Genomic DNA, 121,896 nt, shown 5'->3' with positions numbered 1-121,896 from the left:
CTACCACCAAGGAGCAAGAGTCAAGTCGCATGTAAGGTGGTAATCGTTAGACTAAACTAAATGGATTTATCAATACATTCAAACTGCTAAAAGAAAGAAATCTGCCAGTCAAGAACACCACATCCAGCAAAGTTACACTTCAGTGATGAAGCAAAACACTTTCCTCAACAAGAGGAAGCAGAGGAAATTAATCACCATTAGAAGATCCTTCAGGAAATACTAAAAGGTCAGGTGTCTGTAATCCAAGCTCTGGACAGGGTGAAGTCAGGACTATTTCAACCCAGTGTAGCGTTGATTGCTCCTTGAGGCTCATTCGTACTCCCTCTGCCATCCTGAGGCAGTGGGTGCACAGGGCCCCAGGAATGCCATGTCATGAGGGCAGGCCGAGTCTCCAGGGAACTGTCCCCTCATTCCCTTCCCCATGTTTTATGTCAGCATGGTGAAGCTGTGGCTGGAGGATCACAGATTTTAGTCTAGCCTAGGAGGAACAGGTGCAGACCAAACCTGGGGTCCATAAATACCAAGACTCTATCACAACAACAGGAAAGCAAATGATAGAGGTAAATTTGTAAGCCAGGGTCTTGTTACTGTAATGGTGGCATGTAAACATTTGATATTTCTAGAACGAAAGCTAAAGGTCGAAATGATGAAAAGTGTGAGTTGAATATGTAACACAAAAGGGTATAAATTCTGGCAACAAAAGGATACATTATGGAAGATTAAAACGTCTAGTATTTATGGCCAAAGTTAGGTTTCTGTCAGCATGATACAGAGAATTAAATTTTCTTTGCAGATTCAGGAAGCAGAAAGTAAAGTAACTGAGGAACATCTACCTTAGGAAGGAGCCGTAGAACAGCAAGTGCTCATAGTAAGTCCGTGAGAGGTCTGCTCAGGCCATAGGAAAGCTTGCTCTGCTCTTGAAGTGGCGCATGACGAAAGTCCCCAGGGCTACCAGAGGGATGCACATGATAGAGGAGGCGACCAGAAGCCCAATGACGGCAAGTGCGTATGTGGGGTAGTTCTTGGTAACCACGTGACCCTGCAAGAGTGACAGGAGAAACCTTCGCTTATCTTAAGACTCCAGTCTCCATCCCAGAAAAGGAAGAGAAATGGTGTGAGTTGTATTTCGGTTGACCATGAAATATCCACCCCTCCTTCCCCAGACTCGGGTTCCCCCTTCTCTAGCTGTGCAATTCGACTTTGAAAGGCTCTGGAGCTAACTGGGGAAGTAGGTAATTGGGGGCTGTTCCTTGGGTTATTCGGTCTCTGGAGGCTTCCACTCCATTCTCTGGCCATTTGGGAGTGAAGAAAATCCACTCTGCTGCACATTCTGGTTGCTGTGACTCTGAAATTGACCCAAGTCTTTTTCCTCCCCGCATTATGCCAGGATTGTGTTGGGTATTATACCGTGGGTGGGAATGTGCCTGTAGACCAGCACTTCATGTGACAGTAAGTCTGCGCCATACCACCCTCACCTTTGAGAGCCATTTCAACATGTAAAGCTCCTCTGAAGGAAGAGCCAGCATCTCTACAATGGTGTTCCCCCCATGCAGCATGGCTAACCACTCACAGCCCCGTTCTGCTGTACTATCTGAGCATCTGTGAAACATCTTGATGAAGTTCCTGTGACCTCTCCACACCACAGCAATGGTTCCCTGTGTTCTGAAGTGACCGTGGGTTCTGCCCTATTCCCCAGCCCTGCAGGAATATCAGGTACCTGACTGGCATCCCAGGCTTGGTACTGTAGCGGTCCTGTGATGATATAGTCACTCAGGTAGAAGATAAAGAGGCCGATAATGAGTAGTGGACTCACAAATGCCCACATGGCCTTCCAGTACCAGTTGAGGGAGCGGCCAGTCATGGCCTGAAGGTCACTTTCAAATCTATTTGGACCACAAGGAGAGAACATAGGCTTATTCATGCTCTGGCAGGAGGGAATCCAGTTTACATACCCTCTCTCCTTAGGAAGATGCTGTCCTGGTTATTAATGATATGCGAACATGTCCCCGGACCCATCTGATCCTTTCCTTGGTGAGGTGTTGAAGGGAAAAGGGCTGAGGCTCCCTGAGGGAGGATGACCATTAAAGAATGGTCATGGGACATTTCCCTGGTGTGAGCTTTCAGAGGTCCCCAGGTGTGGACCAGAGGCTACTTCCCAAAGAAGAAGAGAGCAGGGTACATCGGGGAGGGAAATGCCAGTCCTCTCAGTCCACAGGGCTAGGCTGGCTGACAATTCTCGTATCTAAAATGGGCATGCCCACTGAGGAAAGATGATTTTCGTATGAGCGTGGCCCTGCAGTGTCTCTGCCCCATGAAGAAGGCAGGGTCTGCGGTCTCCTTACCTCTTCAGCCCATATATGTAGCACACAGCTATGGTCTCCACCAGCACAATGAGCAGCAGGGACAGGGTGGCTGCATAGTCATTGAATATGCCAAACCAGTAGTTCCCGGACCCCATGGTGAACACCATACCAATGGCACAGTTGATGAGGCACATCAGACCTGGAACGCAAGATCACTGCTCATCTCTCTGAGTCTCCCTGCCTCCCATCCCATGCTGTATGCCAGCAGGAGCCACAGGTTCCTAGACACAACACTTTGGAGGGTAGGTTCGTCCATAGGAGCTGTAGGAGCTGCTCGGTAGGGGATGTCAGCTCAAGGAAAAAACAGTTGGGGGCATTTCATACCAGTTTGGGCTGCAGAGACCCAGTCCCAGAGAGGATGTCAAGTGCTGAGTAAAGAGAGTAGCTTCCAGTGGGTAGTTAGAACATGAAGACTAGATGGGGCCTTGTTTTGCCCATCCTGGATGTGGAATTATGGAATTATCGGAGGCTGGCTACAGGGTACTCATGACCCCTTGTTGGTTAGGATGACAGTGAAGGTATTGAATAGGCATCGTGGCAAAGGCTAGTTCCTTTGCTAACAGCTTCACAGTCAAAATGCAAGAAGTGTGTGCTTTTATAATGGTGTATCAGACAGGATCAGGGGCCGACAACAGCATAGTGCAGTTCACTGACAGGTTTTAAGTGTCAACAGCAGCCCCAGATTATCCTTTCCCATGACTTTCAGGAACAGAGAGAAAATCTAGTAGCATTAGCAGTAGGAACAGGGTGATCTGGTTGGGTATTTATTGCCTGGAGAGTATATGGAAGGAGCTCCTCCCGGTGTGGGAACAGGTCATATGCATTAAAACAAACCAGATGTGGGCTCTCAAAGCCTGGAGACCTATGAGTGCAGGCTGGACAGTTGTCACTTTTTCCCAAGGGTAGGCTGAGTGCCTCATTTCCCTGGGATGTGGTGAGAGTTCTTAGTCCAGCTCCCAGAACTGAGTATCATACTGTAGCTGGAGCTCAGCTAGACTCCGACAGCCCTTCTGGAGCTGCCTCAGAAGCACATGGCTCCTGCTGAAGCCCCTCCACTAGTTGTCTTGCATTTCCCCACCCGCCCATGCCCTGCCTCCACTGCCTGGTGTCCTGACCTGAAATGGCTTCCCTGGACAGGTAGCTGGAGATGACCTTGATGTCCGTCAGAGGGGTGAGGATGGCCACTGTATTTCCAAGCATGCTTCCCATACCCAGCACCAGCAGCATGAAGAAGTAGAGCACTGACCACAGCTGGGGCACGTCCATGTATTTAATAGCCTCAGTGAAGACGATAAAGCCCAGGCCTGTGCCCTGGACAGCCTGCAAGTGGTAAAATGATACCAGTTACATGCCTTGATAGCCTCTTTACACATGTTCAATGTTGGGACCTTGGAGCTGGTCACATAATGATTCTGTTTCCTTTACCTCAGAGCCCAGGTTTGGAGGCTCACCTGGACTGAAGAGAATGAACACACGAACATACACACACACACACACACACACGCGCGCGCGTGCGCGCACACACGCGCACACACTCAATGTGATGAACTTTCTGTCAGTACTGAACCCTGCATTCCCCTTCCTGTCCCAACTTATATTTTAGATAAAATATTACAAAGTCAAAAACATCTGGATCTGAGGAAATGTGGGGATACCTGGCAGGGTTGCCTGGTGGTCACATCCTGTGTTGGTAATCTGCTACAGAAGCTGAGCCTACTTTTTTTTTAAAAAAAAATTATTTATATTTTATGTGTGAGTGCTGCGTGTGTTGAAATTCTTTTGTCCAGTCTTTTTATAGCACAATGGCAGAGGATGAATAAAGACTCTGTTGAGATTATTTAATTCTCTGGGCTATCATGGGTCCACACACTATGTGCATGTCCTCCTGGCCCAATCAGGGAGACAGAGACACAGTTCATCTAGTACCCATGCAGCTAGGGATGGTTCAAGCCCCTGTATGTCCATCTGTGGCTCCAGCTCTGTTACTGACCTTGACTTTCTATTAGTCATTAGCTGGTATTGCTACCTTAGACTTTGCAGGTGTCTCAAGTGCTGTTAATTAGACCAAGTATTCTCATATTTACATGACCAACTTGTATCTTTACCATGGCAGAGAACTACCACAGTTTCACCTAGGTGGAATCCTGTTAGGAAAAACCTTCTATCTACACTTGTAACTTAGTTTTAATTAGTTAAATTTAATTTAATTCTTTAATGAAGCAAGAATTTATGAAAGAACACCAGTGTGTTACCTATGTTCCTCAAGGACTTTGGAGGGGGCAGCCTATCTGCTATCACTGACTCGGAGCCTTTCCCCCTAATCTGTCTACCTTGGTTAGCTCATACCCTCCCATAAGCTCTCCTCTTCATCTTAGTGCTCCAGGCTTTGTGTCTTGATCCTAATCTTCATTTTAACACTAGCCTCTGTTCTCACTACAACACGTGCAGCAAACTTGCTGCCTTCAGAGAGCTAACTCCTGTGTCCTGTGAGCCAGTCTTTCTATCAGGGTCAGAGGTAAAGGAGTCCTCTAGAATAGTCTCTCATTTTCCTGCTTAAGGTCACTATTATAATAGCTATGTATAAAGTGTTAAAGAAAAAGTCATAAATAACAAAACTGGTATCTAGAAATGCATATTATTGAAAGGAAAATAGTGTTGTAAATGACAATGTGAAATTGATGAAATATCCAAGTTAAACACTAGATTTGATGCTACTGAAGAGAAAAGTAGTGAACTGGGAGATACATATTCAGTTATATCTAAGATACAGAACAATAAATCTATAACAAAATTTAATACAACTAACCTGAAAAAGTAGATCGAAATAATAAAGAGGCTTATATAATAATTTACAAATTTTAAGATATGAAGTTCCAAAGGGCGGGAGGCAGGGAAACAGTGGTTAAGAGATAACAAATTTTTGAGTTTTTCAAGTTTTTAAGAAGCATGGTCCATAGATCAGAAAACCTGACATCACTTAGGTTTAGAATGGACAAATAAGGCTACATCCATACCACTGAGAGGGCCAAAGACAACGGGAAGATCATGGCAGAGTTCAGACAAAACTGCTTGCTAACAAAAGAAAGAATTAACAACAATGGAAGTCAGATAAAAAGAAAATTGGTAACCTGAATTTTTTACTTGGGGGCCAAACAGATATTTACAGATAAAAAGAAAATTGTTAACCTGAATTTTTTACTTGGGGGCCAAACAGATATTTACATATAAACTAAACATGAACATGTTTGCTGTTGAGAAAGCATCTCTAAAGAAAGATATTTTAAGGGAGGATCTCCAAACCCTAAAGTCTGTAATGCAAAAAGGAATGGTAAATAAAATGGCAAACATTTAGGTGAATATAAATTGCATAAAATAACCAAGAGGTCCAACCTGTGGCCTATAAATTGGGTATGGATGATCCTTGTCCTCTTTTGTGAGTCAAATATTGTCCAACTTTTGATTTTAAGTTTGCATGGAAATGTCTCAAGAAGAGAAATCAGGATGAGGCTAAGCAGGTAAAGGTTTCTGCTACAACCTGAGTTCGATTCCTGGGGTCCTGGGAGGCAGAGGCTGAAGTCTTCAACTTGTCCTTTGACTTCTACTCCTCCTTTGTAGAACACGTGCACACACCCCAATAAGTGTAATAAATCAAATCCAAATTCAGAAAGAGAAACAATGAAGGAGGGAAGTGTCAAAGACTCTCAGGTTTCAATAGCAAAAACAGAGTCTAGGAGAGAACAGTGAGCAAGAATAAAAGACCGAGGCCTTAAAGGTTAGACTTACAGCCTGTGGTGTATGTGTGCCATGCCTTGAACTGATGCAACAGACCTGAGTCTGAATCACCACAAGAAAGTGTTGCCCTTCCCTGTGAATAACCTGGAATTTCTCCAGACTAAACAAAATCCTGTCTAATCAAACACAAAAATTAACCAGTTTCAATTTTTTTTGTCAACCAGAGCCACAGGCCTTTTGTTGTCCCTATTCTTGAAGAGTAGTCTCTGAAATTAATCTCTAAGAATGTATTTAAATATTAAAAATGATACAAATAGGCCCACTCTATATTTCACTTACATTGTTGTTGGAGTTTTAGTGCAATGAAGAAAAAGATATGAGGTATAGACATTTAAAAGAAAAATAGAGTTGGCTAGGGGAGTGAATGTCTGTATTCCCACCATCTGGAAGATGGAGGCAGGAATATCATGAGATCAAGACCAGCCTGGACTATGAGATCCTTCTCAAAATGAAAATAAAAGAGGCAGGAAGAGAGAATGTGGAGAGAAAGAGGAAACTCCAATTAAATGGGAGTGAGGAAACAAACAGGTGTTGATACCCTAATAGCTGACAAAATAGACTCTGAACTAGCACTAATGAGTCAGAATAGAAAGAAGGGCACTTCATTCTAATTAAGGGGCGATTAGCATTAACATTACTCTCCCAAATATATATGCACCAAACTCTGGTGAATCCAATTTCCAAAAAGTGTCCTAAAATTAAAGACATAGGTTAACATCAAATAGTGGGTGTTCTCAATACCCCACTTTCTGCAGTGGACGGGTCATCTGGATACAGAGTAAGCAAAGAAACATCCAAATTAAATGCTATCATACATCAAATGGCCTTAACATTTCTACAGAATATTCCTTCCAAACACCAAAGAATATACACTCTACTCAGCAGCACACATAAGCTTCTCTAAAATAGAGCACATCCTGGGATATTAAAAAAAAAAACATCAAATTCAGGAAGACCAAACTAACTCTGCATATCCCATCTGACCATCATGCAATAAAACAAAACTGAGAGCAAACAAATCACTAGTAAATACACAAACTCATAGAGATTAAACTCATCACTGAATGGGGAGTATGTGAAAAAAATCAGGACATAAAAAAATAAGTCATATGGGGAAAAGTTAGAATTCTAAGTGCAATAAAAGCACAAATAAACAACTTAATGGCAAAACTCAGAAATTTTGAAAAGTGATAGTAGTTACTTTTCTATTGTCATGAAAACATGACCAAGGCAACTTATAGAAGAAAGTGCTTAGTTTGGGCGTCACAACTGCAATGGGTTAGAGTCCATGACCATCATGGGAAAAACACAGCAGCAGGCAAGACAGGCATGGTGCTGGAATAGTAGCTGAGAGTTTACATCCACAGCATGAGACACAGCTCACTGGGAATGCTCTGGGCTTTTAAAACCCAAAGCCTTCTCCCAGTTACACACCTCTTTCAACAAGGCCACACCTTCTTTGTAAATTATAAATTCTGTGTTTCTTTCCCTCACTTGCTTTTTGATCAAGACCTGCCTAAGAATGAGTACTAATAACCATGCAATAGAATCAATATTAGGCTGTCTTGAAATCTCCTCTGCCAAAAAAATTAGTGCAAAACTCTTTAGTTTAGCCTCAATCAGGTTCTTAGGACTAGGGCAAAAAGCAGCCATATTCCTGACCAAATATTAGAATGGTCTCTAGCCCAGTTGTTAATATTGTTCCCTTCTGAAACCTCTTGAGCTGGGACTCTATGGTCCACATTGATATCAGCAATATTTGTCTTTACAGCTCCTACTGGGATGATCCACTGAGCCCCACTTTCAAAGTTCAGTCATTTTCTTAGTCCAAAGTCCCACACTCTTCAGCATTCCTCAAATAAACAACAAAAAACAAGCATGGCCAGTCCTGTTACAACAATAGCTTACTCTAGAGTACCAAAAGTCTTTGCTACTTTCCTATTGTGTGTGACAAGACACCCTGACCAAGGCAACTTATAAAAGAAAGCATTTAGTTTGGAGCTTTACAGTTCCAGAGGGTTAGAATCCATGACTCCTTTGGCAGGGGGCATGGCAGCAGGCAGGTAGGCATGTGCTGGGGCAGTAGCTGACATCTCGATGCAGAAGCATTTAGCAGACAGAAAACTGGGGATGGCATAGGGTTTTGAAACCTCAAAGCCTGCCCCGAGTGGCACACCTCCTCCAAAAAGGTCACACCTCCTCAAGCAGTTCTACCAACTGGAGCCAAGCATCCAAATATGTGAGGCTACTGGGGTCATTCTTATTCTAACTACCATAATATGAATATTTTGTTTGTTCTATTTTTTTATGGAAACTACTGTGTTGGTTACTTATCAGTGTGAGTAAAATCGCCAACAAAACAACTGAAGTAAGTGAAGGTTTACTTTGCCTCACAGATCGGAAGGGTTCACAGGGTATGGCTCTCGCATGTCTTTGGAGCATTTCCTCTGTTTCCTGACATAAAAGGAAAGAAAGGGGAATACAGAATGAATGATAATGGCCCCCAGATGCTCATATATTTCAATGCCTGGTCTCCAGTTTGTGGAATTGTTTGTGAAGAATTGGGAGATGTGGCCTCATGGGAGGAGGTGTGTCACTAGGGGTGGACTTTGAGGTTTCAAACTCTCATGCCATTCCCAGTTAGTGCTCTGTCTCTCTCTGCCTTGTGCCTGTGCTTCAGAACGGAAGCTCTCAGCTATGGCTCCCCTGCCATGCCTGCCTGCCACTATGCTTCCTGCCATTATAATTAGACTCTTGGCACCAGGAACCTTATTTATAAATTTCCTTGGTCATGGTGTCTCATCACAGCAAGAGAAAATTAACTAAGACACATAACAAATATGGAAATTCATAAGAATTGAAACTTCTAACCTGATTCATATAAAACTTTTTCTTTTGCAATAAAAAGTGACAGAAATAGGAGGAAACCACTATTTAGAAGAGATAGGAAATAATTAGGTAATCTTAATCTAATAAAAAATAGTCTAAGATATTCCTGAAAAAATATAGTTGGATAATATGAAATACCTAATGTGATGAGAATATTTTTTTTAAAAAAAAAGCCTTTTAGACATGTATTAATAGCTTAGCCAAGAACTCCAATACACCCAAGATTGCACCCAATAACCAGAACCTAATGACATCACTTAAGATAACCAGACACACAACTAGAACCCCACAATGCCCACTGGACAGTATATAAGCAGAGACCAAGAGCAATGCAGTGTTCTGTGCATCTTTAGGACTGCTGGAGACACTGGAGAGATGCTATCTTGGTCTGCCCTGTAACTGGAGAGTCTTCCCCAAGATCCTGACCCTTGAACCAGAGACCACAATGAGACTAGACCCGTATTTTTGGCTAAGATATATTGCATAGGTGAGCAGCCTTGAGGAGGATAGTCAGGAACTTAGAATGTGAACTTGGTGTGACAACCTTCAGCATAATAAAATGTAACTTTTGTTAAACCAAATACAAGTACCTACTTTCTTGCTCGTGACACCTAAGTAAATGAGAAAAAAACTCTTCAATCAAAAGCCACAAGTCAAATAATATTAAGCCCGCCCTCAGTTAGATCACAGAATTAATGCAGTTCTAATAAAAATCTCTTATGAATCCCTTAAGGAATTTTACCCCCATTGAAACTTGTGGAGGTGATGCTGAATGTAAAGTAAAAATAAACAAAAGCCCCTAGTGTAACAGAGATAAGTCTATGGAAAATAAGAATGATTTGAATGACAGACCTTTCTTTAAGTCTTTAGTAAGAGGGATAGGTATATTTATGTGGAAAGATAATATATTACAGAAAAAGTGGGCTTCCACACACATTATTTAGACATTTTCTCAAAATTAAACTGTTGACTGAGAAAACTATCTTCCAGAACCACTGCTAAAATAGATGCCACTTAGCATCTATATGGTAATAAGATTCAAAATTCCTGCTATGTTTGAATAGGAAAATGTTGGGAAGGTAACATAGGAGACTTTGACTTTCATCTTGAACTTACTGTTTCAAAAAAAAAGTCTTGTCATGACAAAGTCAGTCACACTGAACCTCATAGAAGAGAGAGTGGGAAGTACACTTGAATGCATTGGCACAGGGAACCACTTCCTAAATATAACCCCAGTAGCACAGACACTGAGAGAAATAATTAATAAATGGGACCTCCTGAAACTGAAAAGCTTCTGCAAAGCAAAGGACATGGTCAACAAAACAAAATGACAGCCTACAGAATGGGAAAAGATCTTCACCAACCCCACATCAGACAGAGGTCTGATCTCCAAAATATACAAAGAACTCAAGAAATTGGTCATCAAAAGAACAAATAATCCAATAAAAAAATGGGAAAAAATGGAGTATAGAGCTAAACAGAAAACTCTCAACAGAGGAATCTAAGATGGCTGAAAGACACTTAAGGAAATGCTCAACATCCTTAGTCATCAAAGAAATGCAAATCAAAACAACACTGAGATTCCATTTTACACCTGTAAGAACGGCCAAGATCAAAAACACTGATGACAACTTATGCTGGAAAGGATGTGGGGAAAAGGGAACACTCCTGCATTGCTGGTGGGAGTGCAAGCTGGTACAACCCCTTTGAATGTCAGTGTGGTAATTTCTCAGAAAATTAGGAAACAACCTTCCTCAAGACCCAGTAATACCACTTTTGGGTATATATCCAAAGGATGCTCAATCATGCCACAAGGACATGTGCTCAACTATGTTTATAGCAGCATTGTTTGTCATAGCCAGAACCTGGAAACAACCTAAATGCCCCTTGACCAAAGAATGGATAAGGAAAATGTGGTACATTTGCACAATGGAGTACTACACAGCAGAAAAAAATAACAACATCTTGAATTTTGCAGGCAAATGAATGGAGCTAGAGAACATCATTATGAGTGAGGTAACCCAGACCCAGAAAGACAAATATCATAGGTACTCACTCATAAGTGGTTTTTAAACATAAAGCAAAGAAAACCAGCCGACAAACCACAATCCCAGAGAACCTAGACAACAACGAGGACCCTAAGAGAGACTTATATAGATCTAATCTACTTGGGAAGTAGAAAAAGACAAGATCTCCTGAGTAAATTGGGACTATGGGGACCATGGGAGAGAGCTGAAGGGGAGGGGAGTGGCAGGGAGGGGAGCAGAGAAAAATGTAGAGCTCAATAAAAATCAGTAAAAGAATAAGTCTTGTCATGTTTCCCAGGGTGATCTCATATTAAACTTCTCCTACCTCAACCAACTATAGGAATCATGGGAATGCAATGCAACTCAATGAGGGCCATACATATTTATATCTCCAAATGACAAAAAGTTTATAGCATTTATTCATGGTGTGTGTGTGTGTTACTTATCTTCTGTCTTTCCCAAGTTTTTGAAACTTCAAAAGAGATGAGGAAAAGGAGGGAAAAGCTCAGACTCTAGGGGAGTTTTCCAATAAAAAAGATTCCTAATAGCAGCAGGGAGAGCAGGAGTCCAGTCTCTCTTATCCCTGTTGCAGGGAAAACAATCCAGTTTCCTGTCTTCACCGACTGTGTGGAGAGAGAGGCAGTCTCCACCCTTCCCAGGCCTCTTACCGTGTTCAGCTCTGATTCTAAACTGCAGTTCCTAATGTGCGGGAACACGTCACTGTACTTGCTTGGGTAGGTAGATGCCAGGTAGTCCTTCACCTCTTCCAGGTTGCTGGCTGTCAGAAAGCCATCTTCAAGGTCAAAAGAATTGGTCAGCAGCAGAATCACCCTGCAGAGCAGACCATCATCTTGACCTTCATGACTAAGGAGATACTGGTCCTAACAGCTCTGAGAATCTCAGTGAGGAGAGGGAGTGGATTAATAACCCTTTGTAGGGAAGGGCAGCTATGAATGTCTGTGCAGAAGCTTCACATCTGATCAGAGATGAGGACAAGAACCGTGACCCTACAGTGACGTTTAATATCTGGGCCAGTAATGTATGTTGAAACTGGATGTGGTGATAGAAAAATAACATTGTACTTTAATATGGCTTGTGCCACTGAGTAACCAATTAATTAACCTTAGAATCACTTAAATTCATATCAATATACAAGCTATTTGAATATATATTGACTTCCGTTAATTTCAGTACTACTTTAGAGATGGCTACTTGTGTAACTGGCCACCCTATTGGAATCTTAGCATCTGAAAGATGGTCCTCAAAGATTTTTTTTTTTTGAGACAGGGTTTCTCTGTGGCTTTGGAGCCTGTCCTGGAACTAGCTCTTGAAGACCAGGCTGACCTCGAACTCACAGAGATCTGCTTGCCTCTGCCTCCCGAGTGCTGGAATTAAAGGTGTGCGCCACCACCGTCTGGCAGTCCTCTGGTTTGAGAGATGTCAAAGACAGTAAGCTGTTGTCTCTGGGACTTGACTAGAGAGATCTTGGTTACACTTGAGATGGGGAATGGGGCCAAAAAACCATTTTTTTCTGAATGCCCATTTCTGCTAAGTACAATGACCACTTTAAACTGCCTATTCCCTGCAAGGCAGGCCTTAACTTTTGAACCTCCAGTTACTAGTGCTGGCAGAAGGCAGTAATTATGTAGTTGAGGAAATGACTGACCCTCATACTATAGACCTCAACACTGATGCCTTTAGTCTACTCCTTGACTTCTGGGAACCCAGTCTTTCCCAGTCACCCTTCCAGCTCAGAGCTTTAGAGACTCGCCTTCCCTCTTGCATCCCAAGGTAATGAGGGACAACTTAGACTCACTTGTTTAAGCAGTTTTCATAGTTGAAGGTAGCCTTGAAGCCATAGATGGAGAAGGTCACAATACTGGCAAATATGGCGGTGGTACTAGTGACGATGGACACAATGATGGCATGCTTCTGGCAGTTGGTGGAGGGATCACTGTAGCTGGCAAAGGCAATCAGGCCACCACTCCCTAAGCCCAGTGAGAAGAAGATCTGCGTGGCTGCATTGATCCAGGTCTTGGGGTTGATTAGCTGTTCCATCTAGAAGGTCAATAAGTATAAGGCTGAGGAATCCCAGGTCCTAATCCAAGACTGCCCCTCCCAGGAGAAGTAGGCCCAGAGGTGGGGTGGGGGGGAAATTACCTCCCAACTTCCCCAGCTCTCTAGACCTGGTCTACGTGCAGTATATTTCTTGGCAGGTGAACATGACTGAACCTTAGGTAAGATTATCCAAGCATCCCAAGGGAATTTAAGAGTAAAGAAAGCACTGTTAATTATAGTCAAAGAACTATTAATGTATGTTTAAATCACTATTAATGTTAGTGAGAAACTCTTATCATAGGTGTTTCCAGCCTGGCTTTACTCTGATAAGTCATTGGTCAAAACAGCTTTATTCATCAACCAATCAAAGCAACACATATACAGAAGAACATCTCGCATCAGGTAGCGACATCCTCAGAACTTCTCCCCATACCTTGGGCGTGAACATGTATATCAGGCCATTGGTGGCTCCATGGAGTGTGAGGCCCTGAATCAGGTATATGATGAGCACAAAGTAGGGCATTGATGAAGTAAAATAGGCCACCTGTGGGAACCCAGGAACGGAGTCAACCTCAATTTGTAGGAAGTAGCTATGCACCAGTATGCAAAAAATTCTCAAAATTATCAATATATATATATATCATTTAAATGAAGATACTATTTTTACAGAATGCTTAATTTAAAGCATATGAAATTAAATCAATATAAATGCTGTGAGCTCTTAAGGATTAATCGGTAAAAGAAAACCTCATTCAAGGTTTTTTTTATGAAGCTTAGTGCTGCCCTACCAGAGAACAGCACTGTAAGTGGAGGTTTCTCTCCCGCCCACCAGTTCCTGAATAAACACTCAGAGGCTTAATATTAATTACAAACTGTTTGGTCTATTAGCTCAGACTTACTATTAATGATCTCTTACATCTTAAATTAACCCATTTCTATTAATCACATTAACCCATTTCTATTGTCACATGGATGTGGCATCAGCTCACATCTTGCTTCTCTGGCTGCTGTTGGCATCTCTCAGACTCCGCCTTCTTTCTCCTTGTACCTTTGCTTGGATTTCTTGCCTGGCTCTATTCTGCCTGGCTATTGGTCAAATCAGCTTCTTTATTAATCAATGGTAATAAAACATATCCACAGCATACAGAGAGGCACATATCATAGCACACTAACTTGGAAATGGAGCAAAGCACCAGCTTACATCACCAGGAAGATGGATCATAGCATAGTCTTTGGGTCAAATGTTTTAGGAGTTTGCCCACCGCTGGTAACATCTGGAAAAAGCACTAAAATTCTTTTACAGGGCCTGAAAGTTTTCAGGACAGTTTATCAACTCTAATATGAAAGTAAATAAAGCCAGGAGGCTATGAGGAAGGATTCTTAGGTATGACTGCTTGATTGTCACTGTCAGAAATGATACCAGAAACAAAAAGGACCCGGAAACTTGTCACGTAGGTCTGCCTAGTAGCTATGTTCAGTCTGGGATTAAGGTGTTCCTGCCTAGTAGCTATGTTCAGTCTGGGATTAAGGTGTCCCTGTTGTTAGTCCCTGTGCTCCTTGTGCTCAGGGGCTCTAGTCTCAAAATATTTTGGATAACCCTCCCCATATTTGCCTTTAAAAATTTCCCCTCAGCCTCTGTGAATAATCCTTAGTCTATTATGGCATCCATTTCTCCAAGGCTCTCTGCAAATACTATAATTTATTGTGGCATCATGCTTGTTTCCTCTGTGCTATAATAAAACATCTTAAAAGCAACTTGGGGGAGGAAAGGGTTTTTTTTTAAATTTTTCTTTTATTTATTTATTTTTAAATTTATTTATTTATTAAGGATTTCTGCCTCCTTCCCACCACCGCCTCCCATTTCCCTCCCCATCCCCCGATCAAGTCCCTCTCCCTCATTAGCTCGAAGAGCAATCAGGGTTCCCTGACCTGTGGGAAGTCCAAGGACCACCCACCTCTATCCAGGTTTAGTAAGGTGAGCATCCAAACTGCCTAGGCTCCCACAAAGCCAGTAGTGCAGTAGGATCAAAAACCCATTGCCATTGTTCTTGAGTTCTCAGTAGTCCTCATTATCTGCTATGTTCAGCAAGTCTGGTTTTATCCCATGCTTTTTCAGACCCAGGCCAGTTGGCCTTGGTGAATTCCCGATAGAACATCCCCATTGTCTCAGTGTGTGGGTGTACCCCTTGCGGTCCTGAGTTCCTTGCTCGTGCTCCCTCTCCTTCTGCTCCTGATTTGGACCTTGAGATTTCTTGGCCGGTGCTCCAATGTGGGTCTGTCTCTGTCTCCTTTCATCGCCTGATAAAGGTTAATATTCAGGAGGATGCCTATATATTTGTCTTTGGATTTACCTTCTTATTTAGCTTCTCTAGGATCACGAATTATAAGCTCAATGCCCTTTATTTATGGCTAGAAACCAAATATGAGTGAGTACATCCCATGTTCCTCTTTTTGGGTCTGGCTTACCTCACTCAGGATAGTGTTTTCTATTTCCATCCATTTGTACGCAAAATTCAAGAAGTCCTTGTTTTTTACTGCTGAGTAATACTCTAATATGTATATATTCCATACTTTCTTCATCCATTCTTCCATTGAAGGGCATCTAGGTTGCTTCCAGGTTCTGGCTATTACTAACAATGCTGCTATGAACATAGTTGAGCATATACTTTTGTTGTATGATAGGGCCTCTCTTGGGTATATTCCCAAGAGTGGTATTGCTGGGTCCAGGGGTAGGTTGATCCCGGATTTCCTGAGAAACCGCCACACTGCTTTCCAGAGTGGTTGCACAAGTTTGCATTCCCACCAGCAATGGTTGAGTGTACCCCTTTCTCCACAACCTCTCCAGCAAAGGCTATCATTGGTGTTTTTTATTTTAGGAAAGGGTTTATTCAGCTGATGCTTCTAGGTCATGGTGCAACACTGAAGAAAGTTAGGGCAGGCACACAAGAAGGAATTTGAAGCAGAAGTAAATAAGAAATATTGTTGTATGGTTTGTTCACAGTATCATGTTTTCTTTGTTATTATACCTATTTTTTTATTGTTTTTATTGAGCTATACATTTTTCTGCATTCCCCTCTTTCCCTCCCCTGACCCTTCTACCCTCTTTTGTGACCCCAAGCTCCAATTTACTCAGGAGATCTTGTCTTTTTCTCCATCCTATGTACACCCATGTATGTCTCTTTTAGGGCCCTCTTTGTTGTCTAGGTTCTCTGGGGTTGTGGATTGTAGGCTAGTTTTTCTTTGCTTTATGTCTAAAAGCTACTTATGAGTGAGTAAATATTTGTCTTTCTGGGTCTAGGTTACCTCACTCAATATATTTTTCTAGATCCATCCATTTACCTGCAAATTTCAAGATGTCATTAATTTTTACTGCTGTGTAGTACTCCATTGTGTAAATGTACATTTTCTTTGTAATATGGGACTACCTACCCAGGGAATGGTGCCATTCACAGTGGATTGGGACCCTTAACATCAAGTAATAAGGCCATCATCAGCTTGACATAATGTTATATAAATTAGAGATTTTGGACACTAACATGTTTATAAATTGATGATAAAATAATCAAGTGAATAAACTTGATTCAAAATGAACATAATAATCAAGGAAATCCCCTACAGAGATGCCCAAAGGCCAGTCTGATCTGGGAAAGCCCTCAACTGTGACTCTCTTTTTAGGTGACTCTGGGCTGTGCCAAGTTGACAGTTCACGCTAACTAGGAGAAGCACTTTTCTCTCTAGGCCCTCTGTGAATACTTGCAGAACTCACTAAGGCACCCATCTGTCCACGGCCAAATCCATCCAGGCACAGCCCAATGAGGCTCCCCAGCCTACCTTGCCAGTTGACTCGGTGCCTCTCAGGATGCACAGATACACCATCAGCCAGGCCAGGGTGAGGCACAGTGCTGGCTCCCACTGCACTCCTCCGTTCTCCTGGATGGACGGCGAAATGTTGAGTGTTTTCCTGTACCAGAAGTACTGAGTTGACGAAGCCTTTTCACATTCCTCGTCATAGCCTGTGCGGTTACCATTCAGTGGGCAGACAGACCACGGCAGGGGATCCTTTGGAATGAAGTGAGGATCAACAGAGAGGTAAGGGGAAGGCCGAGGGTTTGGTGGGATGATGGAATATAGCCTTGGTAGTGATCTTGGGGGAGAGGAATCTGGTCCCTCAAGGGCAAATGGCTGCATCCTTTGAGACTGACAAGGACTTGAGTCTTCAGGGGGATTGGATGGCGTGGAGAATGTCTAGTTTGGTTTGGACGTTGAACATTCCCAAAGATCCATACCCAGAAGCTGTATTCCCTTGGATGAGGAGGTGCTGTGGATATTAAGGAGATGGGGCCAAGTAAGAAGTCATTGGGGTGAACTTTCTAAGAAGCTAAGGGGAAATCCTGTCTCTTACTTTCTATTCTGGTTTCATTATCGCTGTTTCCTCCTATTTAGGACATGATGTTCTGCTAAATTTCATTTTTTACTAGAGGCCAAGTTATGAATTAATAAATCTTTCCTCTTTATAAGTTGATGCCTACGATATCTTGATCTAGTAAAGCTAACAAGAGTTGCTTCTTCCTGAAATTTTACATGTGGTCTTTGAGGATTACTGCACTCTCTAGTGGGCCTAGAAGACTCTGTTACTAGCATCTGGATTGTGACCAGAACAGCTACAATACAAGGGCACTGACGCAACATCATTACAGCAGCCAAACCAGGTGCTTAAATGCCAAGCTTTTGTACCACTGCTGTGATGGTCAGAACTGAAGAGATGGCTCAGCAGTCAGGAACAATGGCTGTCTTCCAGGTGACCTAGGTTCAGTTATCAGAACCCACATAGCACCTACACTATACTAACAATTATTTATAACTCCAGTTCCAGGAGATCTGATGCCATTTTCTCATCTCCACAGGTACTATACTAATGTAGTACACAGACATAGATGCAAATAAGCACCCATAGACAAAAAATTTTAACTGAAAAATACTTGTCAATGACTCATGGTTTCTCTCCTTTCAGTCAACTTGGAGCAAACCAGAGAAAGCAACAGTTAAACAGTTAGCTCAGTTCCAACTTCCCCAAGCCAACTCACAATTAGGACACCCTTAAGAGTATAGACGGATGCTTCATCCCATGGGTGTGGAACAAGAAGGAGGTTAAGTCCAGTGCCTTGAAGCTACTGAGTCTCTCAAGTGAGAGACCCTGGAACCAGTGACTTCTTCTGAGCAGTCATTAGCAGTACCTGAGCTTGGCAGTTAAGGCTCCTTGACCCTGTAGGGTGGGAACAATGAAACCCTCTTCTGCTTTTCATGGTTTTAGCTGGTTTCTTTGGAACTTAGAAACAAATGAACTAAAATGTTGTCAATGATTATAACCTAAGGCCAACTGCTCAAAGAGGTAAAGAAGGGAACTGAGGGAAAGAATAAATCTGACCAGAGTTGTGGGTGGTGTGGGAGTAACCCTGCTCTAAGGAAAGTGCCTTGTTGCCCAGGTCAGAGTTATAGGACAAAAGTGTTCCATGAATAGAAACAAATAGGACAAACTCTTGGTTTCAAGGCCACATTTCACAGGACATAGCTCAGGGCCCAGTGGCATTATCTATTGATAGATAGTAGCAAGGCTACTCTACGAAACATCAGAAGCCAGGTCTGTACTCTAGAGTACTCATCCCTTGAGATCCTAGCTCCAAGCAGGTCTTGCTAGTGGATGTGAGAGCCGTTTTGCAGGTCTGATCTGGATGTTCCCACAGACAGCTACCAACTGCCCCCATCCCCTTTGCTTTTAGAGTGGCTTCTCTCCCTTTAGTGTGGTACATCAGAATCAGAAGTTCTATGAATGGTTGGAAGTACGCCTTCCCCTCAAGTTCCCTTCAGGTTATAACCCACAGACTTCTCCATTCTTCCCAGAGGAATCCTCTCCCCTTATTGTTCCTGGTGTGACCAGGCCTCTGCTCACCTGGAAGGAGTGGAAGAGGTACCAGACAGTCCAGGTGTTGATGACATTGTAATACACAGAGACCAAGCAGGAGACCACCAAGCTAGCAATGCCTGAAAGAAATAAGGCCGTGCTGAGAACCAGATATGGTAGCCTGACCTATAAGCATCCCTAGGAGAGACATGATGGGACCACCCAGGGCAGGAATACTTCCCCTTCAGGTCTTTTCCTTAATATGACCTCACATTTGTGACCTGATTCCAAGACTTCTTTCCCCAACTCTCATGCATTTTTAACATCTAAGGCCCTGGACTCCATGCTCAATATGTGTCTTAGGCGGTGCTCTATTGCTGTAAAAAGGTCCTGACCATGGCAACTCTTATAAAAGAAAGCATTTAATTGTGGCTTGTGTACAGTTTCAGAGGTTTAGCCTGTCATTGTCACGGGATGTTCCCACAGACAGCTACCAACTGCCCCCATCCCCTTTGCTTTTAGAGTGGTTTCTCTCCCAGGTGCTGGTGGTCATGTCAGAGGAGCAACACTTGAATTCAGGAGCTCAGCACCAGATCGCAAGACACTGATAGGTGAATCTCAGACAGGCAAGGCCCTGAGGACTTCAGCTTTAGAATGTCTCTTGCTACTGTGCTGTGCCTTTACATGTTTGCTGCTGCCATTTTTCTATGGTATCTGACATGGTGTGAATGGGTGTGTGGGGACCCCCACTGCTTTTAATGTAGTGTGATTGTCTCGTGGAAATATCCCATTCTATTAGGCATTTTTACCTGTGGATTATTATGAAGATGATTTCCTCTTAGGCTGTACTATTTTGCTGAAGCAATGATTTTATTCAACAATAGAGTTTAAATAGAATTTTGATTAAGGGTTTTTAAATATAATAAGGGATTATGATAGAGGTTAGTTTATTAGGAAAATTAATATAGGTAAAGGCAGGATAATATAGTGTTGCCCCCACCCTTGATAAAGCAGGGGCGGCAGATAGAAAAATAAGAACAAGGAAGTATCATACAGCGAGGACTTATGATTTCTCTTGAGTCATAAAGACTGTGGGTTAGGTAAATGATTAAGGAAAACAACTGAGTCCTAGAAGCTAGGCTAGCTCAAGTTTTTAATCTTGATGTTCGGAGATGTGTTCATGGCTTTTGGTGTGCATCATAGCTAAAACAAGGCTTTAAATAATGACTTAAAGGTTAGGTTAATGTGTATTTGTTAATGGCTTGGGGAACAATATAAAGTTTAGAAAGGCACACTTTTGATAGTTGACAGAGATTCATTGAGGCCTGGGAACAAAAGCCATGGCAACCTGGCTATTGCGAGCTGATGTACCTTTCTTGCTAGGATGGGTTAGTGATCAAAGGTGATCATTCCTTGTACCCATTTCTGCCCTCAGTTTCCAGATATAAAAAACCGTTGATGAATGGGTATGCACCCTGAGGATTTAAAGTAGAGCTGACTATTTTTTACATATAAAAGTTTTAGATTTGTGATTCTTTAAGACATTTTATATGATTACTTTTTAAGATAAATAATAGTGATTGATCTTTTTTTTGGTAACTGCAAAATGCAACCTGCCAGTAAAAGAACTGGCTCAGAAAATTGCTTATACACTGTTAATTTATAACAAGTTGCTTGGACATGAATGTATATGGGTTCTTGGAGATAACTTTTCACCTGTAGTACATAAAATGTTTAATTATGTAAAATATATTAAAAGATGTTATTTTTTACTTGTATTCATTGTGATCATTCACTTTAAAATAGAATGTAACCACATTGTAATTTTTATATTGCCTGAAAGATACTATTAGGATATATAAGCTAATAGGGAAAATAAAGACACAGAAGGTATACACCTAGATCGAGGTAAAGAAAATAAGGAAAACAGATGATAGAGACCCTAAAGGTGTGTAGGTAGGGATATGTGTGTGTGTGTGTGTGTGTGTGTGTACAAGCATGTGCACATGCATTTCTCTTTTTTGCCAGTCCCAGAGAATTAAGTTTTATTCCCACAGATAGAAAAGTCAAGCTGAGTGATTAGTCTGCTGACGCCACAGCTCCCCTCCAGTTGCTGAGCTGCTGAAGGCTAGTTCCCACAGCAGCACTCAGGACTGTTGCTGACCTTGGTCCTGGTGGGAGTATGTGGGTACTGGTACCACCACCGGTACCACCACCACCACCACCACCGGGAAATCTGGCCAGTAAGTGGTGTCAGTGCTCCTTGGGGACTCAGTTGCCTGCCTTCCTGTTATACAGAGCTGACCCCTCCTCTCTCCTGAACAATTGCTCCCCTTTCTGGATTGGGAAGGTACCCGGAATAACTGTGGCCATTGATGGCCCTGGAACCTAGGCTTTTACAGAAGAGGTGAACAATGTCTTGAAGATACCAGAGGATAGCAAGTGGAGGTCACTTTGAAAAGCTATGGTGGGATGTGAAGCCACCCAGTATTCGCAGGTTCCTTGACTTCCAAACTTCGGCAAACTTTATGGTTCCCCTAAGTGGTGTGGGAAAGATGAACAGGCTCACGCAGCCATGCCATTTTCAGTAAGCAGGGGACAGTTGTGTACATTCCCAGGTGGTAGGGGCTGGGACTGAATGAATGCTTCTGTGCCAGGCACCGAGGTCCTGAGTAGAGATGCTTTAAGGTGGGGGTTTCCCTCGGGGGTGGGGTTCCATGTGAGGGTCAGAATCCAGGGCCCTCCCTACCCAAGTTCAATGGTAGCCCTCCCTGGGCTGTCAATTCACCCAACCACAGGTCCTGCTCATGGACAGCAACCTGCACGCCTGTCCAGGAACACACAAATCTCTGTCAGAGGAACTGAAAAGGATCCCACATACCGACACCACTGAGGTAGGGGCTGATGGTCCTCCAGGCACCGATGCTGCCCTGCCGCATGCGCTGCCCCACAGCCAGCTCCAGGTACAAGAGAGGCATCCCTTCTACGATGAGCATGATGATGTAGGGGACCAGGAAACTCCCTGTGAGAGGCCAGAGCTGAGCATCAGGTCAGTGTGAGAGATGGAATTTACCCTGTCGTCCCTCTGTGCAACTGTGTTTCTATCACCCAGCCTTTCCCCATCCAGTCCTCTTTCCATCCCATTCATTGCCCTCAGACATTTCCCCTCAAAATCTAGTTCTTCTTCATTTGTATCTTGTACCTTCATATTCATCCCTGCCACCCCTCTGTTCTATCTTCTATTCATCGTACCAATCCAACCTTTTATTTATCAATCCACCCATCCATGTCTCTCCATTTTCCTGTTCACTTTTCATGCATTTTTCTGTTTGCCTATCCATGGATGACAGGTAGCCATGTTAGTTATTTAAATCTTTGAATACTTCCATCCTGGGAGGCAAACCGCCACTGGCCCCAGCTCCGTGAGTGTCATTCTCCATGGCTCTGCTGGACCAGCTTCTGCAGCAAAGCTTTTACCCTCCTTTCTGAAAAGTGTGTTGGGGAGATTAGGAAGTCAGAGGACAACTTTAGAAGTTGGTTTTCTCCTTCCCCCTTTACGTGGCTTCTGGGGATTGAACGCAGGTCACCAGGCTTGTGTGGTACATAAGTACCTTTATGCACTGGGCCATATCACTAACCCCTCCCTATCTTCTCTTTCAGCATTTAAGGGCCATTGAAAGGCTAGACCACTAACTTGCCAAATACTTATAACTTTGCTTGTGAGTGCTTGTCTTCCTGCAGATCTGATTGAGTCTATGTGACCATACCTTTTCTAAGGTCTAGTCATACAGGGTCTGTGGGTGGGGTGGAAAACTCAGCAAACCTGCTTCCTTCCCTGAAGGGTTCACCTAGGTAGAGAATTTTGGATGCTTTAGAGTTGCCTGGGCTATAGACTGTTCCTTCAGACTTGATATTTTCAGAGGGCTTAGTGGCCTAGCAAACACAGGGGCAGGTAAGTTAGCTGGATGACCCAGTACACAGAACTCCATACCACACCCATCTTTTAAAGAGATATCTGCATATCTATTTTAAGCACGTACCTTTAGTCTAAAATTTCATTTTGCTAATGGTGACTTAAAAAAAAAAAACTTTCAAATCCGCAAATTCTTAAGGAGTGGTCTGTGAATGGAGCTTTAAATAGCCTTTCACTGCCAGATAAACATACAGAGGCAGGCAGGGGCACAAGATTGCCCAAGTCTGGGGCATGGAGGCATGACCCAAGACTGCTTTGGCATCTTCTCTCATCCATCCCAGCTTAATGGTTCCTTGGCTGGGACCTGAGAAACTCCAATGGGAGAAATGCAAAAGAAAAAGCCTGACACACCAGTAGCAGGGATTGAGGGTGGTTTCTAGCGGGAAAAGCAGAAGTATAGGCACACACAAACCTTAATAGTCATAAAATGCCCCCTGGCACATAGGGGTTGCCTGTGTAACAGGGGTATTGCGGTCATCTATGGGACTACCGACCAAGAACTGAACTTCCATGAAGAAGACCCAACTGCAATGAAAGGGGATAGTTTTAATGCTTTAGGTTGGGTGGGGCCCTGAGACCCTGTGTGTTTTACAGGGTTCCTGGGTCCTTCTGCTTTCTCCCCTTGGTCCTGTTTTGATTCCTTCCCACAATGTGTTCTGGGAACAAGAAGCTGCTATCTTAGGAAACCTGCTTCCCCTTCATTTGTTTTCCTATGCTGCTCTAACTCTTCTTCAGCGCTCCCCCAGTCCCACTCAGAGGTCCACACCAACAGCTGTCAGGGCAAGGGGCTACGACAGCTCTAACTGCTTCTTGTTGAGGGGGGCAGGGTCTGGGCTGGGCTAGTCTGAGAGAGGTGGACTCTTACAAGCCGGGCTCTTGGGGCCTGCCCAGTGGGTTGCAGCCCCACACTTCAAAAATAACCTGCAGTCATCCACTGGGTCCATTCAGAGCTTCAGTTCCATCTTTCACAGGACTTTATATTCCCTTTGTGATGGCTAAACTTGATTGCTGACATTGATTACACATGAGATCAACTACAGCGCAAAGAACTCGGCACAGCTGTGGGGAATTCTCTTGGTTGGATCATTTGAGGTGGGAAGACTCACCCTAAGTCAAGGTCATACCTTCTGGTTTTGAAAAGTTTACCTAAAAGGATATGGAAGGAGGAAGCTTGATATCATGTTCTGATGAGGAGGCTTTCTTCTGATGGTGTTAGAACCTACTTCTTCAGGTTCTAACAGACCGAAACATCCAGACTTGTGGATGAACAACTACAGAATTTTTGGCTTTTATTTTTCCTGGATAGCTATTGCTGGACTATCTGATGACAGCCCATAAACTAGTATAATGGGTCTGAAAAAGCATGGGATAAAACCGGACTTGCTGAACATAGCAGACAATGAGGACTACTGAGAACTCAAGAACAATGGCAATGGGTTTTTGATCCTACTGCACTACTGGCTTTGGGGGAGCCTAGGCAGTTTGGATGCTCACCTTACTAGACCTGGATGGAGGTGGGTGGTCCTTGGACTTCCCACAGGTCAGGGAACCCTGATTGCTCTTCGAGCAGATGAGGGAGGGGGACTTGATCGGGGGAGGGGGAGGGAAATGGGAGGCGGTGGCGGGGAGGAGGCAGAAATCTTTAATAAATAAATTAAATAAAAAAATAATAATTCATACTATTATTCATGTTTTTTTAGAGAACTCGAATAGACCCTTATAGATAAGAAGCTGAGTTGGGACTCAGGTCCCTGAGTATCTCTTCAAATGCACCACAGAATAACAAAGAACAAAAGTTCTGATAAGACATACCCTTTTCTTAAGCCAGGCCTTGTAAATGCTATGGAGCATAGACCAGTAACTCTATTTCTTTAAGCCTAGGTTCAACATTGAGGTATTGAACTGTGGCTTCTTACAAAATTTGTCAGACACTTGTAACATGATTAAGCCTTCTTGCTTTCTTTTCCATTCTAGAAAAATATCCAGCCATCTTATGAGACAGAGATACCAACAGGTCAATAGCCACCAAATCTAGGTGTGACAATCTTTTGCAAGTAGGCACAGTTGAGGTCATGAAGGTGGCAGGGTTTTGGCTTGGAAGATAGTGCTATATAACATCACCTTAAAAAAAAGTTGAACCCAAACTACATATATATTACTTGTATATATACTGTTAAATAATGGGGGTTGGTAAATTCCTAGGTAAAGCTTACAAAAACACACACACAAAAAAAACACACAAGACAATCTTCATACAGTACATGGTGATCTGCCTTGACAACACTTTTGATTTTGAATGAGCATAGGCAGCTCATATACCATGAAACAATGCCTTTAATCTCTTGTTCTTTTCCCTTGTCACAGTGTGAGATTGCTATCCTAACAAGGAAAAAGAGCTTTGGAGGATATTTTGAGGCAAACATTGTTGGGTCTGAAGTAGAAGGGCCAAATTCCACCTCTAGACAGTTTCTTAGGGTGCTCAAAACAGCATATCAGTTTACACAAAAGGCATTTGCTCCTTTGTAAAACTGGACCCAGTGGCTTACACAGGACAGGAGAGTAACTGTTGAATTCAGTGACCAAAGTACCATAACCAGCAGAGAATTATCCAGGTGAGTCTCACTCACTGGGTCATGCACTGGGGACAAGAGATTGAATAAAGTTCCCCTTTTAGAGTTAATACATTTTGTAAAGCCATAAATGAGTGGCAGTGAGCCCCCATAAAATAGGAAGTTTTCTACCTCTCTAATGACTAACTGAAGGCCTTCCCTGTCTAGACTTGGGGTGACCAACAGCTTGGAAGACTCTACCCATAATCAGTTTGCATGAGTCTGAAAATGGAGGTAGACAACCTGAAAACTCAATAAATAGCTTCTGCCAAAGAGAAGGTTCTGCAAACATAGGTGGTCGGCAGAGTTCTCCCGCAGCCTCCTGCAAGGGAAACACCCTGTCTTAGTTAATACTTGGGACGCAGCTCCTGACCGAAACCAACAAAAGCAATGTTTGTTTTAATGTCTAATTCAGCTCACTGAGGAGGCAGCTGAGTAGTGAGACTTCAGAAGAATCCTGGAAATAGTTTGTCTCATTTACAGTGAGATGAAAGAAAAAAAAGATGTCTTGGGTCAGTATTGCCCCTTTTCTACCCACATTCCCTTGCCCATCTTGATGGACTGTTGTGGGATATTTTTCCCTTTTTGCTTTTTGAGGGGTCTACCACCCAGCTCCCAAATAAATCACACACCGAGGCTTATTCTTAGTTATGAATGCCTTGCCATAGGTTGGATAGTTTCTAGCGAGCTTTTCTTGTCTTAAATTATCCCCATTTCCTTCTTACCTCTCGGATTTTATCTTTCTTTCTTCTGTATGCCTTATTGTCCTTCTGAATTGCTGACTCCTAGTTTCCTCCTCTCCTTTTCTTGCTCCTCCTCTTTGGTTCTCCTTCTATTTATAATCTCTGCTTGCTAGCCCCGCCCATCTTTGCTCCTGCCTCCCTATTGGCCGTTCATCTCTTTATTAAGACAATCAGGTGTTTTAGACAGGCACAGTAACACACCTTCACAGAGTTAAACAAATTCAGCGTAAACAAAAGTCACACACCTGAAAATAATATTCCCCAGCAATGGTCATCTCCAGCTTGTCAACAATCAGCAGCCAGGGCAGTCCCAGGAAGAGGCTGAATAACCTAACCATGGTTCAGTTCTCTGCCATCTCCCAGTTTCCCCCCTTAGTTTTCTTAGTGCAATATTGCTGTCTTGTCCCTGGACACAGGGAGTCAGGTCCAAGTGCTCTAGAGCTCCATTTATACCCAAGGCATCTAATCCCATCATTCATCAAACACTTGATTTGGTCAGGCAGTGGTGTGTACACCTTAATCCCAGCACTTGGGAGACAGAGGCAGGTGGATCTCTGTGAGTTCAAGGCCAGCCTAGTCTACAAAGCAAGTTCCAGGACAGCCAGGGCTATACAGAGAAACCCTGTCCCAAAACACAAAAACAAAACAAACAACCCTCTCCACTGATTGCCATGTAAACCATCTATCTATGTAAACCACACAAGCTCTGGAAGAGGTGCTGGAAGCCACGTTGTCTGAGTCCACTTAGCACATGCTGTGTGAGAGGGACTTCTTTACTCCAGCCTTATATCATCACAAAATCCATGATTATTGCCTGTGATCAGTGATTCACATAAGTTTACAGAGCCAGAGAGATGGATGCAAAAGGAGACAGATAGGTTCCATCCCATTAGTCAACTGTCACACATGTTATGCAGGCATAAATGGCCAAGACTCTATTAGGAAGAGCTGGGAGCCAAGATTCATCATGGATAGCTTCTAGGAAGCCCAGTGCTTAGGAGCTATCTTCTTTTTGCGGACACATCAACCTACCAATTCAGAAATTCTCTAACATTCATCTGCATAAATCTCAGAAATTGGAATTTCCAGTCCATTATCAGTCTTGGCTGGCAAGCATAACAAGTGGACATCTGTAGGATACTCTTGGACACTGGGTAACAGTATCTTCTGACCTCTGAAGATCCCCTGACCATAGCAACCAGACCTGACTGAGAACCAGGTGGAGAAATAGATAGGCCCCCTGCTACCATGGGAACCAAGAAGCTAGGGGGAGAATCACCTAGGTGCTCAGAAAACTGCAGTCTGCCTTCAGAGCCCCAGATCTTAACCCCTTGTTCTCCTGACCCCACTGCAGTGAATGGTTTCTGCTACAGCTAATGCACCCCTCTGTTGCTTCTGGGAGCATCCCTGAAGGCGCTTCCTTTATTGACCACACTTGGAAGACATTGTGATGTGCTAGGCAACACAGGAACCTGGAAATGGCCTCTTAAACTTCACCCAGGCGGGAAACCAGTCCGTATAGCACTAAAACCCACATAGGATCTGCTCATAGCTGTGGAGACTTGCTACACTTTTGGTTTATATGTCTGATATTTCCCATTACAGGGTTTTAAAAATCCTATCAGGTGCTCCTTACTTAAGGCCAGTGGATAAAAGAGGTCCAAAAGGGTTAAGGACACAGTCTAGGGAGCACGTGTAAGACAAAAGAGACATGGGAATGCCCTGCTGAGCTGATTTGTCTCCTGAGCCAGGGCAGTTTCTCTGTGTAATCCTGACTGTTTGGGAAATCACTCTGTAGAACAGGTTGACCTCAAACTCAGAGATCTGCCTGCTTCTGCCTCCCAAGTACTGGGATCACCCTAAGTGCTAGGACTAAAGGTGTCCTATGCCTGGCATATTATTTGTTCTTAAAATAACTCTTTAATATCTTGGGATCTTAATGAATTCCCAGTCTTAAAAGATCCAACATTCAAAACAACCTAAAGTAAATATTGCCTTTGGCCTATTTTTCCCCACTTCAAATTAATAATCTGTAAGCAAACCCCCTAAGCACTCAGAGCAAATAATTTTCCTTATGTACCCATAATAAGAGACTATGGGATATTTTCCCATTCGTCACACAACTGGAGAGTGAAAAAAAAAAAGTGGGTGTGCCCATAGTTCTACATCGAACTGGGGAGAACCAGGATTGGAAATGCCAGGCAGAGCAGCACTAATTCCCGGTGAAGACTTCGGCTACAGCCTCCGAACCCAAGCAGGCTGATCCTTCTTTTGCCCACAACTGTCAATGGTAGCAGTTTGTTTATCTAGCTACTGGCCCTGGGCTGCTGAAAATTCCCTTGAACTTCCCAGGTCTGGTAATCTTAGTGCTAGAGGCTCATGATAAAAACAAAACAAAGCAAAGCAAAAACCTCTCCTTTAGCTCCAAGAATTGACAGTTATTGCCTTGGGAATAGAAGTTTGGACCCCATGAACATTAAAGCAATATTTCAGTAGCTCTACCCACAGCCCCCAGCTAAGTGCTCTTGCCACTTTCTTCTCCACCCAACAGCTTGGGGATGTCCACAGCCCAGTGTCTTTTGTACTCATACACCAGGGACATGCGGGAGCCTGGGCTAAGGAAGGGGCGCGTGTGTGGAGGGGGCCATTTGTTCCACCACCCCAGCAGTAGCTATGTGAGCTCTGGGAAAGCAGCTAAAGCACCTTGGGGCACCAGCACCCGGTAAAGGTTTCCTACACAGCGACAGAACTTGCCCTGCTAGCTCACTCACCAGCTCCATCTGAATTTCAGGTACTGCCCACCTCAAACTCAAAAGCAAGCTTGGTATCAGCTTGCTTGGAAAACGTCAAGTCTAGTTCAGGTTTTGCCTGTGTGCTAGAATGGCTCAAGAAAGAGAAAAAGTTGAGCAAAGCTTCCCTACCCAAGACAGTCTACTTCCAGGTGCCTACACTTAGCTATTCCATAGCTCACGAGCCCTGGATGGGCTAAGGAAGCCATCAAGAAGAGGCGTGGGGGAAATCTACTCCCTCCCACCCTCCGTACTCTGGAAGACTTTTGGTTCCTCGGAGTCCAATGTCTCTTGGCTTAGTTGTGGCTCTACCCTAATTATCATATCGAGAGCCGAATGAGATCATCGCCTTGCCCTGTCTTCCTCCCTTCCTGAGCCCAGGCTTGCTCACCATGCTAGTCCTGGTTGAAAGGTTCCTTCCCTTGAGTGCCGGAACAGTCATGGACACTTTCAAGTCCTTCTCCGCAATTTTGAGTCAGCTATGTGACCCTACGGAGGGGTCTTCTCACATCATGGGTGAGAGAAGCCAAGAAATGTAATAGGGGTGCTGGTAGTCATCTAGGGTATCATGAAGCTCAGTTCCCAGGGACAGAAAACAGCTGCGGGGAAAGCAACGGTTTAACCCCTTTGGGATGGGCGTAGTCCCAGGACTGTCAATTGTCTCTTACTTGGTATCTGATAGGGTACCCGGGATCCTCCCTTTCCTCCTATTGGTACTGTTTAGATGTCTCCTCCCACACTGTGCTGTCCTGCCCTTTCTCCTCACTATGTCTTCCAGGAACAGGAAACAGCCAGCTCAAAACCTGCTTTGCAAAGGAACCCTAGCCCGGTCTTAAACTGTCATAAAGCATTCTGCTCTTAATGCATTGCCCAATCTACTCAATTGTGGGCCCTTGGGTTGTATCCAGTGTCCTTTCCTAAACCAAGACTGGGAATTCGGGTGGCCCATAGATCCCAGAAGTGGAGCAGCTGGAACTGAGGTCTCATGAAGAGCCTTGTGACCACGTGAAAACAGTGAAGGCCTTGGAGGGGGCAACACATACCTCATACTAATGGAGCTCAGCTTGTCCTTGTGTGCAAGTAGGGTCTGAACACTGTCTTCTTGCTCCGGAGGCTTTTCAAGGCTAAATCCCCTCCCTGCTCTGTAAAGGCTGGGTTTTCACCCTTTAGCAGCTTGATGTTAAAGGAGGCTGAGACCTGTGTAGTTTATTCTTTGAGACACCTGACAGCGGAAGCCAGATTCCCGCAGCTGTTTGGAGTTACGCTCTAACACTGAAAAAGGCCGTCTCATTTTAACCCAAAGTATCAAGCAGTAACTACAGCAGATCTGGTGTGGCCCAAGGTCAATTTGTCTCTGTGACAACCTGTTGTTTGTTTGTCTGCTGCCTAGAAGCAAACTCAAACCAAGGAGGGAGTGTGGGCACCTTTTAGCTGGACCTAGTAATCACTTCCTTCACTTCCTCAAACCTCCACAATATAATTCAAGCAAAAGAGTTCTGCAAGCTTTTTTTTTTTTTGTCAAGAAAACAATAACACAGCAGAATAGAATGAACCGTAGTTGGTATCACATTTTATACACAAAAAAGGAGAAAGGGAAGTAGATCATCGCTCCAGATACACAATCCAGAGGTTAAAAACTTAGATAAAGAACAGAGAAAACCTTTATGACTTCAGGTTAGGCAAAGATGTTTTAGATAGCACAGCAAGCGCCCTGTGTGTGGAAGTGAAGCCCAAACCTTCCTTCTCTGCTGGATTGTGGGCCAGCTCTTTGACATCCAGCCTATAATTCATCCGGATTCCAGGGAGGTAAAAGCTTTAGATGTGAAGCCCTTGTCACTCAGACATGCTGCCCCTCCCTGCACATGGCACTTACCTCCACCGTACATCTGGCACAGGTAGGGGAAGCGCCATACATTGCCCAGGCCCACAGCATAGGAGACACAGACAAGTAAGAACTGCAGGGGGTTGCCCCACTTTGGCCGCCCCTTCTCCACAACCCCAGACTGGGCATACTCTGATGACCCCAGTCTTCCTGGGAGCTGACCAGGGCATTCAGGGCCTCCCCAAGGCTGCAGCTCCTCATCCACATGTGCTAAAGGTGATTCCATCTTCTGAGGCAACTCTCAGCATAGAACGGGCAACTGCTGTGCTCTCTTCTGGATTCCAGGCTCCTGTGTTTTTTGCTGTTCTGTCTCCAGGACTCTGGAATCGACTTACTGCCCTATTTGGCCCTGGCGTGGATCTTCTCTGCTTGGCTGGTGTCCCCTTCTCTGCCTCAACCTCAGAGGTGGCCAGTTCACACCCTCCCACTGACCTTTGGTCACATTCTTTTCTGTTTCATGTCTCTCAAACTCCAGGATTTCTGGGCTCCTCAGACTGCTCTTAAGGGCGTCTGCACAGAATTTCACAAAGATGGGATTGTATCTGCTGGAGGCTGATGGTGAACAAGAAAGTGTTTAGCTACAAACTGCATGATCTGTGTGTCTGTCAATTTCTATAGAATAAACACTCCCACTATGGGGCATCCGAGCATCCAATACAATTCGTTAAGTGATACAGGACACCATTACGTTGGGTTCCCACCTTGCATATACAATGACACAGGCAGCCTCAAGAGTATAACCAATAGTAAAGGAAAGCGAGTAATCAAAAACGGTGAGTTTTGAGTATTGTGTCTGATTTATAATCCACGCATCCCTCAGACCTCAGTAATAACTGTATGTAGCAATCACCTCACCCAAAGAGATGAAGCCCAGATTCCCAGCGCGGGTGACTCAGTCCCATCTAACCCCAACTGAGTGTCCCCAGGAAGCCGTTTTGGCTAATGGATGACAGCTAAGGGAACCTCACTGTGCCTACCAGAAAGAGGATACAAAGGACTATCAAACCGTGTCACCGGAATTCTGGAGGAAAAAGAGAAAGGGAGGACAGCTTTAGCTGGGGTTCTATAGTCTTCCCTACCAACTAAGAAGGTTATACAATTTTCAATCATTTGCTCATCCTGGTGAGTCCACTCTTAATTAATCATTGAAGTTTCTAGTTTCCCGTATGAGAAAGTCCAAACTCCTTAGCTCTGTTTACAAGGTCTTGAGGGTTTTGGTGGTGGTGGTGGTGCAGTTCTTTAAATAAAAAAAAAAAAAAAGATTTGCTTTTATTGATGGCTGTGAATCACGATTTGAGTGCCGGAAACTGGACCCAGACTCTCTGCAAGAATAGCCAGAGCTTTGTAACTGCTGAGCCATTGCTCCAGCCCCAACTTCTGAGATGGGGTTTAACTAAGTTGCTTGTTTAGGTTGGGTCTTCAGTCTTTCAAATAGGTGGGTTATAGGTGCACCTCACTCACCTGGCTCACGTTGACTTCTAATGACAATTATTACATTATTTGATATTTGTTTTGTGCCCTAAGATATGGTCTGTTTGGGGGGAAGTTCAATGTGCTGATGAGAATATATATTCTACAGCTGTTGTATGAATAAGTTTTAAAAATGATAATTGATCTTTTATCGTTATACAATGATCTTCTTTTCTCTTTCTTTTACAGGATTTTGTTGTTTGCTTTTTGAAACAGATTTCCATTCTGTAGCTTAGCCCTGGAATTCATAGAGCTATCGATCATCTATTTGTCGAAGCCTCCCCAATAGTGGGAATTCAGGCACAAATTTTTACTGTTTTTGGTGTGAAGTCTGTTTGGTACTATCTTTTCATTTTCTAAGTTAGCCTGGTCACATAACAAGAAGAAGTCTTGTAGAGACAGAAGCCTGTAATTGCAACCAGGAAACGAGAAAAAGACCAACCATAGACACTTGCTTGGAGTTTTATCTACAGTGACAACTGGTAAAAACCAACGTTTCTTCATCTTATGTCCCAGATCTGAGTCAAAGTTTTCTGGAATAAACAGAAAGTGTCATGGTTAATGTCAAGTGTACAAAGATCCAGCCAATTGGTGAGAAAGAGGACAGATTCCATAATCACCACTGTAGTGCCTAGAAACAGAAAAAAAAATCATCTGAGATATGATTTTTTAGTACCAGCCCAAGAGAATTATTGAGAAACATCTTGCTCTGCGTGTTGCAGGGGGCCCCTTGTTCGTCCCAGCCACCCAGAAACAAAATAACCACACAGAAACTGTATTAATTAAATCACTGCTTGGCTCATTAGCTCTAACTTCTTATTGGCTAACTCTCTTTTTGGGGGTGTTGTGGGGAGAGGAAAGAAAGGATTTATTGGGCTTACCTATCTTGCATAGTACATTGAGGGAAACCAAGGCAAGAATCCAAACTGGACAGGAACCTGGAGGCAGGAGCAGATGCAGAGGCCATGGAGGGGTGCTGCTTACTAGCTTGCTCAGTCTGCTTTTTTAAATTGATTTTTATTGAGCTCTACAGTTTTCTCTGCTTCCCTCCATGCCTCTCCCTCCTTCAACTCTCCCCCAAGGTCCCCATGCTTCCAATTTACTCAGGATATCTTGTCTTTTTCTACTTTCCATGTAGATTAGATCCATGTAAGTCTCTCTCAGTGTCCTCATTGTTGTCTAAGTTCTTTGGGGTTGTGATTTCTAGGCTGATTTTCTTTGCTTTATGTTTAAACACCACTATGAGTGAGTACATGTGATAATTGTCTTTCTGTGTCTGGGTTACCTCACTCAAAATGATGTGTTCTAGCTCCATCCATTTTCCTGCAAATTTCAAGATGTCGTTATTTTTTTCTGTTGTGTAGTACTCCATTGTGTAAATGTACCACATTTTCCTTATCAATTCTTCAGTGGAGGGGCATTTAGGTTGTTTCCAGGTTCTGGCTATGACAAACAATGCTGCTATAAACATAGTTGAGCACATGTCCTTGAGACATGATTAAGCATCCTTTAGATATATACCCAAAGTGGTATTGCTGGGTCTTGAGGAAGGTTGTTTCCTAATTTTCTGAGAAATCGCCACACTGACAATCAAAGGGGCTGTGCCAGCTTGCATTCTTCTTGGCTAACTCTTACATATCAATTTAACCCATTTCTATTAATTTGTGTATCACCACAAGGTCGTAGCCTACCAGCAAAGTTTCAGCACGTCTATCTCCAGTGGCGGCGGCTCCATGATGCTCTCCGACTCTGCCTTCTTCCTCCCAGCATTCAGTCCAGTTTTCCCTGCCTACCTAAGTTCTGCCCTATGAACAGGCCAAGGCAGTTTCTTTATTCATTAATGGTAATCACAGCACACAGAGGGGACTCCCACATCACCTACAGGATATCTACAGAAAGCAAAGTTATGTCACCATGGGGAAACTGTATATATACTCTAGAGAGCTCCCTGGCTCACCTGTTCAGCTTAGGATCTTCTGACTCTACAGTGGTGTGAAAGCAAAATGAATTCTGTTTTAGTTTGGGTTCCAACATTTTGTGGGCAAGCAGTCTGAAGCAGGATACTCACATGCCCTCTGGGACGGTCATTTGACAGTGAACTGTTGCTCTGACTGGTCAGGAGTGTAGGTGTAACAAATGCATTTTCAATGTAGGGTGCTCTTCAGTTTACAGTGAGGTCAGCAGGATGTAACCACAATGTGGGTGGAGGAGTGTCGGAACACAGTCCAAGATGGAGTCGTGTAAGAATTTTGAGTGCTGGGACTAGAAAGATGGTTTGGTGGTTAAAAGCACTGATTGCTCTTCCAGAGGACCTGGGTTCAATTGTCAGCACCCACATGGCAGCTCACAGCTGTCTGTAATTCCAGTTCCAGGGGATCTGACACCCATGGCAAACACATAAAATAAAAATAAATAAAAAGAAGAAATATTCTTAACAAAAAAAAAGAATTCTGAGTGCTTGTGAGGGAACTCCAAGAAAACAAGAGTCTTGTGACCTCAGTTTCTTCAACACCTGGAGCTGTTCTTGGATTATGCTTCCGTGTACCTCCCAGGTGTATTTGATAGGAGCACGCTTATCAGATTATTCATTCCCACTGGCTATTGTTATTTGTTTATGGGCCTCTATAGAAAAACATGTTTTTGCCTCCTGCAACTTGTCCTCGTGTTTATACACAGTTTGAACTCCTGAGAGATTTACTCATGTGACCTTTCTTAACCCTTAAAGTATGAATTGTCTGATGTTTCGAATGAAATTGGCTATTGCATTAGACTTTAGTCCACCTCATCTTTAGGCTCCATTCTTCCAGGTCCTACTGCCTTTACAGTGGTAAACAGAGGAGCATCTGTATTTTATGACAGCATTGCTTCTCCTGTCTGATTTCCATAAACAAAACTGTTCCACAGATGTGACTTCCCCTATAACAAGAAATGCTCAGTAATGTATTTAAATTTTTACAAGTTGTTCTGAGCATAAGTGTTGGGACCATTTGGAGTCCTGGCCTCCAGCTAGAGATCCTTGCTAGAGATCTTTACTTTCCTTCAGAATTGAGTTACTAAAGGCTGTGTCAAAGTTGTTTACCAGCTCTGCTTCACAAGCACGTGTTGCCTTGGCCTTAAGGATCAGAGGATAAGGTTTTCACCTGTTGGCCCACTTGACTGTTGGGTATATAAGCCTCCGTGGTGCTATTGAATATAGGGCTTCTTACCATGGACTAGAGGTCCGTGTCTCTGTCTCCCTGTCTGTGTGTCTCTGTATGTTTCAACCTCTAGCCCCTTGCTCAAAGCTCTATGGTAGTACATAGAGCACAGACAGGCATTGTGCGCTGAACACAAGTATTTCCAAACACATCATATACTTTCCTCCCTTCTTAAACAGGCTTTGCCCTGGCTTGCAGATTTGATTGCACATTGGATTCTCCTGAGAGCCTGGGTCTCACTCCCAAGATTTTCTGATTGATGCCTCTTGGATCTGGCAGCATGGACACTGGAAATTTTCAATGCTCCCAGGTGTTTGGAATGGCAGAAATGTTGGACATTCTGAAAAAGTAATAGAATAATGACATAGGTCAACCTTACTCTTCTCACCTTTGAGGGTACATGATATTGAGACCTTGACTGTGACTGACCCTAGGGAGGCATGACAAGTGCTGAAAGAGAGTGACTATGCCTGAGGGTTGAGAGGAGGGCACAGATGCTTAAGAATCCAGGGATAGACCCTGCTGTATTGTGGAATGCACCCACTCTTCAGGCCTAAAAACCATCTGATGAGAAATCAGGAGTAAACATTTAAATAAATAAATGCTGCTGCTTACATTTTAGGGGCAGTGATCGTTTAGAAACCAGGTATAAAGAAAAGATGGGAGTCTTGATAAGATGCAGATAGGATAGTGAAAGCTTTTTTGTAAGTTACAGTCCAATATTAAAAGATTCACTGTTGGAAAGACATCTTTATCTACATATGTGTGTGTCTGTGTGTGTGTATGTATGTATACATATAATTTTAATTAATGTGGATGCATTTTGTATATGTCTGGACATGTTCAGGCTGGTGAAAACAAAGACAGAAAAGGATGTTGGGTTCCCTGGAACAGGAATTACATAAGGTGGTAGGCTTCTCAACATGAATCCTGAGAGCCAAACTTTGGTCTTCTGCAAATGGAGCAAGAAAATTAGCTAGAAAATTTTCTCTTTAGGCCCCTCCACAAGACCTTTCTATTCCCTACTTTTGCCATTGAGAAAAAGAATGAGAAGTAAGAGTCATCTCTGGTTGATGTTTCAAGTGATGTCTAAGTATCTTCAAAGGTGCCTGCACAGATAGACCCAAGGAAATCCTTCAACTCGATGAGCCCAGGAGAGCAAAGATCATTGCTACAAGAAGAACTCTCAGTCTAGATAACCTTCATTTATTTTATTATGATTAAAAAAAAGAAAAAAAAAGACAAATTCACATGATGGTTGAATAACAGCCATAAATATGGAGTGTTTTCAGCTACACGCTGCTCTGTGTGATTTATATACATTTTAGAAAACATTATTATGTAGGTGATTGTGAGTGACGCTGGTAGAAAAGTTACAATTACTTGTATCCGTATGGATATGTATCTGACACTGAAGCCCTGGTCAGATTCCTTACAGTCTAGAGTTGTAGAGAGGTTAGTCCTGGACTACTGTGATGAACCTTAGATTCTAGAAAGGTGACCTCCTTTGGAACCCCAGAAAAACTCTCTCTTAGTGGCCACTAAATCCTGGTAGTATTCAGAGAGTAATCAGGAAACACAGAAATTACACACTTGCTGTGACTTAAAAAAAAAAGAATTCATCAGAATTAATTAATTAATTATTAATGTCACCTTAGTTACTTCAAACCTCAGACACTGGTCGGGAAGCCGTTGTCCTCTAGCATTTTCTTTTCTTTTAAGAAAAAAAAAAAAACCCAAAAACTGAAGTGCTTGTTTGGCTCCTACAAGTTACAGTCAAGTTTCTCATGACAGTTTACCTTAAATTCTAAGACTTTCTAGAATCAAGGAAACAATGGTCTTCAGTACTGGCCTTAGCCCCTGATGACAAGGAGGCTACAAGGTATGACCTTCAGATGGCAAAGGATGGAGGGCCCCTCCTAAGGGATGTGGTCCCCTCCCCTAGGCAGTCTTCTCTCTCTAAGCTCCCCAGTCCTCTTTACAGAAGCAGGAGGCCCTAGACCACCACTCCAGCCAAGGAGTTCCCACCAGCAGGCAGTCACTGTGAAACAGAGAGTGGCTGACTTCGGTCTCTGGGAGGTCCATTCTTAGGCCACTGGGGCCGAGCCTCCCTTCTTGAGTTGATTCCTGATGAAAGTCCCCAGGGCCACCAGGGGGATGCACATGGTAGATGAGGCCACCAGCAAACCAATGACAGCGAGTGCGTATGGGGGGTAGTCCTTGGTCACCAGCTGCCCCTGGGAGAAGAGACTGAGCATCAGGGGAAGGCTCCCTCCTGTTGCGTCCAAGAGAAGTGTTCACCCAACTCTTCTATGAAGGGGGAGATGCTGAGCAGAGAAGAGGACTGTGGTGCTCTACTACCCTGCAATTCACAGCAAGCCTTCAGAGAAACCGTGCCCATTTTCTCTATATTTCATAACGAAAGATAATTCTGACTTTTTCAAATGTATATGTGGGAAGCTCTCCAAGAAGAATGTCATGGAAACACTTCTTCTAGTGCCTTAGTCTGAGGCCCTACATGTAATGTAACCTTTAGCACAGATTAGAACTTCCTGTGGTCGTAGAAATGCTCCGTATAAATATGTCTAGTGTGGCATGCCAGAGGAACTAGTATTTCTAGGGGAAGATCCCCTGGGATGCTGTGGGCGACTCTTACTCTCCCGATGAATCATGGCTAACCACTTACAGCCCCGTTCTGCTGTACTAGACTGAGCACCTGCGAAACATCTCAATGAAGTTCCCATGCTGTCACCTGTGACCTTCCCACACCACAGCAATGGTTCCCTGTGTTCTGAAGTGACCGTGGGTTCTGCCCTATTCCCCAGCCCTGCAGGAATATCAGGTACCTGAGTGGCATCCCAGGCTTGGTACTGTAGCGTTCCTGTGATGATATAGTCACTCAGGTAGAAGATAAAGAGGCCGATAATGAGTAGTGGACTCACAAATGCCCACATGGCCTTCCAGTACCAGTTGAGGGAGCGGCCAGCCATGGTCTGAAGGTCACTTTCAAATCTATTTGGACCACAAGGAGAGAACATAGGCTTATTCATGCTCTGGCGGGAGGGGGTCCAGTTTGCATGCCCTTGTCCCTTAGGAAGATGTTATTAATGATATGCGAACATGTCCCCGGACCCATCTGATCTTTTCCTTGGTGAGGTGTTGAGTTGAAGGGAAAAGGGCTGAGGCTCCCTGAGGGAGGATGACCATTAAAGAATGGTCATGGGACATTTCCCTGGTGTGAGCTTTCAGAGGTCCCCAGGTGTGGACCAGAGGCTACTTCCCAAAGAAGAAGAGAGCAGGGTACATCGGGGAGGGAAATGCCAGTCCTCTCAGTCCACAGGGCTAGGGTGGCTGACAATTCCCGTATCTAAAATGGGCATGCCCACTGAGGAAAGATGATTTTCGTATGAGTGTGGCCCTGCAGTGTCTCTGCCCCATGAAGAAGGCAGGGTCTGCGGTCTCCTTACCTCTTCAGCCCATATATGTAGCACACAGCTATGGTCTCCACCAGCACAATGAGCAGCAGGGACAGGGTGGCTGCATAGTCATTGAATATGTCAAACCAGTAGTTCCCGGACTCCATGGTGAACACCATACCAATGGCACAGTTGATGAGGCACACCAGACCTGGAACGCAAGATCACTGATCATCTCTCTGAGTCTCACTGCCTTTCACCCCACATTTAATGTCAACCAGAGCCACAGGTCCCTAGATGTACTTTGGAGGCTGGGTTCACCCACATGGGCTATAGGAGCTACTCTGCAGAGGATTTCACAGCAGGGAAAAAAGAGGTCAGAGTGTTGTTCTTTGGGTGACGTCATGGTTTAGCATCTGGAGACGTTGAAAAGTTCAACAACTTAGCCCCAGAGACTGTGGGAAGTGGACCAAGGGTATGGGGGCCCAGATAAGAATTGGCTTGGTAAGAAACTATAGTTTACTTTGGTATCACATGCCAGGCTCTGGTTATGTATCAGACCAGATTAAGCCTCCAAGGTAGTAGCCAGGAATCCCTTTTATACCAGGATGCCATGGCTTAGTGATGCCAAGTAACTGCCTAAATACCACAATATGGCAGAGCCAATATTTGAGCTCTGACCTTTAGCCACCAATCTCTCCAAATTTTCTTCCAGCTCCCTAGGGCTTTCCATGATGTGTTTGAGTTTATAGTAGTCCTGCCCTTTCCACTGCCACACCGCATAACGTCAACCACTGAATGCCCCGAGAGGCTCACCTCAGGAGGAAGGATTAAGTACTGGTTTAGGAACTGTATGCACATGTAATGTGGACTGCAGAGACCCAATTTTAGAAAAGATGCCAAGTGCTTGGCGACTCGGAGGAAAGGGGAAGAGAGCACTTTCCACTTGATGGCCAGAATGCGTGATCAGATGTGGCACTTTTTTATCTCTCCTGGACACAGAACCATCAGAGGCAGAGGTGGCTAGATACAGGGTTCTCATGATCCTGGCTGAGTGGGGTGTTGGTAAAGTTAAAAGTGGGTATCCATAATGGGAAAGGCTGATTCCTTCACCAACAACCCAAAGGTTCAAACAATGTACAAAGTGGTGTGTGCTCTTACAATGATGTATCAGATGGGATCAGGGACTGACAACTGCTGCTAACAGTTGTACAGATCACCGACAGGTTTTAAGTGTCAACAGCAGGCCCAGATTGTCCTTTCCAATGACTTTCAGGAACAGAGATAAAAACTAGTAGCATTAGAAGTCAGGGCAGGGTGATCTGATTGGGTGTTTATTGCCTGGAGCATGTGTGGAAGGAGCTCCTTCTGCTGTGGGAACAGTTCATGCACATTAAAACTAAAATAGATGTGGGCTTTCAAAGCCTGCAGGCCTTCGAGTGCAGGTGGGAGAGTTGTGCTCTCCTCCCCTTCCTCAGAGCCTTTAGCACTTGGTATCTTTTCTGAAATTGGGTGTCTGCAGTCCACATAACACATGCACACACTCCTAGATCAGCCTACCCAAAAGAGGCTGTAGTGAGTTCTTAGTCCAGCTCCCAGAACTGAGTATCATACTGTAGCTGGAGCTCAGCTAGACTCCGACAGCCCTTCTGGAGCTGCCTCAGAAACACATGGCTCCTGAGGAAGCCCCTCCACTGGTTGTCTTGCATTTCCCCACCCGCCCATGCCCTGCCTCCACTGCCTGGTGTCCTGACCTGAAATGGCCTCCTTGGGCAGGTAGCTGGAGATGACCTTGCTGTCTGTCAGAGGGGTGAGGATGGCCGCTGTGTTCCCAAGCATGCTTCCCATACCCAGCATCAGCAGCATGAAGAAGTAGAGCACTGACCACAGCTGGGACACTTCCATGTTTTTAATAGCCTCAGTGTAGACGATGAAGGCCAGACCTGTGCCCTGGACAGCCTGAGAGTAATTAAAAGACACCAGTTACACACCTGAGTCAAAGGGGACAAGAGGTGGAATGTCATAGTTTGATGGTGAAATATCCTTCACAGGCTCATGTGTTTGAACAGAATGTCATCCCCTGCTTTTGAACTTTTGGAGATGTGTATAACTTTAGTAGGAGTTGGACTCTCACTAGATAAAGTAGGTCATTGGGTACATGTCTTGAGATTTTCAATATTTTCAATAGTTAAGAGTCACAGTATCATGATCCTATTGTCATTAACTCTACAACCCTTCTCCATCATGATAGATGGTAGTGAGTAATTTCTCACTCTGGGAATCAAAATAAGCACCCCTCCCCAACCCTGTTAGTTTCTTCTTGTAAGGTATTTGGTTACAGCAACAAAAATTTAGTATTGACTATGTAAGTAAGCTCAATGTAGTTCCAGGCAGGCTCCAAAGCTACAGAAAAACCCTGTCTCAAAAAAGAAAACAAAACAAATAAACAAAAACAAAAAATAAGTAAGCTCAATGGCATAAACACAGTGGGAACAGGCATCATTAGGAACAGATAAGGATTTGATGGCACTTGTGAAAAATTTAAAATGAATATTAAATATTACAAAGCAATGGTTTCACTATTGCCAGGAGCCATCTATTCTAAACAATGTCAGTGCTAAAATACTCCCTACTAGAATAGTCTGATTTCACTTTCCTACACATGGCTACCACTGAAACCGCCACATCATAAACATGGGAATAAATAACTTTGAAAAAATAGTGTTTTCAATAATAAACATAATTATTGACTTAAAAGGTCACTATAATGTTAATATTAGATTAGATATGGTTGAAGAGAGAATTAGTAGGAAGGGAGGTCTATCTCAGGGTAAATTCTGTTCAATCGAATATAGTTTGACCTAAAGATACACTTAAACTGGGCTGATGGTGTCTATGTACATAGTGAACCGTAACCTAACTTGATGTGTAACAAACTTTGATTTTTATAACAAGATGTCAAGATTCAGATGACTGCTGGATCTCAGACACCCACATCAACCCATCTTCTGCAAACCAGACAGCCAACTGCTTAAAAAAAAAGCAAATACAAATTTTACCCAACTGAGCAGTCTGTATACTTCATTTCCATTTGTAATTTTATATACATTGGTGTTTTGCCTGCATGTATGTCTGCATGTGTGTGTCAGATCCTCTGGAACTGGAGTTACAGAAAGCTGTGAACTGCCATGTGGATGCTAGGAGTTGAACCGGGTCCTCTGGAGGAACAGCCAGTGCTCTGAACAACTGAGCCATCTCTCCAGTCTCTTTCTATGTATCATTTTATTTTCTTTTGATGTATATATGTATGTATGTATGTATGTATGTATGTATAACCTGTACATATGAGGGTAGAACATTCTGAACTTCATTTTGCCCAGTATGCTTTTCAACTACAGAATCAAGCCAATTTAGATCTATAAAAGTGACTTGCGATTAGATTCTGTCTTTCTTACTTTTCTATTGTTGTGACAAAATGCCATGACCAAGGCAACATAAAAGCAGGTGTTTAATTTGGGGAACATGGTTGCAAAGGTTTGGAGTCCATGACCCTTGAGGGGGGAGAGGATGACAGGCAGCAGGCAAGCAGACATGGTGTTGGAGCATGAGAGCTTAATCCCTTTCTGAAAGTAGGAAGCAGAGGGAACTAACTAGGAATGACCTGGGCTTTTGAAACCTTAACCCCCTGCCAGTGACATATCTCCTCCAATGAGGTCATACCTCTCAATCCTTCCCAAACAGTTCCACCAACTGGGGACCAACTATTCAAACACATGCTCTTATGGAGGCATTCTCATTCAAACCACTACATTCTACTGCTTGACTGTCAAAAGCTGGTGGTCATATCACAATGTGAAATGACTTTAGGCCGACTCTAAAAGTCCCCACCGTCTTTCATAGTCCCAAATCAAAAGTCTCTTCTGAGACTCAAGGCAACTAATTGTAACTCCTTGTAATATCAAAAGCAAATTACATACTTTTGATATACAATGGCACAGACTATACATTACCATTCCAAAAGGGAGGAATGGGAATATAGCAAGACAATACTGGACCAAGGCAAGACAGATACCCAGCAGGGTAACTCCAAATCCTGTGGTCTGTATCTGCTGTCAATGGGCTTAGCTGGCTCTTCCCTTCCAGGGTAGCTGTCTGCATCACCTGTCTTTCTCTCTTGGTTTGGCTCCACTCTTCTGGAAACACTGTTTCCACTGAACCTGTATTTGATAGGTATCTCCTGTGACTCTGGCATCTCCAACACCTTGGGGTCTCCAACACAATCCAGGCTTCATTTTCATAACTTCATGTATGGCTTGGCTTCTCTGGGATTCCATGCAGGGATTCCCCTGTCACACACTTGGCCTCAGAGGCTTTTCTTAACTGCAGAGGAAGATTCCACAACTCCTTTACTCCTGTATCCTTCAAGACTCTAAAGCCAGAACTACCTGGCCAATGCTGCCAAGTTCAGCCATTTGAGTCTGAGCCTATTACCCTCTTGAATTATATTTTCATAACATTTTCCTGGTTTCAGGTTTTTAAAAGTAGCAGAAAATTCCTTAGACATTTCCTTTCTACAAATTGCAGGATTAGCTGGGTGGGGTCTTGCCCTGAGGGAAACACTCCCTTTATTACATTTCATGTCAGGCCTCTCCTTAGCTCTTTCAGTATGGATGCTAAATTTCTTGGTGCTTTTTTCTCCTCAAACGGTACATTTTGTATTTCTTTTTGTCCCGCTTATTATTTTTTATTGTAGCCCCATATAAAATGATCAGTAATAACTATGCAACAGGGTTAACATCAGGTTGTTTTGAAATCTCCTCTGCCAATAAAATTAGTTCAAATGTTTCAATTTAGCCTCAGGCAGAGTTTTAGAATAAGGGCAGAAAGCATCCAGTCTTTGCCAAAGTACCGCAAGAATGGTTTGTAACTCTGTCAGTAATATTGTTCCCTTCTGAAACTTCTTGAGCTGTGCATCTATAATCCACATTGATCTCAGCACTACTGCCCTCCAAGATCCTACTAGGATGCTTCATTCAGCCCTGCTTATATTATTCAACAGCTTTCCTAATCCAATGTCCCATAGTCTTCCATATTCTTTTAAAAACAGCAGCATGGTCAGGCCTGTCACAGCAATAGCTCACTCCTTAGTACCAAATTTTGTCTTACTTACTTTTCTGTTGTCATGACAGAACTCTATGACCAAGGCAACTTATAGAAAAGAAAGTGTTTAATTTGGGGCTCATGATTGCAGAGGGTTAGAGTCCATGACCACCATGGGGGGAGCATAGCAGCAGGCAGGCAGGCAGCAGACAGATAGACAGGCAGACAGGTAAGCATGATGCTGGAGCAGCAGCTGAGACCTTACATGCTTATCCTCAAGTAGGAAGCAGAGAGAGCTAACTGGGAATGGTCTGAGCTTTTGAAACCTCAAAGCCCACCACGAGTGACATACCTCCTCCAGAAAAGTCACACCTCTTAATCCTTCCCAAACAGTTCTACCAACTGGGGATCAAGTGTTCAAACATATGAGCTTACGGGGAAAAATCTCCCTAAACCAGCACAGGTTCCCTTTTAACAACACAGAGAGGAGTTGAAAGAAAACTGGCCAACCAGTCAGTCATACAAATAAAACCATGATATGGAGACTGTAACATATAAATATTATATAAACATTATGAGAAGTGTGGAATAGGAAAGAAAAGATTAATATAGATCTAAATGAAGACTTTCAAGGAGAAAAGACAGAGACCAAGGCAACATTTAACAAATAATATATGTGAACTTGTCAAAAGGATCTATAAATTCAGCAGGTTTAATATTATTTAGGCTCAGCCTAGATTAGATAATAAAAACACTATGGACTAAATTCACTGAAGATGCCAAAAGCCAAGGAACATATTTAGTGAATTCAGAGAAAGAACTGTTGATTACACAAATAAAAGAAGGGTGGACAAGACAGTTCAATCAGTACAGGAGCCTGAAGTGCAGGCTTTAACTTACCTTCAATCTCTGGAACCCATGTAAAGGCAGAAGGAGAGAACTGACTACAAAGTCACACTCTGACCTCCAAACATGTGCTCTAGCGCGCGCGCACACACACACACACACACACACACACACACACACACATTAGCAATTAATTTAAAACAAAATAATAAAAGAAAAATTCAGCAGCAACAATTGAAACCAGAGCTATAAAGCAAATAGTATCAAAAGGTTGAGAGAAAATAACTGTTAACCTAAAAAACTCTACTCTGGGGACACATTCTTTAAGGAATAGGGCCCAGGGCTGGAGAAGGGGCTCAGTGGTTAAGAGCACTCACTGGCTTCTCTTCCAAAGGACCTGGACTCAATTCCCAGTACCCATAGCAGCTTACACACGTTTGTAACTCTGGTTCCAGAGATCTGACACCCTTTTCTGACTTCTATGGGCACTGGGTAGGCACACGGTGCATGTATATACTTGTAGAGCAAATACATACAAAATAAAATAATTTTTAAAAAGATCACGATAATATATTGCTGGGCAGTGGTGGCACATGTCTTTAATCCCAGCACTTGGGAGGCAGAGGCAGGGCAGGGCAGGGCAGGGGAATCTCTGAGTTTGAGACCAGTTTGGTCTACAGAGTGAGTTCCAGGAAAGCCAAGGCTACACAGAGAAACCCTGTGTTCAAAAACAAACAAAAACAAACAAACAAACAAAAAAGGAAGAGAGAGAAAGAAAGAAAGAGAGGAAGAAAGAAAGGAATGAAGGGGCCAAATACATAGAAGCAAAATCTAACAGTTTACTGTTCTTAATACTTGCCCTGCAAAGCATGGTGGCACACACCTTTCATCCCAGGACACAGGAGACAGAAGCAGGCAGACCTCTGTGAGTTCAAGACCAGCTTGGTCTACAAAGCTAGTTCCAGGACAGCTAGGACTGTTACACAGAGAAATCCTGTCTTGAGCCACCACCACTCTTCCAAAAAAACAAACAAAAATAAACAACAACAACAACAACCACCAAACTTGCCTTATAGGGCGATTTTTTTTTTTTTTTTTTTTTTTTTTTGAGACAGTGTTTCTCTGTGTAGCTTTGGAGCCTGTTCTGGAGCTTACTCTATAAACCAGGCTGTCCTCGAACTCACAGAGATTCACCTGCTTCTGCCTCCCAAGTGCTAGGATTAAAGGCATGCACCACCACCGCCTGGCATAGGACAATACTATTAAATAAGATTTATTTAGTTGTGTGTATGTGTCCATGTGCATGTTTGTGTGACATATGTGTGCAGGTGGTCTCACTCTGAGACTCCTGGAAGTGGGATCACTATTTTTGGATTGAGGTCGAAGTAAGAGCTAGCGGCTGGTTGCTTTGCTTTTCTGACCTTCAGGTTGAATCCCCATTTCTCTCTCTGAGTTTTTATTAATCGTGCTTCACAGGCCAAAAGAAAACATCATATTTTCTGGAGGTGACTCTGAACAGCTTGACAATGTGAGCATTGTGAACTAAACTCAGGTCTCCTGGAAGAACACCACGCTTTTGCAACTGCTGAACCATCTCTTCAGCCCCACAGAAAGGTATTTTAAAGTTAACTCCTCTCTCTCAAAGACAGTTGGGATGCAAGAAAAGTATAGGACAAATAAAATTGAGAGAGAGAGAGAGAGAAAGAGAGTGTGTGTGTGTGTGTGTGTGTGTGTGTGTGTGGGCGCGAGCACACACCTTGTCTATCCTTGGGGTTAGGAATTGAACTCAGGGCCTTGTACATCCTAAGGATGCAGCATTTGGCAAGTTACGAGTCTAAAATGCCTGAACTGCATAACAATCATATCTAAAATAGAAGAGTGGAACCAGGTCTGGCAAACACCTGTCATCCCAGCACTCAGGAGGCAGAGGTGAGAGACCAGGATGTTAATATCATTCCTCTGTCTTTATAAAAGCAAAGCCAGGGAAGTTAAGAGTCTAAAATTTTTACATTGTTTGAAATGGAAGTAAAGATACTCTCTAACATTAAGCCATGTTACGTTAAACATTAATGAGAGATTTTAGGAAGAAGACATAGAAGTTCAAATTTCAAACAGTAGAGGATATGGTAGAAAGGAAAAAAAGAAGAAAGAAAGAATGGAAGGAACAGGGGAAAGAAAGTCAGTTGAAAAAAAACCCAATAATTATAACATTCTTGGGCAGAAAGTCAATCTCAAAAATAAGCGAGGAAAAACTAAGTGCCAGAATCAAAAGAAGGGAACTGAATGTCATGCCAAGGCTCAGAATAGGAGTCAGAGGTGTCCAAGTGGGATCTAGATCTTGAAGTCAGCTGGGTTAGGGTCTTGGTGTCTGAGCTGGGCTGAACAACTGTGCTGGTTAGTTTTGCGTCAACTTGACACAGGCTAGAGTTACCTGAAAGGTGGGGACCTCCACTGAGAAAATGCCTCCAGAAGGTGCAGGACATTTTCTTAATTAGCGATGGTGGAGGGGGGTAGCCTATTGTGGGTGGTGCCATCCCTGGCGATCCTGGGTTCTATAAGAAAGCAGGCTGAACACACCATGGAGAACAAGACATAAGCAGCATCCCTTCATGGTCTCTGCATCAGCTTCTGCCTTCAGGATTCTACCTTGTTTGAGTTTCTTCTTTCAGTGATGAACAGCAATATGGGAGTATAAGGGAAATAAAGCCTTTCCTCCCCTACTTGCTTTAGGTCTGATATTTCATCATAGCAATTATAACCCTAACTAGAACAACAAACAACAGGAAGAAAGTGTTGTGTCGCCCCATGAACTGAGAAACCCCCCCAAAAAACAAAATACCCAAACCAACCAACTATTCCTCAACCTCACCGATGAGCCAGTGCCATGGAACCGCTATCCTAGTCTTGAAAGTATTCTTTAGAAGCAGTCAGCAAAAGTCTTTATAGTAAATCTCAGAACTAGTCAGTGTGTTCGTCTAACATCTTGAATTTCACTGTCCTCAAAGTACAGAAAAATAATTGTACTTGAGACTTCAGTAAAAACAATAATAATAGTGTAACAGCAATAGAAACAGACTAAAATACAAATATTAAAAAGAAATGTACAAAATTCCATATACGGGTATTAGAATAGTTTATATAGGAAACAGATGAAATCTGTACTTGTAGGAATTGATTAAGATTTCTAGGTACAATTTAACATATAAAAATATTTGTTTCGTTTGCAATCAACATAACAAGATACTATTCACAATAGCAATGTAACAGAAGATATGCCAAGACATCCACGAAGGAAATTAGCTGGCAGAACTAGGTGAATGAGAGAAATGTGTTGCCAAATCAAAACCCAATCCCAAAGAACTGAAGATGGAGGGATAGAGACAACACTCTTCTGTATCCCCACAAAGTTTAAAGAAAATCCTGATCTAAAGAGTATAAGGTGTCAAGAGAAGGTCACAGTCAACAAGAGAGAGTAAGAAAATATAAAAATATTTAAAGTTAGATTTACAAAAGAAATGACAGGCTCTAACTCTGAGGACTAGAATAGTAGGAAAAGAGGTGGGAAGTCTTGCCCTGGGGCCACAAATAGAAAAGACATGAATGGAGTTTATAGATATGAACCGCAACAACAAGACCTAAACAAGCAGAAAACCTTAGGGCAGATTTGCTTTGTGAGGCAGCTATGTGGTTTGCCACTGGCTGAGCCTGGAGACAATGAATGGAACCATCCATCCCTTGAAGAGAGCCCGCTGGCCGAAGAACAAAAAATTCAGAACTATCAAATTCCTAAGCCCCAGGGATCCCACCTCCTCCACCAAGGTAGCAAGCAGTGACCCTGACAATTACAAAGAACCCAGGACTGAACTGAAGCTGACTCAGACTCAGAGGCAAACATACTCAGGTAGAACCATGGGTCGTGGGCAGAAAATCAGTTGGCATTCTGGTGGAAGAGCACCTATCAGGAAAGATAAATGTGTGTGTCTCCACTTCCCAAAGCCTAGAACACTGAAAGCCACACATAGAAAATGTGATCCCACAGCAAACCAGAGAGCGGGCATATAGCTAACAGTGGTACTAACCGTGGCAGCCTCCTGGGAAGACAATCTGGTCTAACCTGTTTTGAGATGTAAAATCTCTTCCTCCTCACACACACCTGAGAGTCAGCAACAAACCACAGTTTAGGATTTAGAAAAAAAATCACATTCATCCCAGAAGAAAGATGGATTTGCTGATGACATATTTTTTTAAAAAAATTTATGTCTATCCATGTTTATCTACATGTATGAATTTATGCACACTAAGTGTGTGCCTGGGTTCATGGAGGTCAGATCCCTTGGAACTGGAGTTATGGACGGTTGTAAACTGCCATGTGGGTACTACAAAATGAACTTGGGTCTTCTGAAAGAATAGCAAGTATTCTTAGCCACCCCTGACATAATATGCTTTATTCTGTTTTATTTCATATGTACTTTAAAGTCTTACTTTTGTGTTTCACTATTGGTTTTGTTTTGGCCTTTATTTTGCTTGAACAGCTTTTTATGAGTTTTCTTTTTCTTTCTGCATGTTATAGTATTTCCTCTCTCTATTACTTCTCACAACTGAAACACATACTTTCCCTCTACAGTCTACCAGAAAGAAGGGGTAAAGAGAAGAGGGGGAGTAGAGAGTGTGTGAATAAAAGTAAGGAGCAACGATACATATGTATTAAAATGGCATAATGAGATCTGTTTTTATACGTTAACTATAAAAAATACCATTACTTAGAGTTGAAAGTGAAAAACGTGAAATTCAAAAGATATTTATTCTCCCCCAATTACAGCTTAATATCAAAGTATTAATAAACAACCCCTAAGGGAATTTTCTCTCTGATGAAATTTGCTAGCTGACAGAGGGAAGTAACAACTAGTTTAACACCTGCAAGACCCTGGGTTCGGACACCAGCACTGCAAAAGTAGATTCATTAGTTAACAAAGCCCATCAGTGTCATAGATAAATGTGTAAACAAACAAACAACCAAAAAGTATGCTTTTAAAGCAAAGCGTAGAAAAATACCCAAATGGCTATTGGCAGGGAATGAGGAAAATAGCTGAAGTATATTTTTTGTGACGACATAAATACAGCACTTAAAATGAGTGGATGAAGTCCCACATGCATTAAAATGGACAGATCTCAATAAAATTCTCGAATGGGAAACTTCATCTTTCAGGAATACTTATTCCTACATACAACTGATAACAAAATAGTATTTTTTATTTAAGTCTTCCCCATTACTGTGTGAATGTGTGTGTGTGGGGGTTCCTAAATATTTTCTTTTTTTTTTAAACTAACTATTTTATTTTTATTTTTTTTAATATTTTTTATTTATTTATTATGTATACAGTGTTCTGTCTGTGTGTATGCCTGCAGGCCAGAAGAGGGCACCAGACCCCATTATGGATGGTTGTGAGCCACCATGTGGTTGCTGGGAACTGAACTCAGGACCTTTGGAAGAGCAGGCAATGCTCTTAACCACTGAGCCATCTCTCCAGCCCCCTAAATATTTTCTTCATGCTATTGACTGTTCTTTCATTACACAGAAGGTTCTTTCTTTGGTATTATCCTACTTGTTTTTACTTCTGTTGCCAGTACTTTTTGGGCCTTATCCCAAAGCATCCTTACACAAACCAGTGTCTTCAAGTGTTTCCCTTGTTTCCACTTAGACTTTCCATAGTTTTGGAATTACATACAGCTTGAGAGATGGGGGTCTAGCACCACTAACTGATACAATGGTCAATGTGTTCTCTTGGCATCTTTGGCAGAAATCACGTGCTTTTCTGTGTTCCCTATTTTAATGTTCTACTTGTCCCTTTGCCTTTCTCATGCTGATACCAGACACTTTGTAGACTGTCTTAAAATCAGGTATTAATATGCTTTAAGTTTTATTTTTTTTTTTACTCAGTTGCTTTGGCTACTCTGAGCCTTCTATAGTTTCATGTAGATTTTAGCATGTAGATTTTAGTTTCTATGAATAATATTACTGGTAAGGATTGCATTGGTCTGTAAACTGCCTTGGGTACTATGGACACTTAAATAATAATTCTTCTGTGGTGGTCTGAATGATAATAGCCCCTACAGGCTAATGATGGAGGAAGGTCATTGGTTAAGTAAAGAAACTGCCTTGGCCATGATAGGACAGAAAATTAGGTAGGCGGAGTAAACAGAACAGAATGCTGGGAGAAAGAGGAAGTGAGGTTAGATGCCATTTCCTCTCCTCTCTGGGGCAGACACAATGAAGCTCCGACCCAGGATGGACGTAGGCTAGAATCTTCCCGGTAAGCGTACCTCGGTGCTACACATATTAATAGAAATGGGCCAGGCAGTGTTTAAATGAATACAGTTTGTGTGTTGTTATTTCGGGGCATAAGCTAGCTGGCGGCCAGGAGCCAGGCGGCAGGAACGCAGCCCACAGCTCATACTACAGGCTCATATGTTTGAATCCTTGGTTCATAGTTGTTGGAACTGTTTTGGAAGGATTAGGAGGTGTGGTCCTGTTGAAGGGAGTAAGTCACTGAGGGAGCCCAGGCTAGACCCACTCTCTCTCTTGCTCTTTTTTCCTATCCCTCAGCCTCCTCTTTCTTCTTCCTCCCCCCCTCACCTTCTCTCTCTCTGCCTCTTGGCTGTGGATCAGATATAAGCTCTTAACGGCTACTCCAGTGCCCTGCCTGCCTACCTGCGGCCCTGCTTCCTGCCATGATGGTCATGGACTCACTCTTGGAACTGTAAGCAAATGAACGCTCTCTTTGATAAGTTGCTTTGGTCATAGTGTCTCTTCACAGCAACAGAAAATTAACTAAGACATCTTCTATTCCATGAGCATACAGTATCTTTCTTATTTTTGTGTCATCCTGAACGGCTTTCATTAGCATTTCACATTTTCATTGTCAACATCTTTCAGCTCCTTAATTCTATTTATTTAGAGTTCAAACAACTTAATAGCAAAGAATCCAGTTCTAAAATGGACAAATAAATGGCCTATACAGACATTTCTTTAAAAAGACACAAGGGGGCTGCAGAGATGGCTCAGTGGTAAGAGCACCTGCTACTCATGCAGGGAACCTAGGTTCAGTTCCCAGCATCCACATGGCAAATCACAACCACTGGTAACAGCCCTCTTTTTACCTCTGTGAGTACCAGATACATGTGTATTATACAGATATATGTGCAAGCAAAATATTTATACATGTCAAATAAAATAAATATATTGATTTTTTTTTTCGAGACAAGGTTTCACTGTAGCTTTGGTACCTGTCCTGGAACTAGCTCTTGTAGACCAGGCTGGCCACAAACTCCTCCTGAGTGTTGGCATTAAAATTGTGTGCCACCATCACCCAGCCACATCTATTTTTTTTTAAAAAAAAACAAGGTTTCTCTGTGTAGTTTTGGTGCCTGTTCTGGAACTAGCTCTTGTAGACCAGGTTGGTCTTGAACTCACAAAGATCTTCCTGCCTCTGCCTCCTGAGTTCTGGGATTAAAAGTGCATACCACCATCACCTGGCCATCTAAAAAATTTTTGAACAGATACAAGTAGCCAGCAAATATATGAACAAAAAGTTAGCATTATTAATCTTCAATGAGGTACAAATAAAATCACAATTAGTTATTATTGCAAAGGAACTTAATAAAAATATTGGGTCAAGGATATAGCGGCACTCTCGACTTTATTGCAATAGTCCTTTAAAAAGATCCAGGATATGAATACTATTTAACCATTCTCTTCCAGGTCAATGTGGAGACTTTGTAGAGAGAGGCAGTCCCCACCCTTCCCAGGCCTTTTACCGTGTTCAGCTCTGATTCCAAGCTGCAGTTCCTAATGTGCGGGAACACATCATTGTACTTGCTTGGGTAGGTAGATGCCAGGTAGTCCTTCACCTCCTCCAGGTTGTTGGCTGCCAGAAAGCCATCTTCAAGGTCAAAAGAATTGGTCAGCAGAAGAATCACCCTGCAGAGCAGACCATTATCTTGATTTTTATGACTAAGGAGCTACTGGTCCTAACACCTGAGAGGACTATGGGCAGCCTCTTCCCTCTTCCTTCCTGCCCAGTGAGGAAAGTTGGTAGGAAGAACAACTCTGGATGCCTGAGCAGAGGAGAGGACAGAAACTACCTCCAGACAGGATATTTAACACCTGGGTAGGTGGCCTCTGATGAGACTGGGTGGGATGCTCGAAGTATTCAATACTTCATAGCCAGATTATTAACCATAGTTGGTGACAGTCCCTGAATGTGGCTAATACCATTGAAGAACTGCTTGGAAATAAATTTAGAACCACTTAAATATTTTTACTTATTTTCAGACAGGGTCCCACTATGCAACCTCGGCTGTCCTGAAATTTGTTGTGTAGACCAGGCTAGTCTCAGACTTAGAGATTCATTTGCCTCTGCCTCCAGAATAGCTATGTTAAAGGCATGCACGACTACATTTGGCTTAGAATTCTTTTTCTTTTAATTTAAATTTTTTAATTTATTTTTTTTTGTATTTTTTATTTTTATTGAGCTCTACATTTTTCTCTGCTCTCCTCCCTGCCTCTCCCTTTCCCCCCCCCCCCCCAAGGTCCCCATGCTCCCAATTTACTTAGGAGAGCTTGTCTTTTTCTACTTCCTATGTAGATTAGATCTATGTAAGTCTCTCTTCGTGTCCTCATTGTTGTCTAGGTTCTCTGGGATTATGATTTGTAGGCTGTTTTATTTGCTTTATGTTTAAAAACCACTTATGAGTGAGTACATGTGATGATTGTCTTTCTGTGTCTGGGTTACCTCACTCAAAATAAGGTTTTCTAGCTCCATCCATTTGCCTGCAAAATTCAAGATGTTGTTTGTTTTTCTGCTGTGTAGTATTTCATTGTGTAAATGTACCAAATTTTCCTTATCCATTCTTTGGCCGAGGGGCATTTAGGTTGTTTCCAGGTTCTGGCTATGACAAACAATGCTGCTATGAACATAGTTGAGCACATGTCCTTGTGGCATGATTGAGCATCCTTTGGCTTTATACCCCAAAAGGGGTATTACTGGGTCTTGAGGAAGGTTGTTTCCTAATTTTCTGAGAAATCACCACACTGACATTCAAAGGGGTTATACCAGCTTGCACTCCCACCAGCAATGCAGGAGTGTTCCCTTTTCCCCACATCCTTTCCAGCATAAGTTGTCATCAGTGTTTTTGATCTTGGCCATTCTTACAGGTGTAAGATGGAAGGTCAGAGTTGTTTTGATTTGCACTTCTCTGATGACTAAGGATGTTGAACATTTCCTTAACTGTCTTTCAGCCATTTTAGATTTATCTGTTGAGAGTTCTCTGTTTAGGTCTGTACTCCATTTTTTTAAATTCATTTTACATACCAACTACAGTTCCCCATCCCTCCCTTCCTCCCACTCCCCCACCTACCTCCCAACTCCCCATCTACTCTTAAAAGAGGGTAAGGCCTCCCATTGGGAGTTAATTAAGGCTTAGAATTTTTAAACTTAATTTTATATCACTGTGCAAATTAAATTATTTGCATTTATACTGAGTTCCATTACAGTCCTTACTTAGAGATGGCTACTTTTATAAGTGACCACTCTACTGAACATCTTAGCATCTGAAAGATGGTCCTCTGTTTGGAGGGACACCAAAGCCAGTAAGCTGTAGTCTCTGGGACTTGGCTAGAGAGGTCTTGGTTACATTTGAGATGGGGAATAGGACCTAAGACATTGACAATTTTCTTTTCTGAATGCTCCTCTCTGCTAAGTGCAATGACCACTTTAAACTGCCTTCTCCCTGAAAAGCAGGCTTTAACTTTTTGAACCCCCAGTTTCTAGTGCTGGTAGAAGGCAGTAATTATGAAGTTGAAAAAAGAACTGAACCTCACACTGTAGATCTCAACACTGGTGTCTTTAGTCTACTCCTTGACTTCTGGGAACCCAGTCCTTCACAGTTACCCTTCCAGCTCAGAACTTTGGAGCCTTGCCTTCCCTCTTGAGGCCTAAGGTTCTGAGGGACAACTTAGACTCACTTGTTTAAGCAGTTTTCATAGTTGAAGGTGGCCTTGAAGCCATAGATGGAGAAGGTCACAATGCTGGCAAATATGGAGGTGGAGCTGTTGATGATGGACACAATGATGGCATGCTTCTGGCAGTTGGTGGAGGGTTCGTTGTAGCTGGCAAAAGCAATCAGGCTGCCAAACCCCAAGCCCAGTGAGAAGAAGATCTGCATGGCTGCATTGATCCAGGCCTTGGGGTTGGCTAGCTGTTCCATCTAGAAGGCCAGTAGGGATAGGGCTGAGCAATCCTAGGCTCTAATCCCAAACTCTCCCTCCCAACGGATGGAGGCTCAGAGATGGAGAGGAAATTACTTCTAACACACAGGCGGTCAGTGTGGCTTGTGGCTGGAGTCCATGTCTCTGTCCCAGACTATCTCTAGTGTATTCCCTGGCTGGTAAACTACTCAGCAGTCTTTCTCTCATGCCAGCTATGGCACCCTACCCATGGAGAGTGCAAGTGAATATTGTTTAGTCTAATAATCCAACATATGGAACCTCTCAGTCACTAACCAGGCACTGCACTGGTCTTAACACACAGAAATTTTGGCAATGTAACCTGGATGTGGAGTCAGGTCTGAGTTGACTCCAGCACTGGCTCTTATGGCTTTTGCAACAACGATATACATTTCGATAGGTGCTACAGTCATCTGATTCTAGCCACAAGATTTGTTAAGCAAAGAGTGTGCCTTACTCCAAATGCAATAGCATTCCCGCTGAAGAACACGGGTGAAGGTGACTGGAAAGAAAATGTTAAAGAGGGGCAACTAGAGGGAAAGGGTCTACGGAAGGTAAGGGAGATGACTTGTGGCACCCAACGTGGGGCCCAAACCCATGACCCTGAGATTAAGAGTCTCATGCTCTACCTGCTGAGCTAGCTGGGTTCCAACAAGCAGCTTCCCACTAGAGACTGGAGTGATGCCTGGCTCAGTAGACAGAACAGACAGGGCTTTGGGTGAGAACCGAAGCAGGAAGACCAGAAGGAAGGCACAGGCACTAGTCATCAGGGGCAGTGAGGGCAGCAGGAGGGGATGGACAGAGGGTTTAACGTCAAGAACATACAGGACTTGGGATGACCTGTCTAAGGAGGAAGTTTGGGCCCCCGGGATATCCGTAGCCTTTGGCTCAGTCTTGGACTCTCACCAGACTTGCTGATTACAGATCTTACCCCCTTTCTCTTTCCTCCCAAGCATCCCAGAAACAGACAGTCTCCTTCCATTTCAGTCCATACCTTGGGTGTGAACATGTACATCAGGCCATTGGTGGCTCCATGGAGTGTGAGGCCACGGACCAGGTAGATAATAAGTACACAGTAAGGCATTGATGCAGTGAAGTAGACCACCTGTGGGTATTCAGGAACAGAATAAGACTGCTGGAGAGGTAGGAATGGCAGGACAGATAACCATCCCTGTAAACATCTTACTTCTTTGGTGTTTAGGCGGCGTCCACAGCTGATGAAGAGCTGCAGGTGGTGCTAATTCTGAGTAGGACAAAGGGTCTGTGGTCTGGGAAAGGCAGTGTGGGACTTGGCTGCCCATATCTGTTGCCACCATAAAATTTCTTCTTTAATGGATTAGAGGCAACAGGTTCCCAGTTTCTTCTTTCCATACTCTTCCAACCCCTCTGTCTCTAAAATAGGACTGAAGGAGCCCACACAACGTATCAGTCTCTTTGTTCAGTATTTGAGCCAAATTTGGCTCTGAGCTTTCTGAAGTCCCAAGAAGGACGACCAATCACTTACAAGATCTGTATTTTCTCTAACAGGGAAATCAGTTCAGTGGCTTGGGGGCAGAGCCTGCTTTCGAGGCTGGGATCTGAGAGGAGCCTGGCTAGGCATGCCCATAGATAGGAAACAGTGTATGGAAGAAAGTACCCACAACAAATGCAATAGATAGTACTGATGGGATTTTGCGTATTCTTCATAAGACATCTAACTCTTTGGTTAAGCCAGTCTTATTTCCCTATTGACATGCATCATAATTTAAGGATGTGCTCTTGGTTGCTTTGGCAGGGACATTTTGGACTCAGTGTCACCCTAACTTCTGAAAAGCCTCAAAGTAAGGACTTCCAGGTGCATGTCTGCCTAGCCTGGGTGGGAAATTTTGGGTAAATCCCTTACTACATACGCATAGATACATGGGTACAACAAACAAAAAAAATTGTCAAGGTTGTTTTTGCTTTATCAATCCTCTAGTTTGGATCCACCTCTAAGAAACATAGTTAGTGACCCATGTCTTGACATGCTTGAATTATGCTCAGTCTTCCATTTCCTCCTTGGCATGGCACCATATTTTATTCATTTCTAAGACTGTCAGAGGGACACAGAGCAGAATGTGGGATATGTGTTTATCATGGCTTCTTATACATTCAAGGAACTACTAAACATACCCAAGTATCTAGTATTTCAAACCAGATAGAGATGAAGATGGATAAGAGCACTTTGTAAAGTGATGTGAAAGAAATTCAGAGACATGGAGGAAGGCTGATCCAGGTCCATAACACTGGGTACTTAGAGGACACTCAGGGCAAGCTCTGGAATTTTCCATGGACCATGTTCCTTACAGGTTTTCTGGAGTTCCCTTCTTCCTCTTGTGGAAAAGATGGCTGGGATCTAGCTTAACCTATCATGAGAAGTAAGTTCTGGCCGATAAGTAAATATTCATGGCAGAATAAAAGAGATTTCAACAGAAAAGGAAAAGGCAGTCTTTATACATGGAACTACTAGGATATTTCTGTCAGGGAAGGGGGTCATAGGATCAGCAGAGAAAATAGGTGGTGAGGATTGCTATGGTATCATGTCCCGGCTCTCCCTAATTTCACAATTATAAGAGGCATGGGGACAAAAAGACTGCTTTAATATTCAAGGGTACAGACCTCGCCCTTAGATCTTTTGGATCATGCTTGGTCTAGATTGGACCAGAGCAGATGCTACAGGGTCTGAGCTTAATTGAGAAAGAGCACCCTGATTCTTCTGCTCGGTTGTGAGACAAAGTGCTTGGGGCTAAGATGATTACCGCTTTGGGGACTTAGAAGCCAATGTAAAATGTCATACCAGGCACAGCACTGGGATTGCTGTGCAGCATCTTGATGACATAGGTTGTTCTAAGCCTCATGCCTCGTGGGAAAAAAAAAAAAAACATGTCAGTGCTGGAGAAGGAAGCTCCTGTGATCAGGAGAGTGAGATCTAAGGGCTTGTGGGATTCACATAAGAAGAAAAATTGCAAGTGATTAAGTCACAAAAGACAGAGAACATTCATGGGGCACGTGACCAATAGGATGGGAAGTCCTGGAGTAAATCTGGGCTCTGTCCCCTACTGTGGTCTTGGGAAGATCACTTCACCTATCTACGCCTTTTCTGAGTGTCATCATGTATCTACTCTGAGGTGCTGTTAAAGAATAAGATACTGCGGGAATGTGATCTTCTGTGAATTTGCTTTGTAGCGTAGCTGAGTATGGAGAATTTATTCCAGTTTGAGACAGGTGCAGGTGATGGAAATACAGCCGATATAGCATCCCTAGAAGGAGGAAACCTGGGCATCCAACAGGAACATAGGGCTTAGGCAGATAAAAGGCCTAAGCCAGGATTGTGGCACATCTGTGGTTTACAATCCCAACACTCAGAAGGCGGAGTCAGGAGGATCACTGAGTTTGAGGCCAGTTTGAGCTGTACAATGAGTTTCAGGCCAGCATGAACTACATAAGGAGACACTTTCAAAATAAAAGGCAAGACCCCAAATCACACAACAACAAAACCAAACAAACCAGGGAAGAATCCAACAGTTTTGGGTGTCATTGAGTCCCTGAAAGCACTTTGAAATGAGACCCCGAATACAAGCACACAATAAAGTTATTTCTGCTGGCTCATCTCTCCATATTGAGGTTCCTCCCCAGAATAATAATCTGGCATTTGAAGGGGAAGGACTGAATTGTCAGATGTTTTAAGATCTCTAAGAAATGCCCTGGTGTAGCTGAGTTTGAGAGCTAGCTGGGGCATCTCATTTCAGACGTCACAACTTTAACCACCTCACAGTCAGCTAGTAGAGGAACGTGCCAATGACACCATCCATACCTTCTGATCCAGTGAGCCTCTACTTCTGGACCGCAAGAGACAGCCCCTGGCGTTGATCAAGGCCAGGGCTGAGGAGCTACTCATCCACTCACCCAGATGCAGCATCATCTCACTCCCCAGCCCACCTTGCCAGTTGACTCGGTGCCTCTCAGGATGCACAGATACACCATCAGCCAGGCCAGGGTGAGGCACAGTGCTGGCTCCCACTGCACTCCTCCGTTCTCCTGGATGGACGGCGAAATGTTGAGTGTTTTCCTGTACCAGAAGTACTGAGTTGACGAAGCCTTTTCACACTCCTCATCATAGCCTGTGCGGTTACCATTCAGTGGGCAGACAGACCACGGCAGGGGATCCTTTGGAATGAAGCAAGAATCGATGGAGAGGTAAGGGGAAGGCCAAGGACTGGGGAGGATGATTGACAGGAGGCTTTGTACCTTGTCCTATACATATGGGCTAGCCTGGCTTGCTTTAGGCTAGAGTACAGTGGAACAGAGGCTTCCAGACCTAGACTTTCCAGATCCTTGTAGTTACTGTTTGGCTCTGTTCAAAACCAGATGTAGGGCTAGAGAGACGGCTCACTAGTTACGAGTACTAACTCGTTAAGTGTTCTTCCAGAAGACCCAGATTAGAGCCCCAGCACCCATGTGATGGCTCACAACCATCTGTAACTCTAGTTCTAGGGGATTTGACACCCTTTCCTGGCCTCTGCGGGCACCAGGCATGCACCTGGTACATAGACATGCAGACAAAACACCTACACACATAAAATAAATAAGATAAAACTTAAACAAAAACATCAAACTGGGAAGGTACTTGAATTAGAATCATGGAATGGTAAGTCCATTTGGATGGAGAGACCACAGGAGGGAGACATTGGTAACTGATGAAAACCAGTAGTATGTCCCAGCCAAGAAATAGAAGCCCTCAGCTCAGTTGCCTTGCCTACCCGAAGAACACTTAGTTCATTCTCTGGACCCTCTGCTGCAGACGCTCCAGCTCACTCTGTTTCACATATGTGACTGCAAACCTGGGGCTACCTTGGCTATACCCAGAATCGTTTGCTTGAGATGAACTGGACATCAGGTTTTCGAATGTTCCTGCCAATGTACATGCTATATGAAGAAGCTCTGGGACATGTATGAACTGGTTCAATGGACCAACTGAGAAATTTTCAGTTCTCTCCTCCCTTCATCTGCATCAGAAGGTAAAGATAAGGTCCCTACATTTGCTTGGTTAAAGAGACCTGCTGTGAACGACCCCTACTCCCACCCCATGAAGTAGAATCCTGTAAAGTAGATTGATGCTTGTGGGGTTGGACAAGAGCTCTCATGTGGAGTGTATGATCATGTGAGTGTAGATCTATATGTTCCAGAGACATGCCTGGCCCACAGAAGTGTATTTGAAGGTCGACTGTGTCATTATCTCATGCAGGGTTGGGGGCAGTCCACCAACCTGTGGAATGCATGGATACTAACATGGTACTTTCTAGGTCCTTCTCCTCTTTTTCCACTTGGAAAGAGGCTGAGATGGAGGCAGCTGCTAGAAGAGGAGTGGAGGCAGTGGGATTAGAGTCCCCGAGAGAGCAAAGGCTGACGGTGGAGGAACAGATCATGAGTGGTGGAGAGGAAGAAGATTCCTATCTTTGAATAAAGACCAGCTCTCAGTGTGGAATTATGGTTCTTCTATTTATTTTCAACAATGCCTAGACCCTTCCAGAATATCAGCAACATGAATTTGGATAATGCAGTTTAAAATGTTTGCCATTGAAAACAGCTCCAATCGTGTTAGAGTGGTGTTGTTCCTTCTAGGCGATTTTTGGGGTCTTCAGGGTCAGCCTAGAGCTCGAAGATGTTAGGACAAGTGACAATGACGGGGGAGAGGGGAACATGGGACAAGAGGAGAAATAATCATCTTAGACCTGTCGGAATGGTGACGTCATCACCATAAGTCCCCACCAGAGACTTTCTCCTGAGTCTGTCATGAGCTGGTTTGTGATGTTTTCGGGACACTTTCCGTAGATATTCCAGAGGGTGCTGTGAACCCTGCCCCTCAGAAACGTACATACACGGACAGCTGCACAACATGGCTTACAGTGTGCAGGTAGTGGATCCAGATCCAGATTCTGATGTCCCCGCTTGGTTTGAGGTGTCTGTCTTCTCTCACCCTCACCCCTCACTGTGAATGTTCCCACAGGCTGGTGTTCTCATCCTCCGTCACTTGGTGAGTGACCCTGCATCCTCTACCCTTTCTGCTTCTGCTCTGGCCAGAGGTTGGCTCACCTGGAAGGAGTGGAAGAGGTACCAGAAGCCCCAGGCATTGATGACGTTGTAGTACATGGAGAGGAAGAAGGAGACCACCACACTAGCAACACCTGTGAGCAAGCAGAGGGCCATGATGAAGATCAGATGTATGGGATTTAACAGTGGCACTTGAGTGACAGAACTATGGTGACATCCCCAAACAGGAACCCTTTTCCTTCAGGTTCTTATTAGACCTGATACCATACCTAAGACCTCTTCCTAGGAGTTATTCTTCCTAACCACTCATCATCTGAGGCGGGAGACTAATGAAAGTTTTTTGACAGCTAAGTGTCAGGTCCTGGGCTCAGTATTTTGTGTGCTGTTGGTTCTTATAACAGTATTGTCTTTTCAAAGAGCAAACTGAAGCTCAGAGCTGGCTCAGAACTACCCAGTAGAGCTATGGAGAAGTGCCAGCCACATGCCTGATATGATACTTGCTCTTTTGGAGGTTGAATCACTGGAGCCAATCCTATCTATGTGTCAGCAGTGAGATATGAAGTACACAGACAACCCCTACCTCCAACCTGGTATGACCTATGCAGGTCCTACAGTAGCACTGTGAAAAAGGGAGAGTCTGCCTCTCAAGTGGACTCACACAGCCAACCTTTGTTATCCCACACATAATCAAGAGCTATAAGTTGTTAACCTTGGGTGTGGTGGACTATACCAGTATTGATATCATCAAATAGCAGCTCTCTACACCCAATTGGGAATTCTTGCCAGTATCCGGGTGTCAGTGCTCAAGGGGCCAGGCAGCCTCCCTTGTCTTTCCAATGTACAGTGCTGCCTCAGCACTCTGTGATGGCCTTTAGAGCTCATCACAGGGAGGAGGCAGTTTGAAGATGACTCTTAACACCCCTGACACATTTCTTCTAAAGCTGCACTATATCTTATCAAATTGACCCTTCTTCATCCCTGAGCTTTTCTATCTGCTTCCCTTTCTGGGACATGAAAGTGCACAGAATGTTTATGGCCACTGATGGCCCTGGACTCTGGGCTTTCACAAAACAAGAGAATCAGATCCTGGCACCAGGAGATAATGACTGAAGGTCACTCTGGAAGGGCGCAGTGGGCCACACCTGGCATGCATAGATGCCTTGGCGTCTGCATACAGGCATCACCATGGTGCCCCAAAACTCCTAAGTGGTGTGGGAAAGATGAACAGGCTCACGCAGCCATGCCATTTTCAGTAAGCAGGGGACAGTTGTGTACATTCCCAGGTGGTAGGGGCTGGGACTGAATGAATGCTTCTCTGCCGGGCAGCCAAGTCCAGCATTCACAGATTCTCAGCCTGAGGTCCTGAGTAGAGATGCCCCAAGGTGGGAGTTTCCCTTAGGGGTGGGGTTCCATATGAGGGTCAGAATCCAGGGCCCTCTCTACCCAAGTTCAATGGTAGCCCTCCCTGGGCTGTCAGTTCACCCAACCACAGGTCCTGCTCATGGACAGCAACCTGCACTCCTGTCCAGGAACACACCAGTCTCTGTCAGAGGAACTGAAAAGGATCCCACATACCGACACCACTGAGGTAGGGGCTGATGGTCCTCCAGGCACCAATGCTGCCCTGCCGCATGCGCTGCCCCACAGCCAGCTCCAGGTACAAGAGCGGCATCCCTTCTACGATGAGCATGATGATGTAGGGGACCAGGAAACTCCCTGTGAGAGGCCAGAGCTGAGCATCAGGTCAGTGTGAGAGATGGAATTTACCCTGTCGTCCCTCTGTGCAACTGTGTTTCTATCACCCAGCCTTTCCCCATCCAGTCCTCTTTCCATCCCATTCATTGCCCTCAGACATTTCCCCTCAAAATCTAGTTCTTCTTCAATTGTATCTTGTACCTCCATATTCATCCCTGCCACCCCTCTGTTCTATCTTCTATTCATCGTACCAATCCAACCTTTTATTTATCAATCCACCCATCCATGTCTCTCCATTTTCCTGTTCACTTTTCATGCATTTTTCTGTTTGCCTATCCATGGATGACAGGTAGCCATGTTAGTTATTTAAATCTTTGAATACTTCCATCCTGGGAGGCAAACCGCCACTGGCCCCAGCTCCGTGAGTGTCATTCTCCATGGCTCTGCTGGACCAGTTTCTGCAGCAAAGCTTTTGCCCTCCTTTCTGAAAAGTGTGTTGGGGAGATTAGGAAGTCAGAGGACAACTTTAGAAGTTGGTTGGTGTTGCGGGAGGTCCTCCCACTCCTCCAGCCTATCACCGCTGAGGTACCAGCCCATTGGGGCGTGGTTTCTCTCCCTTTAAAATAGCGGCCACTCCCTCTCCTCTCTCTCTCTTCACTTCCTGCTCCGCCAGCGACTAGACTCCTTTCCTGGTTGCGTAGAGGGCTGTTGCCTGGGACAGTGATCTGTAAGTTTTTTCCCCTTTAAATAAATACCACCCTAATAATCATAACCCCAAATTGGTGTGGCATTGTTTGTGACTTACGCCTTCAGGTTTTCTCCTTCCCCCTTTATGTGGCTTCTGGGGATTGAACGCAGGTCACCAGGCTTGTGTGGTACATAAGTACCTTTATGCACTGGGCCATATCACTAACCCCTCCCCATCTTCTCTTTCAGCATTTAAGGGCCATTGAAAGGCTAGACCACTAACTTGCCAAATACTTATAACTTTGCTTGTGAGTGCTTGTCTTCCTGCAGATCTGATTGAGTCTATGTGACAATACCTTTTCTAAGGTCTAGTCATACAGGGTCTGTGGGTGGGGTGGAAAACTCAGCAAACCTGCTTCCTTCCCTGAAGGGTTCACCTAGGTAGAGAATTTTGGATGCTTTAGAGTTGCCTGGGCTATAGAATGTTCCTTCAGACTTGATATTTTCAGAGGGCTTAGTGGCCTAGCAAACACAGGGGCAGGTAAGTTAGCTGGATGACCCAGTACACAGAACTCCATACCACACCCATCTTTTAAAGAAATATCTGCATATCTATTTTAAGCATGTACCTTTAGTCTAAAATTTCATTTTGCTAATGGTGACTTAAAAAAAAAACTTTCAAATCCGCAAATTCTTAAGGAGTGGTCTGTGAATGGAGCTTTAAATAGCCTTTCACTGCCAGATAAACATACAGAGGCAGGCAGGGGCACAAGATTGCCCAAGTTTGGGGCATGGAGGCATGACCCAAGACTGCTTTGGCATCTTCTCTCATCCATCCCAGCTTAATGGTTCCTTGGCTGGGACCTGAGAAACTCCAATGGGAGAAATGCAAAAGAAAAAGCCTGACACACCAGTAGCAGGGATTGAGGGTGGTTTCTAGCGGGAAAAGCAGAAGTATAGGCACACACAAACCCTAATAGTCATAAAATGCCCCCTGGCACATAGGGGTTGCCTGTGTAACAGGGGTATTGCGGTCATCTATGGGACTACCGACCAAGAACTGAACTTCCATGAAGAAGACCCAACTGCAATGAAAGGGGATAGTTTTAATGCTTTAGGTTGGGTGGGGCCCTGAGACCCTGTGTGTTTTACAGGGTTCCTGGGTCCTTCTGCTTTCTCCCCTTGGTCCTGTTTTGATTCCTTCCCACAATGTGTTCTGGGAACAAGAAGCTGCTATCTTAGGAAACCTGTTTCCCCTTCATTTGTTTACCTATGCTGCTCTAACTCTTCTTCAGCGCTCCCCCAGTCCCACTCAGAGGTCCACACCAACAGCTGTCAGGGCAAGGGGCTACGACAGCTCTAACTGCTTCTTGTTGAGAGGGGCAGGGTCTGGGCTGGGCTAGTCTGAGAGAGGTGCACTCTTACAAGGCAGGCTCTTGGGGCCTGCCCAGTGGGTTGCAGCCCCACACTTCAAAAATAACCTGCAGTCATCCACTGGGTCCATTCAGAGCTTCAGTTCCATCTTTCACAGGACTTTATATTCCCTTTGTGATGGCTAAACTTGATTGCTGACATTGATTACACATGAGATCAACTACAGCGCAAAGAACTCGGCACAGCTGTGGGGAATTCTCTTGGTTGGATCATTTGAGGTGGGAAGACTCACCCTAAGTCAAGGTCATACCTTCTGGTTTTGAAAAAGTTTACCTAAAAGGATATGGAAGGAGGAAGCTTGATATCATGTTCTGATGAGGAGGCTTTCTTCTGATGGCGTTAGAACCTACTTCTTCAGGTTCTAACAGACCGAAACATCCAGACTTGTGGATGAACAACTACAGAATTTTTGGCTTTTATTTTTCCTGGATAGCTATTGCTGGACTATCTGATGACAGCCCATAAACTAGTATAATGGGTCTGAAAAAGCATGGGATAAAACCGGACTTGCTGAACATAGCGGACAATGAGGACTACTGAGAACTCAAGAACAATGGCAATGGGTTTTTGATCCTACTGCACTACTGGCTTTGGGGGAGCCTAGGCAGTTTGGATGCTCACCTTACTAGACCTGGATGGAGGTGGGTGGTCCTTGGACTTCCCACAGGTCAGGGAACCCTGATTGCTCTTCGAGCTGATGAGGGAGGGGGACTAGATCGGGGGAGGGGGAGGGAAATGGGAGGCGGTGGCGGGGAGGAGGCAGAAATCTTTAATAAATAAATTAAATAAAAAATAATAATTCATACTATTATTCATGTTTTTTTAGAGAACTCTAATAGACCCTTATAGATAAGAAGCTGAGTTGGGACTCAGGTCCCTGAGTATCTCTTCAAATGCACCACAGAATAACAGACAAAGAACAAAAGTTCTGATAAGACATACCCTTTTCTTAAGCCAGGCCTTGTAAATGCTATGGAGCATAGACCAGTAACTCTATTTCTTTAAGCCTAGGTTCAACATTGATGTATTGAACTGTGGCTTCTTACAAAATTTGTCAGACACTTGTAACATGATTAAGCCTTCTTGCTTTCTTTTCCATTCTAGAAAAATATCCAGCCATCTTATGAGACAGAGATACCAACAGGTCAATAGCCACCAAATCTAGGTGTGACAATCTTTTGCAAGTAGGCACAGTTGAGGTCATGAAGGTGGCAGGGTTTTGGCTTGGAAGATAGTGCTATATAACATCACCTTAAAAAAAAGTTGAACCCAAACTACATATATATTACTTGTATATATACTGTTAAATAATGGGGGTTGGTAAATTCCTAGGTAAAGCTTACAAAAACACACACAAAAAAAAACACACAAGACAGTCTTCATACAGTACATGGTGATCTGCCTTGACAACACTTTTGATTTTGAATGAGCATAGGCAGCTCATATACCATGAAATAATGCCTTTAATCTCTTGTTCTTTTCCCTTGTCACAGTGTGAGATTGCTATCCTAACAAGGAAGAAGAGCTTTGGAGGATATTTTGAGGCAAACATTGTTGGGTCTGAAGTAGAAGGGCCAAATTCCACCTCTAGACAGTTTCTTAGGGTGCTCAAAACAGCATATCAGTTTACACAAAAGGCATTTGCTCCTTTGTAAAACTGGACCCAGTGGCTTACACAGGACAGGAGAGTAGCTGTTGAATTCAGTGACCAAAGTACCATAACCAGCAGAGAATTATCCAGGTGAGTCTCACTCACTGAGTCATGCACTGGGGACAAGAGATTGAATAAAGTTCCCCTTTTAGAGTTAATACATTTTGTAAAGCCATAAATGAGTGGCAGTGAGCCCCCATAAAATAGGAAGTTTTCTACCTCTCTAATGACTAACTGAAGGCCTTCCCTGTCTAGACTTGGGGTGACCAACAGCTTGGAAGACTCTACCCACAATCAGTTTGCACGAGTCTGAAAATGGAGGCAGACAACCTGAAAACTCAATAAATAGCTTCTGCCGAAGAGAAGGTTCTGCAAACATAGGTGGTCGGCAGAGTTCTCCCGCAGCCTCCTGCAAGGGAAACACCCTGTCTTAGTTAATACTTGGGACGCAGCTCCTGACCGAAACCAACAAAAGCAATGTTTGTTTTAATGTCTAATTCAGCTCACTGAGGAGGCAACTGAGTAGTGAGACTTCAGAAGAATCCTGGAAATAGTTTGTCTCATTTACAGTGAGATGAAAGAAAAAAAAGATGTCTTGGGTCAGTATTGCCCCTTTTCTACCCACATTCCCTTGCCCATCTTGATGGACTGTTGTGGGATATTTTTCCCTTTTTGCTTTTTGAGGGGTCTACCACCCAGCTCCCAAATAAATCACACACCGAGGCTTATTCTTAGTTATGAATGCCTTGCCATAGGTTGGATAGTTTCTAGCGAGCTTTTCTTGTCTTAAATTATCCCCATTTCCTTCTTACCTCTCGGATTTTATCTTTCTTTCTTCTGTATGCCTTATTGTCCTTCTTACTCCATGGCTGGCTGAATTGCTGACTCCTAGTTTCCTCCTCTCCTTCTCTTGCTCCTCCTCTTTGGTTCTCCTTCTATTTATAATCTCTGCTTGCTAGCCCCGCCCATCTTTGCTCCTGCCTCCCTATTGGCCGTTCATCTCTTTATTAAGACAATCAGGTGTTTTAGACAGGCACAGTAACACACCTTCACAGAGTTAAACAAATTCAGCGTAAACAAAAGTCACACACCTGAAAATAATATTCCCCAGCAATGGTCATCTCCAGCTTGTCAACAATCAGCAGCCAGGGCAGTCCCAGGAAGAGGCTGAATAACCTAACCATGGTTCAGTTCTCTGCCATCTCCCAGTTTCCCCCCTTAGTTTTCTTAGTGCAATATTGCTGTCTTGTCCCTGGACACAGGGAGTCAGGTCCAAGTGCTCTAGAGCTCCATTTATACCCAAGGCATCTAATCCCATCATTCATCAAACACTTGAATTGGTCAGGCAGTGGTGTGTACACCTTAATCCCAGCACTTGGGAGACAGAGGCAGGTGGATCTCTGTGAGTTCAAGGCCAGCCTAGTCTACAAAGCAAGTTCCAGGACAGCCAGGGCTATACAGAGAAACCCTGTCCCAAAACACAAAAACAAAACAAACAACCCTCTCCACTGATTGCCATGTAAACCATCTATCTATGTAAACCACACAAGCTCTGGAAGAGGTGCTGGAAGCCACGTTGTCTGAGTCCACTTAGCACATGCTGTGTGAGAGGGACTTCTTTACTCCAGCCTTATATCATCACAAATTCCATGATTATTGCCTGTGATCAGTGATTCACATAAGTTTACAGAGCCAGAGAGATGGATGCAAAAGAAGACAGATAGGTTCCATCCCATTAGTCAACTGTCACACACGTTATGCAGGCATAAATGGCCAAGACTCTATTAGGAAGAGCTGGGAGCCAAGATTCATCATGGATAGCTTCTAGGAAGCCCAGTGCTTAGGAGCTATCTTCTTTTTGCGGACACATCAACCTACCAATTCAGAAATTCTCTAACATTCATCTGCATAAATCTCAGAAATTGGAATTTCCAGTCCATTATCAGTCTTGGCTGGCAAGCATAACAAGTGGACATCTGTAGGATACTCTTGGACACTGGGTAACAATATCTTCTGACCTCTGAAGATCCCCTGACCATAGCAACCAGACCTGACTGAGAACCAGGTGGAGAAATAGATAGGCCCCCTGCTACCATGGGAACCAAGAAGCTAGGGGGAGAATCACCTAGGTACTCAGAAAACTGCAGTCTGCCTTCAGAGCCCCAGATCTTAACCCCTTGTTCTCCTGACCCCACTGCAGTGAATGGTTTCTGCTACAGCTAATGCACCCCCCTCTGTTGCTTCTGGGAGCATCCCTGAAGGCGCTTCCTTTATTGACCACACTTGGAAGACATTGTGATGTGCTAGGAAACACAGGAACCTGGAAATGGCCTCTTAAACTTCACCCAGGCGGGAAACCAGTCCGTATAGCACTAGAACCCACATAGGATCTGCTCATAGCTGTGGAGACTTGCTACACTTTTGGTTTATATGTCTGATATTTCCCATTACAGGGTTTTAAAAATCCTATCAGGTGCTCCTTACTTAAGGCCAGTGGATAAAAGAGGTCCAAAAGGGTTAAGGACACAGTCTAGGGAGCACGTGTAAGACAAAAGAGACATGGGAATGCCCTGCTGAGCTGATTTGTCTCCTGAGCCAGGGCAGTTTCTCTGTGTAATCCTGACTGTTTGGGAAATCACTCTGTAGAACAGGTTGACCTCAAACTCAGAGATCTGCCTGCTTCTGCCTCCCAAGTACTGGGATCACCCTAAGTGCTAGGACTAAAGGTGTCCTATGCCTGGCATATTATTTGTTCTTAAAATAACTCTTTAATATCTTGGGATCTTAATGAATTCCCAGTCTTAAAAGATCCAACATTCAAAACAACCTAAAGTAAATATTGCCTTTGGCCTATTTTTCCCCACTTCAAATTAATAATCTGTAAGCAAACCCCCTAAGCACTCAGAGCAAATAATTTTCCTTATGTACCCATAATAAGAGACTATGGGATATTTTCACATTCGTCACACAACTGGAGAGTGAAAAAAAAAGTGGGTGTGCCCATAGTTCTACATCGAACTGGGGAGAACCAGGATTGGAAATGCCAGGCAGAGCAGCACTAATTCCCGGTGAAGACTTCGGCTACAGCCTCCGAACCCAAGCAGGCTGATCCTTCTTTTGCCCACAACTGTCAATGGTAGCAGTTTGTTTATCTAGCTACTGGCCCTGGGCTGCTGAAAATTCCCTTGAACTTCCCAGGTCTGGTAATCTTAGTGCTAGAGGCTCATGATAAAAACAAAACAAAGCAAAAACCTCTCCTTTAGCTCCAAGAATTGACAGTTATTGCCCTGGGAATAGAAGTTTGGACCCCATGAACATTAAAGCAATATTTCAGTAGCTCTACCCACAGCCCCCAGCTAAGTGCTCTTGCCACTTTCTTCTCCACCCAACAGCTTGGGGATGTCCACAGCCCAGTGTCTTTTGTACTCATACACCAGGGACATGCGGGAGCCTGGGCTAAGGAAGGGGCGCGTGTGTGGAGGGGGCCATTTGTTCCACCACCCCAGCAGTAGCTATGTGAGCTCTGGGAAAGCAGCTAAAGCACCTTGGGGCACCAGCACCCGGTAAAGGTTTCCTACACAGCGACAGAACTTGCCCTGCTAGCTCACTCACCAGCTCCATCTGAATTTCAGGTACTGCCCACCTCAAACTCAAAAGCAAGCTTGGTATCAGCTTGCTTGGAAAACGTCAAGTCTAGTTCAGGTTTTGCCTGTGTGCTAGAATGGCTCAAGAAAGAGAAAAAGCTGAGCAAAGCTTCCCTACCCAAGACAGTCTACTTCCAGGTGCCTACACTTAGCTATTCCATAGCTCACGAGCCCTGGATGGGCTAAGGAAGCCATCAAGAAGAGGCGTGGAGGAAATCTACTCCCTCCCACCCTCCGTACTCTGGAAGACTTTTGGTTCCTCGGAGTCCAATGTCTCTTGGCTTAGTTGTGGCTCTACCCTAATTATCATATCGAGAGCCGAATGAGATCATCGCCTTGCCCTGTCTTCCTCCCTTCCTGAGCCCAGGCTTGCTCACCATGCTAGTCCTGGTTGAAAGGTTCCTTCCCTTGAGTGCCGGAACAGTCATGGACACTTTCAAGTCCTTCTCCGCAATTTTGAGTCAGCTATGTGACCCTATGGAGGGGTCTTCTCACATCATGGGTGAGAGAAGCCAAGAAATGTAATAGGGGTGCTGGTAGTCATCTAGGGTATCATGAAGCTCAGTTCCCAGGGACAGAAAACAGCTGCGGGGAAAGCAACGGTTTAACCCCTTTGGGATGGGCGTAGTCCCAGGGCTGTCAATCGTCTCTTACTTGGTATCTGATAGGGTACCCGGGATCCTCCCTTTCCTCCTATTGGTACTGTTTAGATATCTCCTCCCACACTGTGCTGTCCTGCCCTTTCTCCTCACTATGTCTTCTAGGAACAGGAAACAGCCAGCTCAAAACCTGCTTTGCAAAGGAACCCTAGCCCGATCTTAAACTGTCATAAAGCATTCTGCTCTTAATGCATTGCCCAATCTACTCAATTGTGGGCCCTTGGGTTGTATCCAGTGTCCTTTCCTAAACCAAGACTGGGAATTCGGGTGGCCCATAGATCCCAGAAGTGGAGCAGCTGGAACTGAGGTCTCATGAAGAGCCTTGTGACCACGTGAAAACAGTGAAGGCCTTGGAGGGGGCAACACATACCTCATACTAATGGAGCTCGCTTGTCCTTGTGTGCAAGTAGGGTCTGAACACTGTCTTCTTGCTCCGGAGTCTTTTCAAGGCTAAATCCCCTCCCTGCTCTGTAAAGGCTGGGTTTTCACCCTTTAACAGCTTGATGTTAAAGGAGGCTGAGACCTGTGTAGTTTATTCTTTGAGACACCTGACAGCGGAAGCCAGATTCCCGCAGCTGTTTGGAGTTATGCTCTAACACTGAAAAAGGCCGTCTCATTTTAACCCAAAGTATCAAGCAGTAACTACAGCAGATCTGGTGTGGCCCAAGGTCAATTTGTCTCTGTGACAACCTGTTGTTTGTTTGTCTGCTGCCTAGAAGCAAACTCAAACCAAGGAGGGAGTGTGGGCACCTTTTAGCTGGACCTAGTAATCACTTCCTTCACTTCCTCAAACCTCCACAATATAATTCAAGCAAAAGAGTTCTGCAAGCTTTTTTTTGTCAAGAAAACAATAACACAGCAGAATAGAATGAACCGTAGTTGGTATCACATTTTATACACAAAAAAGGAGAAAGGGAAGTAGATCATCGCTCCAGATACACAATCCAGAGGTTAAAAACTTAGATAAAGAACAGAGAAAACCTTTATGACTTCAGGTTAGGCAAAGATGTTTTAGATAGCACAGCAAGTGCCCTGTGTGTGGAAGTGAAGCCCAAACCTTCCTTCTCTGCTGGATTGTGGGCCAGCTCTTTGACATCCAGCCTATAATTCATCCAGATTCCAGGGAGGTAAAAGCTTTAGATGTGAAGCCCTTGTCACTCAGACATGCTGCCCCTCCCTGCACATGGCACTTACCTCCACCGTACATCTGGCACAGGTAGGGGAAGCGCCATACATTGCCCAGGCCCACAGCATAGGAGACACAGACAAGTAAGAACTGTAGGGGGTTGCCCCACTTTGGCCGCCCCTTCTCCACAACCCCAGACTGGGCATACTCTGATGACCCCAGTCTTCCTGGGAGCTGACCAGGGCATTCAGGGCCTCCCCAAGGCTGCAGCTCCTCATCCACATGTGCTGAAGGTGATTCCATCTTCTGAGGCAACTCTCAGCATAGAACGGGCAACTGCTGTGCTCTCTTCTGGATTCCAGGCTCCTGTGTTTTCTGCTGTTCTGTCTCCAGGACTCTGGAATAGACTTACTGCCCTATTTGGCCCTGGCGTGGATCTTCTCTGCTTGGCTGGTGTCCCCTTCTCTGCCTCAACCTCAGAGGTGGCCAGTTCACACCCTCCCACTGACCTTTGGTCACATTCTTTTCTGTTTCATGTCTCTCAAACTCCAGGATTTCTGGGCTCCTCAGACTGCTCTTAAGGGTGTCTGCACAGAATTTCACAAAGATAGGATTGTATCTGCTGGAGGCTGATGGTGAACAAGAAAGTGTTTAGCTACAAACTGCATGATCTGTGTGTCTGTCAATTTCTATAGAATAAACACTCCCACTATGGGGCATCCGAGCATCCAATACAATTCGTTAAGTGATACAGGACACCATTACGTTGGGTTCCCACCTTGCATATACAATGACACAGGCAGCCTCAAGAGTATAACCAATAGTAAAGGAAAGCGAGTAATCAAAAACGGTGAGTTTTGAGTATTGTGTCTGATTTATAATCCACGCATCCCTCAGACCTCAGTAATAACTGTATGTAGCAATCACCTCACCCAAAGGGATGAAGCCCAGATTCCCAGCGCGGGTGACTCAGTCCCATCTAACCCCAACTGAGTGTCCCCAGGAAGCCGTTTTGGCTAATGGATGACAGCTAAGGGAACCTCACTGTGCCTACCAGAAAGAGGATACAAAGGACTATCAAACCATGTCACCGGAATTCTGGAGGAAAAAGAGAAAGGGAGGACAGCTTTAGCTGGGGTTCTATAGTCTTCCCTACCAACTAAGAAGGTTATACAATTTTCAATCATTTGCTCATCCTGGTGAGTCCACTCTTAATTAATCATTGAAGTTTCTAGTTTCCCGTATGAGAAAGTCCAAACTCCTTAGCTCTGTTTACAAGGTCTTGAGGGTTTTGGTGGTGGTGGTGGTGCAGTTCTTTAAAAAAAAAAAAAAAGATTTGCTTTTATTGATGGCTGTGAATCACGATTTGAGTGCCGGAAACTGGACCCAGACTCTCTGCAAGAATAGCCAGAGCTTTGTAACTGCTGAGCCATTGCTCCAGCCCCAACTTCTGAGATGGGGTTTAACTAAGTTGCTTGTTTAGGTTGGGTCTTCAGTCTTTCAAATAGGTGGGTTATAGGTGCACCTCACTCACCTGGCTCACGTTGACTTCTAATGACAATTATTACATTATTTGAGATTTGTTTTGTGCCCTAAGATATGGTCTGTTTGGGGGGAAGTTCAATGTGCTGATGAGAATATATATTCTACAGCTGTTGTATGAATAACTTTTAAAAATGATAATTGATCTTTTATCATTATACAATGATCTTCTTTTCTCTTTCTTTTACAGGATTTTGTTCTTTGTTTTTTGAAACAGATTTCCATTCTGTAGCTTAGCCCTGGAATTCATAGAGCTATCGATCATCTATTTGTCTAAGCCTCCCCAATAGTGGGAATTCAGGCACAAATTTTTACTGTTTTTGGTGTGAAGTCTGTTTGGTACTATCTTTTCATTTTCTAAGTTAGCCTGGTCACATAACAAGAAGAAGTCTTGTAGAGACAGAAGCCTGTAATTGCAACCAGGAAACGAGAAAAAGACCAACCATAGACACTTGCTTGGAGTTTTATCTACAGTGACAACTGGTAAAAACCAACGTTTCTTCATCTTATGTCCCAGATCTGAGTCAAAGTTTTCTGGAATAAACAGAAAGTGTCATGGTTAATGTCAAGTGTACAAAGATCCAGCCAATTGGTGAGAAAGAGGACAGATTCCATAATCACCACTGTAGTGCCTAGAAACAGAAAAAAAAATCATCTGAGATATGATTTTTTAGTACCAGCCCAAGAGAATTATTGAGAAACATCTTGCTCTGCGTGTTGCAGGGGGCCCCTTGTTCGTCCCAGCCACCCAGAAACAAAATAACCACACAGAAACTGTATTAATTAAATCACTGCTTGGCTCATTAGCTCTAACTTCTTATTGGCTAACTCTCTTTTTGGGGGTGTTGTGGGGAGAGGAAAGAAAGGATTTATTGGGCTTACCTATCTTGCATAGTACATTGAGGGAAACCAAGGCAAGAATCCAAACTGGACAGGAACCTGGAGGCAGGAGCAGATGCAGAGGCCATGGAGGGGTGCTGCTTACTAGCTTGCTCAGTCTGCTTTTTTAAATTGATTTTTATTGAGCTCTACAGTTTTCTCTGCTCCCCTCCATGCCTCTCCCTCCTTCAACTCTCCCCCAAGGTCCCCATGCTTCCAATTTACTCAGGATATCTTGTCTTTTTCTACTTTCCATGTAGATTAGATCCATGTAAGTCTCTCTCAGTGTCCTCATTGTTGTCTAAGTTCTTTGGGGTTGTGATTTCTAGGCTGATTTTCTTTGCTTTATGTTTAAACACCACTATGAGTGAGTACATGTGATAATTGTCTTTCTGTGTCTGGGTTACCTCACTCAAAATGATGTGTTCTAGCTCCATCCATTTTCCTGCAAAATTCAAGATGTCATATTTTTTTCTGCTGTGTAGTACTCCATTGTGTAAATGTACCACATTTTCCTTATCAATTCTTCAGTGGAGGGGCATTTAGGTTGTTTCCAGGTTCTGGCTATGACAAACAATGCTGCTATAAACATAGTTGAGCACATGTCCTTGAGACATGATTAAGCATCCTTTAGATATATACCCAAAGTGGTATTGCTGGGTCTTGAGGAAGGTTGTTTCCTAATTTTCTGAGAAATCGCCACACTGACAATCAAAGGGGCTGTGCCAGCTTGCATTCTTCTTGGCTAACTCTTACATATCAATTTAACCCATTTCTATTAATTTGTGTATCACCACAAGGTCGTAGCCTACCAGCAAAGTTTCAGCATGTCTATCTCCAGCGGCGGCGGCTCCATGCTGCTCTCCGACTCTGCCTTCTTCCTCCCAGCATTCAGTCCAGTTTTCCCTGCCTACCTAAGTTCTGCCCTATGAACAGGCCAAGGCAGTTTCTTTATTCATTAATGGTAATCACAGCACACAGAGGGGACTCCCACATCACCTACAGGATATCTACAGAAAGCAAAGTTATGTCACCATGGGGAAACTGTATATATACTGTAGAGAGCTCCCTGGCTCACCTGTTCAGCTTAGGATCTTCTGACTCTACAGTGGTGTGAAAGCAAAATGAATTCTGTTTTAGTTTGGGTTCCAACATTTTGTGGGCAAGCAGTCTGAAGCAGGATACTCACATGCCCTCTGGGACGGTCATTTGACAGTGAACTGTTGCTCTGACTGGTCAGGAGTGTAGGTGTAACAAATGCATTTTCAATGTAGGGTGCTCTTCAGTTTACAGTGAGGTCAGCAGGATGTAACCACAATGTGGGTGGAGGAGTGTCGGAACACAGTCCAAGATGGAGTCGTGTAAGAATTTTGAGTGCTGGGACTAGAGAGATGGTTTGGTGGTTAAAAGCACTGATTGCTCTTCCAGAGGACCTGGGTTCAATTGTCAGCACCCACATGGCAGCTCACAGCTGTCCGTAATTCCAGTTCCAGGGGATCTGACACCCATGGCAAATACATAAAATAAAAATAAATAAAAAGAAGAAATATTCTTAACAAAAAAAAAAAAGAATTCTGAGTGCTTGTGAGGGAACTCCAAGAAAACAAGAGTCTTGTGACCTCAGTTTCTTCAACACCTGGAGCTGTTCTTGGATTATGCTTCCGTGTACCTCCCAGGTGTATTTGATAGGAGCACGCTTATCAGATTATTCATTCCCACTGGCTATTGTTATTTGTTTATGGGCCTCTATAGAAAAACATGTTTTTGCCTCCTGCAACTTGTCCTCGTGTTTATACACAGCTTGAACTCCTGAGAGATTTACTCATGTGACCTTTCTTAACCCTTAAAGTATAAATTGTCTGATGTTTCGAATGAAATTGGCTATTGCATTAGACTTTAGTCCACCTCATCTTTAGGCTCCATTCTTCCAGGTCCTACTGCCTTTACAGTGGTAAACAGAGGAGCATCTGTATTTTATGACAGCATTGCTTCTCCTGTCTGATTTCCATAAACAAAACTGTTCCACAGATGTGACTTCCTCTATAACAAGAAATGCTCAGTAATGTATTTAAATTTTTACAAGTTGTTCTGAGCATAAGTGTTGGGACCATTTGGAGTCCTGGCCTCCAGCTGCTCTTCCTTGCTAGAGATCTTTACTTTCCTTCAGAATTGAGTTACTAAAGGCTGTGTCAAAGTTTTTTACCAGCTCTGCTTCACAAGCACGTGTTGCCTTGGCCTTAAGGATCAGAGGATAAGGTTTTCACCTGTTGGCCCACTTGACTGTTGGGTATATAAGCCTCCGTGGTGCTATTGAATATAGGGCTTCTTACCATGGACTAGAGGTCCGTGTCTCTGTCTCCCTGTCTGTGTGTCTCTGTATGTTTCAACCTCTAGCCCCTTGCTCAAAGCTCTATGGTAGTACATAGAGCACAGACAGGCGTTGTGCGCTGAACACAAGTATTTCCAAACACATCATATACTTTCCTCCCTTCTTAAACAGGCTTTGCCCTGGCTTGCAGATTTGATTGCACATTGGATTCTCCTGAGAGCCTGGGTCTCCCTCCCAAGATTTTCTGATTGATGCCTCTTGGATCTGGAAGCATGGACACTAGAAATTTTCAATGCTCCCAGGTGTTTGGAATGGCAGAAATGTTGGACATTCTGAAAAAGTAATAGAATAATGACATAGGTCAACCTTACTCTTCTCACCTTTGAGGGTACATGATATTGAGACCTTGACTGTGACTGACCCTAGGGAGGCATGACAAGTGCTGAAAGAGAGTGACTATGCCTGAGGGTTGAGAGGAGGGCACAGATGCTTAAGAATCCAGGGATAGACCCTGCTGTATTGTGGAATGCACCCACTCTTCAGGCCTAAAAACCATCTGATGAGAAATCAGGAGTAAACATTTAAATAAATAAATGCTGCTGCTTACATTTTAGGGGCAGTGATCGTTTAGAAACCAGGTATAAAGAAAAGATGGGAGTCTTGATAAGATGCAGATAGGATAGTGAAAGCTTTTTTGTAAGTTACAGTCCAATATTAAAAGATTCACTGTTGGAAAGACATCTTTATCTACATATGTGTGTGTGTGTGTGTGTGTGTGTATGTATGTATACATATAATTTTAATTAATGTGGATGCATTTTGTATATGTCTGGACATGTTCAGGCTGGTGAAAACAAAGACAGAAAAGGATGTTGGGTTCCCTGGAACAGGACTTACATAAGGTGGTAGGCTTCTCAACATGAATCCTGAGAGCCAAACTTTGGTCTTCTGCAAATGGAGCAAGAAAATTAGCTAGAAAATTTTCTCTTTAGGCCCCTCCACAAGACCTTTCTATTGCCTACTTTTGCCATTGAGAAAAAGAATGAGAAGTAAGAGTCATCTCTGGTTGATGTTTCAAGTGATGTCTAAGTATCTTCAAAGGTGCCTGCACAGATAGACCCAAGGAAATCCTTCAACTCGATGAGCCCAGGAGAGCAAAGATCATTGCTACAAGAAGAACTCTCAGTCTAGATAACCTTCATTTATTTTATTATGATTAAAAAAAAGAAAAAAAGACAAATTCACATGATGGTTGAATAACAGCCATAAATATGGAGTGTTTTCAGCTACACGCTGCTCTGTGTGATTTATATACATTTTAGAAAACATTATTATGTAGGTGATTGTGAGTGACGCTGGTCCTTCATTTATTTTATTATGATTAAAAAAAAGAAAAAAAAAGACAAATTCACATGATGGTTGAATAACAGCCATAAATATGGAGTGTTTTCAGCTACACGCTGCTCTGTGTGATTTATATACATTTTAGAAAACATTATTATGTTGGTGATTGTGAGTGACGCTGGTAGAAAAGTTACAATTACTTGTATCCGTATGGATGTGTATCTGACACTGAAGCCCTGGTCAGATTCCTTACAGTCTAGAGTTGTAGAGAGGTTAGTCCTGGACTACTGTGATGAACCTTAGATTCTAGAAAGGTGACCTCCTTTGGAACCCCAGAAAAACTCTCTCTTAGTGGCCACTAAATCCCGGTAGTATTCAGAGAGTAATCAGGAAACACAGAAATTACACACTTGCTGTGACTTAAAAAAAAAAAGAATTCATCAGAATTAATTAATTAATTATTAATGTCACCTTAGTTACTTCAAACCTCAGACACTGGTCGGGAAGCCGTTGTCCTCTAGCATTTTCTTTTCTTTTAAGAAAAAAAAAAACCCAAAAACTGAAGTGCTTGTTTGGCTCCTACAAGTTACAGTCAAGTTTCTCATGACAGTTTACCTTAAATTCTAAGACTTTCTAGAATCAAGGAAACAATGGTCTTCAGTACTGGCCTTAGCCCCTGATGACAAGGAGGCTACAAGGTATGACCTTCAGATGGCAAAGGATGGAGGGCCCCTCCTAAGGGATGTGGTCCCCTCCCCTACTAGGCAGTCTTCTCTCTCTAAGCTCCCCAGTCCTCTTTACAGAAGCAGGAGGCCCTAGACCACCACTCCAGCCAAGGAGTTCCCACCAGCAGGCAGTCACTGTGAAACAGAGAGTGGCTGACTTCGGTCTCTGGGAGGTCCATTCTTAGGCCACTGGGGCCGAGCCTCCCTTCTTGAGTTGATTCCTGATGAAAGTCCCCAGGGCCACCAGGGGGATGCACATGGTAGATGAGGCCACCAGCAAACCAATGACAGCGAGTGCGTATGGGGGGTAGTCCTTGGTCACCAGCTGCCCCTGGGAGAAGAGACTGAGCATCAGGGGAAGGCTCCCTCCTGTTGCGTCCAAGAGAAGTGTTCACCCAACTCTTCTATGAAGGGGGAGATGCTGAGCAGAGAAGAGGACTGTGGTGCTCTACTACCCTGCAATTCACAGCAAGCCTTCAGAGAAACCGTGCCCATTTTCTCTATATTTCATAACGAAAGATAATTCTGACTTTTTCAAATGTATATGTGGGAAGCTCTCCAAGAAGAATGTCATGGAAACACTTCTTCTAGTGCCTTAGTCTGAGGCCCTACATGTAATGTAACCTTTAGCACAGATTAGAACTTACTGTGGTCGTAGAAATGCTCCGTATAAATATGTCTAGTGTGGCATGCCAGAGGAACTAGTATTTCTAGGGGAAGATCCCCTGGGATGCTGTGGGCAACTCTTACTCTCCCGATGAATCATGGCTAACCACTTACAGCCCCGTTCTGCTGTACTAGACTGAGCACCTGCGAAACATCTCAATGAAGTTCCCATGCTGTCACCTGTGACCTTCCCACACCACAGCAATGGTTCCCTGTGTTCTGAAGTGACCGTGGGTTCTGCCCTATTCCCCAGCCCTGCAGGAATGTCAGGTACCTGACTGGCATCCCAGGCTTGGTACTGTAGCGTTCCTGTGATGATATAGTCACTCAGGTAGAAGATAAAGAGGCCGATAATGAGTAGTGGACTCACAAATGCCCACATGGCCTTCCAGTACCAGTTGAGGGAGCGGCCAGCCATGGTCTGAAGGTCACTTTCAAATCTATTTGGACCACAAGGAGAGAACATAGGCTTATTCATGCTCTGGCGGGAGGGGGTCCAGTTTGCATGCCCTTGTCCCTTAGGAAGATGTTATTAATGATATGCGAACATGTCCCCGGACCCATCTGATCTTTTCCTTGGTGAGGTGTTGAGTTGAAGGGAAAAGGGCTGAGGCTCCCTGAGGGAGGATGACCATTAAAGAATGGTCATGGGACATTTCCCTGGTGTGAGCTTTCAGAGGTCCCCAGGTGTGGACCAGAGGCTACTTCCCAAAGAAGAAGAGAGCAGGGTACATCGGGGAGGGAAATGCCAGTCCTCTCAGTCCACAGGGCTAGGGTGGCTGACAATTCCCATATCTAAAATGGGCATGCCCACTGAGGAAAGATGATTTTCGTATGAGTGTGGCCCTGCAGTGTCTCTGCCCCATGAAGAAGGCAGGGTCTGCGGTCTCCTTACCTCTTCAGCCCATATATGTAGCACACAGCTATGGTCTCCACCAGCACAATGAGCAGCAGGGACAGGGTGGCTGCATAGTCATTGAATATGTCAAACCAGTAGTTCCCGGACTCCATGGTGAACACCATACCAATGGCACAGTTGATGAGGCACACCAGACCTGGAACGCAAGATCACTGATCATCTCTCTGAGTCTCACTGCCTTTCACCCCACATTTAATGTCAACCAGAGCCACAGGTCCCTAGATGTACTTTGGAGGCTGGGTTCACCCACATGGGCTATAGGAGCTACTCTGCAGAGGATTTCACAGCAGGGAAAAAAGAGGTCAGAGTGTTGTTCTTTGGGTGACGTCATGGTTTAGCATCTGGAGACGTTGAAAAGTTCAACAACTTAGCCCCAGAGACTGTGGGAAGTGGACCAAGGGTATGGGGGCCCAGATAAGAATTGGCTTGGTAAGAAACTATAGTTTACTTTGGTATCACATGCCAGGCTCTGGTTATGTATCAGACCAGATTAAGCCTCCAAGGTAGTAGCCAGGAATCCCTTTTATACCAGGATGCCATGGCTTAGTGATGCCAAGTAACTGCCTAAATACCACAATATGGCAGAGTCAATATTTGAGCTCTGACCTTTAGCCACCAATCTCTCCAAATTTTCTTCCAGCTCCCTAGGGCTTTCCATGATGCGTTTGAGTTTATAGTAGTCCTGCCCTTTCCACTGCCACACCGTATAACGTCAACCACTGAATGCCCCGAGAGGCTCACCTCAGGAGGAAGGATTAAGTACTGGTTTAGGAACTGTATGCACATGTAATGTGGACTGCAGAGACCCAATTTTAGAAAAGATGCCAAGTGCTTGGCGACTCGGAGGAAAGGGGAAGAGAGCACTTTCCACTTGATGGCCAGAATGCGTGATCAGATGTGGCACTTTTTTATCTCTCCTGGACACAGAACCATCAGAGGCAGAGGTGGCTGGATACAGGGTTCTCATGATCCTGGCTGAGTGGGGTGTTGGTAAAGTTAAAAGTGGGTATCCATAATGGGAAAGGCTGATTCCTTCACCAACAACCCAAAGGTTCAAACAATGTACAAAGTGGTGTGTGCTCTTACAATGATGTATCAGATGGGATCAGGGACTGACAACTGCTGCTAACAGTTGTACAGATCACCGACAGGTTTTAAGTGTCAACAGCAGGCCCAGATTGTCCTTTCCAATGACTTTCAGGAACAGAGATAAAAACTAGTAGCATTAGAAGTCAGGGCAGGGTGATCTGATTGGGTGTTTATTGCCTGGAGCATGTGTGGAAGGAGCTCCTTCTGCTGTGGGAACAGTTCATGCACATTAAAACTAAAATAGATGTGGGCTTTCAAAGCCTGCAGGCCTTCGAGTGCAGGTGGGAGAGTTGTGCTCTCCTCCCCTTCCTCAGAGCCTTTAGCACTTGGTATCTTTTCTGAAATTGGGTCTCTGCAGTCCACATAACACATGCACACACTCCTAGATCAGCCTACCCAAAAGAGGCTGTAGTGAGTTCTTAGTCCAGCTCCCAGAACTGAGTATCATACTGTAGCTGGAGCTCAGCTAGACTCCGACAGCCCTTCTGGAGCTGCCTCAGAAACACATGGCTCCTGAGGAAGCCCCTCCACTGGTTGTCTTGCATTTCCCCACCCGCCCATGCCCTGCCTCCACTGCCTGGTGTCCTGACCTGAAATGGCCTCCTTGGGCAGGTAGCTGGAGATGACCTTGCTGTCCGTCAGAGGGGTGAGGATGGCCGCTGTGTTCCCAAGCATGCTTCCCATACCCAGCATCAGCAGCATGAAGAAGTAGAGCACTGACCACAGCTGGGACACTTCCATGTTTTTAATAGCCTCAGTGTAGACGATGAAGGCCAGACCTGTGCCCTGGACAGCCTGAGAGTAATTAAAAGACACCAGTTACACACCTGAGTCAAAGGGGACAAGAGGTGGAATGTCATAGTTTGATGGTGAAATATCCTTCACAGGCTCATGTGTTTGAACAGAATGTCATCCCCTGCTTTTGAACTTTTGGAGGTGTGTATAACTTTAGTAGGAGTTGGACTCTCACTAGATAAAGTAGGTCATTGGGTACATGTCTTGAGATTTTCAATATTTTCAATAGTTAAGAGTCACAGTATCATGATCCTATTGTCATTAACTCTACAACCCTTCTCCATCATGATAGATGGTAGTGAGTAATCTCTCACTCTGGGAAGCAAAATAAGCACCCCTCCCCAACCCTGTTAGTTTCTTCTTGTAAAGTATTTGGTTACAGCAACAAAAATTTAGTATTGACTATGTAAGTAAGCTCAATGTAGTTCCAGGCAGGCTCCAAAGCTACAGAAAAACCCTGTCTCAAAAAAGAAAACAAAACAAATAAACAAAAACAAAAAATAAGTAAGCTCAATGGCATAAACACAGTGGGAACAGGCATCATTAGGAACAGATAAGGATTTGATGGCACTTGTGAAAAATTTAAAATGAATATTAAATATTACAAAGCAATGGTTTCACTATTGCCAGGAGCCATCTATTCTAAACAACGTCAGTGCTAAAATACTCCCTACTAGAATAGTCTGATTTCACTTTCCTACACATGGCTACCACTGAAACCACCACATCATAAACATCGGAATAAATAACTTTGAAAAAATAGTGTTTTCAATAATAAACATAATTATTGACTTAAAAGGTCACTATAATGTTAATATTAGATTAGATATGGTTGAAGAGAGAATTAGTAGGAAGGGAGGTCTATCTCAGGGTAAATTCTGTTCAATCGAATATAGTTTGACCTAAAGATACACTTAAACTGGGCTGATGGTGTCTATGTACATAGTGAACCGTAACCTAACTTGATGTGTAACAAACTCTGATTTTTATAACAAGATGTCAAGATTCAGATGACTGCTGGATCTCAGACAACCCCATCAACCCATCTTCTGCAAACCAGACAGCCAGCTGCTTAAAAAAAAAAGCAAATACAAATTTTACCCAACTGAGCAGTCTGTATACTTCATTTCCATTTGTAATTTTATATACATTGGTGTTTTGCCTGCATGTATGTCTGCATGTGTGTGTCAGATCCTCTGGAACTGGAGTTACAGAAAGCTGTGAACTGCCATGTGGATGCTAGGAGTTGAACCGGGTCCTCTGGAGGAACAGCCAGTGCTCTGAACAACTGAGCCATCTCTCCAGTCTCTTTCTATGTATCATTTTATTTTCTTTTGATGTATATATGTATGTATGTATAACCTGTACATATGAGGGTAGAACATTCTGAACTTCATTTTGCCCAGTATGCTTTTCAACTACAGAATCAAGCCAATTTAGATCTATAAAAGTGACTTGCGATTAGATTCTGTCTTTCTTACTTTTCTATTGTTGTGACAAAATGCCATGACCAAGGCAACATAAAAGCAGGTGTTTAATTTGGGGAACATGGTTGCAAAGGTTTGGAGTCCATGACCCTTGAGGGGGGAGAGGATGACAGGCAGCAGGCAAGCAGACATGGTGTTGGAGCATGAGAGCTTAATCCCTTTCTGCAAGTAGGAAGCAGAGGGAACTAACTGGGAATGACCTGGGCTTTTGAAACCTTAACCCCCTGCCAGTGACATATCTCCTCCAATGATGTCATACCTCTCAATCCTTCCCAAACAGTTCCACCAACTGGGGACCAACTATTCAAACACATGCTCTTATGGAGGCATTCTCATTCAAACCACTACATTCTACTGCTTGACTGTCAAAAGCTGGTGGTCATATCACAATGTGAAATGACTTTAGGCCGACTCTAAAAGTCCCCACCGTCTTTCATAGTCCCAAATCAAAAGTCTCTTCTGAGACTCAAGGCAACTAATTGTAACTCCTTGTAATATCAAAAGCAAATTACATACTTTTGATATACAATGGCACAGACTATACATTACCATTCCAAAAGGGAGGAATGGGAATATAGCAAGACAATACTGGACCAAGGCAAGACAGATACCCAGCAGGGTAACTCCAAATCCTGTGGTCTGTATCTGCTGTCAATGGGCTTAGCTGGCTCTTCCCTTCCAGGGTAGCTGTCTGCATCACCTGTCTTTCTCTCTTGGTTTGGCTCCACTCTTCTGGAAACACTGTTTCCACTGAACCTGTATTTGATAGGTATCTCCTGTGACTCTGGCATCTCCAACACCTTGGGGTCTCCAACACAATCCAGGCTTCATTTTCATAACTTCATGTATGGCTTGGCTTCTCTGGGATTCCATGCAGGGATTCCCCTGTCACACACCTGGCCTCAGAGGCTTTTCTTAACTGCAGAGGAAGATTCCACAACTCCTTTACTCCTGTATCCTTCAAGACTCTAAAGCCAGAACTACCTGGCCAATGCTGCCAAGTTCAGCCATTTGAGTCTGAGCCTATTACCCTCTTGAATTATATTTTCATAACATTTTCCTGGTTTCAGGTTTTTAAAAGTAGCAGAAAATTCCTTAGACATTTCCTTTCTACAAATTGCAGGATTAGCTGGGTGGGGTCTTGCCCTGAGGGAAACACTCCCTTTATTACATTTCATGTCAGGCCTCTCCTTAGCTCTTTCAGTATGGATGCTAAATTTCTTGGTGCTTTTTTCTCCTCAAACGGTACATTTTGTATTTCTTTTTGTCCCGCTTATTATTTTTCATTGTAGCCCCATATAAAATGATCAGTAATAACTATGCAACAGGGTTAACATCAGGTTGTTTTGAAATCTCCTCTGCCAATAAAATTAGTTCAAATGTTTCAATTTAGCCTCAGGCAGAGTTTTAGAATAAGGGCAGAAAGCATCCAGTCTTTGCCAAAGTACCGCAAGAATGGTTTGTAACTCTGTCAGTAATATTGTTCCCTTCTGAAACTTCTTGAGCTGTGCATCTATAATCCACATTGATCTCAGCACTACTGCCCTCCAAGATCCTACTAGGATGCTTCATTCAGCCCTGCTTATATTATTCAACAGCTTTCCTAATCCAATGTCCCATAGTCTTCCATATTCTTTTAAAAACAGCAGCATGGTCAGGCCTGTCACAGCAATAGCTCACTCCTTAGTACCAAATTTTGTCTTACTTACTTTTCTGTTGTCATGACAGAACTCTATGACCAAGGCAACTTATAGAAAAGAAAGTGTTTAATTTGGGGCTCATGATTGCAGAGGGTTAGAGTCCATGACCACCATGGGGGGAGCATAGCAGCAGGCAGGCAGGCAGCAGACAGATAGGCAGACAGGTAAGCATGATGCTGGAGCAGCAGCTGAGACCTTACATGCTTATCCTCAAGTAGGAAGCAGAGAGAGCTAACTGGGAATGGTCTGAGCTTTTGAAACCTCAAAGCCCACCACGAGTGACATACTTCCTCCAGAAAAGTCACACCTCTTAATCCTTCCCAAACAGTTCTACCAACTGGGGATCAAGTGTTCAAACATATGAGCTTACGGGGAAAAATCTCCCTAAACCAGCACAGGTTCCCTTTTAACAACATAGATGGGAGTTGAAAGAAAACTAGCCAACCAGTCAGTCATACAAATAAAACCATGATATGGAGACTGTAATATATAAATATTATATAAAATTATGAGAAGTGTGGAATAGGAAAGAAAAGATTAATATAGATCTAAATGAAGACTTTCAAGGAGAAAAGACAGAGACCAAGGCAACATTTAACAAATAATATATGTGAACTTGTCAAAAGGATCTATAAATTCAGCAGGTTTAATATTATTTAGGCTCAGCCTAGATTAGATAATAAAAACACTATGGACTAAATTCACTGAAGATGGCAAAAGCCAAGGAACATATTTAGTGAATTCAGAGAAAGAACTGTTGATTACACAAATAAAAGAAGGGTGGACAAGACAGTTCAATCAGTACAGGAGCCTGAAGTGCAGGCTTTAACTTACCTTCAATCTCTGGAACCCATGTAAAGGCAGAAGGAGAGAACTGACTACAAAGTCACACTCTGACCTCCAAACATGTGCTCTAGCACGCGCGCGCGCGCGCACACACACACACACACACACACACATTAGCAATTAATTTAAAACAAAATAATAAAAGAAAAATTCAGCAGCAACAATTGAAACCAGAGCTATAAAGCAAATAGTATCAAAAGGTTGAGAGAAAATAACTGTTAACCTAAAAAACTCTACTCTGGGGACACATTCTTTAAGGAATAGGGCCCAGGGCTGGAGAAGGGGCTCAGTGGTTAAGAGCACTCACTGGCTTCTCTTCCAAAGGACCTGGACTCAATTCCCAGTACCCATAGCAGCTTACACACGTTTGTAACTCTGGTTCCAGAGATCTGACACCCTTTTCTGACTTCTATGGGCACTGGGTAGGCACACGGTGCATGTATATACTTGTAGAGCAAATACATACAAAATAAAATAATTTTTAAAAAGATCACGATAATATATTGCTGGGCAGTGGTGGCACATGCCTTTAATCCCAGCACTTGGGAGGCAGAGGCAGGGCAGGGGAATCTCTGAGTTTGAGACCAGTTTGGTCTACAGAGTGAGTTCCAGGAAAGCCAAGGCTACACAGAGAAACCCTGTGTTCAAAAACAAACAAAAACAAACAAACAAACAAAAAAAGGAAGAGAAAGAAAGAAAGAGAGGAAGAAAGAAAGGAATGAAGGGGCCAAATACATGGAAGCAAAATCTAACAGTTTACTGTTCTTAATACTTGCCCTGCAAAGCATGGTGGCACACACCTTTAATCCCAGCACACAGGAGACAGAAGCAGGCAGACCTCTGTGAGTTCAAGACCAGCTTGGTCTACAAAGCTAGTTCCAGGACAGCTAGGACTGTTACACAGAGAAATCCTGTCTTGAGCCACCACCACTCTTCCAAAAAACAAACAAAAATAAACAACAACAACAACAACAACAACCAAACTTGCCTTATAGGGCGATTGTTTTTTGTTTTTGTTTTTGTTTTTTTTTTTTTTGAGACAGTGTTTCTTTGTGTAGCTTTGGAGCCTGTTCTGGAGCTTACTCTATAAACCAGGCTGTCCTCGAACTCACAGAGATTCACCTGCTTCTGACTCCCAAGTGCTAGGATTAAAGGCATGCACCACCACCGCCTGGCATAGGACAACACTATTAAATAAGATTTATTTAGTTGTGTGTATGTGTCCATGTGCATGTTTGTGTGACATATGTGTGCAGGTGGTCTCACTCTGAGACTCCTGGAAGTGGGATCACTATTTTTGGATTGAGGTCGAAGTAAGAGCTAGCGGCTGGTTGCTTTGCTTTTCTGACCTTCAGGTTGAATCCCCATTTCTCTCTCTGAGTTTTTATTAATCGTGCTTCACAGGCCAAAAGAAAACATCATATTTTCTGGAGGTGACTCTGAACAGCTTGACAATGTGAGCATTGTGAACTAAACTCAGGTCTCCTGGAAGAACACCACGCTTTTGCAACTGCTGAACCATCTCTTCAGCTCCACAGAAAGGTATTTTAAAGTTAACTCCTCTCTCTCAAAGACAATTGGGATGCAAGAAAAGTATAGGACAAATAAAATTGAGAGAGAGAGAGAGAGAGAGAGAGAGAGAGAGAGAGAGAGAGTGGGCGCGAGCACACACCTTGTCTATCCTTGGGGCTAGGAATTGAACTCAGGGCCTTGTACATCCTAAGGATGCAGCATTTGGCAAGTTACGAGTCTAAAATGCCTGAACTGCATAACAATCATATCTAAAATAGAAGAGTGGAACCAGGTCTGGCAAACACCTGTCATCCCAGCACTCAGGAGGCAGAGGTGAGAGACCAGGATGTTAATATCATTCCTCTGTCTTTATAAAAGCAAAGCCAGGGAAGTTAAGAATCTAAAATTTTTACATTGTTTGAAATGGAAGTAAAGATACTCTCTAACATTAAGCCATGTTACGTTAAACATTAACGAGAGATTTCAGGAAGAAGACATAGAAGTTCAAATTTCAAACAGTAGAGGATATGGTAGAAAGGAAAAAAAGAAGAAAGAAAGAATGGAAGGAACAGGGGAAAGAAAGTCAGTTGAAAAAAAAACCCAATAATTATAACATTCTTGGGCAGAGAGTCAATCTCAAAAATAAGCGAGGAAAAACTAAGTGCCAGAATCAAAAGAAGGGAACTGAATGTCATGCCAAGGCTCAGAATAGGAGTCAGAGGTGTCCAAGTGGGATCTAGATCTTGAAGTCGGCTGTGTTAGGGTCTTGGCGTCTGAGCTGGGCTGAACAACTGTGCTGGTTAGTTTTGCGTCAACTTGACACAGGCTAGAGTTACCTGAAAGGTGGGGGCCTCCATTGAGAAAATGCCTCCAGAAGGTGCAGGACATTTTCTTAATTAGCGATGGTGGAGGGGGGCAGCCTATTGTGGGTGGTGCCATCCCTGGCGATCCTGGGTTCTATAAGAAAGCAGGCTGAACACACCATGGAGAACAAGACATAAGCAGCATCCCTTCATGGTCTCTGCATCAGCTCCTGCCTTCAGGATTCTACCTTGTTTGAGTTTCTTCTTTCAGTGACGAACAGCAATATGGGAGTATAAGGGAAATAAAGCCTTTCCTCCCCTACTTGATTTAGGTCTGGTATTTCATCATAGCAATTATAACCCTAACTAGAACAACAAACAACAGGAAGAAAGTGTTGTGTCACCCCATGAACTGAGAAACCCCCCCAAAAAACAAAATACCCAAACCAACCAACTATTCCTCAACCTCACCGATGAGCCAGTGCCATGGAACCGCTATCCTAGTCTTGAAAGTATTCTTTAGAAGCAGTCAGCAAAAGTCTTTATAGTAAATCTCAGAACTAGTCAGTGTGTTCGTCTAACATCTTGAATTTCACTGTCCTCAAAGTACAGAAAAATAATTGTACTTGAGACTTCAGTAAAAACAATAATAATAGTGTAACAGCAATAGAAACAGACTAAAATACAAATATTAAAAAGAAATGTACAAAATTCTATATACGGGTATTAGAATAGTTTATATAGGAAACAGATGAAATCTGTACTTGTAGGAATTGATTAAGATTTCTAGGTACAAATTAACATATAAAAATATTTGTTTCGTTTGCAATCAACATAACGAGACACTATTCACAATAGCAATGTAACAGAAGATATGCCAAGACATCCACGAAGGAAATTAGCTGGCAGAACTAGGTGAATGAGAGAAATGTGTTGCCAAATCAAAACCCAATCCCAAAGAACTGAAGATGGAGGGATAGAGACAACACTCTTTTGTATCCCCACAAAGTTTAAAGAAAATCCTGATCTAAAGAGTATAAGGTGTCAAGAGAAGGTCACAGTCAACAAGAGAGAGTAAGAAAATATAAAAATATTTAAAGTTAGATTTACAAAAGAAATGACAGGCTCTAACTCTGAGGACTAGAATAGTAGGAAAAGAGGTGGGAAGTCTTGCCCTGGGGCCACAAATAGAAAAGACATAATGGAGTTTATAGACATGAACCGCAACAACAAGACCTAAACAAGCAGAAAACCTTAGGGCAGATTTGCTGTGTGAGGCAGCTATGTGGTTTGCCACTGGCTGAGCCTGGAGACAATGAATGGAACCATCCATCCCTTGAAGAGAGCCCGCTGGCCGAAGAACAAAAAATTCAGAACTATCAAATTCCTAAGCCCCAGGGATCCCACCTCCTCCACCAAGGTAGCAAGCAGTGACCCTGACAATTACAAAGAACCCAGGACTGAACTGAAGCTGACTCAGACTCAGAGGCAAACATACTCAGGTAGAACCATGGGTCGTGGGCAGAAAATCAGTTGGCATTCTGGTGGAAGAGCACCCATCAGGAAAGATAAATGTGTGTGTCTCCACTTCCCAAAGCCTAGAACACTGAAAGCCACACATAGAAAATGTGATCCCACAGCAAACCAGAGAGCGGGCATATAGCTAACAGTGGTACTAACCGTGGCAGCCTCCTGGGAAGACAATCTGGTCTAACCTGTTTTGAGATGTAAAATCTCTTCCTCCTCACACACACCTGAGAGTCAGCAACAAACCACAGTTTAGGATTTAGAAAAAAAATCACACTCATCCCAGAAGAAAGATGGATTTGCTGATGACATATTTTTTTAAAAAAAATTTATGTCTATCCATGTTTATCTACATGTATGAATTTATGCACACTAAGTGTGTGCCTGGGTTCATGGAGGTCAGATCCCTTGGAACTGGAGTTACGGACGGTTGTAAACTGCCATGTGGGTACTACAAAATGAACTTGGGTCTTCTGAAAGAATAGCAAGTATTCTTAGCCACCCCTGACATAATATGCTTTATTCTGTTTTATTTCATATGTACTTTAAAGTCTTACTTTTGTGTTTCACTATTGGTTTTGTTTTGGCCTTTATTTTGCTTGAACAGCTTTTTATGAGTTTTCTTTTTCTTTCTGCATGTTATAGTATTTCCTCTCTCTATTACGTCTCACAACTGAAACACATACTTTCCCTCTACAGTCTACCAGAAAGAAGGGGTAAAGAGAAGAGGGGGAGTAGAGAGTGTGTGAATAAAAGTAAGGAGCAACGATACATATGTATTAAAATGGCATAATGAGATCTGTTTTTATACGTTAACTATAAAAAATACCATTACTTAGAGTTGAAAGTGAAAAACGTGAAATTCAAAAGATATTTATTCTCCCCCAATTACAGCTTAATATCAACGTATTAATAAACAACCCCTAAGGGAATTTTCTCTCTGATGAAATTTGCTAGCTGACAGAGGGAAGTAACAACTAGTTTAACACCTGCAAGACCCTGGGTTCGGACACCAGCACTGCAAAAGTAGATTCATTAGTTAACAAAGCCCATCAGTGTCATAGATAAATGTGTAAACAAACAAACAACCAAAAAGTATGCTTTTAAAGCAAAGCGTAGAAAAATACCCAAATGGCTATTGGCAGGGAATGAGGAAAATAGCTGAAGTATATTTTTTGTGATGACATAAATACAGCACTTAAAATGAGTGGATGAAGTCCCACATGTATTAAAATGGACAGATCTCAATAAAATTCTCGAATGGGAAACTTCATCTTTCAGGAATACTTATTCCTACATACAACTGATAACAAAATAGTATTTTTTTATTTAAGTCTTCCCCATTACTGTGTGAATGTGTGTGTGGGGGTTCCTAAATATTTTCTTTTTTTTTTTTAAACTAACTATTTTATTTTTATTTTTTTAAATATTTTTTATTTATTTATTATGTATACAGTGTTCTGTCTGTGTGTATGCCTGCAGGCCAGAAGAGGGCACCAGACCCCATTATGGATGGTTGTGAGCCACCATGTGGTTGCTGGGAACTGAACTCAGGACCTTTGGAAGAGCAGGCAATGCTCTTAACCACTGAGCCATCTCTCCAGCCCCCTAAATATTTTCTTCATGCTATTGACTGTTCTTTCATTACACAGAAGGTTCTTTCTTTGGTATTATCCTACTTGTTTTTACTTCTGTTGCCAGTACTTTTTGGGCCTTATCCCAAAGCATCCTTACACAAACCAGTGTCTTCAAGTGTTTCCCTTGTTTCCACTTAGACTTTCCATAGTTTTGGAATTACATACAGCTTGAGAGATGGGGGTCTAGCACCACTAACTGATACAATGGTCAATGTGTTCTCTTGGCATCTTTGGCAGAAATCACGTGCTTTTCTGTGTTCCCTATTTTAATGTTCTACTTGTCCCTTTGCCTTTTCTCATGCTGATACCAGACACTTTGTAGACTGTCTTAAAATCAGGTATTAATATGCTTTAAGTTTTATTTTTTTTTTTACTCAGTTGCTTTGGCTACTCTGAGCCTTCTATAGTTTCATGTAGATTTTAGCATGTAGATTTTAGTTTCTATGAATAATATTACTGGTAAGGATTGCATTGGTCTGTAAACTGCCTTGGGTACTATGGACACTTAAATAATAATTCTTCTGTGGTGGTCTGAATGATAATAGCCCCTACAGGCTAATGATGGAGGAAGGTCATTGGTTAAGTAAAGAAACTGCCTTGGCCATGATAGGACAGAAAATTAGGTAGGCGGAGTAAACAGAACAGAATGCTGGGAGAAAGAGGAAGTGAGGTTAGATGCCATTTCCTCTCCTCTCTGGGGCAGACACAATGAAGCTCCGACCCAGGATGGACGTAGGCTAGAATCTTCCCGGTAAGCGTACCTCGGTGCTACACATATTAATAGAAATGGGCCAGGCAGTGTTTAAATGAATACAGTTTGTGTGTTGTTATTTCGGGGCATAAGCTAGCTGGCGGCCAGGAGCCAGGCGGCAGGAACGCAGCCCACAGCTCATACTACAGGCTCATATGTTTGAATCCTTGGTTCATAGTTGTTGGAACTGTTTTGGAAGGATTAGGAGGTGTGGTCCTGTTGAAGGGAGTAAGTCACTGAGGGAGCCCAGGCTAGACCCACTCTCTCTCTTGCTCTTTTTTCCTATCCCTCAGCCTCCTCTTTCTTCTTCCTCCCCCCCTCACCTTCTCTCTCTCTGCCTCTTGGCTGTGGATCAGATATAAGCTCTTAACGGCTACTCCAGTGCCCTGCCTGCCTACCTGCGGCCCTGCTTCCTGCCATGATGGTCATGGACTCACTCTTGGAACTGTAAGCAAATGAACGCTCTCTTTGATAAGTTGCTTTGGTCATAGTGTCTCTTCACAGCAACAGAAAATTAACTAAGACATCTTCTATTCCATGAGCATACAGTATCTTTCTTATTTTTGTGTCATCCTGAACGGCTTTCATTAGCATTTCACATTTTCATTGTCAACATCTTTCAGCTCCTTAATTCTATTTATTTAGAGTTCAAACAACTTAATAGCAAAGAATCCAGTTCTAAAATGGACAAATAAATGGCCTATACAGACATTTCTTTAAAAAGACACAAGGGGGCTGCAGAGATGGCTCAGTGGTAAGAGCACCTGCTACTCATGCAGGGAACCTGGGTTCAGTTCCCAGCATCCACATGGCAAATCACAACCACTGGTAACAGCCCTCTTTTTACCTCTGTGAGTACCAGATACATGTGTATTATACAGATATATGTGCAAGCAAAATATTTATACATGTCAAATAAAATAAATATATTGATTTTTTTTTTCGAGACAAGGTTTCACTGTAGCTTTGGTACCTGTCCTGGAACTAGCTCTTGTAGACCAGGCTGGCCACAAACTCCTCCTGAGTGTTGGCATTAAAATTGTGTGCCACCATCACCCAGCCACATCTATTTTTTTTAAAAAAAAAACAAGGTTTCTCTGTGTAGTTTTGGTGCCTGTTCTGGAACTAGCTCTTGTAGACCAGGTTGGTCTTGAACTCACAAAGATCTTCCTGCCTCTGCCTCCTGAGTTCTGGGATTAAAAGTGCATACCACCATCACCTGGCCATCTAAAAAATTTTTGAACAGATACAAGTAGCCAGCAAATATATGAACAAAAAGTTAGCATTATTAATCTTCAATGAGGTACAAATAAAATCACAATTAGTTATTATTGCAAAGGAACTTAATAAAAATATTGGGTCAAGGATATAGCGGCACTCTCGACTTTATTGCAATAGTCCTTTAAAAAGATCCAGGATATGAATACTATTTAACCATTCTCTTCCAGGTCAATGTGGAGACTTTGTAGAGAGAGGCAGTCCCCACCCTTCCCAGGCCTTTTACCGTGTTCAGCTCTGATTCCAAGCTGCAGTTCCTAATGTGCGGGAACACATCATTGTACTTGCTTGGGTAGGTAGATGCCAGGTAGTCCTTCACCTCCTCCAGGTTGTTGGCTGCCAGAAAGCCATCTTCAAGGTCAAAAGAATTGGTCAGCAGAAGAATCACCCTGCAGAGCAGACCATTATCTTGATTTTTATGACTAAGGAGCTACTGGTCCTAACACCTGAGAGGACTATGGGCAGCCTCTTCCCTCTTCCTTCCTGCCCAGTGAGGAAAGTTGGTAGGAAGAACAACTCTGGATGCCTGAGCAGAGGAGAGGACAGAAACTACCTCCAGACAGGATATTTAACACCTGGGTAGGTGGCCTCTGATGAGACTGGGTGGGATGCTCGAAGTATTCAATACTTCATAGCCAGATTATTAACCATAGTTGGTGACAGTCCCTGAATGTGGCTAATACCATTGAAGAACTGCTTGGAAATAAATTTAGAACCACTTAAATATTTTTACTTATTTTCAGACAGGGTCCCACTATGCAACCTCGGCTGTCCTGAAATTTGTTGTGTAGACCAGGCTAGTCTCAGACTTAGAGATTCATTTGCCTCTGCCTCCAGAATAGCTATGTTAAAGGCATGCACGACTACATTTGGCTTAGAATTCTTTTTCTTTTAATTTAAATTTTTTAATTTATTTTTTTTTGTATTTTTTATTTTTATTGAGCTCTACATTTTTCTCTGCTCTCCTCCCTGCCTCTCCCTTCCCCCCCCCCCCCCAAGGTCCCCATGCTCCCAATTTACTTAGGAGAGCTTGTCTTTTTCTACTTCCTATGTAGATTAGATCTATGTAAGTCTCTCTTCGTGTCCTCATTGTTGTCTAGGTTCTCTGGGATTATGATTTGTAGGCTGTTTTATTTGCTTTATGTTTAAAAACCACTTATGAGTGAGTACATGTGATGATTGTCTTTCTGTGTCTGGGTTACCTCACTCAAAATAAGGTTTTCTAGCTCCATCCATTTGCCTGCAAAATTCAAGATGTTGTTTGTTTTTCTGCTGTGTAGTATTTCATTGTGTAAATGTACCAAATTTTCCTTATCCATTCTTTGGCCGAGGGGCATTTAGGTTGTTTCCAGGTTCTGGCTATGACAAACAATGCTGCTATGAACATAGTTGAGCACATGTCCTTGTGGCATGATTGAGCATCCTTTGGCTTTATACCCCAAAAGGGGTATTACTGGGTCTTGAGGAAGGTTGTTTCCTAATTTTCTGAGAAATCACCACACTGACATTCAAAGGGGTTATACCAGCTTGCACTCCCACCAGCAATGCAGGAGTGTTCCCTTTTCCCCACATCCTTTCCAGCATAAGTTGTCATCAGTGTTTTTGATCTTGGCCATTCTTACAGGTGTAAGATGGAAGGTCAGAGTTGTTTTGATTTGCACTTCTCTGATGACTAAGGATGTTGAACATTTCCTTAACTGTCTTTCAGCCATTTTAGATTTATCTGTTGAGAGTTCTCTGTTTAGGTCTGTACTCCATTTTTTTAAATTCATTTTACATACCAACTACAGTTCCCCATCCCTCCCTTCCTCCCACTCCCCCACCTACCTCCCAACTCCCCATCTACTCTTAAAAGAGGGTAAGGCCTCCCATTGGGAGTTAATTAAGGCTTAGAATTTTTAAACTTAATTTTATATCACTGTGCAAATTAAATTATTTGCATTTATACTGAGTTCCATTACAGTCCTTACTTAGAGATGGCTACTTTTATAAGTGACCACTCTACTGAACATCTTAGCATCTGAAAGATGGTCCTCTGTTTGGAGGGACACCAAAGCCAGTAAGCTGTAGTCTCTGGGACTTGGCTAGAGAGGTCTTGGTTACATTTGAGATGGGGAATAGGACCTAAGACATTGACAATTTTCTTTTCTGAATGCTCCTCTCTGCTAAGTGCAATGACCACTTTAAACTGCCTACTCCCTGAAAAGCAGGCTTTAACTTTTTGAACCCCCAGTTTCTAGTGCTGGTAGAAGGCAGTAATTATGAAGTTGAAAAAAGAACTGAACCTCACACTGTAGATCTCAACACTGGTGTCTTTAGTCTACTCCTTGACTTCTGGGAACCCAGTCCTTCACAGTTACCCTTCCAGCTCAGAACTTTGGAGCCTTGCCTTCCCTCTTGAGGCCTAAGGTTCTGAGGGACAACTTAGACTCACTTGTTTAAGCAGTTTTCATAGTTGAAGGTGGCCTTGAAGCCATAGATGGAGAAGGTCACAATGCTGGCAAATATGGAGGTGGAGCTGTTGATGATGGACACAATGATGGCATGCTTCTGGCAGTTGGTGGAGGGTTCGTTGTAGCTGGCAAAAGCAATCAGGCTGCCAAACCCCAAGCCCAGTGAGAAGAAGATCTGCATGGCTGCATTGATCCAGGCCTTGGGGTTGGCTAGCTGTTCCATCTAGAAGGCCAGTAGGGATAGGGCTGAGCAATCCTAGGCTCTAATCCCAAACTCTCCCTCCCAACGGATGGAGGCTCAGAGATGGAGAGGAAATTACTTCTAACACACAGGCGGTCAGTGTGGCTTGTGGCTGGAGTCCATGTCCCAGACTATCTCTAGTGTATTCCCTGGCTGGTAAACTACTCAGCAGTCTTTCTCTCATGCCAGCTATGGCACCCTACCCATGGAGAGTGCAAGTGAATATTGTTTAGTCTAATAATCCAACATATGGAACCTCTCAGTCACTAACCAGGCACTGCACTGGTCTTAACACACAGAAATTTTGGCAATGTAACCTGGATGTGGAGTCAGGTCTGAGTTGACTCCAGCACTGGCTCTTATGGCTTTTGCAACAACGATATACATTTCGATAGGTGCTACAGTCATCTGATTCTAGCCACAAGATTTGTTAAGCAAAGAGTGTGCCTTACTCCAAATGCAATAGCATTCCCGCTGAAGAACACGGGTGAAGGTGACTGGAAAGAAAATGTTAAAGAGGGGCAACTAGAGGGAAAGGGTCTACGGAAGGTAAGGGAGATGACTTGTGGCACCCAACGTGGGGCCCAAACCCATGACCCTGAGATTAAGAGTCTCATGCTCTACCTGCTGAGCTAGCTGGGTTCCAACAAGCAGCTTCCCACTAGAGACTGGAGTGATGCCTGGCTCAGTAGACAGAACAGACAGGGCTTTGGGTGAGAACCGAAGCAGGAAGACCAGAAGGAAGGCACAGGCACTAGTCATCAGGGGCAGTGAGGGCAGCAGGAGGGGATGGACAGAGGGTTTAACGTCAAGAACATACAGGACTTGGGATGACCTGTCTAAGGAGGAAGTTTGGGCCCCCGGGATATCCGTAGCCTTTGGCTCAGTCTTGGACTCTCACCAGACTTGCTGATTACAGATCTTACCCCCTTTCTCTTTCCTCCCAAGCATCCCAGAAACAGACAGTCTCCTTCCATTTCAGTCCATACCTTGGGTGTGAACATGTACATCAGGCCATTGGTGTCTCCATGGAGTGTGAGGCCACGGACCAGGTAGATAATAAGTACACAGTAAGGCATTGATGCAGTGAAGTAGACCACCTGTGGGTATTCAGGAACAGAATAAGACTGCTGGAGAGGTAGGAATGGCAGGACAGATAACCATCCCTGTAAACATCTTACTTCTTTGGTGTTTAGGCGGCGTCCACAGCTGATGAAGAGCTGCAGGTGGTGCTAATTCTGAGTAGGACAAAGGGTCTGTGGTCTGGGAAAGGCAGTGTGGGACTTGGCTGCCCATATCTGTTGCCACCATAAAATTTCTTCTTTAATGGATTAGAGGCAACAGGTTCCCAGTTTCTTCTTTCCATACTCTTCCAACCCCTCTGTCTCTAAAATAGGACTGAAGGAGCCCACACAACGTATCAGTCTCTTTGTTCAGTATTTGAGCCAAATTTGGCTCTGAGCTTTCTGAAGTCCCAAGAAGGACGACCAATCACTTACAAGATCTGTATTTTCTCTAACAGGGAAATCAGTTCAGTGGCTTGGGGGCAGAGCCTGCTTTCGAGGCTGGGATCTGAGAGGAGCCTGGCTAGGCATGCCCATAGATAGGAAACAGTGTATGGAAGAAAGTACCCACAACAAATGCAATAGATAGTACTGATGGGATTTTGCGTATTCTTCATAAGACGTCTAACTCTTTGGTTAAGCCAGTCTTATTTCCCTATTGACATGCATCATAATTTAAGGATGTGCTCTTGGTTGCTTTGGCAGGGACATTTTGGACTCAGTGTCACCCTAACTTCTGAAAAGCCTCAAAGTAAGGACTTCCAGGTGCATGTCTGCCTAGCCTGGGTGGGAAATTTTGGGTAAATCCCTTACTACATACGCATAGATACATGGGTACAACAAACAAAAAAAATTGTCAAGGTTGTTTTTGCTTTATCAATCCTCTAGTTTGGATCCACCTCTAAGAAACATAGTTAGTGACCCATGTCTTGACATGCTTGAATTATGCTCAGTCTTCCATTTCCTCCTTGGCATGGCACCATATTTTATTCATTTCTAAGACTGTCAGAGGGACACAGAGCAGAATGTGGGATATGTGTTTATCATGGCTTCTTATACATTCAAGGAACTACTAAACATACCCAAGTATCTAGTATTTCAAACCAGATAGAGATGAAGATGGATAAGAGCACTTTGTAAAGTGATGTGAAAGAAATTCAGAGACATGGAGGAAGGCTGATCCAGGTCCATAACACTGGGTACTTAGAGGACACTCAGGGCAAGCTCTGGAATTTTCCATGGACCATGTTCCTTACAGGTTTTCTGGAGTTCCCTTCTTCCTCTTGTGGAAAAGATGGCTGGGATCTAGCTTAACCTATCATGAGAAGTAAGTTCTGGCCGATAAGTAAATATTCATGGCAGAATAAAAGAGATTTCAACAGAAAAGGAAAAGGCAGTCTTTATACATGGAACTACTAGGATATTTCTGTCAGGGAAGGGGGTCATAGGATCAGCAGAGAAAATAGGTGGTGAGGATTGCTATGGTATCATGTCCCGGCTCTCCCTAATTTCACAATTATAAGAGGCATGGGGACAAAAAGACTGCTTTAATATTCAAGGGTACAGACCTCGCCCTTAGATCTTTTGGATCATGCTTGGTCTAGATTGGACCAGAGCAGATGCTACAGGGTCTGAGCTTAATTGAGAAAGAGCACCCTGATTCTTCTGCTCGGTTGTGAGACAAAGTGCTTGGGGCTAAGATGATTACCGCTTTGGGGACTTAGAAGCCAATGTAAAATGTCATACCAGGCACAGCACTGGGATTGCTGTGCAGCATCTTGATGACATAGGTTGTTCTAAGCCTCATGCCTCGTGGGAAAAAAAAAAAAAACATGTCAGTGCTGGAGAAGGAAGCTCCTGTGATCAGGAGAGTGAGATCTAAGGGCTTGTGGGATTCACATAAGAAGAAAAATTGCAAGTGATTAAGTCACAAAAGACAGAGAACATTCATGGGGCACGTGACCAATAGGATGGGAAGTCCTGGAGTAAATCTGGGCTCTGTCCCCTACTGTGGTCTTGGGAAGATCACTTCACCTATCTACGCCTTTTCTGAGTGTCATCATGTATCTACTCTGAGGTGCTGTTAAAGAATAAGATACTGCGGGAATGTGATCTTCTGTGAATTTGCTTTGTAGCGTAGCTGAGTATGGAGAATTTATTCCAGTTTGAGACAGGTGCAGGTGATGGAAATACAGCCGATATAGCATCCCTAGAAGGAGGAAACCTGGGCATCCAACAGGAACATAGGGCTTAGGCAGATAAAAGGCCTAAGCCAGGATTGTGGCACATCTGTGGTTTACAATCCCAACACTCAGAAGGCGGAGTCAGGAGGATCACTGAGTTTGAGGCCAGTTTGAGCTGTACAATGAGTTTCAGGCCAGCATGAACTACATAAGGAGACACTTTCAAAATAAAAGGCAAGACCCCAAATCACACAACAACAAAACCAAACAAACCAGGGAAGAATCCAACAGTTTTGGGTGTCATTGAGTCCCTGAAAGCACTTTGAAATGAGACCCCGAATACAAGCACACAATAAAGTTATTTCTGCTGGCTCATCTCTCCATATTGAGGTTCCTCCCCAGAATAATAATCTGGCATTTGAAGGGGAAGGACTGAATTGTCAGATGTTTTAAGATCTCTAAGAAATGCCCTGGTGTAGCTGAGTTTGAGAGCTAGCTGGGGCATCTCATTTCAGACGTCACAACTTTAACCACCTCACAGTCAGCTAGTAGAGGAACGTGCCAATGACACCATCCATACCTTCTGATCCAGTGAGCCTCTACTTCTGGACCGCAAGAGACAGCCCCTGGCGTTGATCAAGGCCAGGGCTGAGGAGCTACTCATCCACTCACCCAGATGCAGCATCATCTCACTCCCCAGCCCACCTTGCCAGTTGACTCGGTGCCTCTCAGGATGCACAGATACACCATCAGCCAGGCCAGGGTGAGGCACAGTGCTGGCTCCCACTGCACTCCTCCGTTCTCCTGGATGGACGGCGAAATGTTGAGTGTTTTCCTGTACCAGAAGTACTGAGTTGACGAAGCCTTTTCACACTCCTCATCATAGCCTGTGCGGTTACCATTCAGTGGGCAGACAGACCACGGCAGGGGATCCTTTGGAATGAAGCAAGAATCGATGGAGAGGTAAGGGGAAGGCCAAGGACTGGGGAGGATGATTGACAGGAGGCTTTGTACCTTGTCCTATACATATGGGCTAGCCTGGCTTGCTTTAGGCTAGAGTACAGTGGAACAGAGGCTTCCAGACCTAGACTTTCCAGATCCTTGTAGTTACTGTTTGGCTCTGTTCAAAACCAGATGTAGGGCTAGAGAGACGGCTCACTAGTTACGAGTACTAACTCGTTAAGTGTTCTTCCAGAAGACCCAGATTAGAGCCCCAGCACCCATGTGATGGCTCACAACCATCTGTAACTCTAGTTCTAGGGGATTTGACACCCTTTCCTGGCCTCTGCGGGCACCAGGCATGCACCTGGTACATAGACATGCAGACAAAACACCTACACACATAAAATAAATAAGATAAAACTTAAACAAAAACATCAAACTGGGAAGGTACTTGAATTAGAATCATGGAATGGTAAGTCCATTTGGATGGAGAGACCACAGGAGGGAGACATTGGTAACTGATGAAAACCAGTAGTATGTCCCAGCCAAGAAATAGAAGCCCTCAGCTCAGTTGCCTTGCCTACCCGAAGAACACTTAGTTCATTCTCTGGACCCTCTGCTGCAGACGCTCCAGCTCACTCTGTTTCACATATGTGACTGCAAACCTGGGGCTACCTTGGCTATACCCAGAATCGTTTGCTTGAGATGAACTGGACATCAGGTTTTCGAATGTTCCTGCCAATGTACATGCTATATGAAGAAGCTCTGGGACATGTATGAACTGGTTCAATGGACCAACTGAGAAATTTTCAGTTCTCTCCTCCCTTCATCTGCATCAGAAGGTAAAGATAAGGTCCCTACATTTGCTTGGTTAAAGAGACCTGCTGTGAACGACCCCTACTCCCACCCCATGAAGTAGAATCCTGTAAAGTAGATTGATGCTTGTGGGGTTGGACAAGAGCTCTCATGTGGAGTGTATGATCATGTGAGTGTAGATCTATATGTTCCAGAGACATGCCTGGCCCACAGAAGTGTATTTGAAGGTCGACTGTGTCATTATCTCATGCAGGGTTGGGGGCAGTCCACCAACCTGTGGAATGCATGGATACTAACATGGTACTTTCTAGGTCCTTCTCCTCTTTTTCCACTTGGAAAGAGGCTGAGATGGAGGCAGCTGCTAGAAGAGGAGTGGAGGCAGTGGGATTAGAGTCCCCGAGAGAGCAAAGGCTGACGGTGGAGGAACAGATCATGAGTGGTGGAGAGGAAGAAGATTCCTATCTTTGAATAAAGACCAGCTCTCAGTGTGGAATTATGGTTCTTCTATTTATTTTCAACAATGCCTAGACCCTTCCAGAATATCAGCAACATGAATTTGGATAATGCAGTTTAAAATGTTTGCCATTGAAAACAGCTCCAATCGTGTTAGAGTGGTGTTGTTCCTTCTAGGCGATTTTTGGGGTCTTCAGGGTCAGCCTAGAGCTCGAAGATGTTAGGACAAGTGACAATGACGGGGGAGAGGGGAACATGGGACAAGAGGAGAAATAATCATCTTAGACCTGTCGGAATGGTGACGTCATCACCATAAGTCCCCACCAGAGACTTTCTCCTGAGTCTGTCATGAGCTGGTTTGTGATGTTTTCGGGACACTTTCCGTAGATATTCCAGAGGGTGCTGTGAACCCTGCCCCTCAGAAACGTACATACACGGACAGCTGCACAACATGGCTTACAGTGTGCAGGTAGTGGATCCAGATCCAGATTCTGATGTCCCCGCTTGGTTTGAGGTGTCTGTCTTCTCTCACCCTCACCCCTCACTGTGAATGTTCCCACAGGCTGGTGTTCTCATCCTCCGTCACTTGGTGAGTGACCCTGCATCCTCTACCCTTTCTGCTTCTGCTCTGGCCAGAGGTTGGCTCACCTGGAAGGAGTGGAAGAGGTACCAGAAGCCCCAGGCATTGATGACGTTGTAGTACATGGAGAGGAAGAAGGAGACCACCACACTAGCAACACCTGTGAGCAAGCAGAGGGCCATGATGAAGATCAGATGTATGGGATTTAACAGTGGCACTTGAGTGACAGAACTATGGTGACATCCCCAAACAGGAACCCTTTTCCTTCAGGTTCTTATTAGACCTGATACCATACCTAAGACCTCTTCCTAGGAGTTATTCTTCCTAACCACTCATCATCTGAGGCGGGAGACTAATGAAAGTTTTTTGACAGCTAAGTGTCAGGTCCTGGGCTCAGTATTTTGTGTGCTGTTGGTTCTTATAACAGTATTGTCTTTTCAAAGAGCAAACTGAAGCTCAGAGCTGGCTCAGAACTACCCAGTAGAGCTATGGAGAAGTGCCAGCCACATGCCTGATATGATACTTGCTCTTTTGGAGGTTGAATCACTGAAGCCAATCCTATCTATGTGTCAGCAGTGAGATATGAAGTACACAGACAACCCCTACCTCCAACCTGGTATGACCTATGCAGGTCCTACAGTAGCACTGTGAAAAAGGGAGAGTCTGCCTCTCAAGTGGACTCACACAGCCAACCTTTGTTATCCCACACATAATCAAGAGCTATAAGTTGTTAACCTTGGGTGTGGTGGACTATACCAGTATTGATATCATCAAATAGCAGCTCTCTACACCCAATTGGGAATTCTTGCCAGTATCCGGGTGTCAGTGCTCAAGGGGCCAGGCAGCCTCCCTTGTCTTTCCAATGTACAGTGCTGCCTCAGCACTCTGTGATGGCCTTTAGAGCTCATCACAGGGAGGAGGCAGTTTGAAGATGACTCTTAACACCCCTGACACATTTCTTCTAAAGCTGCACTATATCTTATCAAATTGACCCTTCTTCATCCCTGAGCTTTTCTATCTGCTTCCCTTTCTGGGACATGAAAGTGCACAGAATGTTTATGGCCACTGATGGCCCTGGACTCTGGGCTTTCACAAAACAAGAGAATCAGATCCTGGCACCAGGAGATAATGACTGAAGGTCACTCTGGAAGGGCGCAGTGGGCCACACCTGGCATGCATAGATGCCTTGGCGTCTGCATACAGGCATCACCATGGTGCCCCAAAACTCCTAAGTGGTGTGGGAAAGATGAACAGGCTCACGCAGCCATGCCATTTTCAGTAAGCAGGGGACAGTTGTGTACATTCCCAGGTGGTAGGGGCTGGGACTGAATGAATGCTTCTCTGCCGGGCAGCCAAGTCCAGCATTCACAGATTCTCAGCCTGAGGTCCTGAGTAGAGATGCCCCAAGGTGGGAGTTTCCCTTAGGGGTGGGGTTCCATATGAGGGTCAGAATCCAGGGCCCTCTCTACCCAAGTTCAATGGTAGCCCTCCCTGGGCTGTCAGTTCACCCAACCACAGGTCCTGCTCATGGACAGCAACCTGCACTCCTGTCCAGGAACACACCAGTCTCTGTCAGAGGAACTGAAAAGGATCCCACATACCGACACCACTGAGGTAGGGGCTGATGGTCCTCCAGGCACCAATGCTGCCCTGCCGCATGCGCTGCCCCACAGCCAGCTCCAGGTACAAGAGCGGCATCCCTTCTACGATGAGCATGATGATGTAGGGGACCAGGAAACTCCCTGTGAGAGGCCAGAGCTGAGCATCAGGTCAGTGTGAGAGATGGAATTTACCCTGTCGTCCCTCTGTGCAACTGTGTTTCTATCACCCAGCCTTTCCCCATCCAGTCCTCTTTCCACCCCATCCATCGCCCTCAGACCTTTCCACTGAGACTCCACACTCCTGCCCGTGTGTCTTCCACACATCCATCTTCTACAGTTCCTCTTACCATACATCAGTCAACCTGTCTATCTGACTATCCTTTGATTCATTTATCCATATATCTATCTATCTTCCTTTTCTTCCTTCTTTACCTCTATCTGTCCACTCAAAAATCTATCTATCTATTTCAAGTAAAGGATATGTTCCCACAAGCTGTTTGGAGTAGTAGTTTCAAACCTCAGATGTTATAAAATAATCTCATTTTTTTTAACCCACAGTGTCAAATAGTAACCACAGCAGGCCTAGTGAGTCCCATGGTCAGCTTGTATCTGTGATTGAGCCTACTTACTTGACTGTTAGGGGTCAGGTGGAAATCCAAGGCCTGGTGCCAAGTGGGAATGGGAACATTTTTAGCATTGCCCAGCAATCATTTGCATCTCTGTCCCAACCCCCAATTACACAGTTCAGAGAGATGAGCTCTGTAATCTTTTGACAAGGACTAAAACAATTGAAAATTCATGAACAGATAAATCATATGTAATTCATATTACAAATTTTATATAAAACTATGAGACTAGATCAAATACCTGTATTTACTATCTAGAGCTTAAAACTTAAAAAAGCAACAGGGAAAATCTTTAAAACTTCATGTTAGACAAAGATGTTTTAAATACAAAAGCGTAAGCACCATCTATGGAAGAAAATGTTGATAAATTGAAATATATTACATTTTCTCCCATGAACAGCATTTAACAGAACCAAAAGAATAACTGCAGACTTGGAGAAAAAATATAAAACATGTACCTGAGAAAGTGTGATAGGAGGCATTTATAGTGGAATCTCAAAACCCATGGACATCCCATAAGTAACACACCTCAGTGCACTATGTTACATCTTGGAATACATTAGATTGTGATAAAGATTGGGAGTGCTCTGGCTCTTTAGAAACCCCATGCAGAGCACACTGCTGGCTTTGAGTGAGCCCTTTCTTACTGAAGACAAGTGCAGCAGACAGCAAGAGCAAGAAAGGGAAAGTGTAAGATGTGAAATCAATTTTTATAACACTTCTGTGATTGCAACAATCTATCCTCAAGGTCAAAACCCTAATGACCTAGCCACTTTTGAAATACCCTACCTCTAAACATTGTTGAGTGGGGACCATGTTTCTAAGGAATGAACAGAACAATATCTGTAAGTGGTAAATAGTCTCATCAAAAGATATTTAAAACTGGAACTCATTAGGAAAGTGTACATTTATACAATAAGAGATAAGACAGATATGCTGTAGCTTAATATAAAAGGTATTTTGCAATTGGTTTGAAAATAAGTCTCCTAATGAACTCTTTCCTTTAATTTAAAATTCTAATGTACAAGGAGACCTTGACATCAGAGGGAAGGCTCTAGAAAGGAACATACTTGGTGAATTAAATATAGTCACTATTCTTCAGTGTTCCTCATACAAAAGGGGAGGTCTCTCCCTCACCCTATGAGTCTAGGCTGGCCTTGGAAAGAGCTTTGTCCATTAGACTGAAAAGGGCATGTGTATTCCAGAGGCTTGCAGCGTTTAATCCTCATGAGTATGGCCCCTGGATATCATATAAGGAGTCCTTCCAGGCTCTTGGGGTGAGGTGCTACATGATGGAGAATTGTGGGCCCCTAGCTCGAGTGCTGGGTGTGTAGGGTCTTAGCCACATGAGCAGGGCCAGATGGAGCTGTTGAGCAACTGTTTAGGGAACCCACAGACCTGTATGAAGTGATTGTTGCTGTAAATAGTTACTTTTCTGTTGGAGGAGGCCGCTTGTTGGTTCCTGGCCACTCAGCCCCAAAATAATCACACAGAAACTATATTAATAAATCACTGCTTGGCCCATTAGCTCTAGCTTCTTATTGGCTAACTCTTACATATTAATTTAGCCCATTTCTAGTAATCTGTGCATCACCACGAGGTTGTGGCCTATGCAAAGTTTCAGCACATCTGTCTCTGGTGGCGGCTCCATGGCTTCTTTCTGATTCTGCCCTTCTTTCTCCCAGCATTCAGCCTAGCTTTCCCTGCCTACCTAAGTTCTGCCTTGCTATAGGTCCAAAGCAGTTTCTTTAGTTATCAATGGTATTCAATCATACAGAGGGAAATCCCACATCAATTTTCCCATCTTAGTTCTTCCACTTCAGTTCCATAAAAGCAAAATCTCTGAAAGACTCCCAAAAGCAGTTAACAAAACCAGGATATTTACTATACAGAGTTATTGAAATTTTACCAGTTTCCCAGAGTAGGATCCAGCATACAGTCAGATCTTCAGATCTGGTCTTAAAGTCTCCTCAGGCTTCTTCTTCTTCTTTAATTTTTTTTTTAATTTGACACTTTAGAAGTTTACTGGCAAGTTGTTTTGTGGAATGTCTCTCATTTGAGATTCTGGCAGAAACACAAAAGTGACCTGATGTCCTCCTTCAGAGGTACACGATGCCCCTTTGCCCCTTCTTGGCAATGTTGGCTTTGTTCATGTGGCTTAGGTAGTGTCTGCTAGAATTCTCTGCTGAAACTTAACTCTTTCCTTTGAAACAATAAAGACATTTTGATGGGATACTTTTTCTTTGCTTTTGTTTTAGAACCTGGTCTCATTCTATGACTTAGGCTGGTAGTCTTCCTGCCTCAGCCTCCCAAATGCTGCATTATAGGCCTGATTTGGAGAATTCGATTCTCAGTCTACTGTGTGGTCGATTTACATGAACCAAAAATTTTTACCTAAAACAGTAATTGTTGCATTCGCTGTGTTTTATAATTTTTCTGCCCATAACACGCCCTATTATGTTCAAGTGGTTTGTCATACATAACAGATAACTAGCACATATATGAGCATTTTTTGTTAGCATCTCTGCTACCATTATGTCTATATTAGCTTGGGTGGGTCGAACACTTAGATGAAGGATGACTGGGAGGAAGTGGCATGGTTCTTATTCCTAAGTTCCCCGGAATCTGCCAATGTATCTCTACCAAACTGTATCATGTACCATTACATCTCCACACTGGTCCCATCTCTGGCTCCCATTTTTAGGTGTCTCCCTGGTTTTGTGATACTCTGCCTATTTTACACCTCAGTCTCTTACCTGGTCAAACCCTCTTTTCTTGCACCTTATACCTGAGACAAATTTTCCACTCCCTCTTTGATCTCCGAGGACTTCTTTCCCTCTGTGGCCACGGTTCCCTGGCTTAGGAGGCCTTAACACCTTCTCTTTTGTCTCCCCCTTTCCATTTCTGCACACATTTGGCCTCCTTAGAAGCTTTCCTCTCTTCCTTCTACTCTGTATGACTTACTTTTTGAGTAATGAGCTATGTGGAAATACAGTAACCACAATTTTCTCCTGGTATCTGTCTCCTTGCCATTGAGGAAGCTTTTGCCCTTACTCAGCTCTGCATGGCACTGGGCAAAGCTGGAGCCCAGGAAGTACTTGGTTACTCCCTGTAGGTTAGTATCTTCCAGGTCTTACTGGACTTTTTATGAATACCGTTTTTTTTTTTTCACTTCTTCAAATACCAAGGTGGTCTCATAGTTCCTGCTCTTGAGGCAATTGTCCATGTACTATTTACAGCTATGCTACTCCCAGACTTCCAAGCCACCCACTGGGGACAGAGGAAGACTCTCTCTGGCTCACCACTGCCCTTTAGTTCTTAACAAAGGATCTGACAAGGAGCAGGTCCTTCACAGACTGTTGGTGATAATTGTTCTACAATAATGGTTCTACTTAGGAGGGTAGGTAATAAAGATATTACTGGAGGATAATGATGGAAATGTCTTGAAAGTCACTCACGTTGCTAATAAAAGAGCATCTAAAATTTCACATTTCCAGGAAGACGGTTTAGCAGGTAAAATCACTTTCTACCAAGCTGATGACCTGAGTTTGATTCCTGGGACACACTCGGTGGAAGGGGAGAACTTACTTTCAAAAGTTGTCTTCTGATCACTACACAAACAAAATAAATAGATTTTTAAAAAAGCCTAAGAATTCACATAGAACTATTTTAACTCCCTTTGACTTTACTTTTGTGTGCATTAGATAAGACATGGGACAGTCTATCTATAAGAATGGGCAATGAGAGGTATTCTTTGGACTTATGATAAGACACTGTAGGTCAACACATAAAAACCTTTGAAGTGTTAGAACAAACGTCTTCCTCAGAAGAAAGCAGAGATGATTTATCTGGGTATCACCAGGCAATGATTTTAATGTACAGTGCAGAAGGAAACAGTTCCTTAAAGAAGAAAAAATACAATTGTTGAATTTAAAGCCCAGTGGGAGCAAACAGTAGAACATAGTTACAATGATGAGCTAAGCTCACAGAAAAAGAATCAAGAGGTAGACGTCATAAGAGCAGAGACAAGGCATGGCAAGCAAGCACAAGCCCTCATTCTATCTAGAACAGAGGGGAGAGAAGACCACAGACATAACAGTTGGAACATGTGCAGCAATGAGATTTGTAAGACAATTTCCTGACAGTGTGATTGAGATTATAGATCATCACATAAATTTCCATGATACTTTAAGTTCCTAGGGTACCTAAGAATTAATAAGATTAGCCACAGAATTCTCCATCACAGAATTAAACATTTGAAAACAACAGAAAAACACTACAGATTTTTGAGCAAAGGAGATTGCAACTCATTCATGGTTCTACAAAGGAAAGATACACTCAGACACTGCATTCTTTATTTTCTGTTCCTGCAAGAATTACTTGTTGATGAGCTGCAGTACTGGATCATAAGAAAGAACTCAAGTATGGAATTGTGTTATAAAGTAAATAATCAATAGTAAATAAATAAGCAAAACAATGAAGTTTAAAAATACTACTGTTGATTTCATTGGAAAATAATATAAAAGAGAAAAGGAATTTATGAATAGGTAATCCTCTTAACCACTGAGCCATCTCTGCAGCCCGAATTTATGAATAGGTAACCATGCTATTATAGTAAAATAATCATTATCACATTGAAATCCCAGATTATATTTTTTAAGTGTGCTATGTAGAATGGGGTAAGGAAAGAAGCAAAAAGTAAAAGTATGCTGTGATTTGAAGGTGTTCCTCATGTTTCATGTGTTGGAAACTCAAGTCCTTAATTCATACGGTAATGATATATGTAGGTGGGACCTATGAGAGATGATCGGATCATGGGGGATCTGGACTAATGAATTAATGGAGCATATAGGGGGAGCAGCTTTGGAATAAAGTTTTTCTAGGCAGATTGCTCTGTTTCAGCATTGAGGTTCGTTATAGTGTTATAGTACAGCATAGTGCAGAACAGAGACAGGCACTCTGATAAGCAATCTTCATTGTTAACTTGAGTACATTTAGAATCACTATAGGAACAGACCTCTGGATCTGTCAGTGAGGATGTTTCCATGAAGATTTAATTGAAAAGAGAATATGTACTTTAAATATGGGTGGTGCCATCCAGTGGGCTAGGGTTCTGGACTGAGTACAAATGACTATGAGGGGTCGGGGAGATTGTTCAGTCAGCGAAAGATTTGTTCTACAAATGTAAAGACCTGAATTCTGATTCCCAACACCCACAGAAAAAACTAATTATCCCTTCCATCCCAGCTTGAGGAGACAGAGACAGTAAGTTCTTGGGGGCTCGCTGGCCAGCCAGTCTAGCAGAATCGGTGAACTCCAGTTTCAGTTCAGTCTCAAAAAATAAAGTACAAGGGCTGGAGACAGAACTGGTGGTTAAGAGCACATGTTGCTCTTGCAGACAACATGGGTTCAATTCCCAGCACCCACAGGGTAGCTAACAACTCTCTATAACTCCTGTTTCAGGGGATCCAACACCCTCCCTGGCTTTCATGGGCACCAAGCTTGTACATGATACGCAGACATTTATGTAGACAAAACTCTCATAAAATAATAATAAATATTTAAAAAATTTTAAAAATAAGGTACAGAGGAATTGAGGAAGATGTAATATCTACCTCTGGCCTTTATACACACCTGTGTATGTGTGTGCACAGATATGCATGCCGATGTGGGAGTGGTGGTGATGGTTCCTTCTGCCATTATTTCCTTGCCAGGATGACTGTACCCTAAAGCTGTGAGCTGAGTTCTTCTCTCCTTAAGTTACTTTTCCAGGGATTATGTCACAGCAATGAGAAATGTAGCCTATAGACACCATACTCGTTGACAGTTCAGCCTTCAGATTCGTGAGCTAAACACACACCTATGATTTTTAAATTACTCACTCGGTGCTATTCAGTTACAACAACACAAAATGAAGTGCCAATGTGTTAAAAGTTTCATCTCCACAGGGCGATAGCAAAGATAACATTTCATTCTTGATACTGATGGAGGAAATAAATATTTTTTCCAAAAATTTAAATTGGTTATTGGTAGAGTAAAATCAGAACTTAAAATTTGTAATCATTGGAGAGAGAAAAAACAAACTTATTTTTTTATTATAAGAGATCAAAATGCAACAATCAAACAGCGAGACAGCATAAAATGGCCAATAGCCAGTAGGTGGTGGTACCCACCTTTAGTCACAGCACTCGGGAGGCAGAGGCAGGTAGATTTGAGTTTGAGGTCAGCTTGGTCTACAGAGTTCCAGGACAGCCAAGGCTACACAGAGAAACCCTGTCTCAAAAATAATAATAATAATAACAACCACAACAGCAAATATAGTCTGATAATGATATAAATGGATCCAACTCTTTCACTAAAAGAGTATGACTATTTAATAATAAAGTGTCAAACTTTAAAGCAGTTAGGATCCACACCTGGAAAATGGTTAAATGTTTTGTTGCTTCTCTGAATGGGATGCTATAGAGTTACTTAAGTTTATATTTTTAAAGAATATGATGTGATTTTGAAAATGATTACTGAAGGTTTCCCCCTCCATTTTATTATTTCTTCCTTTTTTCCTCCTTTCTTTCTTTTCTTACTTTCTCTTATTTATTTCTTTCCTTTTTGTTTCTGAGACAGGATCTCACTACACACTATAAGCTGGTCTTGAACTCTGCCTCAAAATCTCCTGCCTCAGCACCTGAATGCTATTAGCATGGCCAGGTGTATGCATGCCTGTACATATGCCAAGTCACGTGTATAGAAGTCAAACGCAAAGGTCAGAGGAAAATGCGCATGAGTTGGTTCTCTCTTTCTATCATGTGGTACGGGGAAATGAACTCAAACCCTCAGGTTTGGAAGCAAGAGCCTTTCTGTTTTCACTGAGCCGTTTTGCTGTTCCCGGGCTAGGTTAATTTTAAGAGAAAAGCATCAAATGACATGTAAAATGTAGTTCTAATTTTTTGAATAAAAATAGGAACAGTTATTTTCTCTGGGTGGCGGAACTTCAGGGGGTTTTGCTGTTTGTTGTATTTTGTGTGCACTAAGGATTCACCCTAACCCTCACTCACACTAGATGAATATTTCCCTACAAAGCCTCATCTCTAGAACCTGATTTTGTATTTTATTCTTCCTATATTTCTCTGTTTTACAGAATTCCTACTCATGCCGTAGGTTTTTCTGGAGCAATTACTTATCTTTATAATTACCATAGCAAAACACTTCTGAACACACAGATCTCATTGGAAGATAGATTCTTTTCTGTGTGCTATTTATCTCTAAGGCCAAGCCCTTACATCGAATTCTATCTCTTTGAGACTCAAAAAAGAGACAGAAACCCCAAAGTTAGCAACTTACAGAAAGTCAACTCTTGTTTTCCGACTCTCAGTCTCCCTGCACTTACATACCTTCGTCCTCTACAAAGCCCATGGCAGGTATCCATTAACCTGATTTCCTTCTTGAGTCATGCACTTTCTTGATTTATGGAGCGCATCCTAGATGACCCTGCAGCTCCCTGTGATGGGTACCACTTAAAGAGCCACCACTATGCTCAATGTAGGACACCGTACTACTTCATTTCCCATTTACCCCCTCCCGCTGCAGTTTATTCTCCAGGTTCCCATTGGGATTGGCTCAGATCCATGTTTTAAAAACAAAGAGCAAAAGCATAGGTGAGGAAATTTGAAATCATTCATATTGTTTCTGACCATCTGGGTCTAAAGCTCTGCGTATTTCTCTCTAGTCCTTTCTCTGTAACTATCTGGTAACATCCTCCCTTCATCTACTCCACAGTTTATCTCTGGCTCCAGTCCTGCTGTACTTCATAGTGGAGATCACACAGCTCTCCCGCTTAACCCTGGCCTTGCTCTCAAGAGTAAAAACTGCAGTTCTTCTGTAGCCTGTGAACAAGGCTTGAGAACACACTGGCTACCTCTTCACCCCTTCTCACCTCTCCTATGGTCTCTGCTTCATGTATTACAGCCACTTGGAGAATCTGGCCATTCCCCTCAACTGTGTGCTCTCTGTGCCTTCTGCAGTTTCTCCGCTAGGAGTAGTCTACTGTTAACTGTGTGACGTGCTCACTTAATGACATTGCTAGGGGCTTTCTAGACTCCCTCTTATATCAAGTCCTTCTTCAGTTATTTTAGTAAACAGCCTTCTGTGAAAGCTCTATCTGCGCTGTGCGTAGGATGTTTATACATTTGCCTCTTCTCACCCCCAAAGTAGTCTCCACCTCTGCTAGCTCCCCCATAATATAAGTCCTGCCTTGTGAAATGACTTAAGTGTTTAGAAGGTTTATATCATTCATTTTTAATTGTTTTATGCCCCTTTCTTCTTAGAACAAAATACAAGGCAGTTATTACAGACTGCAAAGAATCCCATAGGAAGGTTTTTTAAACTCTCTAGGTTCATACCTAGACCAACTCAGTCAGGACTTCTGGGGGTGGGACACTGGGAATGTATACATAATATACATATTCACATAGAATTTTACGGCTACCGATAATTCTATCATGAAGACGAATGGAGGCTTCTCCACCAACACATGGGCACTGCATCTTGTCACTTACCCTCTCCACCATGGGCTGAGACCCATCACCACAGAGGAGTCATGGCTTAGCCTAGAAGGCTGCATGGGATACTTTTGATTTGGGTCGAAGGAGGTTTCCAGAGAAGGGTGAGGGGAAAAAGTACACAGATAGGGAGGACATCAGACATTGTGATGTGTACTCAGAGAAGGGCAGAAATACAGAAAAGGCTGGACATAAGGTACCTGGGCCCTTTAAAGGAGAGCACAGAAGACACCCAGATGAAACCCTTCCCAGAGCAGCTCACACACCTAGCCATCCTCACCTCTTTTGGGTCTTGCACCCTGTGTGGCATTCTGGAGACAGTCATAGTGGGAATGTTTATACTAGGATGGAAAACAAACACTATGGCTCAGGACCCAGGATAGCAGGCCAAACCCCCAGCAGCTGAAAGAATGGGGAATTTGAACAACCCTGACCCTTCTTCCAAGATATAGTCTATGAACTGGTAGTATCAATGGGCCCTGCTTAAAAGTGTCAGATCCTGGCTGGGCAGTGGTGGCTCATGCCTTTTTTTAAAAAATTGTTTTTATTGAGCTATATATTTTTCTCCCCTCCCTTCCTCTCCCCTTCCCTTCTTCCCTCTTCCCTGGTTCCCATGTTCCCAATTTACTCAGGAGATCTTTGCTTTTTCTATTTCCCATGTAGATTAAATCTATGTATATCTCTCTTAGGGTCCTCTTTGTTGTCTATGTTCTCTGGAATTGTGAATTGTAGCCTAGTTTTTCTTTGCTTTATGATTAAAAGCCACTTATGAGTGAGTACATATGATATTTGTCTTTCTGGATCTGGGCTACCTCACTCAATATAGTGTTTTCTAGATCCATCCATTTTTCCCACAAATTTCAAGATGTGTAGCACTCCATTGTGTAAATGTACCACACTTTCCTTATCCATTCTTCAGTCAAGGGGCATTTAGGTTGTTTCCAGGTTCTGGCTATGACAAACAATGCTGCTATGAACATAGTTGAGCTATCTTGGGTGGGGGAGCCATTATGGGGCTAGTGAGAAACCTGGCACTAGGGAGTCCACAAGAATGACCCCAGGAGTCCACAAGAATGACCCCAGTTAAGACCCTAAGCAATAGTGGAGAGGGTGTGTGAACTGGCCTTGCCCTGAAGTCAGATTGATGACTACCTTAACTGTCATCATAGAACCTTCATCCAGCAACTGATGGAAGCAGATGCAAAGATCCACAACTAAAAACTGGACCCAGCTTCCGGAAACCAATCCAAGAGAAGGAGGAGCAATAATATGAGCAAAGGGATCATGATCATAACGGGAATCCCCATAGAAACAGCTGACCTGGGCTAGTGAGAGCTCACTGACTCTGGACTGATAGCAGGGGAACCTGCATAGGACCAAACTAGGCTCACTGAATGTGGGTGACAATCATGTGGCTTGTGCAGTCTGTGGGGCCACTGGCAGTGGACCTGGACTTATCCCTAGTGAGTGAACTAGCTTTTTGGAGTCTATTCTCGCTGGAGGGCTACCTTGCTCAGCCTAGATATAGGGGGGAGGGCTGGCTTGGTCTTGCCTCAAAGTGATGTGTCAGACTATGTTGACACTTGGGCAGCCTTACCCTCTCTGAGGAATGGATGGGGGCTGGGAGGAAGTAAGGGGGAGCAGGAGGAGGAGCTGGAATAGATATATAAAATGAGAAAAAGATTGCTTAAAAAATAAATTTAATTAAAAAACAAACAAATAAACAAAACAAATATCATCTAGAGAATAGTTAAGAGGGGGGAATTGCATAATCCCTATTTCCTCTAGCCACACAACTTCTTTCTTCCACACATTTTACATACTTTCAAATATACCGTGCACACACACACACACACACACACACACACACGCTTTATGTAAGCTGCTAGTGCCAGTATGTTTTCACACGTTTGTGTTCAGCACATTTGCAGCCTAGAAGTAATTAACTCCTTGGACTGTTCAGGTAATGGTGCCATTATAAACAAGAAATCAAGCAGTCACGTGACAGTGTGGTTTACCTAGCCTTGTGATTGTGAACTATGGATCCAGATTATTAAGGCAGGCATACTAAAGATGTAAAATCTGCTTCTGAAAATAATTCTTTCCAAAGCCAGTTATGAAGCTTTAGAAGCATGTGATGGCATGTCTTCTACATATGGAGTATTTGAATGCTTCAGATTTGAATAAAGGAGCCAGAGAACTAAGAATGCATTGTGCTTTGTATTTTGTTTATCTTTAGATTAACCTTTTGTTGAGTTGATTTTGATCTGGCTAGAATGACAGGAGGAGGGAGGGTTAGATTTTCTTTAATCAGGTTAAATTTTGTAATGCACTAATTTAACACCTTTCACTGTTCTGGTGGTGAGAAAAAAGGGCACTGACTAGATTTCCCCCACATGTACACACACAGACACACACACACACACAGACACACACACACACAGACACACACACACAGACACACACACACAGACACACACACACACAGACACACACACAGACACAGACACACACAGACACACACAGACACACACAGACACACACACACAGACACAGACACACACAGACACACACAGACACACACACACAGACACACACACACACAGACACACACACACACACACACGCATGCTACTGGGCAAACAGCCACCCAGAGACCAACTCTAAACACTTCAGAATACTTTTTAAAAATCCTTTTTTCTCTGCATGGTTTTAAACACAACTGCTTAAAAATGTTACAGTTTTAAATCTAACGTCTTCTCCCTCCACTTAACATATATTAAAATATTAAGATAAAATCTTATTAAAACTTTCTTTGAGGCTGTCAAGGGTGAATTTTCCACAATTTATTGAACCAATCCCTTTTCTAAAGGGCTTAAAAAGTTTCTAACATTTTGGTCTTACTAAATAAAAGACGGTGATTGTGTTATTTTCTGCCTCAGTTGGAAAGCTGACTTCTCCCTTAGACAAGGTTTTAGAAAGTGGAATTGAAGAGGAAGTTTTTGTTTTGCTTTTGTGTGTGTGTGTGTGTGTGTGTGTGTGTGTGTGTGTGTGTGTGTATACTGAGTCTTACTTCCTTCATTCTATACTGACTCCAGAAAGTTACTTGGCCTTCTTTGGAAGGTCTCAGTCCCGGAGTTCCCACTCCTGGCTCCGCTAAGAGAAGGCGGGAAGGCAGGGTGAGGGTGCTGCACCCTCACTCCTAGTTGCCCGCCTCCCCCCACTCCGGTCAGAAGAAACAAAACAAGACAACAGCAGAAACAAGAAACAAATTATCCGGGTGTGGATTTGTTTTTCCTGCCTTCTATGATTCCAAGTCCAAACCAAGTCTCCACATCCACAAACCAATCTCTTTTTTTAAATAAGAAAAATTAAAGAACTCACGATCCTTTTGTGTTTCAACTTGTGGTCGGGAATTTAAATTTCGGACTTGCAAGTTGCATGTCAACTTCCTGTTAAACCGTTTTACTGCTCACTTTTACACCTCAGTAGAGGGGTGACTGCAGGTTCCTCGCCTCTGTCCCGCACCTGCTGGAGCTGCAGCTCGGGCTCAGCACCGCCAGGCTCAGTATCTTAGGGCGTTAGCGTTCTGGACTGTCTTAAGGGCCACTCGCCCTTTACGCGCGCGCGTGGGAGCAAGCACTTTCCTGAGCTGGGCGCTCGGGATAGAATGCCACCCTGAGCTGGGGCGCGCGGGATCGAACGCTACCGCCACCCGGCGTCCAGGCACCCGCCGCGTCCTGCGTGCCCGCACTTACCTCCGCCGTACATCTGACACAGGTATGGGAAGCGCCACACATTGCCCAAGCCCACCGCGTAGGAGATGCAGGCGAACACAAACTGCAGCGGGTTGCCCCATTGAGGCCGCTCTTTCTCCATGGCCCGCGTTCGCTCTCTGGCAGGGCCTGGTCTCTGGCCACTGCTCGCCCGCCTTTTAATTGCTAATCTCATTAACGCCCAGAGGGGCGAGGCCGGTAAGCGGGGGAACTGCGAGCCCCACCCCGCCGAGCCCCGGCGGGGAAGACACCCCTCCTTGGCACCGGGTGTGGACTTCAGAGCGCAGGGAAAGGATCACGTTTCCTCCACCTCTTACTGATTCATCGATGGCAATATATATGCCAGCGACTGCTGAGCAACGGGAAAGCACAGCACCCTCACTCCAAAGCTGACATTCGGATGGCGGGAACATTTAAATGCCGCTAATAACCTTGTTCTTGATTTTTTTTTTTTTTTTTTTTTTGACCTACGGAGGCAGTTTCATTTGGTTCGTACCACCCAGTTCACCGAAATCGGAGATGTAGATTTAAAGGGGTAAGTCCTAAAACCACATAGACAAAGATCCAGGACATCCCAGAGGAGAGATGACTTTTGCAGGGAGAGGGTGGGTGTGGAGGCTCAGAGGCAGAGCAATACCCTAACCCTTGTGAGACCCTGAGTTTGATCCTAGCACACACGGGAGACCTAAGTTTCTCCATCTATTGGTCCTTCCCTACGCGCCCGTAGTGTGGCTGAATCAGGTTTTGAACAACTGCCGTGAGGCCAATGGGAGCTAGAGGTTCTCGTCCTAGGCTAGGCGGAAACCTAAGATTTTCGTGCTTTTGCCGAGCCAGAGAGGAAATGTAGTTGAACCCGACTGCACAAAGTTTAGTGCAGTGACTTAGGAAGGGTCTGTTGTTTATGTCTCTACTCCACCACTGACTAAGCTCTGTGACTTGGGCAAGTCATTTAACATCTTTGACCCTGTTTCATCTGTAATAGAAAAACAAACAAACAAATCCCTGCCCCCCTTCCAACAAGCTTAAACTACCTATCCTGGAAGTTTTAACCTTAAAACAGTGAAGAAGAAAGCCAAGTCACAACACAGCAGAAGGAAGGCTGGATTCTTAAGCTTCAGATTGTAGATTGTTTTCCTCCTCTCCTGCTTCTTCCCATGCCTAGTCCCAGTCCATTGCTGATGGACATTGTGTCGTTCCAGTCTGTGGCTGCTATGAACAGAACTAGTGTGAGCATTCTAACACACTCCTCTTACTGGAAGAAACTTTGGGACTACGGGCAGGGTTAGGAAATACCAGTTCACATTCTTATTAATCTCAGCTGCCCTGCATCCTAGCAGCCGGGCTCTCCATTCTGTTAAAACAAAACAAAATCAGGCATTTATTGAGGGCAGGTGCCACAGCAGGCGTGGAGGTCAGAGAGCAATCTGTGGGAGTCAGGCAAGCACTCTTACTATCTCGCTGGCCCTACCATTCTGTGTTTGAAGTTCTGTCTAGACTTATCACTGTGCACTGATGGCTCAATTTGCCTTTTGATTTCCCTGACAACTGGCAAGTCTGCAGCCTTTTATATGCTCACCGGGCCATCAGAAGAGCCCTGGGTTTCTGAAATTCCTGCATAAGCTTTGGTCAGTTTTTACGGGGCTGTCTTTCTCTACTGATTTGCATTTTTTTTCCTATTCTGGCTATGGGTCTTATGTCTGCTTTATAAGCTGACAGTTTCATTCCTTATTCTGTGTTGACTTTCTGACCCATCATAAGTGTCTTTTAGTGAAGAAAATTCTTAACTTCAAGAAAGTCCAGTTTGAGCCGGAGATGTATGTAGCTCAGTTTGTAGAGTGCTTGCCTAACATGCATGAGAGCCTGGGCTCTGTTCCTAGCTCTCCATAAACTGGGTATGTATGGTGTATACCTATAATTCCAGCCCTTGGGGATAGAGGCAGGAAGATCAGAAATTCAAGCCATCCTCAGCTATGTAGCAAGTTCAAAGCTAGCCTGCTATAGGAGATCCTATCTCAAAAATAAACAAGTAGGCTGAGGATTGGAGTTAAGTTTCCAGCACGCACATGATTAGCTCACCACCACCTGTAGCTCCAGCTCTAGGGGATCCAATGCCTTCTTTTGGTTCCTGAGGGCACTCATACATCTGTGTGTATAGACACATAGACACATAAAATAAAAATAAATATTAAAAAACAAACAAATCTATCAGTCTTTTATAAAAAGTTGTCTTCATGGTCATTATTTTCATCACGTCTTACTTTCCTGCCAGGAGTGTGTGGCACATGGCTTTAATCCTAGCACTTGAGAGACAGGAGGATCTGTGAGTTCAGAGCCAACCTGGTTAACATAGTGAGTCCAGAAGAGCCAGGACTACATAGAGACCCTGTCTCAAGAACAAAAAAAAAAAAAAAAGCCCAAAACAACAGTAACAACAAAGACCCCAAATTCTCCCTTTTCAAGTCCAAGATCATGAAGATACCCTGAGCATTCAGCCCTTAGCAGAGCAAATCTCAGTGGTGAGTGAGTTACTGCCTATCGAGACTGTCCTTCACGAATCCTGGATTTCAACGATTCTGCTAGGCTGGTTGGTTAATGCACTCCAGGGAATCCTCCTTTCTCCACATCCTCAGTATTTGGAGAAGTAGTCACGGGCCACTGTCCCTGTTTTTTATGTGGGAGCCAGAGATTGAAACTCAGATCCGCATGTCTATAGGCAGACCCTTTACCAAATGAGCCATCTCTACAGCCCTGCAGTCCTGGTAAAACGTCTACCTATCGGCATGGTGGTGAATAGTTAGAACAAAAGAGCTGTGGCTGCCCCCAGCTATGTACTTATGTTTTGGGTATCACAAATTGGTTTTGCTATAGGATTCTTAGCGACATTTAGGATCTGGGCACTTAAGAAAGAAGAGTTACCAGCCACTAGAAACATGAGTTAATGTGGAATTTGTTGGGCCAATGGTGGCAGTGCCCTTCTTTTATTCCTTACCCTAGGGACCAGACCAGCATTTGGGAAGCCAGCCCAATATTTGAGACTCAGAAAGTGAGAATCTCTGTCTCTCTGTGGTGTGTGTGTGTGTGTGTGTGTGTGTGTGTGTGTGTAGTACAAAGAATCACCCAGACTGAGTAAATGCAAATAAAGTGGTCAGATCACCATGCCACCCTAAAAATCCATTCGATAATTCTGAGAAGATCTACCTAGCAATGGGCTGCTACAAACACAAGGTGTGGTGGCGGGGACTTCCACATGGAGAGAGTAATGCAGTGTGTGGACACTGATGGCAAACTGACAAATGCTTATCCACTTTTAGCAGGAGAATCTTAGGCCATTTTGAGTTTCCAACATGATATCACTAGGATTGGGGAGAAGACATTCAGCGGCACACCGTAATGTTGAGTTCTCAACCATGGTGACAAGGTAGCCTCAAGAGCTTAGCCGATAGAAAAGAATAGTAAATAATTGGAAATGATGATTTTTTTAAGTCTTACTTCTTCTTTAGACAATTTATATACTAACTTAGCCCTCAGGAATGGCTGTATTTAATAAAAACAAGTTCTCAAACTTCCTGTACACGCCCCAATTGGTCACTCAGCACTCCACAGAAGACTGGGTAGTAGAGCAAGCTCAGCTCTTTGAGGTGTTTCTCTTTGGGATGTTTTGTGTTCCAGAAGCAGAGTTTTCAGATAAACTTAGGGGCGCCTACTCTGGTTCATGGGAGAACCCTTTCTTCAGACTTTGCCTTCACTGCATCTATGACAGTCAGGACACAAAGGCCTGAAGTTCATGTTATCCACTTTCCTGAAGAGGAGAAGAAGAGGAGGACATGGCGTGAGCACATGGGTGTAGCTGCAAAGTGCACCTCAGGATTCTATATTCTTACTCTACCAACTATGAAGGCTGTGCAGCTTTCAATCATTTGCTCATCTTGGTGATTTCCATTGTTACCTAACTACCATCGAGAGCTTCCAGTTCCCTACAAGATAAAGTCCAAACTCCTTAGCTTCGTTTCAAGGCTTTGAGGATTTTTTAAAATTGAGTACTGAGGAATTTGACCCTTGCGTGCCTGGGTTCTAGGAAACAGAATCAGTCCAACTCTTAATTATAAAAATACACAGCATTTTGCTTCAGGTGAAAAACCTGCCTTGTAAGGATGAATCTGACATAGTAGCAGCCACAGCCCAGAGGGATACATACAGTGCACTATCAGGACAAACGTAGCACTGCAGGGCTTGGGGCACCAAGAGCTGGCTCAGTGGTTAACTGCACTTAGAGGACCCAGGTTCAATTCCTAGCACCCACATGGTGGTTATTGTTTTTCTCATGTATTTTTACATAGATATGAAAAATTTTAAAATGACTCTCCTCCTTCTGTATTTCCAGGATCTTATGTCTCACACTAGGTCCTATGACCTTTTCAGAAACTGCCACAGCCTTAGAGTGTCCTGGATTTTGATGTGCCCAGGGTAGTCTCAT

The 121,896-nt window shown here is 43.6% G+C and overlaps 3 protein-coding genes across 3 annotated transcripts; all 3 read right to left on the bottom strand.

Moving 5' to 3' along the window:
• Positions 1 to 885: 885 nt before the first annotated feature.
• On the bottom strand, positions 886 to 31,250 carry LOC121464279 (sodium- and chloride-dependent transporter XTRP3A-like). Its single transcript, XM_041677121.1, has 11 exons — positions 31,016 to 31,250; positions 21,910 to 22,050; positions 19,077 to 19,168; positions 16,961 to 17,188; positions 13,563 to 13,673; positions 12,888 to 13,129; positions 11,740 to 11,902; positions 3,479 to 3,683; positions 2,343 to 2,502; positions 1,718 to 1,883; positions 886 to 1,039 (listed from the first exon to the last, which is right to left on the bottom strand). Exons 1-11 carry the CDS (start codon positions 31,248 to 31,250, stop codon positions 890 to 892), a joined length of 1,893 nt encoding a protein of 630 aa, XP_041533055.1. The 3' UTR covers positions 886 to 889.
• Positions 31,251 to 36,889: 5,639 nt separating this feature from the next.
• On the bottom strand, positions 36,890 to 72,606 carry LOC121464278 (sodium- and chloride-dependent transporter XTRP3A-like). Its single transcript, XM_041677120.1, has 11 exons — positions 72,372 to 72,606; positions 62,983 to 63,123; positions 61,450 to 61,541; positions 59,296 to 59,523; positions 56,333 to 56,443; positions 55,078 to 55,319; positions 52,869 to 53,031; positions 40,862 to 41,066; positions 39,159 to 39,318; positions 38,538 to 38,703; positions 36,890 to 37,928 (listed from the first exon to the last, which is right to left on the bottom strand). Exons 1-11 carry the CDS (start codon positions 72,604 to 72,606, stop codon positions 37,779 to 37,781), a joined length of 1,893 nt encoding a protein of 630 aa, XP_041533054.1. The 3' UTR covers positions 36,890 to 37,778.
• Positions 72,607 to 78,280: 5,674 nt separating this feature from the next.
• LOC121464303 (sodium- and chloride-dependent transporter XTRP3A) lies at positions 78,281 to 117,593 on the bottom strand. The gene is made up of 11 exons (XM_041677171.1): positions 117,405 to 117,593; positions 104,466 to 104,606; positions 102,933 to 103,024; positions 100,779 to 101,006; positions 97,816 to 97,926; positions 96,567 to 96,808; positions 94,359 to 94,521; positions 82,387 to 82,591; positions 80,684 to 80,843; positions 80,063 to 80,228; positions 78,281 to 79,453 (listed from the first exon to the last, which is right to left on the bottom strand). Exons 1-11 carry the CDS (start codon positions 117,523 to 117,525, stop codon positions 79,304 to 79,306), a joined length of 1,779 nt encoding a protein of 592 aa, XP_041533105.1. The 5' UTR covers positions 117,526 to 117,593; the 3' UTR covers positions 78,281 to 79,303.
• Between the last annotated feature and the right edge of the window lie 4,303 nt (positions 117,594 to 121,896).

Source organism: Microtus oregoni, unplaced genomic scaffold (assembly GCF_018167655.1).
Source record: "Microtus oregoni isolate MIOR12 unplaced genomic scaffold, Mior012 000028F_ref0000031, whole genome shotgun sequence".
NCBI classification, from domain to species: domain Eukaryota; kingdom Metazoa; phylum Chordata; class Mammalia; order Rodentia; family Cricetidae; genus Microtus; species Microtus oregoni.
Note: the sequence above shows the minus strand (reverse complement) of the source record. Positions and strands in the feature narration are given on the sequence as shown.

Bases quoted from the DNA above. Each gene is read 5' to 3' on its own strand.
- LOC121464278 (XM_041677120.1), bottom strand. From the start codon at position 72,606: ATGGAATCACCTTCAGCACATGTGGATGAGGAGCTGCAGCCTTGGGGA. The intron at 59,524-61,449 runs GTGAGCCAACCT...TTCATTCCAAAG, and splicing joins ACCTCTTCCACTCCTTCCAG to GATCCCCTGCCGTGGTCTGT. The intron at 55,320-56,332 runs GTATGGACTGAA...CTGGCCTTCTAG, and splicing joins TGTACATGTTCACACCCAAG to ATGGAACAGCTAGCCAACCC.
- LOC121464279 (XM_041677121.1), bottom strand. From the start codon at position 31,250: ATGGAATCACCTTTAGCACATGTGGATGAGGAGCTGCAGCCTTGGGGA. The intron at 19,169-21,909 runs GTATGTGGGATC...TATTTCTTTCAG, and splicing joins CCCCTACCTCAGTGGTGTCG to GCATTGCTAGCTTGGTGGTC. The intron at 1,040-1,717 runs GTACCTGATATT...TCACTCTTGCAG, and splicing joins AAGCCTGGGATGCCAGTCAG to GGTCACGTGGTTACCAAGAA.
- LOC121464303 (XM_041677171.1), bottom strand. From the start codon at position 117,525: ATGGAGAAAGAGCGGCCTCAATGGGGCAACCCGCTGCAGTTTGTGTTC. The intron at 97,927-100,778 runs GTGGGCTGGGGA...GAATACCCACAG, and splicing joins GCACCGAGTCAACTGGCAAG to GTGGTCTACTTCACTGCATC. The intron at 96,809-97,815 runs GTATGGACTGAA...CTGGCCTTCTAG, and splicing joins TGTACATGTTCACACCCAAG to ATGGAACAGCTAGCCAACCC.